Source organism: Malania oleifera, chromosome 9 (assembly GCF_029873635.1).
Source record: "Malania oleifera isolate guangnan ecotype guangnan chromosome 9, ASM2987363v1, whole genome shotgun sequence".
NCBI classification, from domain to species: domain Eukaryota; kingdom Viridiplantae; phylum Streptophyta; class Magnoliopsida; order Santalales; family Ximeniaceae; genus Malania; species Malania oleifera.
The window spans coordinates 84,124,859-84,240,473 of NC_080425.1; the positions used below are offsets into that span (position 1 = coordinate 84,124,859).

Sequence of the window (115,615 nt, forward strand, 5' to 3'; positions counted from 1 at the left end):
CATTGGACAATATCGATACGTGCCCATACATCAACATATACTCCCATATATATTTTTGGGATAAGGTAGCATTACCAAACATGTCTCCATTCAAGGATTAAATCTCTTTCATATCTTCAATAATTGACCTCATTTTCTTCACAACCCTCAAAGAGATGTGGGATGCCTTTCTTCATCTGTCCATCATTAAATTGTCATCAAATCAACAACAGTCAGTTTCAAATGCGTAAAACACTTTATCAAGCGGAAAAAAAAAAAAAAAACACCTCACAAGATAGGGGCTGTCATTCGAAAAAGGGTATTTCAGTCTTAAAATTTACCTTCGTAAACATAAAATTTTCCAAATATCTCAATTAGTGAACCTCTGAACTTCTTAGGCATTGAGAGTAGAAAATCCGGAAGACCATTAGGCAAGCGGCGTTGCCAAGGCGGCAGGATTCGAAGTAGAGAGAGAGTATTTTAAATGACAAATATGCCCCCGCAATCAGTGTAAAATTACGAGGGAAGGTAGCTCTATTTCCACGCCTTGTTCATGATTCCGTCCACACCACACCATCTTTCCACTACTCTGTTAAGTCTCCCAACTTTTCTCGCAAATCTCAATTTTCTCTTTCACTCTCCGCTTAACCCTAGATCTCCGTCGAGCTAGAACGAGCTGAGAAAGATCGATCCGAAGACGCCGAAACCATTTTCTCGGATCCAAGCTCTAATTTTCTGTTCAGAGGTGAATTCTTTCGAGCTTCTGTTTTGGCATTAATTCGTAGAAAGCTTTCGTGGATCCCTTGATTTAATGATTTGTTTTATGTGGATCCCGTGAATCTGTTGTTTACGTTTGTTATTTGGATTTGCATTTGCTGTTATATGTGTTTGGTTGATGAGAACGTATAGGAAAAGGGAAAGGGTGGGAAGAGCTAAGAAGAGAAATTGCCTTTAAATTTGGAAAACTCCTATTTTTCTAGACCTAATTGTCGTGTTGGCACTCTTGAATGCACCGAATAGTGGAAACCATTCAGATTCCAAGTATTATTTCTGTGTTTGGGTTATGAGAAAACTCTGAATGAAATATTATTTGTCATCCTTATGTTTTGTGTTGTATAGTTGAACGCTAGTTTATACTGTTTTCCAGCATTTTTTTTCTCAGCTCTAAGAAGAGTTTTGGGCATAAAAATTTTTTCAATCATATTTTTCTAGTTGTTCTGAATTATCTACAGTAGAAACTAACTTCAGGTACGGCTTACGGATCAAGGATTTTCCTTGGGGAAAGGAAAGGAAATGAAGAGGAGGAGCAAACTTATTTTTTATTGTATTTTCCTTGTGTGCTAAATACTATTGCAAATGAAAGTTTGTTTAAGGCCCCGTTTGGAACTTGAAAAATTTTAGGAAAAGGAAAAGAAAATATGAAGGAATATATTTTTTCATGTTTGATTGTCTAGGAAAGTAGGAAAGAAAACAAAAAATATTTCAAATCAATGAACAAAAATATGATTTTATAAACCATTTACATTTGATTTTTCTTAATTTTTAACCATATTAAAATAATTTTTTGTTTTTACTAGGATTTGGTATGGAGGGAAAATATAGAGGAAAATGAATTTCCTCTTTATTTTCTGTTCTTTTCTTTTCATTTCCTTTCATCAACTAGGATCCTTGATCCAAGATTCCAAATGGATCCTAAAAATATGAAAAAAGCCAAATATTAATGATGAATAGAATCAAAATTTTGTTCATAGATTTGATATATTTTTTATTTTTTTTCACTATCCTTGATAGCCAAACATAAAAATACAAATTCCTTGATATTTTTCTTTTCTTTCCTCAGTGTTTTCCAAGTTCCAAACAGAGCCTTAATCTTTTTTTCTTAGTATCTAACAGAGCTAAGGTTTATGTATTATGAATTTATGACCCATGTTATTAAATTTGTCGGCTTAATCATTTGAATTGAACAAGAAAAGAAAATGAGACTTTAACCATTACGTCTCATGCTGTATTGGTTTCCAGAAATTGAGATAATCTTTTGTTTTCTAGGATAATGAATGATTTTTTTTTTTTCAAATTTTCTGAGCAGTTGAATTAAGTTAATTTGCATTATTTTCAACCTGAACAAACTAATTGCTGTTGCCTTAACAGATCACTACTAGTAAATTAAGTCAAAAAAAATGGTCAATAACAATTCATCCCCGAGTTCTCCTGGCGAAGACCAAAACCCCAATCCTGATGCACCTCCACCTTCTGAGAGTGACATTGCGATTGATGCACTGGCTCGAAAGGTGCAGGAATCACTTTCCCTTGGAAAAAGACACAAGTTTTGGGAATCCCAACCTGTCAGACAGTTCAAGGATGTTGGTGACAGTAGTTTGCCCGAAGGCCCAATTGAACCTCCAACACCACTGTCCGAAGTCAAGCAAGAACCTTACAATCTTCCCAACTTCTATGAGTGGATTACTTGTGATATTGACTCTGAAGAGATGTGCACTGAAGTTTATAACCTTCTCAAAAACAATTATGTTGAGGATGATGAGAACATGTTCAGGTTCAACTATTCGAAGGAGTTCCTTCGATGGGCTCTTCGCCCTCCAGGTTATTACAAAAGCTGGCACATTGGTGTTCGTGTCAAAAGTTCAAAAAAGCTGGTTGCTTTTATTACTGGTGTTCCTGCAAAGATTCGTGTCCATGATGATGTTGTTAAGATGGCAGAGATTAATTTCTTGTGTGTTCACAAGAAACTCAGATCAAAAAGACTAACTCCTGTCATGATTAAGGAGGTTACTAGGAGGGTTCACTTGGAGAATATCTGGCAAGCAGCCTATACTGCTGGGGTGGTTCTTCCAACGCCAATCTCAACCTGCCAATATTGGCACAGATCATTGAATCCAAAGAAGCTGATTGACGTTGGGTTTTCTAGGCTTGGTGCTAGGATGACAATGAGCCGGACAATAAAGCTTTACAAGTTGCCGGATTCAGCAGTCACACCCGGGTTCAGAAAGATGGAGCTTCATGATGTTCCTGCAGTTACACGAATACTTAGGAATTACTTGAGCCAGTTTGCAGTTGCACCTGACTTTGATGAAGATGATGTAGAACATTGGCTTCTTCCAACTGAGGACGTAGTGGACAGTTTTCTTGTTGAAAGTCCTGAGACTCATGAGATCACTGATTTTTGCAGTTTTTACACACTTCCTTCATCTATCCTTGGCAACCAGAATTATTCGACATTGAAGGCTGCTTATTCTTACTACAACGTATCCACAAAAACTCCATTGCTTCAGTTGATGAATGATGCTCTTATTGTGGCAAAACAGATGGACTATGATGTTTTCAATGCGCTAGATGTGATGGAAAATGAATCATTTCTGAAGGAACTAAAATTTGGGCCAGGTGATGGTAAACTGCACTATTATCTTTACAATTACAGGATAAGACAAGCATTAAAACCATCAGAGCTGGGGCTTGTACTCCTATAGCACAATCTTGTGGCGTGAACCATGGGAAGTGTTCCTGGATAACGTGTTCATTTTTTCCTTTCCTTTTATTTTATTTTATTATTTTTGGTTTGTGGGCATAAATTGCCTTGATATACTTTGTTGACAACTATTGTTAGGCTTTAGAATTTGTTGTGCAAGTAACAAATTTTGTGGATTGTAATGCCTGAGAAGCAATTATGAAATTCTTTGCCTCTGCATCTTGTGAAGACTGATAGGAAAATTGATAGATTCCATTTTTGTCTTTGACTGTTTAAATGACATTCGCATCATTTACTTGATTTTCCACTACATATTCCATTCTTTTCTTTCCCGGTGGGGCACTTGACAATTCATGTAGAGCAGATGAGTTGCTCTTCCTTTTTGTTCAAATAGGTTGCTTGGATTCTGTGTTTGCTACTTGCACTTTCTTTAGATTCATCCACCTGCAAATACCAGTTTGAGTTGAATAATATTCTTAAAATCTGCAGATGCTGTAAGCAGGGAGAGAGTTGCTGCCATATCTCTGCTACCTATGAGAATGGTAGAGGAAGAGATCTAAGGTATACTTACATTTAAGGACATGTCTTTTGAGTGGCTGATGATTATGTTAGGTAGAGTGGAATGTCTATTCATATTAATACAAGGTTAGGATAAAGTTACTAATGCAAAAGCATGATTTAGTCCAGCAAACATGGACAAGGAGATTCAGATGGCGAAATTTGAGAATTGCCATTCATTGTTTGTTCTATGTTGATTTATGAGAATTTTTGCATCCATTTGCTTTATGATGAAAATCATTAATTTCTTGAGTCATTAAATTCTTATATTATGATTGTTTCATTTAACATTCTGTGAAGCAAAAAATAACTTCAACAGCCCAACAATGTCAAAGAAAGGTTTCATAGCTACCAAGCTTGAAGTGGAACCTCCAAAGTTCACACCTAAAAGATTATGAATATAAGCAAATTTGGGAAGTTGCAAATAATATGGAAGATGAGCATAATTTGAGCAATCCCATTCTGCTTTTTATTGTGGCCCTGAGGAGTGTGTGGGGGGTGATTGTTGTCGTGCAAGGATTGTAGTTCCCTGACTAAACCAAATGCAGATGAAGAGGAAAAACAAGAGACGAGCAACTCAGAAAGAAGCAACAGAAGTAGATAGTAGAAACAACCAACACAAGCTACTTAAGAACTTCAGTAGTGTTTTGGGATCATGAATTTCGAGTTTGGGTTGAAATTTTTGTGAATTTGAAAAAAAAAAATATTCAATATAATTTTATATTAAGCTAAATGCAAGGTTAGGAAATTTGACATGATAAAAGTTTCAAGAACAAAAATACATGGTCGAGATTATGTATCATTTCTCTCGTAATTGCGCTTTCGTAGTCCATGAATTGAATGCATGTGTCGTTTTTTCGGAAGTTGAGACGTGCCTTGCATTCATGAACATAAATTCGGGGTTTTGAATTTGAATTTATATAGATCTAGACAAAACATAGTATAAAATCATATCAAGCTTATTTTAGACACAAAGTAAAACCCTAAGGCTGTAAATTATGTTTCAAAATGTCTACTCTATATTTGGATAGGTCTTAGATTCAGAGTTGTATTGGATAACACAATATTAGTATGTTTGGTTTAGATTTGAATTTGAATTTGAACTTTTATAGAATGAAATCTAAGTAGGAGCTGAAGGATTCATGGTTTTATAAATAAATAAAAAATCATATTTTTTTGAGTGAATTAAAGTTGATTGGACTTTTATAATTTTCTTGCTTAGCCAATTCAACCCACCGAATTATTTAATAATATATATATTGAAAAAATAAACCCTTCGGTGTGCACCAGCACCGCCCCACTTGTGGAGAGGCAATAGTGGTGCGAAAGAGAGGAGACCAAAGAGATTGGTGCATGGTTTATAGTAATAGTGTGATGACATGACAACCACACGCGCAATGCTCCCACCAGCGTAATGAAATATCACCAAAGGAAGTGAACCCATAACCTTTCAACTTCAACAATACATAAATGGATAAAGGATCTAGACATTTCCGTCTCGTTCTATTTCTATTTGGATGGATTTGATGGTTTTTTAAATATGTTAGGGATAATAGTTATATAAATATTATTTTTTGGGATCAATTCGGACAATATTTGGCTTATAAAATGGCTATTTATAAATGAGAATTGATTGTTCTGAAATTTCCTCATAGCATCTTCAGCTTCATAACCTGTCTCAAGCACAGGGATAATGCCTCCCCGTCAAATTTGGACGAACTTGGCAAGGCATTCAAATCACACCTTTTTTACCCTAAGTCAGCCCTATTCGCAACCATATTATTGTGGGACACACTTCCAAAATATCACATGACACAATGCAAGCAAGACCCTTTCACACCCTTTTTATCTCTACTCCATGTTTGGTGGCAGTTTTTGAAATCCAGACCTTAAATTTGAGCTTATATGAATAGGCAAAATATAATACAAAATTTTATCCAAATTCAAACAAATTCAAATTCAAGGCTCCCTCTCCATGCTGCCAAACACAACTTTAAAATGCTTTCATAATTCTAGATGAAAATGGTTATGAAAGAAAGCTGCTGTGAATCTCCAACAGGTGTCGAGGATAATGGGGGCATGGCAACAAGAAAAATTAAAAAATGGTTAAATTGGTTAAATGAATTTATATACAGGTTTGTAAATTACAAATCTTACTATCAAATTACTATTAACGCTTCACGTCAAGAGAATTACTTCACCTTCAGAACCTGTCGAAGTAAACCGAAAGGAAATGGTTATTTGCAAATTGAAAAGAAAAAAGTCATATGAACAATAATGATACAAGAAAGGGAGTTGTCGGTATTACAATGTTCATAAATATCTTTCATCAACTCGAGCAGTGAATCGGCGTCTTCTGCCAATCTCGAGACTCTTTCTGCCTCCTTAACTGCTTCAGCTGCCACAAATGACTTGTTTTCTGCATCAGCAATTCTGTAAGCTGCAGTTATTGCGGCTTCTTCCAGTGTTTCGCGAGACACAACTAACCCAGTATTCTGCAACTGTTGTGGCCTGGCATCTTTTTGCTTTGGGGTAGGCGTTTTTGTTCCCGACAAGATATCACTTTTCATCTTGAAGCAGTTCTGGACCTGCAGTTTGTAGCATTGAAGGAGAGTAAGATCATTTTAAGTAATAACAGGCTTCAAGACGAGAAAATATGGTGATTCTGCATATTTTCATTGTGCTCCACATGAAAACAAACTCATAACTAATCATAAGCATAGAGATGATCAGTAACTATTGTTCCAGGAGTAACAATCAGGAATTATTATTCAAGGGTATAATTTGGCAGTAACAAATTTTACAGGGTGAGTTTGAGAAATATGAGAGAACAAATAGACATGACACAATTAAGCAATATTGGAAAGCATGCAGTGAAAAAACAGAATTAATTTGAGCGCAAGCAGAAATAGTTCCACAATAGTAGGAATGACTTTAAGCACAAAAATTTACAATTTGCAATTTCAGCCAATTGAGCTTTGACTCTTCAAGGTCTATCATGAAAAGGTGTCAAGACTCTTCAAGCCATGGAACAAGGTTGGCCAACCTTTCCAAAGCACTTGCTAATTTGAATTAGATGCAATAAAGAAAAGAATGGGTGAACTGAAATCCCATTACTGAAAGCAATTAAGCCGGTTAAAAACTGCAAGTGCCTTCCTGAAAACAAGGCAACAAGGACAGATGCATCGAGAATAAAATATAAATATGTGAAGGATTATGAAGCTAGACAAACTGACAGTTTTTTTTTTTTTACTATCAAAAAGACAGTTTTTTTCTTTTTTTTACAACTGCTTTGTCACAGGTGATACGTTCATCAAAGGACTAAGAAAATCCTCACCTTCTCAAGTTTGCCCTGTGAAACAAGCCTTCTCAACTTTGAACTTAATAATCTTCTGAAATTTTGAGGGACTTCGTGCCTTTGCTGCAGTATATGTATCCACAAAAGGAAACAGTCATGATTTCTTCTTGCAATTAAAGATCAATAATTTCTTCAAGTTCATAATTGAATTCAAGAACAATGCACGCCTTTGGGTATATCACTGTGTCATGTGTTTAATTTTACCTAAAAAAGTCATAGATTAGTTGTTAAAGAAAGAATTTATGTACACTGCACATCACCTCCTTTGTTTGGTTCGAATGCTGTGACAAACACATTCTAATAATACTTAAAAACTATAATTTAATTACCACCTTCCATCTAATGCACAATAAAATGTTTCAAATGAATGCATGGTATGAAAATTTGAACACACAGACATAATTAAGATTGCAGATGAATACGTCAATATACAAAATTATTTTCAAGGTATGCTTGTTAATCCATATGATAAAATGGCCATTGCCGCTCTTTTATCAGGCTTCAGGATTATGTGTGTAGGCATTATTTGTTACATTTTGGAGACAATTAGAAGGTTTTAATGAACTTTCAAGTTTCCTTCCAAAGAAATGCACAAAGAATTGAAGGGGAATGTGTTTGACCTAAATAGGGTCTAAATAGCACCAGTTCACTTACTATAGATTAAGAGACCTATCTTTTTGGTTGCACACCTCTCTTAAAGGGGAATGTGTTTGACCTAAATAGGGTCTAAATAGCACCAGTTCACTTACTATAGATTAAGAGACCTATCTTTTTGGTTGCACATATTGGTTGCACACCCTCCCTTCTTCAACAATTCAGTTTTCCTTGTCTAATCTTGAAAGCTCTTTGAAAGTTCTGATCAGCAGTGGCCACCAGTAAAAGTTCCCTGGCAATTCCAATCTTAAAGAGTGCTCAAAATTGAAGAAGAAGAAAAACAAGAAGATCACAATAAGTGATGTGTTTTCTTTTCCTGAATGATTGGCTGAAAATTAATTTGGGTTTTTTTCTAGTTTTTTTTCCCCTGCAATGATTTGGAAATATTATGGTGCAATTTTTTTCAAGTTTTATGTGATATAAATATTTTTCCTGCAAAGACTTATAGTTTTCTGTTTCAAATTTTTTTTCTAAGGTCCAAATATTTCCAGTTTTTGTGTAACCTGTAAGATGCAAGTTCTTCTAATAATTTGTATGATGCAAAATTTTCTATGTTTCAGATATTTTTATAATTTTTCTTCGCAATATGTACACAAAATGAGTATTATTTATTTAGCTCTAAATAGATAATTTTCCATTTTTTTATTTTTTCCATTTTTTTAGTTTTTAAAAATAATTAAACAAACTCACAGCGATTAAAGTGTTCAACGGTAACATGCATAATCAAATATTTAAGAAGATCAATACCAAACAGCCTAAAATATTTGACTTCAGTGGTTCAAAGGCATTGATGGCAGGCTTAAATTGACTTATAAAAAAATAAATAAATAAATCTTACACATGAAAGAATTTGTTCCATGGATTGATGGATTCTCCATTAGTACAAGATGAAGATGTTATCATGGACGATGCTATGATGAAGATGATATCATGGAGGCTCATCAACTGTTTGATGAAGGTTCGCATTTATAGTGATCAGTGACTAGAATTTATTTATTCATTTTTCTTGGAATGATCTGCATCTGTTTGATAGTCCACATGGAAACATTTCAACAGTACCAAATTTTTACATCTACATGTAAAGAATTTTGGGAAAAGGGACGTTTGTTCACATAATGTGGATGTGCCTCACTTTAAAAAAGAGATATGATCAAATTTGGAGACATATAATCCACATGTGCCCATCCAGTTCTTTTAAAAATGATGGTACAAAGTTTGCAAATGGGTATGTTCAATCGTCCTCCAAAACTGATTGTTTGAGAAGTCATCAGTTGAATACAACCAATATGTAAAAATATAAGCTATATGCAAGAGCTTTCACAAATACATTCAGGAAAAGAGCCAACTGTTCTTTCATGCAGGACAACATCGAAAAATGGTTGGAGAGCATTGTTTGGGATTTCAATAGATTGTGTTAGAAGGTTTCAACTGTAGGTTGAGTTTTTCCTCACCTAGAGGGACTGAATGACTGATGCAGTGATCTTATTATGCAATTGATCATCAATGTGCTCGGAGTGGCTTTATATCCTAATTCTGGCTTCATTTGTCTGTATTCTGACTATTTAATTTGTCACTATTTAAGTCATTTTTAGGGGTATTTTGATCACTAGGCATTAATTTTAAAAGTCAAGTTACTTTTTAAGTCAGTCATGCAACTTTTGAACAATGTTTCTATTTTCTGCTAGAGAGATTTACAGCCATTGGATTAATTCTAACTGAAGGGCTAAGATAGTTTCTTTGCTAGGACAACCCAAAACCATATAGAAGGGCTGTTCTAAGGTGTATTCAGCAGCTTTTGGATTGTTTTAACATTATTTTTCAGCCTTCCACAGCAGACTTTATCCTTTTCTTATCTCCCAAGGATCATGGGTGTTTTCTCAATCTTTCCTTCTTATGTCTTGTGTCTCTTACTTTAATATGTGATTTGCATCAAAATAGTGTATAACTCTTCCTTCCAGAAACATTCCTAGTGAAAGTTATGTAAGGGAATAAAGATGACAACTCCACCTGACCTCAATAAATCTAACAATTGCTGCAATATCAGATCCATTCATATCGTTCATTGCTGAAAGTGCTTCAAAAATCATAACATTGTACCTGGCAAACAAAGGAACAAAAGGGAAAAAAAAAAAAAAAACCCCATGAAAAGCCTAGCCACACAAAAAAAGTGTATCACAAATGGGCGTCCCCAGGCCATAAGGCTCCCCACTTTGCAGAGTAGGACTGTCACAGTGTAAGCAGCCTTACCCCTGCTTGTGTTACAAATGCTTATTAATAAATAATTTTTAGACAATGAAAATGCTTCAATGGTTGCAACCAGAAAAGTGTAAACAGTTGTACTGTAAAGAAACAATGGAAAGAATTGAAATATGGATGCTGCAGAAAATGCAAAATAACTGGCAAGGTTTCCAACATCAATGTTCCTTAAAATTTCAATTAGTCTAGAAGCATAACTAGTATGTTGAAGTTCATGAAAGCACAACTTATGAGGTTATCTTTATCTGAGTTGTGAAAGAGTCAGGTGCAGGGTCAGTGGTAAGATTAGAATTTAATTAATTTTTTTCCGCAGGTACAAAGAGTCCATATTAGCATTTGCAGCATGCAGATAACTAATGCAACAATCATCTTCTTTGTCACTGTTTAGAGTAAGTTATTTAACATCGGAGTGTTAATTATTGGGATCCTGATAGCCTCTAGCTTATTGCAGTTAATAGCAAAAATAATATTCATAAATAGAGATATCCATGTTTTTGCCAGAGGATGGCTACATTAAAAATCACTGTAGACAATAATGACAGCATACTACAAAGTACAAACTTCTTAAGAAAGTTTCAACCTAATATCAATTAAAAAAGAGAGATTTGGTCACAACATATTAATCACAAAGCTAATTATACAGTACCAAATAATCATGTCAATACAACTTCATGTAGGCTGCCTGCATAAGTGAGAAGCAAAAAAAGGATACATACCGTGGAGCAGTTTTACAATCATGGGAAAGCTTTGTACAATCATCCATGATAGCATCAGAACACTCATCTTGAGCATGTAAAGCGATAGGCACAGGATTTTGAGTACTAGAAACCGGAATTGCTGTAATGGGTTTTACATTAAGCACTTTAAATTTTTCTTTAGAGCCTTGTGCAGCATTATTGACACTCATATTCATATTTCGCCATTTGTCCTGGGTGGGTTAACAGGAATGAAACCAGTAGTTAATATCCCTGTTTTACAGAATTATGCAGAAATTTAATTTCAATAAAACATAAAACTGCAGAAAGGAATACCTAGATTTTTTTTTAAAATGCATATAAAAGTACTTGCATCATACTCCTAATAGTACAATGCACATTCATTAAATTAAAAAAAAAAAAACATTTAGTCATGGTTGGAACATTGGCAACTGATGTAGCACGAACACAAAAGGAAGTAAAAGAGAGAAAACTTTACAAGAGGAAGTGAATTTCACTTGTTGTATCTTGCTTACAACTTGGAGATGTATATATATAGCTATACAAGAGAGTGAGGTTATCCTAATATTCCAATGTGGGGCTAAAACTATACACTATGTTCAATACTCTCTCCCTCAAGCTGGAACGAAGATGTTGACAAGTCGAAGCTTGGAGATAGCAGTCTGTAATAAACCTAGGCCAACAGACTTGATGAAGACATCAGCAACCTGGCCTTTGGAGAGGATAAGGTGGGGAGAGATAATCCCAGAACGAACTTTTTCCCTGATGAAGTGAATGTCCACCTCAATATGCTTGGTCCTCTCATGCAGAACTAAATCAGAAGAGAGAGATATAGCAGACTTGTTGTCGCAAAACAACAAAGAAGAGTCTGTCACAGGAAAGCCAAACTCAGATAGGAGAGAGCATAGCCATAGGATCTCACAGGAACCTTGTGCCATAGCCCGATACTCGGCTTCAGTAGAAGAATGTGAAACCACCACCTGCTTTTTACTCTTCCAAGAAAGAAGATGATCGCCCTTGAAAGTACAAATACCTGAGGTAGATCATCTTCGTCTGCCAGTCTTGGACCCAGCAGTCAGCATCAATAAACACGAAAAGACCTGGTTGTATTCCAGATGAATAGAACAATCCCAGTTCAAGTGAGGTCTTCACATACCGTAAGATGTGATAGACAGCATCAAGATGTGAAGTCCGGGGAGAATGCAAGAACTGACTTACTAGGCTCACTGCATAGGCCAAATTAGGCCGAGTGTGGTCAAGCAGATAAGGCGACCAACAAGTCTCTGATACATAGAAGGGTCTGTCAATAGATCACCAAACTCTGTAGACAGAGAGATATTCGGATCTAGGGGCATAGAAGCAAGCCAACATCCCAACATACCAGTGTCCATAAGGAGATCGAGGGCATTATCTTGCTGAGAGAGGGAAATGCCCTTGTAGGAGCGTGCTATCTCAATGCCCAAGAAATACTTAAGAGGTCCTAGATCCTTGATGTCAAAGGTGTCTCCCAAGTACTTTCTAATCTGAGTAATTCCAGACAAGTCATTACCTGTAACAATAATATCATCCACATAGATAGAGATAATAGTGCAATGACATGGGCTGCCTAATAAAGCAATTGTGGTCTGACTGGCACTGAATAAATCCCATAGAGAGAACCATATTATTGAATCTTTTAAACCATGCACAAGGTGATTTCTTAAGCTCATATAAGGACTTGCGCAATTTACACACTTTGCCAAAATACTCCCCCTGAGTAGAAAAACCGGGAGGGGGATCCATGTAAATAGTATCAGTAAGATCACCATTCAAGAAGGCATTCTTGACATCAAGTTGGCATAAAGGCCAAGTGAAAGAAGCCGCCAAAGATATCAGGAGGCGAACAGTAGTGAGCTTCGCCACAGGAGCAAATGTAGCATGAAAATCCTGACCTGGACTCTGCATAAAACCCTTAGCCACCAAGCGGGCTTTATACTTGTCAACAGTACCATCTGCAAGGTGCTTAACCGTGAACGCCCACTTACAGCCCACCGTCCGTGCACCTGAAAGAAGGGGAACAAGATCCCAAGTATGCTGCTGATGTAGAGCATCCATCTCAGTACTCATGGCGGCAACCCATTTGGGGTCTTGGAGGGCCTCATGAACTAAGCGAGGTATGATAATAGCATCAACCTGTCCCAAAAAGGCTTGATAACTCGAGGAAATATCCTGATAAGAAAGATACTGGAGATAGGGTGGTCAGTAGAACAGGTTAAAAAAAGTCTATCAGCAGCTCGACGGGTTCGAGAAGGATACCGTAAGGAGGGAGCAGGGGGATGAGGGACTATAGGAGACATACCTAAGCTCAGTGAAGATGCTGGCAGAGGCTCCAAAGGTTGCGGTCGACGAGTGTAAACTTGTGGAATGAGAGAGATTTGGTCCTGCCCGGTGGGAACAGAGGTAGGAAGCTCAAAAGATGAAGACGACACCGGAGAGGAGGGCACTGTTACAGATGGGAGAAAGATAGGCTCATGTCGAGGAAGTGGAGATGCCACTAGCGGAGATATGGAAGGAGAGGAGCCAATGTAGAATGGGGTAGACTCATGGAACGTGACATCAAGAGAGTGATAAGTGTGCCAACTAACAAGATCATAACAACGATATCCCTTAGACATAGAGGAATACCTTAGAAAAATGCACTGGATGGCTTTATCATCAAGCTTGGTCCGAGAGGACTCCGGTCATGAACAAAGCAAGTGCATCCAAACACTCTAGAAAGAAGGGAGAAAAGGGACCGGTCAGGATGCAAAAGATGAAGTGGAGCCGAATTCTGCAATGCACGACTCGGGGTACGATTGAGAAGATAGGCTGTAGTGAGAACGGCGTAAGGCCAATAAGACTTGGGGACGTGCATTCCCCAAAGAAGACAACGGACAATAGACATGATGTGGCGATTTTAGCGTTCAGCCACACCATTCTGTTCAGAAGTGTGGGGACATGTTAGCTTTTGGAGAATACCCTGTTGACAGAACTCGGCACAAAACTCATTACTGAGGTACTCAGCCATTGTCAAACCTCAAGATACGAACCACGATATTGTATTGAGTCTTAAATCATTCGCAGGAAAGCCTGAAAATGAGTGAAAACTTCGGATTTATTTTTTATTAGGTAGACCCAGGTACAACGGGAGTAATCGTCAATAAAGGTGACATAATATCGATGCTGAGTGAGTGAGGAGATAGGGGAGGGACCCCAAACATCACTATGAACAATATCAAAAGCTACACGAGAACGATGCATACGAGACGGATAAGATGAACGAACATGCTCAGATAATTCGCAAGTGGCACACTGAAAATTAAAATTCTTGCAAGCTTTATTAAATTCTGTAAACAACCAACACAAGTATTTAAAATTTGCATGTCCCAAACGGGCATGCCACAAATCCAAGGTTTTTAAAGAGAAAACAGTGGAAACATCAGAAGGCAAAACAGAAGCCTGAAAGCCAGAAGAAGATGCAGGACAGGAAGGCGGATCGCCAAAGTAGTAGAGCCCATCCCTTTCAAAGCCCCTGCCAAAAATCTTCCTCGAACTCAGGTCCCGCAAGTAACAAGAGTTGGGTAAGAAAACTACAGCACAGTTGTATTGTTTGGCAATCCGATTAACAAATAACAAGTTATAGGAAAATTGTGGAACATAATAAACAGGGGATAAAGATAAAGTCAATGATAAATAGGCAGTGCCTTGGGTATGAAAGGAACGAGAGGAACCATCGGCAATGCGGACATTATGAACCAATGAAGGGACAGGCGATGTAATGAGAGATGCCTCACCAGTCAAATGGTTGTTCACCCCTAAGTCTAGCATCCAAATGGGTGTGCCACCTGGCGTGCCACTCTTACTTAAAAGGGCAGTAGGGTTACTTGCAGCAAAGGTGGCTGTAGAGGAAGATGCAGTTGGTGCAGTAGAGGCAAGGAAGCTAACATGAGACTGAAGCTGAGTAAGCTGAGCCTAGAGCTGAGAGAAATCTAGAGCAATAGCAGGTGCAGGAGTAAGAGAATCCGAAGATGCAGGAAGAGATTCTGCAACAGCTCCAGTGTTAGAAGGTCCTCGACCTTTGCCACGACCATGACCATAAGAGGCTTGTTTGGAGTAATGCTCATGCAGCTTTGGGTAGAGAATGAAGCAGTGCTCAATGGCGTGATTATTTTGTTGGCAGCGCTGGCAGAATCGAGTCTTGCGGTCAACAAACCGAGCACCAGTAGGGGCTGCAAGGGCAACCTGCTCGGGCACACTAGAAGAAGCAAATCTAGGGAGAAGACGTTGTCGACGATCATCACCATCAATCATTGCAAATGCCTCGTACAAAGAAGGCACCAGGGATGTGCTCAAAATCTGAGTCCAAAGTGATTCGAACTTAGGTTGTAAACCTATCAAGAATTGATAGGTATGTCGACGATCCTGGCGCTTGGCCTCAATAGCTGCCTCAGTAGAAAACTCAGAAAGAGGCGACGAGCTCCCCCCACCGTGACTAGAGATAGCCGAAGAAGTTAGTCACGGATAAACTCAAAGAAGCCTGGGTCGCTTGGTGGAGCTCCCGATAAAGCTCAAAAATCCGAGCCTCACACCTTGTGTGGGCGAACATTTCAGTTAAAGCTGACCAAAGGCTATTAACAGTATCGTGAAACATGAACATCCGGTAGAGGCGGTCTTCCATAGAAGCAAATATCCAACCCAAGATGACACAATTGTCAATGGACCACTGTCGATGAGCTGGATTAGTATTAACAGTGCGAGACTCCAATCCTGACAACCGCTCAACCTTGCCACGACACCCAGATATAAGCGAAGGGATTGTGACCAGGCATGAAAGTTGCCGCCATTCAAAAGAATGTTGGTGACCTTCTAAACAGGAGCAGTTTGAGCCAGAGATAAGTTAGGGCGTGAAAGGTTTAGAGGAGAAGAGGGGGATGTACTGTCCCAGGTAGCCATTGTAAAGAAGAGGAATAGGCTACAAAAATATCAACGTGGCAAAACAAGTTGCTGAAAGAGTGGTCAGAAAAAATAGAGAGTGAATGATTGTACTAAATTACACCAGGTAATTTCCTAGGGAAGTGGAAGGTCACAATGGACCGCTTAAGTCCCACTTTCCTAAACAGAATTTTCCTTAGACATGTAATTAACACAATACATTACTACAACTATACCCGACAATAGAAATGGGCGTGCTTTATATGGCATGGAAAGGGTCGGAAAGCTGCCGAAGACGCCGGAAAGTCGCGCGGAGAAGTCATCGGAAGCTGCCAGGAAGTTGCAGGGAAAGCTGCCGGAGACGCCAAAAAGTCGCCGGAGAAGTCACTGAAAGCTGCCAAAAAATTCGACGAAAAAGTTACTGGAAAATGCCGGGAAAGTCACTGGAGCTGTCAGAAAGTTGTCGGAAATCCACTGAAAGATGACGGAAAAGTCATCGGAGTCACCAGAAAAGTCGTTGGATCTGCCGGAAAGTTGCCGAAATTCACCGGAAAGTTGTCATAAAAGGCGCGGAATCGCTGGAAAGTGGCGGAAAAGCCGCTGGGAATTCACCGGAAAGCTACCGGAAAAGTCGTCGAAATCGCCGGGAAAGTTGTCGGAAGGTACCAAGAAAATAGTAGATTGAGTTTTCTGATGTACAAGATCCACTAAAGGTGGCAAATACAGAGCTTACGACTCAACCTGCTACCAATGAAGTTTTCTGATGCACAAGCTCCACATACATGGCGAGTGTAGAGCATACAACTCAATGGAGAACCCAGACCTTAAACAAGGAACCCAACCTTGCTCTGATACCAAGAAGAAAGTAAAAGAGAGAGAACTTTACAAGAGGAAGTGAATTTCACTTGGTGTATCTTGCTTACAACTTGGAGATGTATATATGTAGCTATACAAGAGAGTGAGGTTATCCTAACATTCCGATGTAGGACCAAAACTATACACTATGTTCAATAAACACTTTTGTACGACACCCGAGCACCAACACTATCTGGACTCTCTTTTCTATGGATCTTTAGTAAACTTCAAACATGCTAAGGCTTGATCTACATTTTTGTCCCGCAAGCTAATTGCTTAAGCTTTTGGGTCTAGTGGTAATCTAACATGGTACCAAAATCGTGGTTAGCAAGAGGCCCTGGGTTCTATTCCTATTGAGCACAATTCCTGTGTGATTCTTAAAAACTATCTTATTTCAAGTATTCATCATTGTTTGTTTTTCCAAGTGCAATCACGCTACACATGCAGGGGGACAGGTTAAGACTTGATGTATGTTGTCTCACGAACTACCACTTCTAATTAAAGTTGTAATATAACAAAAGACAATAAATGGTATATTATAGTCAATCTATTAGACTTCAATTTTATTTTATTCAAAAAATATTTATACTAATGATTTATTTTATATTAATCTTCACTACATTTACAATAGGTGCAATGATATAATATGAATATGTTTAGCATTTAAATTTATATTATAAACCTAATGATTTGTTGCATGCATTTCAAAGATTGCTAGCGAGTAATATAGAATAAATATATTAAATCAAATTATAATAGGTATTTTTCAAATAGTAGGGAATTATTTAGATGTCTTATTTAGATAATTTCTACCGAATCTTATAAGTTTCTTTAAACAAATGAAAATATATTAACATTATCTTTAGATGAAAGCACAACTAGTTTTTTTTTTTTTTTAATCAGAGATGAAAGCACAAATAGAGTAGAACATTTTATGGACACGAAATATACCTAACTTTTAAAAAGGCAAAAATTTCTCTAAAAAATTAGGTTTCATTCAATTACTTCAGCCTGTAATTTTTTTCTCATGGCAAGAGAGATTTATTGAGGAGGAGGAAAGAATTATGAAGTAAACGAGGACAAGAAGTCTTCGAGAATAAAGGAATTTAAAATGAAAAACAAAAAGAATAAAAAACCAAAAATAAAACTTGGAGTCGGGTGAAAAAAATACTAAATCAAAAGCCTCTTCCCAAGCCCTTCCTTTCATAATTAATATAGCGTTTTAAATTGGCTAGCTTGCGTTGACCTTTTTTTTCATTTTGCTCATACCACAATCTAGCCTTGGTTGTTGTGATCCAATGTCAGACAACCACAAACTCATCATGTCCAAAAGTAATTGACCTTCTTTATCCTTTTCATTAACCTACTTAACTGGAAAAACAGGAATGAGTAATATGCCATTTGTTGACCTTATAGGTCACACCCAATTTTGATTATGACAAATACTCTTGGTACTAATGGCTGTACTGAAAATTGCATGCAGGATCACCTTGTGCACGCTTCAGGACTAAAAGACATATCATGATGGCGTGTGGTGTTCGTGCCAAAGAATGAAGATTTATGTGTTGTAATTTATATTCATTTGTTTAGTTCTTCATTCTGGGTTGTAATTTATTATGAACTGTGCACGTGTATAGCTTGTAATAATTTGTATCATGCATGGTAGGTAGATATGCTCAAAACGACCATAACTTGACCTTAGGTACCTACACTAAGGACAAAAAGTACCCTACATCACTTATCTTAATCAGGGGAATCAAAATCAGGATAAAATGCACTTAATGGGAAAAGCTGAGAGGGTTCGGGCGACCAAACCTTTGCCGTGTAAAGTGGCCCGAGCAACCGAACTAGTCAACATATTGACTTGGTCTTCAGGCACCCGAACCTTTTTTAATGTACCTTCCTCGGGCACCCGAAAGCCTGTCAGGGCACTTTTCAACTACTCGGGCGACCAAAGGTTTACTTTCAAATGGAGGCTCGCTACCGAACTGCCTGGTTCGGTTAACCGAACTATGAGTCGGGCACCTGAATTGTCGAACATTTGCTACTGACTTTGTTTCAGCCGACCGACTCATCATTCAGGCACCCAAACTACTAAAAGTTGTATTTTTGACTGAGTCTGTTCAAGCACCCGAACCTCGCGGGTTAAAATAATTTTTACTTAATTTTTAAATGGGGTAAAAAGGGTTAATATTCTTAATGGTTTTTTAAACAAATCTAATTATACCCATTATATCCCCAATGGTCAAAAATTCCTCCTTGCCTATATATACTCATTCAATTGTCTCAATTAGCAAGGATTAGCAAACTTGATTAGGCCAAAAATTCTCTCATCTTTCAAAACCCTTTATTAGCCAAATAATACTTCAAAACACTTACATACTCCTCACTCTTGATTTCTCCAAGCATTGTGACTATTTTCCAAGTTCTATTGTGTTTAATATCCATAGCTAAAACTCTCACTTGTATTATTGTTTGATCGATTTTCTGAGAGAGTTTAGCATTAAGGTTCTTCCACCAATTTCATTTGATAAATTTGGTGTGGAACAACCTTAAGGGTTGTGGTTCTTGCATTGTTGTTTCAAGGTACCTAAACATAGATTTTGTGTGCAAAAATCCTTCTCAAAAGCTAGTGCTTCAAACAACTCTAATGTGCTTTGAATATTGAAATTTATTATTGAATTTGTTTGCTTGAACTTGCTTAGCATATTCTAAAACCCTTACCTGATATTGTACTATTCATATAGTGTGTTTCAAATATTGCTTGGGTTTACACTCTAGATCTGAACTGAAATCTTATACGTGATTGAGTGTTTAAGCACACATTAGAGCACTGAGCATATTTACATATCATTTGTACTTGCATTATTGATTGAGCTATATTGGTGCACACATCTGCTTCTCTAGAAGCAAATTTCCGTGTACAAACATTTTATACACATTAGTTGTATTCCAGGCGAGAGCCTGAAGAGAGAGACTAGCCCTGTGAAATGGTCCCGTATTGGCTTAGACCCGGTTAGGAAAGTTAGGTGCGCCATCCTATTAAGGCGTGTCGGTCGAGGTCAGCCCCTTGAATTGACCCGGTTGTATTAGGTGTCGCTCCACCCCTTTAAGTGAGCATTATAGTGGTAATCCTTGTACTCGTTAGCCAAGGCGGGGACGTAGGCAATTTGGCCGAACCTCGATAACATATCGTGCGTGTTCTTTACATTTCCGCACTTTCTTTACTGCACGTGTATGTTTATTTGTTAATCGCATAGATGGGTTGTATTACACTATTGTTAAAACCAGTACACCTAGGCGATAAACTTTAAATACCCAATTCACCCCCTTTTGGGGTTGCACCAAAGCTAACAATTGGTATCAGAGCCTCGTAACTTAGACTTAGATGTCACTTAGTAAAAGATCATGATGGCTCGTATTAGTGCATCCCCTTCATGTGAGGGAAGACTGGTCACACACCCACCTGTATTCTGTGGTAATGATTATGCTATATGAAAATTCAAAATGATTGTGTATGTGAAAGCCTTAAATTGGAAATTTTGGAAAGTCATTGATCAGGGTGATTGTGTGCCTATGAAATCTATTAGGTGTACTAATGTTCCTAAATCTGAGTGTGAACTAAATGATCATGATAGGGACTTAGTATAGGTAAATTTTGATGTCATGAATACCTTACTGCATGCTTTAGACTCTAATGTTTTATGTGAGGTTATGGCGTGTAGTAGTGCTAAGCAGATTTGGGACGAACTTGAGTGGAGATACGGTGCGTCCATGCAAAAGGAAGACATCTCTCCATGCGACTCAGGCTCCACTAATCTCAAGGAATGTAACCAGTGTTTTGTGGCTTTGACTAATGATGAGGTTATCTCAATTCCTTCTGTCTTAGTAGATAAATATGAACATGATTCATGTGCTGATTTGAATGATGTATCTGATTATCAATCATATGATAGTAGTGATAGTGGAAGCATGTCATCTTATGAGGAATTGCAAATTGAATACATGAGGACTCATAAATTACTTGTAAAATCAAATAAGAAATACTCTGTGCTGAAAAACAAGTATGATGCATGCATTAATGAATGTGACTCAAAAATTCTTGCTGAAAGAGAAAATAATTTGAAAATTAAAAGACTAGAGAGCAAGAATGAATCATTAGAAAATGAATTGGCTGGCTTGAAATCTAAAGCTTCTAATGATGACGAAAAGAACCACTTGATTGCAGATCTTGAAAGTAAAGCAAACCACTTGTCTAAAGAACTTTTGAAAAAGTTGCTTTAAATAAACCTTTTTCATCTCTTATCACGCCTCCACCACCACAATTACCTGGGTTACCTCTACAGCTTCCATCCACATTCAACTTAACCCAACCTATCCCAGGTTTACACCATCTGATTACACGAGGAAGACTAACCCTCACATTTTTTACTTGAATATCCAAAGCACAAAGGACTGCAATATCCATACAAGAAGCAGGTGCACATTTAGTTAACTTGTCTGAAATCGATCTCAGCCAAAATTTAATATCAAGCCACACAATTCTCAGCGAATCATGAATTGATTCCATCCTGGCTCTGCATCGACGAGTCCAAAGTCTCCAAATGATGAGACTAGGTATGAGACCTACCAAAATGCCTAACTGTGAGGCCCGTCTTGCACAACTAAACCAAAAATTAACTCTGGCTTTCCATGTATTCGTTGCCATACAACTAACACCCAACGCCACTGCTGCTTGTTTCCATACCTACTGAGCAAAAGATCCCGTGCAAAACACATGGTCGAGAGATTCAATTTTGGCATTTGAACAGCAATCACACCGAGAGGCCATCTGAACACCTACTTCTTTAATACGAGTATCAACCGGAAGACAAGAGAACCAAGACTTCCACATACAAATTAACACCTTTTTTGGCAACATAGGATGCCAAATCCATTTTGCAACTAAGAAATCCTCTTTACGCTCCCTTATAATTTCTCAAGCACTTGCCGTGGTGAATTTCCCATCTATTGAAGGTTCCCAAATTACTGTATCTAGACCCTCCCTGCAAGAAATAGCAGAGTTCATTACTTCCTCAGCCTGATCTTCACCCAACAGATCCACTAATAAATCCACATTCCACCCATCTCTATCCCAACAATCTCGTGTTCGTAGCTTATGGTTACTGATTTCCTGAACCTTAGCACAAAGGAGACCGGAGGCTAACCATTGATCAAACCAGAAAGTGGCCCACCCTTCTTTAATTTGAACACGAACATGCTCTAATACTTCAGGTATCACACGAACAATCGATCTCCAAAATCTGTTCCTTTATCTGGTTTCATTTCTCTCAAGTGGTGTTTATTATACAAATATTTGGCTTTAAAGAATTGAGTCCACAAATTATCCATAGTTAACAATCTCCACACAAACTTCATATGCAATGACTTTTTTACTTCCTCCAAATCCCTAATACCCAAACCACCCTCACAAACGGGCTTACATATATTAGACCAGGAACACCATTTTCTTTTCCTTTTGTCATTTACTCCACTCCAAAAAAAATTCGATAACATAGAATTTATCTTTGTGAAGACAATATTAGGAATGTCCATTACCGTCAATTGATGAACTACTATTGATGATAATACATGCTTAATTAAAATTAAGCGGCCCCCTTAAGATAAAAGCTTAAATTTCCAACCCGCTATCTTTTTCCTCAATTTATCAACTAGAGGCTCTAAAATACGGGCCGTAAGACGACCCAATACCAAAGGAACACCCAAGTATGTAGCAGGGAAACCTCCTTCCGCAAAGCCAGTCGTCCTTAACAACGATCAATTCCGAGCATAAGCAATTCTCTTTGACAAAAAAATACTTGACTTGTCTTTATTTATCATTTGACCAAACCAATCCTCATATTTCTTAAGAGTCTTAATAAGCATTCGAATGGAACTTCTCTTACCATTGGCAAAAATAAGAATGTCATCCGCATAGAGAAGGTAAGATACCAAAGGCGTCCCACGAGGATGATAGCAAGCCCCTATCTTATTCTTCATAAATTTTTTCTTTAGATGCCAAGAAAGAACTTCCTGTAAAATAATAAATAGATAAGGAAATAGAGGGTCTCCTTGGCGAAGCCCTCGAGAAGGTTTAAAGAAACCTGTATAAGTGTCATTCATCATAATGGAGAACTAAGGAGAGGAAACACATTCCGCCACTAAACCACAAAATCTCCGTGAGAATCCAAAGCTTTTTAGAACCAAGTTTAAAAAATCCCACTCGACCCTATCATATGCCTTAGCCATGTCCACTTTGATCATTACATTTCCAGTTTTCCACCATTAGACTTCTTATGCAGAGAATGAACCATTTCTTGTGCCAATGAAATATTTTCAAATATACTTCTACCAGGAATGAAAGCTCTCTACTCTGGAGAAATCAATGCAGACAATAAACCTGTCATCCTTGCAACAATAATTTTTGAAAAAATTTTGTATATGACACTACAAAGACTAATAGGCCTAAACTTGTCAAAACTCTGAGGATTCTAAACTTTTGGGATTAGAACATATTAAGATGCAGAATAAAATCTAGGAAGAGGAGACCCGGCAAAAAAATCTCTAGCTGCATCAATCACGTCTTCTTTTACAATATCCCAACAATCATGGAAAAAAGCCGAACCAAAACCATTCGGACCTGGGCTACTATTTCTCGGGATAGAAAGAATAGCATCCCTTACCTCCACCTTGAACGGTTCACGACAAAGAGCAATATTCTCCCCTTCAGAAACCATAGGAGATATTATATCAACAAGGTTAGCTGTTCGATTGGGGCCTACACCTGTTCAGAAAGTTCGAAAATACATTACTGTACCCTCATGGACAGCCTCCATAGAATCCAACACTTCTCCATTCGGAAGTTTCAATGAATGAATCTAGTCTTCTTTCTCCTTTGGTTCACAAATGCATGAAAGAACTTTGTATTGTTATCCCCCGCCTCCAACCACTTCTTTTTGGCTAGCTGAGAAATACGAATCTCCTCCCTCTTTTCCCATGCTTACAACTCGAGTTTAGCAAGGAAAAAATCTTCCTCCATTTCTGGTGAATACCCTTCCTGAAGCTGAGCCTCTAGAACCTCCATACTTTCCTCCAATTTTTTAATGTCCTGATGCACATGTCCAAAAACTTGTTTGTTCCAGTTTCGAATTGCAACTTTCGTATGTTTCAATTTACCAGTAAGTCTAACTACCCAAGCCATGTGACTCCTCCCTCCAAGCTTCCTCCACGCAAGACTTAAAAGACCGATGAGTGCTCCACATATTCTGATACCTAAAGGGAGGAGGACCATACCGATGCAAATTTCTATGAAATCGAATAATCAAAAGGTTATGATCTGAAGTCCTCCTCTTTTCATACTCAAAATAAATATTTGGCAAAGCTTGGAGAAGATTCGAATTATAGAGAACCCTATCCAATTTTGCCCAACTCCAAGAATTACCACTATGAGTCTATGACCATTACACCAAGACATGTTGTTGCCAGTACCAACCAAATCCATAAGACCAAAGTTGTCCAAGCAAGTATTAAATTCCTCCATAGCCGATAACGGCCTCATATGACCACCAATACAGTCCAAGTCTAAACAAATGATATTAAAATCTCCCGCCACTAACCAAGGGAAATCATCCCTCTTTACAAACTCCAAATCATTCCAAAGTTCCCGACGATCTGTTTGACGACATTTAGCATAAACAAATGAAGCCAAGAAATTCTGGTCCACAGAACTAAAAATACTCGAAATAACTTGATCAAACATATGTTGTAACTCAAAGTGCACTTCCTTTTCCCAAAACATCCAAAGTTTACCCCCCATTGATGCATTCGCACAAAAATTCAGAAAATTTAGAAAGTCAGCCCATTGCGACATCAGACTTTCATCAGAAAATGGCTCTGAAGAACCAAAATAAAAGGCGAAAATTTCCTCATTAACTTTTATAAACGATTTTTCGACGTGCCTAAACCCCGCATGCTCCACACTAGAATTGTATTAATCATTAATCAAGTTTCTTTGGACGGGTAATAACCCATTGAGACTTCTTCTCACTTTGCCCTTTAATATCCTTCAACTTAACAAGCGGGCCATGTAAATCATCATCCGAACAATAGCCTTTTTCCAATGGGAGTTTCTCTAAAGTATTTGTCTCCACCTCCCTATCCGATTCACAATTATGGGGGACATACCTGGCCATGATTGACACTCTTGTTCCAAAATTTCTGTAACCATATTACTAGACGTCATCAACTGATCACGCACTACTATACCATCTTCCACTGTCAGAATATCAGCGTCGGGAGCACCCAAGACTGGTTCAACAATCTCCTCCCTCTGCACAATCTTATTCTGTTTTGTGTTCATCTGCAAAGTCTCCACTTCAGGCCTCGGATCTTCAGAAACAAACTCCCCCTCTTCCATCTCACTTTGCGGAACTGTCTCAACCATTGACAAAATTTGTGATGTCGTTGCACCCTCTTGAACATAAGCCCCCTCTAAAGGTTCTTCAACTCCTTTATCCAATTTCTTCACACGCCAAACTTCTTGTCGATTTTCTTATCTATCATTTTTCGCATCCTTACTTCTATCCCCAATTTTCTGTTTCCTTTCACCCCCTCAACATACCATCTTTGAATGCCCTTGTCTATGACATTTCTCACAATAAAATCCTTGTTTTTCGTACCTCACTTCCTGCCAAATTTTCTGATTTGCAGAAACAACAATCAGGAAAGCATCCACCTAATCTGCCAATAAATCCACCTCCACGCACATTCTTGCACCCGTAGCCCTAGTTCGGTTAAGCGTAACATTGTCAATTCCCAGGTATCGACCAAACCTCGTGGCTTGAATTTGTAAACAATCAGGCCTGTACATGTGCATCGAAAGACCAGGGAGAAATAACCATTGAGGGGCCAAGTATGGTTCCTGCTTCAGATTGAAATCCTTTGTCCATCGAAAAAAACGAAACGGAAACCCAGCCAAAATCCTTCCTTCACGAAACCATCCATGAAGAAAATCTTGTTCATTCTTCATCTGAACCAGTACGTGAAAATCATCCATGAAACTAACAGAAGGGATCTCCGAAAGGCCCCACTACTTTATGATATTCAAACGGATAATGTCAATGGATAGTCTAGAGTGCAAAAATTTCACAACCAACGCAAACCGAAAATCTTCCGCCACTTTGTTCATCTCAGCCTCAGAGAATATGAAACCAATATCTCTATCTACATCAACAGGATATCTCATGGCTAGTTTGAAAGAGGAAGACAACGGTTTAACAGCATGAGAACGTGCTACTACATGGGCATACGACAAAGGTCCTGAACCACCTTTCGAAAGAGACCCCACTGGTGGAGGATCCCCCAAAGGGCCGGCAGGCGCCGCCATCGAATCCTAGACCGTAGGCGTCTTACTTCAACAAAAATTGAAGATGTTTCAAAGTACCAGTAGAAGAATGGCTTGCTGAATTCATTGTCCTGGAAACCCGGTAGGCGATTAAGTGGGCGACCGTGGTTGCAGCTGGTGACTCTTCTCTCTGACGAAACGCACACAACAGGAGGAGGTTGGGGATGTGGAGCGGGAGAGAGGCAGAGTTCAAAGTCCCCATGGGTGTCGACCTTCCCCTGGTTCTGAATTCCCTCACGTTCCCAAACTCGCCGTCGTCTCAACACCGTCGTCGCGAGAGCTTCTCCTCTGCAAATCCTAGAAACGACACAGACCGCCCTCTAAGTCTCCTCTATGAAACCCCGAATAGCACCGAGTCGCCGTCGTCGCGAAGACTGGGGGTCCCGCCGCCGTCATCACGAGATCTAGAGTTCCCGAACTCGCCATCATCTCACCCCATCGTAGCGAGAAACTCTCCTCTGCAAGTCCCGAAAACGCCACAGACCGCCGTTTGATTCTACTCTGCAAATGCCCGAAACGGCACCCTCACTTCCCGAAACTCACTGTCGTCTCGACACCGTAATCATGAGAGCTTCTCCTCTACAAATCCCGGAAGACGGCACAGACCGCCGTCTAAATCTCCTCTGCAAAACCCCGAACGGCACTGAGTCACCGTCGTCACGAGGGCTGGGGGTTCCCGCCGTAGTCGTTGCGAGAGCTAGGGTTTTCTCTACCACTCTCCACAATAGTGAAACTTTCATCTTCATTTTATATCATCTGTTGTGCGCATTTCCGTGTTCATCAAAACTTTATACATGATGCATCCTGAAATCTGATTGTGTGTTGCCCTTTGACAATATCAACTTTATTAACTCATCCATAGATCTCTGTTTTTCAACAATATAGGAAACCTCCTGACCACTATTAAAATCCAAAATCCTATCATCATTAAAAGCTAAAAGCCCATGCACACCAAAATCACTACCAGTTCTCTTTTCCCCGCTGAATGAAAAAGAATCATTTTGTCAACTATTTGATTTGTTATGTACAAATACCATCCATTTGAGTTTAAATCGTACAAGGCCATCCATTTAAGTGTTGGGCTTTTGCTTCTACTTGCAGAATAAGAATCATGCTTGAAGTTGTAAAAATGAGGAACATGCTTGCAATATGCTTCTCCACCAGTGTCCCACCACTTAGCTTTGCTCTAGCTATAGTTATCCTCCACTACGTGATTCTTTGGGTTTCAATTTAAATTGTCAGCAATATGGCGTGAGTTTGGCAATCTTCAATTTTCACTTTACCTTTTTTTTTTTTTTTGTAATTTTCTTAATCAATGTTTAAACTTCATGTGTTATGCTAAATAACATTTAAATGACATGCTTTTGATGGCACTCACAAACAACAACAATAACAAACCAAACCTTGTGTGTACTACACGAGATCAGCTACATGAATCCTTTTCCACCAATTTTTACACGAACATGCCACCATGGGCAAATTCCTCAAACAATTTGAGGGCTATCAAATCTTACTCACTATCTCATTCAAAGTTATTTTACCCTTACCCCTTCTTTCAACTGCTACTAAGGGTAACTAACTCACTCCTTACTGATGCATTACTTCACCTATGTCATATAAGGCCATCCATTTAAACATTAGGCTTTTTCTTGTACATTACAGAATATGAATCATGCCTAAAGTTGCATAATGAGGAACATGCTTGCGATATGCTACTCCACCGGTGTGTCCCACCACTTAGGTATAGTTTTCCTCCCCTACATTAGCCTTTGGGTTTCAATCTAAATTGTAAGCAATATGGCTTGAGTTTGGCAATCGTCAACTTTCACTTTATTGTTTTTTTTTTTTTGGTGCGTGTGTAATTTCTTTAATCAATGGTTAAACTTCATGTGTTATTTTAAATAAAGTTTAATTGATATGCTTTTGAGGGCACTCACGAACAACAATCCCCCAATCCTTAAGTCTTACTAGGCGGGGTCAGCTACATGACCTTTTCCACCAATTTTTACACGATCATGCCACCATGGGCAATTTCCTCCAACATTCCTTACTAATGCCTATTTGGCCTACATTTTATATGTCCAAACCAGGTCTCCCCTCCCTTATCTTATCATCTACAGCCACAATGCTTAACTTACTACAATTTAGTTCATTTCTTAAATTATCTTTTATTGTTGTATCACTCATTCGCCTTCGCATTCTCATTTCAACAGCTTATTCTTTTTGGATATGTTGTTTCTTAGTTGTCCAACATTCTGATCCATATAGCATAGCTAGTCTTATAGCCAAGCCATCCTATTAAATTGAAAAAAATTATAGACAGGACAAATACATGCATACTAATTTAGATGAAACTCAAACCACAAAATTGCATGCAAGTTTCCCACGAAAGGTCAAAAGTTGCTATAATATTGTCAACAAGTTTTTTCATTCATATGCCCTAGTTACATATGTATTCTAAAAAAATTTAAACCTAGATTCAAAGTTTGCAAGCTCAATATTTCATTTTTTGTTTCCCTAATCACAATTGCAACAGAAAAATAACTGCACGAAAGACTTTAAGAACCAGTTCTTTAGGCCTAGAACCATTGTCTTCCAAAGTGTTACCCACAAAAATTATACTGTAGACAAGTTTTCTATCCACAAGACTTGCTTATTTACAACGAAAAAAGGAAACTATGCAAGTGTTTGTTTCAATTGCTGGATTGGCCCCACCCCCAAAGTTAAGGCATCTTCTAGGCATAAAAACAAGATTGTAGTGCACTTTCAAAAAAATCCCAGTGATTTGTAGGTGAATAAACTATGGTCAACCGTGACAAAATAAAATGACAATAGTTCATAAAAATGTGGGAAAGAAAGAGAGACATCTTCGTTTTCATTCATCCCATTATCGTGTCATTCCTCCATACAGTCATTCCCACCACTAATATAAAGAATAAAGGTTCTATCCACAAACTACTAGTGGCTAATGTTGTCATAGCATCAATGAAGACATCAACACTGACCAAGAGAGTGTTTTCTTATTTTTGAGTAATCTAGTGGTTTAATACTATTCTATCAGAGTACAACGCAAGAATCTAGTGTTTATAACTACTTTATCAGACTAAAACAAAGGGAGGTAGTTTAATGTTTTAGCACAGTGAAGATATAAGGTTATTAATGCTATTTCCATGCACATTGTTAGAACATAGGATACACAAATCCTATTTTGGGCATGCAATTTACGAGAAGGTTTCCTAACTTTTGGAACTAATTTCAACTTTAGACACTAATCCAAATTTTACATGCTTTTGCTAGCTATGGTAGGCTAGCATTATAATTTACAACAAATACACATGCCTATGGAAGCATAAGCGCAACTGAGACAGGTGTCAAAAGTGTAATTAGCTCATAACTACACAAGAAGAAAACATGTGGAGAAGCAAAATATCTTCAGTAGATCACGAACCTCAAAATTAAAGGTGGCAACGATAACATAGAAGATGCACACTTGCATGACAAATGTGCAGACATCAATAAGAAGTGAAGCACACCAATACATGGACACTTGATTTTGCCTGAGCAAATACCATAAATGCACCTACAAGGTAGCATCTTATTGCTAATTCCCTTCCTGTCACTTTTTTTCAAATTTTCTTTTTCTCAATGCAGTTATTATTCATTTATAGTGATGTAGGATGGCAAAACCCATAAAAGAGGTTAACAAACTGCAATGATGTATGGAGGTTCAAAAAATAAAAGTTTAAAAGCATAAAATTGAATTAATTCATACTCACCTTCAGATTTCAGTTAAGGAAGTTTTAAACAGTTTATGAAAATGCAAAACCACTAAAAAACAAATCTCTCTAACTCTTGCTAGTCAAAACAAGAGCCCCTTACAAGATTTCCTCTGGTAAAAAAAGAACACCCCGATGCGTTGGAAATTGTCTCAAACTAACAAGAACTTGTTTGTGCAAAATCATCACATCCCAAAAGATAAAAGTTTTTAGTTAAGATAAGCATATCATGCTTACATGTGCTCACACACACACAAACAAACAGATGTTTTGAGTTTGCAATACTGCATTGCTCATCTCCATTCCTCGTATTTATGTTTGCCCTTGGGGTGTAATGATGTTGTTTCTTCCTTTTAGATCTGATGGTTATATGTCCTCTTAGATTTTCCATTTTTGTAGATCTCTAAATGATAGGGAGGTGGAGGAGCTCTCTTCTTTGTTATTGTTGTTGGAGGCTTGTTGTCCATCAACTAGGAGGGATGGTTGATCGTGGGATTAGATTCTTCAGAGGTCTATTCTTGCAAAAAAATTTGGGTAATTTGTTAGAGCTAGTACATCCTTTATGTTTCAAGGAAACATGCCAAGGTTCACTCTAAAATCAATGCTTTTATTTGGTATTGCTCTTAATTGAGTTAACACCAACAATCAGCAGCAAAGTCAAGACCTTCAAAGGTGCTGTCTCCAAATGTGTGTTCTTCATGTTTGACTGAAATCAGAATGAATAATTTCTGTATTTCTTGAATAAAACTTTGTACAAGCTAATACACTACTTATAATACAATCGAGTATGCTAAAAATGGAAACAATCTCCTAGAATAATCTCTCTTAATAATATACAATTTTCTACATAAATATCCCCTAAATCACTCCAAAATACTCGGGATTTCTACACTCCCCCTCAAGTTGGATCATAGATATTGATCATATCCAACTTGCAAATGAAATCATCAAAATTCTGTCGGGCTAATCCTTTGGTAAAGATGTCTGTTGTTTGTTCCTTGGTAGGCACATAAGTCATACAAATGGTTCCTTCTTCAACCTTTTCTTTGATAAAGTCTCGGTCCACTTCTACATGCTTAGTCTTGTCATGTTGAACTAGATTGAGAGAGATATTGATGGTTGTTTTGTTATCACAGTAGAGTTTGATAAGGAATTTCACCGTGATCTGTAGTTCTTCCAAAAGTTTCCGTGACCACAATCCTTCACATATCCCTTGTGCAACTGCCCTGAACTCAGCTTCAACACAACTTTGAGCCACTACATTCTGTTTTTTACTCCTCCAAGTCACCAAATTTCCCCTGTACAAAGATGCAATATCCGGTGGTAGACCTTCTATCTTCTGCTGATCCTGCCCAATCAGCATCTGTGAAAACTTCTACTTCCTTACTTTCACACTTCTTGAAGAAGAGTCCTTTGCCTAAAGAACCCTTGAGATACCTGAGAATCTTGTACATAGCCTCTAGGTGTGTCTTCTTTAGTGAATGCATGTGTTGGCTTACCATACTTACTGCAAATGCGATGTTGAGCCTGGTATGTGATAAAAAGATTAGTTTACCAACCAATCTTTGATACCTCTCCTTTTCAACTGATATTCCGCAATCATTAACTCTCTTTACTACTTCAATTGGGGTTTCACTAGGTTTGCATCCAAGCATGCCAGTTTCAGTTAGGAGATCAAGGATATACTTTCGCTAAGAGACACTGATACCCTTTTTTGATTTAGCAACTTCCATTCCCAAGAAGTACCGCATTTGTCCCAGGTCTTTAACTTCAAACTCAGCGGCTAGGACTTTCTTCAATCTTTCCATCCCCACTGTATCATCTCCAGTTAGGATTATATCATCAACATACACAATCAGAATTGTTTTCTTCCAATTTTCAGACTCTTGGAAAAATATAGTGTGATCTGATTGCCCTTGTCGATATCCTTGGTTCTTTACCACCTTCGCAAATTTGTCGAACCATGCTCTAGGAGATTGCTCGAGTCCATACAGGGACTTCTTGAGTTTACATACTCTGTCTTCTTCACCTTTCTTACTAAAACCTGGTAGTATCGTCATGAAGAATTCTTCTTCTAACTCGTCATTTAGAAATGCATTCTTAATGTCAAGTTGTTGAAGTGGCTAATCCAAGTTGGTTGACAAGGACAGGAGGACTCAAACTGTATTCAATTTTGCCACCGGTGCAAAAGTCTCCTTATGGTCAATACCATAGGTTTGTGTCAACCCTTTTGCAACAAGACAAGCTTTATACCGTTCAACTATCCCATCAACTTTATATTTCACTGTGAAGACCCATTTGCAGCCTACTGGCTTCTTCCCTCTCGGGAAATTCATAACATCCCAAGTTCCATTCTTTTCCAAGGCCCACATTTCCTCCATGACGGCTTCCCTCCATTCAGGAATCTCCAAGGCTTCCTAGATAAACTTTGAAATTTTTATCCTGTCAATATTAGAGGTAAAAGCACGATACCCTATAAACAAAGTTTTATAAGACATGTATTTTGACCAAGGATAGAGAGTACATGACCTAATTTGTTATCTGAGAGTGGAAACTTATCAGAAGGAAGCTCATGGCCATTTGGATCTATTACCTGATCGGGATTGGGCATGGGCTCATGGTTGTCGGAGCTATCACCAATTCCAACTCTCTTGGTGCCTCAGGTATGAGATTCTCCCTGTTCTTTGATTTTGGCTTCTTTGAGTAAACAAGTATCTCCTTGTTATTTTGTTTTTCTACATCTCCCCCTGAGTTTAAGTGATCTTTTGTACATGATAGATCAGGTGACAAATCAGGGAATGGTGTAGTGGTGTTGACAGACTCAGTGTATGGCACAGATTCATCAACAAAGAAATCAAAGAACCGATCTTCACTCCAATTCTCCCCCTTAAGAGAGGGCTTTTGGAAGTAAAGAATGGTTTCAAAGAACGTGACATCAAGGCTAACAAACAATTTTTTTATGTGACAGGATCATAACATTTGTAGCCTTTCTGAGTAGGAGAGTAACCAATAAAAATGCACTTAATGGCACGAGGTAAAAATTTATCCCTATTGTGAGCATGAACATGTAAAAATGCAAAACACTCAAAAATTTTTAGGGATAGATTGGAGTTGAGCTGAGAGTTGGGAAAACACTCTTGGAATTTTTGGAGAGGAGTGGCAAAAGAAAGAACCCAACTAGGCATGCTATTAATGAGATATGTAATTGTTAAAATGGCATCGCCCCAAAAATATTTTTTCATATTTGTAGTGAACATCAATGCCCGAGCTACTTCAAGAATATGCCTATTTTTGCGTTCGGAAACCCCATTTTGTTGAGGGGTATCCACATAGGAACTTTGATGGATAATTTTATTTTCTTGAAAATAATTTCCCAAGATAGTATTGAAATATTCTATACCATTATCAGTATGCAAGATTTGAATGTGAATTTGGAAATGTGTTTGAATCATGGAGTGGAAATTGATAAAAATAGAATGGATTTCAGTTTTATCTTTCAATGGGTAAACCCAACAAATACGAGTGTGATCATCAATAAAAGTAACAAACCATTTCGTAAGAGTGCGATTAAGAGAGCGTGAGGGGCCCCATAAATCACTGTGAATCATAGTAAAAGGTCTGGATGGTTTGTATGTGGATTTTGGAAAGGAATTACGATGGTACTTTGCAAGTTTACAAATCTCACACTGAAAATCAGAAGACGTCTTATTTGAACAAATGGAAGGAAATAAACGTCTTAAGTATTGAAAATTTGGATGACCCATCCTAGAATGCCATAAAAAAATCTCACTATGCCTAGAAACAAATGCAAAATCACAAATAGTAGTTTGACATTGTTCATTCACATTAGCCTCCTTAAAGTAGTAGAGTCCCTCACAATCCTTAGCACTGTCAATTGTCTTCCCCGATGATAGGTCTTGAAAAACACAATGAGAGGGAAGAAATTTAGCAGAACAATTGGAATTCTTAATTAATTGGCTAATGGATAGTAAGTTGCAAGACAAATTAGGAACATGAAGAACGGACTCTAGTGTGATGGAGTCAGAGAGTCGGATATTCCCTTTGCCTGCGACAGACGAGAGTGATCCATCTACACATTTAACTTTCAAATTTCCAGCACAAGGTGAATATGATGAGAAAATATGATAGGCATCGGCATGTGGTCAGAAGCACCAGAATCAATAATCCAAGGAGTTTTGGATCTAAAGGTTATACTCGAGGCTTGCAAAAAATTACCTCTTTGAGCTAAAGAACCCGAAGAAATATCTGTGGAAGACAAAGCTCTGTAATAACTAAACGAGGTCTGGTCCGCCAACCTAGATAGACCCAACCTCAACATTTTCTCATCAATCCCAATCTCTCTATCTGAACCAAAACCGTCAAAGTCTCGCTCCATTCTTTCCTCTTCTTCTTCTTCTTTCTTCTTCTTTCTTCTCCTTCTTTTTCCTCCTCCTCCTCTTGGCCACGCAACACGGAGCGACGGTCAACGTTATCGGGAGGAAGCTTGCGTAGGATGTCAATGAGGCGGCGAAGGACCTAGTTGACGCTACGCTTGTAAATGTAGAAGTTGGAGATGGCCATGACAGAGGCACCGATCAAGGCGGCCATGGCCAAATGCAACGACGATGCCAATGATGAAGAGAAATCCATGGGGACAGGTGCGGTTGGTCTGAGCAACTACCTATGCGAAATGCTATGTAGAGTGATGGAGGAGTTCTCGGCGCCGTAAAAAGTCTCACGGACAGCATCCTAGACTTCCTTCACCGACGGCAGGAAAAGATAAGTCCTCCCGATTGACGGCTTCACGGAGTTCACCAGACACGCCGTGACCATAGAGTTCTCCGATTTCCATTCCTGAAGGGCACCAGCTTCGGCTCCATGTCTTGCCAATAAGAAATCCCAACTTTCCCTTGTCATCAATCACAAGTTTGATCGATTGTGCCCATTCTCGAAAATTCCCGCCATTCTTCTTCTCCACTGTGAGCTAGAAGGACGAGCTGTCGAGTCTTGTTGAGCCCATGGTGGAGATATCTTTGCTCTCACCATCTGAGATTCAGAGGTCATCAAACCTCTACTTTGGCCGGCAGTTTCCGCCATTGATAGCTAGATTTAATCTCCTAGCTCTGATACCATGAAATTAGAATGAATAATTTCTGTATTTCTTGAATACAAATTTGTACAAACTAATACACTACTTATAATAAAATCGGATATGTTAAAAAAGGAAACAATCTCCTAGAATAATCTCTCTTTTTAATATACAATTCTCTACATAAATGAATTCGCTAAATCACTCCAAGATACTCGGGATTTCTACATTGACAATTTAGAAATGGCTACTTATTGTTATTTTTCTCCTTCATTTTCTCCTTCATTGTGCTTTTGCTTGGAGAATTTAGAACAAGTTATTTGGTTCATTTGGAAAACAATGGGATCATCTAGAGTTCATGGAGGTTTGTTGATCACATCCTTTATAGGGTTTGGTAGGAGGCAATTCATCATTTTTAAAGTGGTGTGTTTTTCAGGTCCACAAGACAATTGGCAATTTTTATTTTTTATTTTTACCTTAGAGGGTTAAAGACTTAGAGGTCTTGGGTTCAAATCCTTCGATGAGTGGGAAGGTGCATATGGGGTGGGAGATGGCCTGCCTCTTGTCAAATATAGTGTAAGCCTACCGCCAAAAAATGCACACGTATGCTCACATACACAAATAGAAGTTTTATGAGAGGTTTAAATTATTACTAAATATTACCTAATTACATTTAAATATGCAACAGTGAATTTAATTTTAAAGTACAACAGTATCAGTATACATTACAGTAAATCTTGCACTTTAAATCTGTAACCCCACTTGCCTTGCAACTACATTAACATCAAGAAGTTGGATTGTACGGGCACCCATGTAAAGACCCACATAAAGACGGTTAAAAAGATGTGGAGAACTATATAGGTCTTGTTTGGAGCTCAGAAAACAAGGGGAAGGAAAAGAAAAATGCAAAGTAATTATTATCAAAAAAGAGAAAATAAAATATATCATAAATAAATGAATAAAAATTTGATTTTAGACATCACTAAACTTTTATTTTTTTAATTCCAAATCATATCTGAACAAATTTTATTTTGAATAGTATTCCATATATAGAGAAAAATGCATGAGAAATAAGTTCCCTTCTTGTTTTTCTTTTTCATTTAAAAAAAAAATCCGTTGATCAATAGAATGGTTACATTGCCCAGAAGCTTTTTAAGGAAGGATGGTTGACGAAAGCTTTTGGTTTTATGAGAACACATGTTTTGCCTGCGTTTTCAAATTCAAATAGGAAAGTTATAAAGAGCGAGTTATGGCGCGATCAACAAAGAAAATTGGAAAAAGATATAAAGCGCCGACAACACATACTAAGCCATAGTCGCCGTCTTGGAACAAGAATATCATGACACTATAACCTTCTACATCACAATGTTCAAAATCATGGGAACCAGAACAACACTAACAATAAAATATAATTTTTTTTTCATTTTCGAGCGGTTTCCACGGCGAGCAGACGAAGGTAAACGCATATACAGCTTAACAAGTAAAAATAAAAAAAATCAAATGCGGTGGGAGGAAGAGAAAGGCGAGGGGGAAATTGCAGGAAGAAGTGAGTACCTTGAGATCGATGTTGGAACGGTGAGTGAGGGCTGGAGCGAACTCAGGATCTTTGAGGATGATCTTCCACTTTCCGGTGCCGTGCTTGGTGACGCCGGCGAGAAGAGCACCTTCCTCCTCTGAAGTCCACCTTTGCTTCTGGTTCCCCATCCCGCCCTAGATCTCTCTCTCTCTCTCTCTCTCTAGACTCTGATGAGAATCTGGGGAGTTGCAGCTGCTTGTGCTGGTTTTGTGGAGCTCTGCTCTGCATCCGTTTCGATGCTCCGCGCTCGCTCCCGCTCCCTCAACCGGCCTTATTCTTCACTTGCTACCGTGCGAGCCAAGGCTAGAATTATAAATTATATTACATTTTTATTTATTTTATTATTATTTTTATAATTAATAATAGTAGTAAACACAACCTATTTATTTTTTTAAAATTACAAAAAATTGATATATCGAAACAAATAAAAAAAAATTGAAAAAGATATGTAAGCCTGCTTTTTGAAAATCATAAGAAATACGTGGATTCTTAGTAAATGATTTTATTTTATTTTTTTGGAAACAAATTATGGTGTTTGGTTATTATTTAGTTTTTTAATTTAAAATTACCAAAAAACACAATTGAAATTTAAAAAGCAAGAAACCCTATGATTATTTTTCATGAGAGCCCCGTCTTATGTTCAGCTTCGATAAAATATAATAATAAAATAGATTAAGAATAAAAATTAATAAAATCATTCTGAAATTATAGTAATTTTACTGTTGAGCGATTGAGAGAAGTTTAAGATGACCAAATCATAAAGCTTTTGTGAGTAAAAAATTTGTTAGCATGTTTATGAAAGATATCATTGTTGGTTGCTAAACTATCATTTTGTAGTATCCTTTTTTATGCATACTTTCATCATTCTCTCGCCCCTAAATGCATAAGTAAACCAAGGTAAAAGTGAAAAAGGGTACAATTATAATAGCTTCAGGCTTAATTGAGCTTCAATAGCTATAAACGTGGTTATGAGACCCTTTTTTTTATAAGTTTAGATCTTACTTTATGAGAATATTTTCATAATAGTTTCCATATTAGCATGTTATTATACTAATAATCTTCTTGCTTACGGTAATATTTTTATTTTCATTTTTCTTGTTTTATTTAAGATTGGGTTGACTTGAATTCAACATCAAACATAATTTATTATTTGAATTTTAAGATAACCATAACAACTTACATGTGAACTTTTTTAATAATTCAATTATATTTAAATTTTCAATTTGTGGATTTATATTTTTTTCACTTTGAGGGTTGATTTATCAAAAAAAAAATAGATAATTTCAAAAGTGATACACATAAAAAAGACCCAAAATATAGAAATTTTAATATAAATTAAAAAATAGTAACTAATAAATAGAACAAATTATTAAAACATATCCAGACATAATGCTCGCTAATGGGGAAAATAAAATTAAACAATTCTTTTTTGACTCTTTATCTTTCTAATGTTAGCATTTAATGAACTTCAACAGCTAAAAGCAAACTAGTGTTAGGAGATGGAAAAACAAATAAGCATCAATAAGGAGAAGATGCTTTAGTTAAATTTATATTTTATTTAAATATATGCAAAGCGTAATGTTCCAATGGAAAATGATAAAGAAGCTACCCCGATGCTTGTATTAGGACACATGAAAAATGTCCTTTATTTCACACTTTTCACTTCAATAATTGAAAAATATTAGTTTAGCCTAACATTTTTCTTCATTATACAAGTGTAGATACCCAATTTTGCCCGGTCGCTATCTAGCAAAATTTGGACCTTTTTTTTTCACCTTATTTTCATTTCAATTTTAGGTTTATTTAGGTAGTCTTTGTTTTGAAAAAATTTAGGTGTCTCATTCATTTCACTCATCCTCAACGCCTTGTCTAGCGTGTCCATGCATTAGGCAAGTTGTACAATAGTTCATTTGCATTTATAAACTGCAAACAAAAATGATAAGTACCAAAAAAATAAAATAAAAATAAAAATCACCCTCAACCATCCTTGAAGCTTTAGTTGGACCCGCCTTCTAAGAGATTGTGCACTTGCACACACAAGAGATCAAAGCCCAAGTTAGCTGTAGCCTAACAAAGGAGCCCAATTTTGGGCTTAGTTTTAAATTAGAGGCCTACAATGGGCTTGTGTTTAATTTAAGACTTAATTTGGGCCTACCTTGCATTTTGAGGCCCATTATGAGTCTATGCTGATTTTAAATGTAAGAAGCCAACCCTAGAATTTTGAATTGAATAAATAAGAAAAGGGAAGGAAAATTTAAAAAGATGAAAACAATAGGGTTTGTCGACAAAGTCTCTTCTATGGCTCGTCGGCGAGATTCAGAGGTTTGTCGATGAGTGAATACAGAGAGATTTTAGGAATTCTGAAATCTCAGGCTCGTTGACGAGGCCACGCCGTTGTCGACGAACGCCCTTCTTCTGCTTGTCGACGAGCGCTCCACTTCGTCAATGAGTCTGGTCGAGTTAAAGGTTTATAAATATCTTATTCACTTGCTTAGTTGTTAAGAAACCAAAAATCCTCTCGCTCTCTCTCTCTCTCTAAGGTTTCGAGTCATTTGTTATCCGAATCAACGATCTGATGCTACTACGTGGATTAGGGGGAGAATCTCTACGATTATAGCGAATAGGATCTTCGTTTTGAGGATTTTCAGGCTATGTTCCAAAATCGAGGTAAGGGTCTGATTTAATTTTTGGTTCGATAGATTTGTAGTAAATAGGATTGTATTGAAGTATTGTTCTTCGATTTTTAGGTTTTGGGAACTCAGTTCGCTGTATTGGAGCCATATAGTTCGTGTTTCAGTTTTCGGGGAAAGATAAGGAGTTTCTGTTTATATCAGTTATTTTATGAAATTTGAATTAGTAAAACTATGGTTTACGATTCTACAGATGTTTTGGTTACTTATTTGGGAAAATCTATCGGGTAAAATGACAGGATTTTTGGGTTACAGTTTTTGGTAAAATTTGAGGTTTCAGGTATCATCTTCGTTTCTGTTGGAAAATTTTATATATGATTAAATTGTAACATAGAGATGACCGTACTTTTGATTATTTTAAACTGTATTTTCGGAGTATTTGATATGAGATTATTTGTTTACCCAAATAAGTGTGGAATGAGCTTATGTATTGAATGATGTGTTTTGTGAAAAAGCGTGTCGGTTAACTATCGTAGGCTATGAGTTGTTGAAATGAGATATAGGAACAGGAGTTCCAAATTGTTCTAACTTTTGTGAAAATGTCGAGTTAGAATAATATCGTAGAGGATAAATCAAAGCGGGCCGAATTAAAACGTCGTAAGCTAAGATATTGAACAGAGTCGGAATAATACTGTAGGCGGTCGAGTCGATTAACTACCATAGGCTCAGATGTTCGAATTTTGCCAAAGAGTGTGCAATACCACTAGATAGGTTGGTTTATATCGGAGGGTGTGAGAACATCATATCTGCACCGGTTCAACGTTGTGGGGGCTTATGCTACGCTTGGTTACCGAGGGCACCGGGTTTTGCCGAAGGATGTGAAATACCACCAGACAAGCCAGCTTTTGCCAAAGGGTGTGAAATACCACCAAACAGGCCGACTTAGGCCGAAGAGTGTGACGACACTAGATCGTATTGCTTTGTATTGTATGTATACTAGAACTGTATTGTGAAAATACTGGATTTGTGAAATGTTATGTTTTACTGTTAAAATAACACTCATGTGCCCCACACTGATATAACCTGATTCTCCTTTACTAATAAGTGTCTCACCCCTTTCATACTAATTCTTTTCAGGTCCTTCGAGTAGTCTACACTAGCGTCCTAGTGTTTCAGGAGCATGGTTGTTGGTTAGCATTGGCTAAGTACTTTTGTAAGTACTGATCTTTGGTCGGGTTGTCATTTTTGGGTTATGTAGGTGCCCGGGGGTATGTTTTGTATTATGGGACTAAATCCTAGTCTTGTATAGACTTTGGTATGGTGTTATGAATATAATAGGTTGAATAATTCCGCTTTGTATATTGTGTATATGATGGTATATAGGGTATATGTGAACCCTACGGGGTCAGACCTTTATATTGTGTAGTATTATGGATGATTATATGATACAGAGACATGTTAGGTTACTAAATCATACACTGAGACCCATTTACGGGTTCGAGGCGTGACATTAAAAGTCTGACTTTAACTCAACTTTGAGTTTGAGGCCCACTATAGGTTTGTGATTAGCCTAGAACCCATTTGAGGCTTATTTACTTTAAGTTTAAGCCTAGCATAACACCTAAGGACAACCACCCTGCAAGCTGTCTTTTTCATGCAGCCACTCTCCCTGCTCCACTACCCTGATCCTCAACCTGCTCCACTACATCACCTTGCCTCCCATGCTAGCCCAAACCCCTCAGGATCTTGTTCCCCCTCCCTAGCCTACAAAAAGAGAAAGACCCAATAAAGTATTAAAAAAAAAATCACTCAGGTAGCAACACTACAAATAAAGAAATAAAGGGGAAGAAAGAAAGAGATTATAAGAAATTTGTTGAGATAGAGGGCAAAAGCAGGAGAAAGAAAAGAAGCCAAAGAAGTATAGATGGAGAAGAGCAAGAGGCTGAGAAAAAGAAGCAGAAAAGAAGAAGGGATATAGAGAGAGAAAAAATAGAGAATGAGGAGTTAGAAACCAAAGGCAAGTCCCCCTTTTCTTCTTTGTTTTTCTAGTTTTTATAATGGGTAGTTTAGCTAGTTCTTCTATCCTAGGTTTAATTTATTTGAACCCCGAAATCTCAGTTTCAGAGCCCCCAAAAACACTACCAAAAAAAAACCTTCAAATGAGAGACCCGAAGAATCCTAAGAATACATTTTGGTCTTTTTGTGGATAACTATATATATATAACAGATTTAGTGGAACTCTTGTATGGTTTCTGATGTTTTATGGCATATATATAAATTTATGTTTCCCACTGCTTAGGTATCAGAGTTGTATGATAGATATATCTCTGGTACCTATGGGTCCAAGTGGATTACAACTATGACAGTTTAGCAGGATTATTATGTATGTTATTGTATGGGAAAAAAAAATATATATATATATATATGAAAAAATAGGCAGGTCGTTACAGTTTGGTATCAGAGCCTAGATTGTTAGGTTCTATAAATTATAGAGTGCAGCTGAAACAATACCAAAGTATAGGAAAAATGATTTGAGGTTCTGTTCTGCAGTTGGAGGTAAGACTTCCGTGGTGGTTTCTGTTTCTTTCCTGGGGTGACGATTTCAGGAAAGTCATAGTAAATTATTGTCAGGTTGTGTTTCTAAAGTGTAGGACTAGATCTTGAATTAAGATAAGGATGTCAAGATAGAGTGAAAATACGAGTTTTGATTAGATACGTAAATTATAGGGATAGGGTCGCTAAGTCATGTTTATTGTCTTTTCAGGATGAACCCTGGTAGCAGCAATATGAATGTTGAAGGTAGTGGCAACGTACGGGCTTTCAGCATTGGTGGCAGCTACTCTGAATAGACGCTGCATAGTACAGGTCAACAGGTTATGTCTGGAATTGTGCAAAATCCTAGGGGACAGTATTGGTCATCAACTGATTCAAACTACTCCATCAAGCAATTTATTAGTATGAATCCCCTAACTTTTATGGGAAGAGCTGATGCAATTACTGCGAAGGAATGGATTCAAAAGATGGAGGGTGTTTTGGCAAGTCTTCGCTGTGCAGATGAATAGAAGGTGTTGTATGTTGTTTTTAAGATAACTGGGGAGGCTAAACATTGGTGGATGTCAACGAAGTTACTTAAGGAGCAAAAGCTGGTATCAGTGACCTTGACATGGGATCATTTTAAAGAAATTTTTTATGTGCAATACATTTTCGCTTCTATTCAGGATGCTTGGGCGGAGGAGTTTATAAAATTGAATCATAAGAAGAAGCCTATGCCTCCTGGGTTTCAGGCGGGACCCAGCCAAGGTCCAAGGAGGAGAGGTGGACCTAGCGGTGGTCAGAGGCAGGAGGCAGTGAGCTATGAGGTTCAGGGCAGCCAGACCTATCTTGTTTGCTTGGCATGTTGGAAAAGACATACAGGAGAATGCAGAGTAGGGAAGAAGGTCTGCTACCGATGTGGTAGACCGAGTCATATAGCACGAGTCTGTCGTGCACAACATATTAGAGCATTCACTCCCATATAGCTTCAGGGTAATACCCAAGCGCCCCATAGAGGTTAGCAGTGAAATATTAAACAGGTGTGGGTTTACCCGTTAGCACCGGGAAATGTTGAGGCTGTCGGAGACATTGTAGTAGGTACTCTTATTGTTTTACCATATAAGCTATTGTTTTAAATTTGACTCAAGTACCACTCATTCGTACGTATTATTGGCATAAGTTTAATTATTTGGGATTGAGACGCAGTGGTTAGATGTAAAGTTATTAGTAATTATGTCTACTGGATTAGCAATGGGTTATTGAAGGATACTTATTATTATTATTATTATTATTGTTATTATTATTATTATTATTATTATTATTATTTTCCAGTTGGCATTTAGGATAAAGTATTATTAGCCGACCTTGTGGTGTTAGGCTTATGGGAAGGTTTAACGTGATATTGGGCATGGGTTGGCTGGCAGCTAATTATGTCAACATTGTTGCTATTAAAGAGAAGTAATCTTTAGATCCCTGAGTGAGTAGGAATTTAGATTCGTAGGATCACGTGTGTGTGCGCCCGCTGCGGTTAGTGTTGGTTATCCAAGTGGAAAGGCTAATATGGACTGGTTGCAAGGAGTATGTTGGATATATCCAGTAGAGGTCAAAGGAAGAATTGAAACAAGTTGATATTTCAGTAGTCAGTGGATTTCTATATGTTTTTAGAGAAACTACCCGACACCAATATCTAAAGTGCCTACATAATGGCCCCTGATGAACTAAAAGAGTTGAAGGATCAGTTGCAAGATTTATTAAATAAAAGGTTTATTAGACCTAGTGTATTGCCTTGGGGAGCTTCAGTTTTATTTGTGAAGAAGAAGGACGAATTTATGAGAATGTGCATAGATTACAGGGAAATAAACAAAGTTACAATTAAGAATAGGTATCCTCTACCCCATATAGACGACTTATTTGATCAGTTTTAGGGTACACAAGTCTATTCCAAGATCGACCTCAAATCAAGTTATCACCAGGTGAAAGTTAAAGCAGAAGACGTTTTAAAGACAGTTTCAGAACCAGGTATGGGCATTATAAATTTCTAATTATGCCATTTGGTCTAATGAATGCTCCTGCTATATTTATGGATTTTATGAATAAAATCTTTCACCAGTATTTAGACCAGTTCATTGTAGTTTTCATTGATAACATACTGGTCTACTCGAGGAGTTTTGAAGAGCATGAGACGCACCTAATGCTAGTTCTTTAGATGTTAAGGGAAAAGAAATTATAAGTTAAGTTTAGCAAATGTGAATTCTAGTTAGATAAAGTTGTGTTTTGGGGCATGTTATATCAGGGGATGGAATTTCGTTAGATCCTGGCAAAATAGAAGCAGTAGTGAATTGGGTCAGGCCGAGGAACGTACAGGAAGTCAGAAGTTTCTTAGGACTGACAGATTATTACCGACGGTTTATGGAGGGATTCTCAACGTTATCAGGGCCTCTAACACGACTAACCAAAAAGAATGCTAGGCTCGAATGAGATGACAGTTATGAGCAAAGCTTTGAGGAACTGAAGCAGAGGCTCGTCACAATACCAATATTGACTATTCCATCGGGAGATTATGGCTATGTGATCTATTGTGACGCATCTTTGAGGGGGCTTAGATGTGTATTGATGCAGCAGGGCAAAGTAGTAGTATACACCTTTAGACAATTGAAAGAATATGAAAATAATTATCCCACTCATGATTTATAATTGGCTGCAGTGGTTCATGCACTGAAAATTTGTAGGCATTATCTATATGAAGAGAGATGTGAAATATTTTTCGACCATAAAATTTTAAAGTACTTCTTCACGCAGAAGGAGTTGAACATGTGGCAAAGAAGATAATTAGAACTTATCAAGGATTATGAATGCACCATCAGCTACCATCTAGGTAAAGCAAATGTGGTGGCTGATGCGCTGAGCCGAATGTCTATGATAGCAATATTGTCAGTAGTAGAAATTCAGCGTCCAATCCAGATGGACTTGGAGAGGCTTGGCGTGGAATTAGTAGAGAGTGATCACCACACTATATAAAAAGATAAAAGTAGCCCAAAAGAATGACGTAAAGTTAACGGAATTGATAGAGAAGGTGCAGAACGGACATGGAGAGGAGTTTAGTATATCAGATGATGGAGCTCTATGGTTCTATACCAAATTGTGCATGCCTGCAGATCAGGATGTCAGAAGGACGATCCTTGAGGAGGCTCATAGGTCCTTGTACACGGTACATCCAAGTAGTACTAAAATGTATAAATATCTACGAGAGTATTTCTGGTGGAGTGGCATGAAAAGAGAGATTGCCGAATTTGTGCAACAATGGTTGACGTGCCAGCAGGTAAAAGTTGAGGACCAGAGGTTAGCGGGCCAGTTACAGCCACTTTACATCTCAGAGTGGAAATGGGATCACATATATATGAACTTTGTGACGAGTTTACCGTCGGTAGTACAGGGGCAGAATGCTATTTGGGTGGTCGTAGATCGACTGACAAAGACCGCTCACTTTATTCTTATTAAAATCAACTACTCCATTGACAGAATGGAAGAAATATATACTTAAAAGATAGTTCGATCACATGGTGTACCAGTGTCTATAGTATCAAACCGAGACCCATGTTTCATGTCACGATTTTAGAGGAGCTTGTAGGAGGCTCTAGGGTCTCAATTGTCATTCAACATGACATTTCATCCACAGACGAATGGGCAGTTAGAGAGGATGATTCAGATATTAAAGGATATGTTACGGGCATGTGTGCTGAATTTTGGGGGTAGTTGGACCTAGTATTTGCCGCTGGTAGAATTTGTATGCAATAACAGCTATTAGACAAGCATTAGCATGACACCTTATGAGGCATTATATGTTAGGAGATGTCGTTCTCCTCTATACTAGGATGAGGTTAGTGAGAGGTAAGTTTTGGGACCAGAAATAGTGCAGCAGGCATATGATAAAGTCCAGTTTATTAGAGAAAGAATTAGTATAGCTCAGAGTCGGCAGAAAAGCAACGCAGATAATCACAACTAGAAATTGGAATTCAGAGTGGGAGACCATGTATTATGAAAATAGTGCTACTAAAAGGTACTATGAGTTTTGGGAGGAAGGGTAAACTAAGCCCTAGGTTTATTGGCTCTTTCGAGATACTTTAGAGAATAGGGTCAATTGCCTACCGGCTAGCTTTACCACTAGTTTTATTTAGAATACATGACGTGTTTCACATTTCTATGCTAAATAAATACGTATCAGATCGCTCCCATGTGGTCAGTTATGCAGGGATAGAACTCAGAGAATCATTGGCGTATGAGGAGATACTAGTGCAGATCTTAGACACGAAGGAACATGATTTGCGTAATAAGAGAGTTTCATTAGTAAAAGTCCTGTGGAGGAATTATGTGGTGGATGAAGCTTCATGGGAGCTTGAGGAAGAAATATGATAGAAATACCCGCACTTATTTAGTGAGGACTAGCGGTAATCAGGAAAAGATGCAGGTAAGTATGGTAAGTTTCTTTTATGCAAGTTAGTTAGTACATGTAATAATTTTCTGTTAGTAGGTAGTGTTTTGGTTTTGGGAAAATTTTTCTTTTATGTATTTGTAATCTCCCAGAACCCTAATATAACCACGGTATTCCTCCGCCACAAGTGAGGGTAGGTAATAAAATAAGTAGCCCATTTTCCTCAATGGATGATGTTCAATACAGATAGTAAATTTCAAGGTCGAAATTTTACAAGGAGGAGAGAATATAAAGACCCAAAAAATTATAGTAATTAAATAATAAAAGAAAGGAGAGAAAATTTTTTTTCAAAAAGGGATTTCAGCAGGGTCTCGTCGACGAGTGCAGATTACTCGTCGATGAACAACCTTCTTGGGCTCGTCGATGAACTCCCTTCATAGACTCGTTGATAAGGTGACGTGTCTTGTCGATGAATCTGTGTTTTATAAATATGTCAAACTTAGGTTTCAACGAAGGAAACTGCATGCAAGGTTTCCTCTCTCTTTCTCTCTAAAACGTCTCCCCCTCATTCGCTCTAAGTTTCTGGCTTTGTCCTTCGCCTGTTCGACGATCGGAAGCCGCCACGCTACTCCTGGGAAGATTATCTTCAAATCTGCTATAGTAGTTTGTTGGTTAGGCCAACGTGAGCACCATCCCAAAATCTGGATAAGTTGGTTATTTTAGGTTTTAGAAGTTATTTGGTGTTTCTGGACTAAGGAAAATGTTTTAGATAGTATAATACTAAGGTTTAGTTGGGGAAAATGCAATTTTAGGGTGTTGAACTGGGGAGCACACAAGTGTAGGTTTGGAATATTTTGTGGGCTTCTCAATCAGCCAGGTAAAGGGATAAATTAAGTCAGTCTTCCCCATAAAATTATTTATTATTATATAGTATTTATTTTCAGAAAAATATGTATGATACAGAACTATGTTTGGTAAACCCAACAAAATGGATAAAAATTCGTTAATCCGACCCATTTTAATCGACTTATAATTAACCGCTTGCTAACCATTTTCATATTTGCCTCCTTAACGGGTCAAGTCAGGTTTATTCGGCAAATATCCGCCAACCCACTTAAAACCCATTACTTATTAACCCATAAAAGCCCAAGTGCCCGCAGCCCATTCCCCAAGTGCCCACACTACCCACGCCACACGCCACATAAACAACCCAACAACCCAGTAGCCCACTCGAGAGGACCACAGTCCGTCAATCCCACACTCCCACTCCTAGGATAGCCCAATCCCAAATCTTAAATCTCATATAGTCAGATTAGGGTTTCAACTTTCATAATTTTCATTGTTTCAGTTGCGTAGCCAGTAGCCACATCCCAGGAGGGCAGGACCAAAACTGAGACTCCCACTCCCAATATCCCATCGTCCCACAAGCCACGACAATGACGATGATGATTCCCACTACCACTGCCATCGCTAACTGCCACTCGTCGACCCACGACCACGAGCCACGATTCCCATGCCCAGTCTTCCCTCGCAACCTCGCCCAATCACTCGCACAGTGGTCCCAATCGGCCCTCGCCAGCCACTCGGCCAATCGGCCAATTCACGATTCAACTTGAGCTGGATTGCATATATTCTTTAATTTCTGCATTATTTTTCCTCATTGAAGTTTTCCTTCTATGATCTTGTAACCATATGTTTAAATTAAACTAGAATTAGGCCAAAAGAAGAATGGAGGAATATCTTCTTCCAATGATTCAACTGATATTAAAATTCTGTTTGTGGCATTGCAGTGACTAAAATAATGGATGTGTTCTGCCTAGCTAAGGGGTTGTTTGCTATAATGTTCAATTTTCATCTTCTATTTTTGTTGCAATGCATTGTAAAAAAAAAAAAAATACTAAAGTAGGCAATGACGATGTTTATGCACAAGGGTTGTTTTTTGTTTCCATTTTCGATTTTCAACTATTGTGGCAAAAATGAAAATCAAATTTTATGATATTTGTTGTAAGTATGTTATGATAAATGCCTACAGATATATGAAATGTACTATATATGTATAATTGCATTAAATGTTCATGTTACCACACAACTGTATTTAGTTTATTTTCCCTTACTGAGATGTGTCTCACCTCCAACATTAATTAATTTTTCAGAAGACCCTGAGTGACCGGCGGGTCATGGCCGCAGTTGAGTCTATAATGTTACCCCCTTAGGAGAGTAAGATTTTGTACCAGGGTTAGAATTATTTTGTGTTTGATCCTAGAGTTATTTTGATGTTTTGGAGAATGTATATAAATACAGCATCATGATGTAGTAGTAAACTCTGATATTATGCTTTATGGATGGATGATTTAGATTTTATGCTTGTTGCTGCTTAGTTTCCACTGTGATTGGCAGTTGTCCCCGTTACCCACGGGTTCGGATTGACTATTTCGTTTATTATATTTCATTTTCTATTAAGGAATTTGAGGTCATTACAATAATCACATGTGCAACGGTATATAATGCCTCACCCTATAATGATCTAGGTAGTTTTGCTTATGAAATCAAGCATCTGACTCTTTCTACCAATTTTTTGTTCATCCTTTTTACCAAACCATTCAATTGAGGAGTTTTAGGAGGTGTCTTCTGATGTCTAATGCCCTACAATTTGTAATACACAACAAATGGGCCACAATATTCACCACCATTATCAGTGTGAATACATTTCAGCTTCTTTCTTATTTTTCTCTCAACTGAAGCATGAAAAAAATTTAACACATAAAGCACCTAATCTTTGGATTTTAAAACATAAATCCAAAGTTTTCTTGAATGGTCATCAATAAAAGTAACAAAATAAAGTGCAGCACTATGTGTCCTTACCTTCATTGGATTGCAAACATCCAAGTGTATTAATTCAAGTGGCTATATTTTTTTCTGGAATGAATATGGCCCTTGAAAGAAACCCTTTTGTTGCTTCCTAGCAAAAGGGTAAGCATGTCACGCCCCAAACCTGTAGGGTCTAAGGTGCAAATTTTTATAATAATTGCACAAGTGATTTAAGAAATAGAAATAGCAGAATTAAATAAAATCTCATAAACTTTTATACCAAAATACTAAATAACCGCATTATAGGAGTATATTCAACATCAAAATTAATATTCTTAAAAATTCCAAAATCATAAAAGCATTTATAGTTGAACTATGCTAGTATTCATTCCAAATTGCTTTCTCTAATCCTACCCACGTGCTTACTATGTTTGATTCTCAATACGCTCCTCAAAGCTATTTGCAAGGTAGGAGAATAATTGGATGAGACGACCGGTAAGTAAGAAATATTATATCAGTGTGTAGCTGTGATGTGCTTTATTGTACCATAATTTTGTAAAAGTTAACATTTAATATTGTGGTTTTAAAACTGCATTTGTAAAACTGTAATTATTAGCTATAGACCGTAACTACTTTTTAAAACAGTGAACTGTAATTGTAATACTTATATATACTTTCTCTGATGCTTGTTTTGTAAAACATCCCTTAGACTTGTAAACCGTGGACCATGTTTACCCCCATGGTAAGGTTGTGCGGTTTGAAGGTTGAACTTAGCCGGTAGCCAACCAAACTAAGTCAAACTATAATTATAAACTGTAAGTGAGATTTTCTCTATTAAGTCATAGTCCGAAACTAGATGTGCACTTAGGAGATTCCACTTCTCTGAAAACCACTCTGTAAAATAGTGTAGGTGTACTATGATCTGTGTAACTGTAAATTGTAAATTACGGAATCAAGCATTTGTAACTTTGTAATCTCTGAGCCGTAAGGATTTTTAAAAATATACTAATATATATATATATATATATATATATCATGCAATAAGAATAACATCATAAAAATATCATCATTACTCACTGTTTTATAAAACATGTAGTGCACTTTAAAAAAAATAAGCTTATGCCACACGACTTTCATGCTGAAAACATTTATTTTCAATAGAACATCATAATGTTGTAAATTACCCGAGAGAATTAAAATATTTTTGTTAAAAATAAACTTGGGTATATTTTATAAGAAAAACTGACATAATCAAATCCACTTACCTTCATCTCCTCTATAATTGAAAACTTTATAGTAAATCCTTAACCTATCACAAGATAACCACAAATCCATGATTTAAAAAATGAATTATATTTTCGCTTTGAACCTCCTTAAAGGTCTAATTCTATACTCGATTGCATTTAATAAATCGCTATCTAGAAAAATATGAGGCTTATCTCGAAATGATCTTCCTTTTATGCATAAAATGTAGAGACAAATTTTATATCCAAATAACATCATTTGGTCACTAAACTTGATTTTTGAAATTGACTTTAAGTTTTGCTAATTGAAGTGGACATCTCAAAATTCAGCACTTACTTTGAAAATTCAAAAGTCATATTCTCAAACTTCAAAAGTTACCAAATTAAACCCGTTATATACGAGTCTACAAAATTTCATGGTCAGACTCGAAGTAAGAGTTATAAAATAAATTTGGAACCTAAGTCTGATTGTAGCTCTAACAGCGCACTGACTATAGTTTCAAAAAATCAAAATCCATATAAAATAACTTCAGAAAAATTCCAAATTTTAATTCTCAATAATATTGATATATTAACTAGTAGCCCACCAAATTCCAAAATTTTTGGGTATAACCTCACCTCCAGAGAAATCATATGTTTCAGACATTCAATATTCCAGCAATGTTCAAAATATAAATCTTGAAAATTCTAAATACCATAGTTGGATACCTTCAAAATTCAGAATTTGAACAAATAAGATAATCAAAGCGTACTACTAAAATTCGATTTAGAAACATACATTGATTTAACCCATAATGCTACAATTTATGAGGACCTAAAATTCTAATCCTCAAAATTTTAGACTCTCTTATTTTCTCTCTCTTTCACCTTCTCTCTCTCTCATTCTCCCTCACTTTCTCTCCTTCTCTCCCTCTCGTAGTTTCTACATATGGCACCCCTCCCCTAAGGCACATAAATGAGGGGATAAGACACATTAATGAGGGGGATGAGACACATTAATGAGGGGATAAGGTACATTGGTGAGGGGATAGAGTACATTAATGAGGGGATAATATACATTAATAAGGGAATAAGACACATTGGTGAGGGGATATGACATTAATGAGAGGACGAAAAAACACACCCAATAGAGACACATGATTTTAACGTGAAAAACTTTTCCAATATGAAGGGTAAAAGTCATGGGGCCTATGAAAACCCAATAAAAATCCACTATAATTTAAGGGCAAGTTTACAACGACTCAAACACTACAACATGCTTACAAAATCTAGAGCAAAACAGATTCCTATATATATATATACAAGAATCACAAATAACATTAAGGAGTTTGCAAAAGATCACCCAAAACGCATCCATTATTCCCATCATAAAACTTAGGTCTCCAAAACTCCAAAACTCCAAAAGATCTCCATCATTCAGATTGAATGTCAATGAATTATAAATGTGCTACTAAAATTGTAGCAAAATCGGACCACAAATAACTCTTCGATCGATTGCTTGATCAAAACTGTTTTGCCTGAAATTTTGAAATTTTGTAGCTCCTCTCTTCTAAAAAATTGTCGCACTACCTCTCCTCTCTACACTCTCCAATGTGCATCAATCTTTTGAATGGTTAGTCCTATTTTTAGAAATGAGTTTAAAAAAAATTAGGCCGCACCTAACAAAAGTAACATCAAACATAATAAAATAACAAAATTAATATATTAATAAAAAATCTACACAACTTAACATGATTTTAACTTGAATCAAACTTGAATATTATTAAAACATCAAAACTAGATGAACAACAATTAAATCAAAATCAAACAAACAAACTTAGTTTACTTATTTTATTTTATTAACCGAGAATCATTCTCTTAGATATTATTAAAATATTAATATAGGAAAATTTGTGCAAGTGTTGATAAAACCAAGGTAGGAGTGTGTAATTCTTGAAAAAAAAAAAAGTGGTCCTCGTGGAGAATGCGGTCAAAAAAATAAAGCATTAGAAAATTAAAAATAGAGCGCTGCGGACATTTTCGAAGCACTGCCCAATTTCATTTTCTCTTCCACCATTAGAGGAGAGCCCTGAGATCCCTATAGCGTGTGACTGCGACTGATTTCGAGCCCTAAATCCAAATCCAATCAAATCGAGAGCGGTGATTCTTCGTCCTTGCTCGGTTCTTCGCCTCAAAAGGCGAAACTGTTTCTGTAAATTCTCCGCTGGTTGGAGCTTGGCACCATGACATACGCAACTCATTTCTTCAATCACTCTAAAAAAGTATTCCCTCTCTTGCTTTACACGCACGCCCGCGCACAATCAATTTATTGTATTTTTGATTGTTATATCGTTATGGCCACTGAGTTTCATTCTTTGATGCCTCTGACATTAGTTGTTTGTTTTGGCATTGATGATCTCGCTTTGAAGGCGTGTTGTTTGATGGGTGTTTGGGGGATGTTGTGTTGGTGATTTGTTTAGTTTGGAATTAAGACAGGGAGTTTAGGCATGGTTTCATTCCCGGGCAGGTGCTCTTTAGATAGTTTACGTTACTATAAGTTCGGATAGCTTTCTTAGAAAATAGAAAATAACTATTCATTTAATGGAGAAATCGGGATTAAGCTACTTAAAAACTGGAGATCTAAAGGTATGAAACTCAAACTGGGTTGAATTGCGCAAGATGGTGAAGGAATAAGGTTTTGGTCAGGGGGAGGTGATCAGTGGGAGACAGAAGAGGACTTGAAGAAAAGTGGAAAATATTGCACCTCATACTCCTTGTATTATGTGATACAATATTGTAATGATACTGTAGGATACAAGCATTCCATATCATCGAGAAAAAAGTCTATTCTTGTAGTTTTTACATGATGGTTGTGATACAATACCAAACACGATGATGATGCATACCACTGTCTTGCTACAATTACTCAAACCATTTTACTAACTGGTAACTACCACCATGGCTTTTAAAATTGAAGTTATAATGCATGTGTGGCACTGCCACCATATTGCCCAATAAATATTGGGTTACACTTAAATCAAGAAATACCTGCAAGGAATGCCCCACGTTGGCAGGTTGGAAGTCTGCATTCTCTTCCACCATACCCTTTCTCTAATGACGTGTGGAGTGTATGGATGCTTCCTTTTTGGTTGCCATTTTAACTATCCTACTCCCCTCCTTGGACCAGAAAAAGAAAAGAATTTACTGACCTTTGTGATAGGATTAACTTTTTCATATATTTATGTCTTTTTTATTTGGTAACTATGTACATAAATTTTTGGTTGGACACTTAAAAACTGATAGTCTTGGACCTTCTGGTTATCTCACGAAGTAGTGCTCGTCTGATCTTTTCATTGCATTTTTCTTGATAGACTTATGGACCTTTCATACGAAATGATCCCCTTAACCTATTATTATTTTTTTAATTTGTTTTCCTCTTTACCTTTTTCTGAATGCCAAAGGTTTGGCTTATTTGGCATTGATTATCAAGTTATTCTGCCTCTATACTGGTGTAGCATTCAAGAGAGAGGCAGTCTAACAAAGGGTTGAAGTTGTTGACTTTTATTTTCATGTTAAGCATTGGTTGAGCCCTAAATCTATAAGTATGGTGATTTTTGAAAGATTCTTTTAGCTATGGATTAAAATTTTTGTGACCTTTGTGATTTTCCTTTCCTCTTCTATTTTTTCTTTTGCAGTTAGGAAATGCTCCCAATTTACTGCGGTATGAGCATGCAATTTGGGTCCGTTGGTTTTCTTGTGATCCTTGTTCCTCTCTTAGTAAGGGAGATGGTATGTAGCTGATCTTCATGAATTATGCTTGAATTTCTTTTTGGACTGGTCAAATATTTACTTGTGGTTTGCAGGCATTCCTTCTCTGATAGTCCTCTTGAGACTCATTTGACTAATGTTTATAAATGCATGCTGTTGATCTGTATGGCTTAGGGTTCAATATTTTGTTCTATTAGCATCTGGTACTACAGAATTAATATATGTCTTTTTTGGAGTCATGCATAGCTGCAAAAAAATGTTCCTTATTTTGAAAAAAGAAAAAAAAATTGTGTGAGGTCTATGAAATTCACTAACAGTACTTTTTTCTTTGTAAATTTGAAAAACGCTGGGTCCTTTTGACCAATGCATATTCATACTTAGTGGATATTAGCTGTGTGGATTTAGCACGTATGTGGAGTTTGTGTTGTATAATCCTGTTCATGCATCGGTGCATGTACATTAGCATGCTTTTATTTCTCTTGACAGTCTTTTATCTGTGCAGTTTTTATTAAAAAAATTTCTTTCAACTAAATGCAATTACTGGAAATGCATGCTTCTTGATTTCCCAAGGCGAGGAATGTTATGAGGATGATTATTTACACAAGAGGGGCATGTAAGCAAAAAAGTGTAATTTGTGGTATTGAAGTGATAGAACCTTGGAGGTATTGGCATAAAGAGTCTAGCTTTTTCAAAAGGTTCCTTTCTGTGTTGCTCGTGCTGTCCATGCTGCTCATGTTGACCGCACTAAGTAGTAGCCCATAATTCATTTTACTGATTCTGAATACTTATAGCTGTCCAATTTGGTACTTTCTGTGCTGGGTTGTATTTTCTGTTTCTGTTTCAAGTAAACTTGGCTATCTTACAGGTCTTTTGAAGACTCGTTCACATAGTTATGCATCCAAAGAAAGGGACAGTGTTTGTAAGTCTTTCACTGGTAGTGTTCGAGGTTCAGCAAGTTCCAGTCCCTGTTATAGGGCAATAAATGCTGACATCTTAATGGTGATTGGAGCCTTTCTGTTATAACTTTTACATTTCTTCTTCTCTTTTGGCTCACTTGTGGCGTTGCTTCATCAATTTTATGTGTTAATTCAACCAATTTATAAATGCTGTTGGTATGCTGAATATTGTAACTATGTCATACAGATGGGTAAATTAAAGGGAAATATTTTGGCTCCATCAATGAAAGCGCGGACTCCATTTGTTGGATTGGCAGTCAATGAAGGAATTTTATGGTTTGTCATGCACAATGTTGAACTCTTCTTGTTGATTAAACAGACTAATGACCTTTTTTTTTTTTCCTGTTTTATTTCTCCAATCTCAGTTCACAGGTACACCCAAGGAGAGGTTTTTCATCTGATTCAGGTATGGTTTGAAGTTTCTCCAACTTCATAATACCATTTTTAGTCTTATGCATTATACTTCGTTGCAGCTTTTCTCACTTTTCGGTGATACATATATTTAAATATGGGGTGACACTTGACATGTTGTATGCCGTCCCAACTATTAGAGCCGCAGATATTCCATTTTCTTATGCAATTTTGGTAACTGATGTTGTTTGGGATGGCACGTGTACATTTATTTGATAATGCTTTTGCCTAATCAACACTAGAATTTATTTGATATTTTTAGATACATATACTAGGTGATATTTCTTAGAATTTGTAGGTATATTTAAAAAATGCTTTATATTAAGGGGTTCTTGAATGGAAAATAGTGAAGCTTAGGTCCACAGTTATTAGACGTGGCACATTTCACAATGGTGGAGAATATTTGTTGCCAAGAACCAGGCATCATTACTAATACTTAATTGTTTAGAAGCCCTTTCTTTCTCCTTAACTTGATTTAGCTCTTCTCTAAGCTAGATCTTTCAGTCCAAGTGCTCCCTCACCTTACACCATTGCAGCATGTCAGAGGATTGCCATTTTATGTGTGTCCCATATAATGGCTTTAGTAAATCAAAAAAATATTCTTTTCCCCGATGAAGTAAAAAATGATTTGATGATGCTTTTTTTGTTTTATTCTTTAGATAACATTGGAAACATTTGAGAGTTATTTGAGAATTTTTTGCAAATAAGATGGATTAAGTCATCCAATTAGGATTATTTGAAATTTCATGTGGGTCCATAAACCTTTTTTGTTGCTGGCATGAGTTACATTATCCACTGTAAATTCTGTTGAATTTTTATTATATTTATTCCCATTGCATTGTCCAAAACATGTAACACTTTTAAACTCTGGTTTTTTTGTTCAAAGGTGTGCATGGAATATTTTTGTTTTTAGTATTGTCTTGAAGAGCTTGAAACTTTTTGGGCATTGAAAACAGAAGCTGTTATGCCTTTCAGATCTTGGGGTGCGCGTGTGTTCTTTCAGCCACTAGTTCACAAATAAGTAAATATTTATAAGCAAAATGTGGTCCACAAGGCAGTAGTTTGGTTGCTTGTGCAAATTATGTTATTGGACTACATTTGTGAGTTATATTTGCCATTTTGTTCTTCTGTCCAGTAGGATGTGCCTTCTTTAATCTGTGGTTGTTCTCAGTCAAATGGATCATTTTATAATTAAAGAATTTACAGTGGTGTTGCTTATTTTACTTACCAATTATTCTCTGCAATATCTTGCAGACCTTCCCCAGCATCAAGAAATTGGAATGCCTTCACTTTCACCTACAATGACTGAGGCATGTACCATTTTGAAGCTTAGAAGGTTGTCAGATCATGCTAGATTTACTATTTTCTTTTTAAATAATTCTATTGTAAAATGCAGGGTAATATTGCAAGGTGGTTGAAGAAAGAGGGCGACAAGGTTTCTACTGGTGAAGTACTCTGTGAAGTTGAAACAGTAGGGTGTTCTCGTGATCTCTATTGATGTTTCTGCTTCCTGTTGTTTGCTTGTGTCGAACTGGCATCTTAGTTTACACCCATTCAATTTTTGAAGGATAAAGCAACAGTTGAGATGGAATGCATGGAGGAGGGATATCTTGCAAAGATAATTCATGGAGATGGAGCAAAAGAAATTAAAGTTGGTGAGGTATGATTCTATCTGCTTGGTCAATGTGCACGTGTGCATCAGTGTATGTGTCTGAGTAGAAAGGAAATGGATTTGAAAATATAGAGGAATACTATGTCTTGACAACTGTCCTCTCATTACAAGTGATATGTGCATGTGCATGTGCATGTTTGCGCATGCTTTTGTGGAATGGAAATGAATTTGACTTAAGTATATCGTTTGGTCCAGGCATTCTTCTTATTTTGTCCATTACACTGTTGTCACTTGACAGGGAGGTTGTTGTGCTGAATTGTTAATTGGTTTGCTGTGCAGATTGTGACCTATACTTTAAATTATATGTCACATGATTAGCTTTTGAATACACATGTCCATAACAGTAAAATTCCGCTGTTGTATGAAAATTCTTGAAGGGCTTAGATAGTGGACTGAGCCACAAATAACCCAGGTTGGAACGAAGTTGCCCTTTGTTTGTTTGAATTTTCCAGTAACTGCGTTATTTATCATGTTAGACTCCCCTCCTTCAGGAAGATCCCTGGTGCGGTCCTGCTATCCTTTCCTTAGATTGCTTATGTGGGCTGGTCCTTCTGCAACTGAAAAGGAAACTTTCCCAAAGTTGGCAGTGGATCCTAGAATTGGCGCCGCTGATTTTCTTTACTACGAAGCTACCTCTAGTGCTTAAAGGAGGTTAAGTTTACTATTTAGTTATGTAGGAGGCATCTGACAAACTTCATTTTTTCTCGGTGCCCGCCACCTGCCCCCACTGTATTTACTGGGATAAGCTAGTGTTTTAGAAGGCGAAGGCGTGAGGCAAGACATTTTACCCCTGGTGAAGCACGACATAAGTCTTTTAAGAATTTAATTTTTAAATGCAAATAAATTATACAAACTAAAATTTTATAAATTGTATTAAAATAATTAAAATAAAATTTATTCTATAATTTTTAACCCTAAATTGCTTAAAGAGGGGCTACATTCAGAATTTTAGTTTCTGCCATGTGCCTTCCCTGGTTAAAAAGTGCCATGTGTTGTTAAAAATATTTAAAAAATAGATCCCACATCTCTCAACTCTTCTCTCTATAAAAACGAATTCCTTGTCTCTCTGATCCCTCATCTCTCTTTGTCAAATTTCTCAAATAATCTTGCAAACACAATAGAATGGAGATCATCCAAGATAGTTCCTCCTATAGTCATTGTGGCTTGCCAAAGTGAGTGAGAGGTTGCTGGTGATGAGAGAAGTTTCTAGGGTGAAGTGCGAAGATTTGGAGAATCTATGAAGTAGCTCAAAGTGTTGAGGATTTGAATCAAGTCCTTGACGTGGGAGAGAGGTCACCTGAGAAGATATGGAGTATGAAGATCTGACCTGGGTGACTATTTGAAGCATTGTTGAAGGTTGTGATGTGGGTGTTCATCAATGAAGGCTTCGTGCTTAGAAGAGTCTGAAATAACTAATGAGCAAGGAGCCCTAATATGTTCCTTATTTTATATTTCTAAGATTAAAATATGAATAAGTGAGAGGACCCATAATGCATATGCTTCTCCACTAACTAAAGGTGTAAAAAAGGTGCATTTTTCTTGTTGGTGCATAAGACCAAATCGAGAAGGTATGCCTTTGGGGTTTTTCACGTTTGTGGTTGCGCACTTGCGCATTGATGTATTTTGGGCAGAAAAAGCATTGAGGGACACTCCAATAATGCCTTTTAAAAAACTGTGCAAAGCGTAAATTATGTCTTGATTACTAAAGTCTGATTAAATTTGAAGTGAATGCCATTCCATTTCAGCGGTTTTAAAATATTCAATAATTTTATCAAGATCTTTTCAATGGGTAATTGCTCTCATTCAAACTATAAATAAAGCTTGATATACATTGTTGGTCTACAACCTAACAACTTAAGTTTTTAGTTTAAGTGGTAATCTACTATGGTACCAAAATTGGTTACCAGGAAGTCTTGGGGTTTTAGTATTGTTGCCTGCATTTATTGTGTGGTATTTAAAAAATTTATTGTGTTCTTTATCATGGGTGCTATTTATCGCGTGTTTATCTTTCCATGTGTTGTTTGGCTGTACGTGCAGGGGAGTGTTAAAGCTTGATATACATTGTTGACCCACAACCTAATAGCTTAGTATGACCTTCATGAGGAGGTATATGTGGAGCAACCACTTGGGCTCGTTGCTTAGGGAGAGTCAGGCTCAGTATGTCGACTTGAGAAATCGTTGTTTGGATTAAAACAATTTCCAAGGGCATGGTTTGGCTGTTTTAGTACTATAATACTTGAGTTTGACATTCATCGGTGTGCAGTAGATCACTCTATTTCTTATCGTTACTCCCTCTGGCAGGATTTTGCTTATTGTGTATATGGATGACATTGTGATATCTAGTGATGATGATCGAGGCATCCAAGATCTAAAGCTTTTCTTACAGAGTAAGTTTCAGACCAAGGACTTGGGACCATTGAAGTACTTCTTGTGTATAGAAGTATCGAGATCTCGTATGGGAATTGTGTTGTCACATAGAAAGTATGTACTTGATCTTTTAGATGAGACGGGGCTGTTAGGATCCAAACTTGTTGAAACACCCATGGATCCCAATAGTAAGTTAGTGCTAGACATGGGTGATTTTTTGCCTAACCCAGGTTAGTATAGGAGACTTGTTGGAAAGTTGAATTATCTCACAGTCACCTGATCATATATATTCTTCGCAACAAGTGTTGTGAGTCAATTTCTCGATTCCTAGAGAACAAGTCACTGGGATGCAGTAACTCGCATTTTGAGATATCTCAATGGTGCACCAGGGAGAGGTCTCTTATAGGGTCACAATCACACTCATATTTAGGGATATACAGATGCAGATTGGGCCGGGTCACCTTCCGATTGAAATCCACAACCGGGTATTGTCTCTTTGTTGGTGGTAATTTGGTGTCTTGGAAAAGTAAGAAACAAACTGTGGTGGCCAGGTCAAGTGCTGAGTTAGAATACAAGGCTATGGCGCACACTACATGTGAACTTGTTTGGTTGAAGAACATGTTGGAAGAACTAGGTTTTCCACATTCTTAGGCCTATGGAGTTGATGTGTGATAATTGAGCTGCTATTCATATTGCCTTATCTTCCATGAGCGGACAAAACGCATTGAAGTTGATTGCCATTTTATTCGAGAGAAACTTGTGCAGAAGTTCATTACAACCACTCAAGTGAAGTATGAGTTTCAGCTTGCTAATTTGTTCACTAAAGCCTTGGGAGGTGCTCATGTGAAATTCATTTGTAATAAGGTAGGAGCATATGAAATATATGCTCCAGCTTGAGGGGAGTGTTAATGGTTATTTAGTCATTTAACATTATTATTAATTGTTAGAGTTTGGTTTGTGATAAGTGTAAGTTAGTAAGGGTATTATGGTCATTCCTATTGTACTTGACATATATTATAAATAGAGGGAGAGACTTATTATTGAGTTTAGGTCTTCCATTAAACACAAACTTATAGTGCAATTATAGTTAATTTGGGGGCTAAATAATTTGAAAACACCAGTTCTGAAGATTTTGAATGTCTCTACTTAAAAGTCACAAAAGGCCATTGATGTAGGACAAGAAGCAAGTCCTTGGGAAGATCCTTGTTGGAGTATAATTAAGAAGAATTGGGCCAAGGAATTGTTGGGTTTAGTTAGTAGTTTATTATGCATGTGTAGTTTAATAGTATAGAATTATGTGTATTTGGGGGTTTGTTTGTAATATGTTTGTATTCTAGTGGTATGTTTGTAATGTAATGTAGTTTTAGGGGTATGTGTAATTTCATGTAAAGAGGCTTTGTTATAATAGCATGTGAAAGCCATGTTGTGGACTGTTATGATTGAATTTGAATTTGAGAAGTGAACATGAGTTCCCCCTTTTATCTCATCTCTCCTCCCTTCCCCTTCCTCTCTTCAATTTCTCCTAATCTCTCCCATGGCTGCAGATCTTTGATGCTGCCCCTGCATCATTTGGTATATCAGAGCCCAATATCGATTTCTGTTCTTCCATTTCAATTTTTCCCCATCTTTCCCTTCTCTCTTCTCTTCTACCATGTTCTCCTTCTTCTTCTTCTTCTTCCTCTTCCTCTCCTTCTTCTTCTTTTTCTTCTTCTTCTTCTTCTTCTACCATGTTCTTCCCTCCTCTTCTTCTCCTAATTTTCTCCCCTAATTCTCCCAACTCTCTCTCTATTTCTTATTTTTTATTTTCTTCTTCTTCCTTCTAATTTTTCTCTGGTTCTGATTCTCTGTTCTATTCCTAATCCCCTGCCGCCCCACAGTATCTGAACAATTTAATGTGTTCCATTTTTCAAAACAACCCCTACACACAAAATTACACACACACTTCCCACATTCTTCTTCTTCTTCTTCTTCTTCTTCTTCTTCTTCTTCTCCTTCTCTTTCTGTTTCTCTTCCTTCATTCTCTCTTTGATTCTTCTCTGCCTTGAAATTTCAGTTAAAAAAAAACTGTTCTGAACAATTTAAGAGATTTTTTTTGAAACTACACTTACACACACACTCCTCTCCTTCTTCTCCTCTCTGTTTCTCTTCCTTCATTCTCTCTCTGATTCTACTTTGCCCTGAAATTTCAGTTAAAAAAAACTGTTCTGAACAATTTAAAAGATTCCAGTTGTGTTCCATTTTTCGCAACAACACCTACACACACAAAAACAGACACACACCCCCCCCCCCCCGCGGGGGGGCGGGCGTGGGAAACCTTAGCCCCTGAATTTTTGTCACCATTCCACTGGAGGACTCCCGTGCGCCTGCCAAACCTTCTTCAGCTGTTGGCCTTCCAGATTTCTTGAAATCTTCTCTTCCTTCATTCTCTCTCTGACTCTTCTCTGCCCTGAAATTTCAATTAAGAAAAAAAAAACTGTTCTGAAAAATTTAAAAGATTCCAGTTGTGTTCCATTTTTTGAAACAACACCTACACACAAAAACAGACACGCACACACACTCCTACCCTCTCTGGGTGGGAAGCCCTAGCCCCTGAATTTTTGTCACCATTCCACTGGAGGACCCCTGTGCTCCTGCCAAACCTTCTCCAGCTGTTGGTCTTCCAGGAACTCCAGTTTCCTGTGCTTGTTTCTTAACACTGCTACTGCCATTGCAATCCCCACCCCTTGATCTACCGTCGCCTTTGGACGTTGCTGGCAGCGCATGCGCCAGTGACTGAGTGAGTTTGCTTGACTCCCCTCCTATTTTTGTGAGAAATTGCCTAGCCATGATATTTTGACCTGCAAGGATGTATTTTGATTGTGGATGCAATATTTTGCAGGCAAGAGTGATAATTGGCTACAAAAAGCAATAAATTGTCGCTAACAGTGCTGAAAGCCAAGTTCAATTCCTGCATTTTGTGAATTTATTAAGTAAATTTATTACTACTAAATTTATTACCACACCCAAGACCACAGGTGATTGAGGATAGCATAGTAGTCAAAGGCACAAGGGAAAGGGTACTTGGAGCCGAGGTGTGAGGCGAGAGGTGAAGGCACTCGCCTCACAAAGGTGTGGCGCACAATTATTAAATTTGTGCACAATGCCTATTTGATGGGTAATTGATATATGAAAAAACATCAATAGTAATATTATAATTTAAAATGCCAAATATTCAATACCAAAACATAAACACATAGAAATTAAGACAACTAGTACCAAGTTACAAAGGAAACAAACATAGTTCAACATAAGTAATTACACATGCAAAGATTCAAGCTTCAAATTAGAAAGGAAATGAAATTGCCAGGCTGAAAGCCCAAAAGCATTAACAAGTGGCTTAATGCAAGTCAATCTATACCTTGCCAAGAGCAGGGGCAGCCTGCTAGGCACCAGCAAGAAGAAGAAGAAGAACTGAAAAAGAAGAAGCAGAAGAAGAACTGAAAAAGAGGAAGCAGAAGAAGAAGAAGTTAGTGCTGGTTCGACGGCTTGAACCTTGAAGACAAAGGGTTCTTGCGAAGGCTCAAAGACTTGAAGGCTTGAAGGTGGAGGTGTTTCGTGCTGGGATGAAGATTGTGCTGGTTCGAAGAAGAAGAAGAAGATGAAGGCTCTCTTGTTGGCGGAAGGCTCGAAGATGAAGGTCGTGCTGGTTTGAAGGCTTGAACCTCGAAGACGAAGACCTCGAAGACAAAGGGCTCAAAACGAAGGTCATGCTGGTTCGAAGGCTTGAACCTCAAAGACAAAGGGCTTTTGCGAAAGCTCAAAGACTCGAAGGTTGAAGATGAAGATGTTTTGTGTTGGGACGAAGATTGTGTTGTTTGAACCTCGAAGACGAAGGGCTCTTGTGATGGCTCTCTTGCTGGTGAAGACTCGAAGACGTGAAGACGAAGCTTGGATTGTTGGTTTTGTGTTGGTTCAAAGGCTTGAAGTCGAAGCCTGGACCTGCTGGTTTGAGTCGAAGCTTCTGGCCAGGGCTAGGGCTAGGGCTAGGGCTAGGGTTGGTTCGAGTCTAGCTACGTTTTCTTTCTTAAAAGGTTAAAAAAAATGAAGTTAAAAGGTTAGATATTTGAGGCGCGATTCACTGCGCTTGGAGCCTCAGTGCGCTTGCTTGCGCCTCTTGAAGGTCGCCTTGACTCAACCCTGATGAGGCGCTACCGCGCTAGCCTTGTTGCCGCACTGTGCTTCGCGCCTAGGCGTGCCTTAGGCACGCTTTTGACTACTATGGAGGATAGTTCTTGAAAATCAGGAGTCAAATTTGTGGTTTTGCAAGAGCAGATTTAGAATTGAGGGCAATTGTGTTAGGGGCTTTTGGTGGTATGTAGTTGCAATATATATGAATAAGTCCAGCTATGCGGTGACAATTTACTGGAAAGATGAATGGCTTTTGTTATACTCGGGGTATAATATGACGCTGTTCCATACCTTTTTTAAGTGGAGAAAATGTATACAAATTCATCATTGATGGAAGATGTCCTATGAACATGGTTTCTAGAAATGGAGTCTCTCGTATGCTACTTCATCCAGAACCTCACCCAAAGAATTATTAGATATCTTGGGTTGATAACTCTACATGTTTGTGGAAGACGTTTGGTTCCTATCCACATGGGTTATTATTTTGATAATGTTTGGTGTGGTATCATACCCATAAATATTGGTCGCGTACTCCTTGGTGCTCCGTAGTTGGATGATTTGGGTGCAACTCAAGGACATGATAATACATATGTCTTCCATTATGATGGTAAGAAGATCATCTTAAGCCTGCACTACCAACCAACCAACCAAGACAAGAATTTGTTAGTTACTCAACTTGAAGACACTATAGGGAAGGAAATGCATGTGTTTGAGGACATTCAAAGTCTTTCAGACATTCCTAATGTAGAGTTTGTCATTCTTGATGAGTTCATTGATACAAATTCTCAATTCAGTTCTATGAATCTATGGTGCTGTCAATGGAACATGGTTTCTTATCTCACTCAAACGTTGGATTTCAAAGAATCCAAGTTTGTTTCTTACTTCTAATCCTCCAACTTTTCAAAATTCGAGGCCGAATTTGAGGATAGTTGATGTAGGACAAGAAGCAAGCCCTTTGTGAAGATTCTCGTTGGAGAATAATTAAGAAGATTTGGCTGAGGGATTGTTGGGTTTAGTTAGTAGTTTATTATGCATGTTTTTAGTTTAAAAGTATAGAATTATGTGTATTTTGGGGTTTGTTTGTTATATGTTTGTATTCCAGGCAAGGTCTTAAATTTTGATTTCGACTCAAATTTTGAAGCTCCAAAAGTACGGAAATTTCGATTTCGATGTCGATTTTGATTTCAATTTGAAAAAATAACGGAAACTAGTAGTAAAGCATGGAATTATTTGTGAAACTTTAGAAATGGTTAACACACATAAAAATATAAGTTTTAAGACTAATATATTACAAATTAAATACATCTATGTTTTGTATGAGATGGAAAAGTTGTAAAATAGTATGTGTATCAAACATGTTTGTAAGATAATGTACATCAAACATATTCAGTTAATACAAATGAAATTCATAAATCATTTAAATATTATTTATTATATAAATATTGATAATTTAGACATGAATGGTTAAATAAAATATTACTATAAGTTTATTTTTTCATATAATTTCAAAAGCACTTGTGATAACTTTTTGCTCAATAAAATAAATTAAAAGAGAAATTTCACTTCACTCTCGAGGTTTTGATAAATTTCGACAAATTTCGCTAAAATTTTGGGGTTTTGATAAATTTCGGATGATTAGTTGAGATTTCGACGGAAATTATGCAAGACGGAAATCAACTGCCATTTCAATTTCGAAGGTGACGGAAATTGAAAATTTCGACAGTTTCGTGGAAATTTAAGACCATGATTCCAGGGTTATTTGTAGTGTAATGTAGTTTTAGGGGTATATCAAGTAAGTGTAATTTCATGTGAAGAGGCTTTCTTATAAATAGTATGTGAAAGACATGTTGTGGACTGTTATGATTGAATTTGAATTTGAGAAGCGAACGTGGGTTCCCCCTTGTATCTCCTCTCTCCTCCCTTCCCTTTCTTCCTCTCTTCAATTTCTTCAATCTCTCCCATGGCTGCAGATCCTTGATGCTGCCCCTGCATCAGCCACTCTTCTGATTTTTTTCTTTTCCATCTATTCCCGTGTGTGCATTTGTGTACACATTTACATTCCCAAAAAATATACAATCTAAAAGAAACTTAGCAAAGCTTTAATATGTTTCTCATTTCATATTATTTAGCAATGTGACTGATTTTATGAAAAAATAAAAACTTCCATTGTTGAGAAATTCCATATCATTTGCCCTGCAATATTTGCTGGCACAATAAGAATTGCTGTGGCAGCATTTTTTATCACTAGATGGATGTATTTCACACACCATATTCATACTGCATACCTTAGCCAATTCTTTTCTTCTCTAGCCTTTTGCATACACTTCTTCTTTTAGCTACCACTTTTTGTTTTTTGAAAAAAATTGAATTGGCCAATTTTATAATTTTATCATAATCTACACTCTTAAGAAAAAATGTATTTACCAACTATTTTTGGAGCTGTTTTAGGGAAGAAGTAACAATTTTGATATGAAAATTCTCATCCACACTTGGACTCCTAAGGGGAATTGATCTTGGAGTCAAGGTCTTAAATTTCAATTTTGATTGAAGAAGTGTGGAAATTTTGATGGGACTATGCTGATCTCAATTTTGACTTGGGTTTTAAAAATTGATGGAAGTTTATAAAACTTTAGGAGCTGTTTGGTATTACTATAAAAATCATAAAAATGAAAATCAGAAGTAAAAACTGAAAAATATGAAAATCGAGAACAAACAACTTGTTTGGTTAATATTTCTAAAACTAGAACAAATTTAAAACTTGATTGAACAAATGCTCATTTTGAAGCAAATAGCATTTAAAAAATATGATTAAAATATTACAAGTATAAAATAACACAAATAAAAATATTATAATAAATATAAAAATTATTATAATTATTTTTTTAAATAACATAACGAATCTATTAATGAAATAAATAATTGCAATGGATGGAGATAAGAAATCCTCTTAGAAAAACAGAGAACTAACAAACAAATAAACACATACATTAAAGCTGCCTTCCAATCTCTTTGGACATCAGACAACATTAGACCCTCAAAAAACCCAAAATAAATTTTTTTTAATCAGTAAGGAGGAATGTGTATTAGCAGGGCATCAAAGGGATGCCATCCGAGGTACAAAACATCAATCACTCCGTAGAGTGTTGCAAACATCAAGGATTACATTAAGATCATTAATAATGTGCCCACTAAGCCCGCTGGAAACAACAACAATCCACTACTCTTTGCAAATCTGAAGCGGAGTAGCTGTATCTTTGAAGGCTATCTTATTTCTTTCTTTCCAAGCAAACCAAAAGATGGCGAGAGGGATGAGATTCAAAGCCTTTCTCTTCTCGTTGGTGGGTTTGATGCTTTTCCGAGCCCAAATCTCCCCTCCAAAGGAATCTACCCAAAAGAAGCATAAAAAATAACTTTCTCCCAAAGCAATTATTTGTTTAATTATTATATTTTAGAATTTACTTTACAAGAATAATTGTACATGACAGGTGAAAAATATTAAAAATATTTTTCGAATGATTTATTATTATTTCTTTTATTTTGGAATATTTATGGATATTTTATTTTAATTATAGTTTGAATTCATGTGATCATGTTATTTTATTTTAATTAAAAAATATGTATAAAATGAACGATTTTATCCTCAAAAGTTAGTTGGATATTAAAATATTCTAGTCACAGGTTGTCTAAACAAAATACTATAAATATACACCTAAACAAATGAAGTAGAAAACAAAAAATAGAAATGAGACCCCTAGAACTAGTAGCAGAGATAATAATGCAAGATTTTAAACTAAAATATTATAAATATACACTTCAACAAAAGTATGTGGTGCATAAGGTGCAATATTTGTAAATTAAATTAATATAAATGAAAATTCATAACTTCAATATTAGTTGTATAATACACATTATTTAAACTCAAAAGATCACATTAAATATTGTAGCCATCATCTAAGTTTATAAAATCTTCAGAATCTAAAAGCTATAATTCATATCCTTCTTGTAATAATCTTTAGTTTCAATGTAAAAAAAAAAAAAAGAAAATAAATTAAGAGAGAATTACAATTTGGGCTTTCAAGCTCAAATTTGAATTTCAAGGAATTTTCATTCTTTAGTTACAATTCAGATGATTTGTGGAGATTCTGATACAAAATTTGTAGAATGGAAATTGGCATCCATTTTGATTTCAAGGGGTGTGGGATGCTGAAAATTTTGACAATTTTTCGTTGAAATTTAAGACTGCTCAGAGGGAGGTCATGACTTATATCCCGCTAATGTAACCTTGCACCACACCAGCTGATGTGGGATTCTGCCCCGTTCTCTCTTATTTTTTTTGCAAGGTAAGGCAGTATATGCACACACACATGGCGAGGGGGAGGAGAGGTAGTATTGGGATAGCTGCAAGGACAAAAGGCAAACCTGCACACTCCAAAAGGAACTAGCTTTCGGAGGGAGGGTGAGCTTCATATGCTAAATGACCCAAGCATTTGCAATTGTGGGACTGTAAAGATGAGAGTTGGTATAGTTGTTGCGTTTGGTTAGATTTGGTACCAATTTTTCATAATTTAATTAAACTCAATAACATTTAAAATATATGGACGGTTTAAATGTTTTAATTATTCACCACTCGCTGTTATTTGGGGCTGTATTATTGTAAGATGAAAGTTGTATATGAGCTGTTAATCAATTGCAGCCCTTTGTCGTTCTTTCTGTTTGATAAAGGTTGAATGAAAGACAATAGATACTAACTGGTACTAGGGGTTCACTAAACTATTGAGAAATTGCTTCCGGCCTGGGATAACATGACATAGTCTGTGAAGTATTTGGGGCTACATATTTCTATTAAATCACAAGCTACAAGTCCTTATCTACAACCTTTGGGTGTATTTTCCTTGGCCTGCCCCCTATCTTGGCAGTACCTTCCACTGAGACCATATTACTTAATGTGGGCTTATTTATTGGTTTTTGTTCCCATAACTATCAAACCAACTTTCTTCCTTCTTTCTTAGATGATAGGATATTTTTTACTACTCATGCACAAGCATTTTATTTTTTACCCTTCTTGCCCACCACTTATCCATCTCAACACCCCATTTTTAATATGCTTATTGGGAACATATTTTCTGGCTTCCTATGATTTTTTGAAACTAGTGGGGTATTGCATGTCATGCGTCTGCCTCTCAGCTTGCTAGGTCTCCTATGGTTTAATCTTATCCTATTTTCACTTAACCACGTCCATTGATTTTGTTCACTCATATTTTTTTTTTGAGGGGTGGGTGGTGGGGGGTAGGGGTGCGGTTTCAAATCCTTCTCAAGCCTAGAAAATATTTGCATTGTCAGAAATATTATTTTCTTGCAACTTTTTAAGCAAAGGCATTTTCTTGTGATTATTTTGGAAAGTAATATGGGTAAGGGGGTGGAATTTTGTATGAAGAATAGAGGTAAGAGGGGAGATAAAGCTTGAATGGTATAATAGCTGCCTCATAACAATATATGTTACATTATATGAGCATGTATTGACTTCTCTGTACGCATGCTTCAAGCATTGGATGATCATATATTTCAAAATCCTTCCTTGGCATGAATTAAAATGTAGTTCAATTAAACAAGCTATGCAAATATTGCAAATTATATCAATTAGAGGATCATTTTGTTAATGGATGAAGAATGCTTGTTATTTTGGAAAACTTTGTTAAATTAATAGAAGGGACAGGTGCAAAAGAAATAAATGACTAAATAGATAAAAGCCTCAAACAGAACAACAGAATGGACCCAGGGCCAGAAACGTCATGCAATAAGAAAATTTGAAAAGCCCTGGACGTTAAAAAATTGATCAAATTCTCCTGGTAAAACTTCTCTAGTTCTTATTGCCAACTTTGCGTTCCTAGTTGCTTTTTTAACATTGAGACTTATATATATTTCTTCATAGGTGATTGCTATAACTGTTGAAGAAGAAGAGGATATCGCTAAATTCAAAGACTATCAACCTTCGAAATCAGGCGGTGATGCTGCTGCAGCAAAAGGACCATCTGTTTCTACCCCGCCCAAAAAAGAGGTAGCTGAGGAGCCGGTTAGTTCACCAGAGCCTAAGGTTTCAAAGGACAGGGCAGCTACTCCAGTACAAGATCGCGTTTTTGCCAGTCCACTTGCGAGAAAATTGGCTGAAGATCATAATGTAAGTTCACATAATACGTCCCCACTGAATTTTTTTGTGATTGATGGTCAAATGGGATCATAATGTAAGTTCACATAATATATCCCCGCTGAATTTTTTTGTGATTGATGATCATATGGTATGCAACAATTACAAGCGATAGCTCAAATTGACATGTTCTGTTTGATTCTTGTTATATGAATTTAGGTACCTCTCTCAAACATTAAAGGAACAGGTCCTGATGGGCACATAGTGAAGGCTGATATTGAAGAATATTTGGGTATTTTCTATCCTTTGACATATCTTCAATGACTACTTTCAATAATAACAACATATGAATTAATTTGTTTTCTTTTTAAAAATTATTATAACTCCAACAGTCTTTTCAGCTGATTATTGAACAATTTTTTAAACCTGTCACCCCTCCCCAATAGCCACTGGCGGGAAGGAAGTTTCACCAGCAGCATCCAAGGACTCTAAAGCAGCAGCAGAATTAGACTACACAGACCTACCTCATTCGCAGATACGAAAGGTAATGTTTTGAATATCATCATTATGATCATCTTATTTCTGGCTGCATGTATTTAATTTTGCCATCCACTGTATAATTTACTAGATTTTGAGGTTTTATATTTCTGTTTAAAGTATTCTATTGTTCATTTCTTAGCACAATTGCACTTCATCTTTGTGGGGCTAATTCCCTGTAAAATCTTGACAGATTACAGCTTCTCGTTTGTTACTCTCAAAGCAAACCATTCCCCATTATTATTTAACGGTGGATGCATGTGTTGACAAACTTATGGAGTAAGTATTCATTTGTACTGTCTTTTAAGGATCAACCACAGCCAAATCTTTGTGGTAATTTAACTGTTGTTTCTCTGCAGTTTGCGGAATCAACTTAATTCCTTGCAAGAAGCTTCAGGGGGCAATCGATTATCTGTCAATGATCTTGTAATTAAGGTATTAGATTCTAGCATGATAAACATGCATGTGCACTGCACACACATTGTGTGTGCTTGCTATCTTTATTCCGTAGCAAAATGAATATTTGTTTTGTCAGGATATGCCAATTGCGATGCCCCTTGCTCTTTTCCTGTCTCGTTCACTTTTACACCGTAAAGAATACGGTTTTACTTGCTTCTTTTGGGATTTGCTTGTGCAATCAGGGTGCTGAAAAATACTGGAATGATACCATGATGTAGGGAATCTTATGGGACATTGTTCTCTATTTGGCTTGCTTTTGCTCATGCTTGTATACATTTTAGGCATTAGAAACATCTTCAGATGAAGTTTGCATTAAAAGCTGGTTCTCATATCAATGGCACACATAGAAACATCAAAAGGCCTTTTCTGGCAGTTAACATAAGCACAAATATTTCAGGCTGCTGCTTTGGCTCTTCGAAAAGTTCCTCAGTGCAATAGTTCATGGACCAATGATTATATTCGCCAGTAAGTATAAAATAATGGATCCTATAGTTGCCCTATATATCAAGTTATTTTTTGTAGCATGCATACTAACATTTTTTCTGCTATTTATCAAGGTATAACAACGTGAATATTAATGTTGCGGTGCAGACAGATCATGGGCTGTTTGTCCCTGTTGTCAGGGTGGGTCATTGTTTTATTTATTTTTTATTGAAAAATTCCATGCTTTTAGTCCCAATGACATTTTACATCAAATTAATGGTACTGTTCAACATGCAGGATGCTGACAAGAAAGGCTTGTCAAAGATTTCAGAGGAGGTCAAGCACTTGGCCAAAAAAGCCAAAGAGAACAGTTTAAAACCAGAAAATTATGAGGTCAGAACTGTGCTTCTATTTTATTGATTGATGCCAGTTGAGAAATCGACCCACAGTATTGGTATATAATCACTGGGTTCATCCTCGCTGCAGGGAGGCACATTCACCGTATCAAATCTAGGAGGGCCCTTTGGTGTGAAGCAATTTTGTGCCATTATCAACCCCCCTCAGTCAGGGATTCTTGCTGTTGGCTCTGGTAAGACGAGCACTCTTTTAAGTAAATTTTTTTTTTTTTTAATATTTGGTTACCATTGTTGGCATCATCATGGTGATACTAAATTGTACCCGGTTTTTGAGCAGCTGAGAGGAGGGTCATACCTGGTTCAGGTCCTGATCAATTCAATTTTGCCTCTTTCATGTCTGTAACACTCAGCTGCGATCATCGTGTTATTGATGGTATGTAGCTCCGAAACTTTTCCTAGGGTATGAAATGAGCCGATGCAGTATTGATTCAAAATTGATTTGACATCAGATTAACCCTTATGAATCTTTTCTCTCTATGTTTAGGCGCCATCGGGGCAGAATGGCTGAAAGCATTTAAAGGCTACATTGAGAATCCAGAGTCGATGTTGCTCTAAGCAAATGGTGGTTTTTCCAAAATTTTCTCCCATGCCTTCCCTTCCCGTCAGATTATTTTCTTTTATGAATTTTTTGTGTTTGATGGATTTTGATCTCATTTTTGAGTTCCAATCATGTATTATTATTAGTTGGTGCTTCGTGGGTTTTTCCTCATGGAACAAAGGTTGCGTGGATTTTGGAATAAGAGGATCCAGGCTTTTTAACCATATGAAGCTTGCCGAGTATAAACGACCGATGCGGCATCGTGTGCTAGCAGGCGTCATGTTTTGATAGTCTCAATAATGTTCATACACGCTTCCCTGTTCTCCAGTTAGCAGGCTTACCACTAGAGCTGTCCTTTTATCTGTGCATTGTATTTAGTTGCCCGTTAACAGTGACATGCCCTTCTGAGTAATTTTGAAGAAATAATTTTATACCATTGTTTGGTAGATAAGAATGGAATTGATTGAGAGAGAACTGGAATAAAGTTTTATTTGAAAAAAAATTATAAAATTATGAAGATGGAATTTAGTCTATTTTATTCCATTCCATTTATGTGTATTCTATCTCATTTCATTGTTAAGTACCAACCAAATCATTAATTCTAGCGGTCAGGGTTCAGCCCTTGTGTTGAGAAGAATTTTGTTGAATAATACATCAACGGTGGCACTAATGTAGCTAGGAGCGTGGTGGGTGGGTTTTGGGGGAGGTTTTTAAAGGGTGAAATTGTAAAGCTAACTAAATAAAACGGACAATTGACTTGCGAAGTCTTGAAATCTCACTTTCGGCAACAAAACATGCTTATTTTTAGTACCATGGAAGAATTTTCCTTGTTTCCGGCTTTAGGCTATTATTTACTTTTTTCTCTTTTCTTCATCTCAACTTACACGAATCCAGTAATTCTCTTTATCTTCTTTTTCTCCATACCTTTTCTTCCCAACCAAACAGTGCTGGAGAGTTGGACAGAAACCCGAGATACTTTCTGCATATGGTAGGAAAGTAAAATATTCCTGACAAACTATATCATCCTTCTTTCTCAAGCTACTCATACCAATATGTAAAAAATTCTATGCAAGATTATTTTGATTATTTGATTAGGCTTTCCATTCAGAAAATTACATGAAAATTTCAATTAATATGATATAGTATTTGAGAGTGAGTTTCAAACCTTGAATTTAGATTCAAATAAATATGAATAAATTTCAATATAATTTTATATTACATCTTTATCTAAATTCAATACAAATTCAAATTCAAGAATCTCCATAGTGTATATATATTTTGTGCGTACAATAAATTTCAACACGTCACTCATAATCTTCAATCTTCAATCTTCATCTCTCTCTCTACACACACACACACACACACACAACCTTTTTGGCTGCATCCAATAATCTCATTTTTCTTGATTATATTTTCCTGCAACTTGTAATAATTTATAATGGACTAGAATAACTGTTCACAACACAAAAAGAATATAATTAAATTGTAAACCAAATAAAAATAAAAGATATAAAAATAATTAATTTTATAAAGAAATAAACAAAAATATATTACATAAATATCATGTGTCCTCCATAGTTAGTATAGTATATAATCCTCGAACCTACAAGGCGTCACAATTCACAATTCTCATCAGCATCATTAGGTATCACAGCCTCTCATGTGAACATGATGCAACTTCAATCCTACAACTTCCATCCATCCTCAACCATTCATTAGCTCGCATTCATAGTCAGTCGTTCATCTCTTTATATAGCTTTATTTTGTTCTTTAATATATTTTAGTGTTTAGGAACATGAATTTGGAGTCTTGAATTACATTTTGTTCAAATTCATACAACAATTCAAATTCAAGTCCTGAAATCCAAACTCTCAAATATAGAGGTAATCACTACATGTGCTATAAATTACGAAGCTGAAACTCAACAATTTACACAATGCACATTACATGCAGCAAGAGAAAATTTCATGATAGTAATTTTTTTTTTCTGCTTGGCTTCATCATAGTGAGTTAATAACAAAACATCCAAGCAAGTAATTATAAAATTGCTATGCCACACATTCTAGATGCATCTTAATTCATGCAGTAGATTATTTGGTTACCAACCATGTTCCATTAGAAAATCAACCCTTGGCACCTAAAAGAGCATTAAAAGTGCATTTGGTTTGGAGGAAATGGGATGGCATTGGTAAAGGGCTCATCCCACCACATACTATTTAAGGGGTATTTAAAACTGTTAATCTCTCTCCCCAAATTATTGATAAAAAAAAGGGTGCATATGGCTTGGACAATCTTAGGATGATTATAGGCAAAGTTGGCTTTGTGTACGCATAATAACAATAACAAAAAACCAAGTTTTAAGTCCCACTAGGCGCGATCGAGTACATGAATCAGTTTCCGCCAATTTACACGATCATAGACAATTTCCTCTGATAAAGGCAGGACTATTAAGTCCTTACTCGCTGTCTCATTCCAAGTTATTTTAGGTCACCCCTATCCTTTTTACGACCCCTCGCAGTAACTAGCTCAAATGCACTATTTGGCCCTATGTTGCAGACGTTCAAACCATTTGAATCATCCCTCTCTCATATTATTTTCTACAGGACCTATGTCTAACTTATTGCAAATATGTTTATTCCTTAATTTATCTATTAATATTATGGCACCCATACACACCTTAGGATTCTCATCCTAACAACTTTTACTTTTTAAATATATTGTTTCTTAGGTTACCCAATATTCTAATGCATATAACATAGTTCATCTTAGAACTATCCTACAAAACTTTCCTTTTAATTTTAAGGGTATTCTATGAGTACAATATGCTCAAAGCACCTCTCAATTTTACCCAACCTACTTTATGCATTATATTTTGTTCAATTTTTCCTTCGACTTGCATTGATCCAAGGTATCAAAATCTTCACGTGTAATTGATTTCTTGGCCATCAAGTTAACATTTTCTTCAACATTCCTCCTACTATGACTGAAATTAAATTTATATATCTCTATCTTATTTCTACTCTATCCTAAAACCTCTAAATCCTAAAGCTTCTCTTCATAATTATGACTTAAAAAAAAAAAAAAAACGAGAAAAGGAGGATAAGACTCCTATGCACCAAAAAATTAACAAAAAACAGAGAAATAATAATAATAATAATAGAACTAACACTTTTCAATCATGCTGGAAATCATTGACATGCATTTCCATAAACACTCCAGAAGTCTTCTCCTAAAGTAGACAGAAAGGCTTTTTTCTTTTTGGCTAGGCACGTAGATACAAAGGTTAAAAGTGACCCTTGAAGATTCAAATATTCTTTTCCAATCACACTAAACTCATAGCAAGCAGCACAGAAGTCCACAATTTTTTTTTACATTCTTACTCCTCCCAAAACCACTGACATAGGAAAAAAATAACCAAAGAATCTAGGACAACCTGCTACTTTCCAAACAAACCAAAAAGCTCACTCCACATATTGAATCCAAGCATCTTCCATACCCTTATTTGAATTGATTAGAATCTGCATGTCCAATAATCTCAATTCCCACTTGATGGAGAACCACCAGTGGAGAACATTAGATGTTTATTGGTACCTAGAACTTTCATTTTAGGTTGGGATATTTCTGGTTATTTGAGAAGTCTGACTAACTTAGATTTACTTTGCGAATTTAAGTACTTTGGGGTTATTTTATAATTCCCTTTTTTATTGGGGTTCTTATGTAAATATGTGTTAGCAGTAGTGGTTTAAGTGCTGGACACGCAAGTTGACGTACAGTTATTGCGTGAATCAGATCGGAATTGCAGTCTCTCACTCTCAGGTTCCTGTTGTTCTCCTTCTTCTTCCTCCTCCTCCTCCCTTCTTCTCTTATCTCTTCTAATTCTGTCTCACTTCTGTTCCGTTCCTTCCCCATCTCTGTTCTTCTTCTTCTCCTCCTCCTCCTCTCAATTCTCTCTCTTATCTCTGAATTCCCATACTTGTCCTACATCAAATTGGCATCAGAGCAAACCAAGATCACCATGCAGCCATTTAAAGTTAGAAATTGCAGGAATTTCAAGCACTGTTCATTTGCAATTTCTCTGAAAATTACAGTCGTGTCCCTCATCTTGAAACCCTAATTGTTACAAAGCAAATCACAACACCTCCTTCACTGTCAGAATCAGGCACCACCAAAACCTCTTCCCCTGCAATATCACCTCCATCTGGAAAGGGGTGTGGCCCCACATGCCACTTGCAGGTTCCCCAGCTGACCCCCTTCAAGTTCTCATTGGAATCCCCACCCTCTGAGCTGCTACCAGCTCGGAAAACCATTGCTAGAGACACATTGCCAGTGGCATAGGCGCCCCACATGCCAGCGACCAGCAAGTGGGAAATTTCCAGACTGCTTTCCTGCTTCCAAATTCGTGAGAAATTGCCTCCAGCTGCAATAAATTGAGTTTGCCCTTGAGATGTTGAAGCAAAATTTAGGAGAAATTCAAGTGTTTGCCAGTGATACATGTTTGGAGGAAAATTTTAGAACCAACACTAGATTCAAACTTCATTTGCTGCAATTTGTGAGCTTTTATTTTGCAGAAACTTGAGAAATTGGGATTTAGGAAGTTAGCTTGAGATATTGGACTCCCAACACAAGTTTTTCTGAGTTTTGACTACTTGCTACCATTCAGATTGAGGTCCAACCGCTGTGTTTTGGGATTTACTACAACAATTTGGTCGTCCTTTGCGAGATTTTGGAAGGATAAGTTCAGCATGACAGCACCTTTAACCAAGTTTACAAGTAGAGTTTTCTAGGAGCATCTGCGAGAAATTTAAGTGAAATATTTGAAGAATATCTTCAAACTACAAAGTCAGAGCAAGGACTTTTTGGTAACATTGTATGAACTTACATTACTTAGGCTCCAAAGAAATTGATTTAATGTTGCCCATATATTTGGTACTTGTCTGAATTTGCATTGGTCCATATTTTCTCTTACATTGTAAAAAAAAAATGAGTGAGTTCCATTTATGTGGTTCCTACCTAGTTGGCAATTCTCAACAATTATTGGACCAATTACCATAAAAATTTAGAGATCTCATTTATTAGTGTGCTCTTAATAAGGAACCTAAATGCTAATTCTATTCAAGAAAGGATTGAGGGTTGAAATCAGAAGGTATATAAATGTTTGACAATGTCCCACTATTCTATCTGAGGCTTCACCATATGGCTTTGGAAGCTGAGAGATTTCTCCAGCTACCAACCCATAACCTCACTTCTTATTTTGAATAATTTCCTCAATCTAGATTAGTTTCTCCATAGACGAGGTATTCTTAGATCCTCTGAAGATGTTCAAGAGAAAACTCAAATTTTTGAGGATAAAAAATCAAATATAAGTGCCAATGCAAATTGTTGTGTAATTACGTGTCATGACTACATAACTGATTTGCATATTACTAGTTCACAATTTTTTGATTCTTCCGTGAACATGAGTCATGAAACTTCTCAATGGTCACTAGGTAGTCCTAGGCCCACCCAAGGTGTTCAAGTAAAAAACTCAAAAACTCTACTTGTTGAGCATATCAAAAGTGCCCATCCAAATTTTGCATAATAGAATATCATGACTACATAAATGATTTGCATATAACTAGTGCACAATTTTTTGATCCTTCTGTGGATGTGAGTCATGAATCTTCTCAAAATGAGGTCATAGACTTGTCTTTAGTGACCCTAAGCACAGTTGGAGCCTATAGGTCAGAGATGGACCTTGATTTGTCACTAAATTTGGCTGTTGCGCTTGCAATGAACAACAAGATGAGTTGCCAATTACTAGGATAGACATGCTTGTCAATGACCTTGCTCTTAAACCTCAATTTTCCATTTCTCACCCAAAGAGGAACAATCGGTTGCTCTAGAGTTTGTTGAAAATTCTTTAATGATGAAACCTATTGTTGAAAATCCCCTTAAGATTATTTATTCCCAATTTAGTAAACTTGTTCCTCCATGGCTCTTATCTTCTCCATCTACATTTTCCTTAATTAAATCTAGTGAAACATTGTCCATCGTCCTATAATATGGACCAAATGCATATTCGCTTGAGCTGCTAATTGATTTGGATATTAAATTGATTTCTTGTTTGGAGGATGTTAATGGTTATTTAGTCATTTAGCATTATTATTAATTGTTAAGAGTTTGGTTTGTAATAGTGTAAGTTAGTAAGGGTATTATGGTCATTCCCATTGTACTTCACATATATTATAAATAGAGGGAGGCACCTATCATTGAGTTTAGGTCTTCCATTTTACCCAATTATTCAACATGGTATCAAAGCATGATTTGAAACCTAAACCTTAAGTTTTACCACCACCATCAAACTGAAGCCTGAAACCTAAAATCCGCTGCATGTCTATCATCATATGAGATTTTTCAATGATACTATGACCTTAGAAAACAGCCAGCAGCAGCAGAAATTCAGATCAGTCGCTGGAATTTTCTAGGTGACACTGCCGATTCAAGAACATCAAATCCACTATAGATTTGTCAAAAACAACACCATAGTCACCACAGACACTGCTGATCTGCCCCCATCTGAAATCCCACCTTCAAGTAGTGTCCCATGCGCCCTCACGCGCCGGACAAAGGTTGCCAGGGCCAACCTCACGTGCAGGCACGTGAAGCCACTGTCAGGCATGGTTTTGACCTGAAATGATCCAGCAGTGACCTAATCTCTCTATTAACATGTTTTTGGAGTTTTTCGTGATGCTTTTTGCCCAAAGATCTCACCTTTATTAATTGCTCAAGTGCAGCACCCAAGGAATGGTTGTTTGATGCTTCGAGAATTAGTTTATCAATGGTTCTTGAGTTTAGTGGGTCTGACACAATGGGATTTGCTGTGTTGTTTTGATTCAATGATCTAATTCCTTCCATATATCAAAATATCAAGCTGTTGGACATGTGTTTTTCTCAAAGATCCAATCTTTGTTTAACCATGCACTCATGGTAATTCATCAGTTGTTGTTCGGTGTTAGTAACAGTCATTGGTGACTTTCTTGGAGCAGTGACAGTGCTCATAAGCTGTTTTTGTGAGGCTATGAAGATGTTATATAAGTTAGTTGGTTATTTCTCCATGGTAGTTTCAGTGGTTCACTTCTCCAATTGTTTCAGTGCTGTGAGTTGCTTTCTTGGGGGCTGTGTTTGAGTTTCTTGGTGCTGTGGCAGTTTTGTAATGATTTATTAGTGACTTCTTCATGGTTGGTCCAACAATTAGTCTTATGGTTTTGTGGCTTGTTTGAAGGCCCGCCTTGTTGCTAAGGGATATTATTCAAACAGATTCTCTACGGTAGCTAAAATTGCCGCAGTACATTTGTTCATTTCTTAAGCCACCACTTGTCATTGGCCTCTACATCATTTAGAAGTGAAGAATGCTTTCCTACATGGTGATCTTTATAAGGAGGTATATATGGAGCAATCACCTGGATTTGTTGCTCAAGGGGAGTCAAGCTCAGTATGTTGACTTAAGAAATCATTGTATGGATTAAAACAATCACCAAGGGCATGGTTTGGCCATTTTAGTGCTGTAGTACTTGAGTTTGGCCTTCATCGATGTGCAGTTGATCACCTTGTTTTTCATCATTATACTCCAAGGCCTAAAACTTTTCCTACAGAGTAAGTTTCAAACCAAGGGTTTAGGACCATTGAAGTACTTTTTGGGTATAGAAGTATCTGTTGAAATATTTTCTAAAATATACGATTTTATGGGTGGGTTTTCAAAATCTTCTTTTGATGAATTTTCTAAAGCATTTAAAGTTATGTGGGTTCGTCCCACATTGAAAAAGTGGAAAAGGAAAGGTCATTAATAAATGACAAGGTCGAATAATCTCTTAAAATTGGTTAAGAGATGCAACCTTTTGGAACGGATGCAACCTTTTGGAACAGATGCAACCTTTCGGAAAAGGCATAATTTTGTCTATAAATAGGCAGGGTTAACTCCACGAAATACACAAGAAAATTCATCATTCTCTCCTTCTCTTCCATAGAAAAAGCTTCCTCAAATTGTATCTTTTTCAATTCTAGATTCTATTATCTACAGAGATAGAATTTCAGAAAATTTGTTCAGATTACTCTAAGGGTGTTTGTAATCAATTTTTGTTTGTGTATAACGCAAACTGATATCAAATCATAATCTGGACATCATTGTATCTTGGAAACGTATTTGTAGACTCAATATAGACCAATCTGGTGGAAGCAAATAATGTTTTAAGGAAAACGACATTGTAACGTGCCTTTAAGCAAATTTCAATTTTGTAGCATTTTCCTTATTATTCCCACAGTATCGAGATCTCGTACAGAAACTATATTATCACAGAGAAAGTATGTTCTTGATCTTTCAGACGAGACGGGCTGTTGGGATCCAAACCTGTTGATGCACCCATGGATCCCAATGGTAAGTTAGTGCTAAATATAGGTGATTTGTTGCCTAACCCAGGTCGGTATAGGAGACTTGTTGAAAAGCTGAATTAACTCACAGTCACCCGACCAGATGTATCCTTCGCAACAATTGTTGTGAGTCAGTTTCTTGATTTTCCGAGAACAAGCCACTACGATACAGTAATTCGCATTTCGAGATATCGCAAAGGTGCACCAGAGGGAGGTATTTTATATCAGGATCAAGGTCACATTCATATTTAGGGATGTATAGATGCAGATTGGGCCGAGTCACCTTCCAACCAAAGCTCCACAATTGGGTATTGTATCTTTGTCAGTGGTAATTTGGTGTCTTGAAAAAGCAAGAAACAAACTGTGGTGGCTAGGTCGAGTACTAAGTTAGAATATAGGGCTATGATGCACACTACATGTGAATTTGTTTGACTGAAGAATATGTTGAAAGAACTAGATTTTACACATTCTTAGCCTATGGATTTGATGTGATAATTGAGCTACTATTCATATTGCCTCCAACCTTATCTTTGATGAGCGGACAACACACATTGAAGCTGACTGCAATTTTATTCTAGTAAAACTTGTACATAAGCTCATTACAACCACTCATGTGAAGTCCGGGTTTCAGCTTGCTGATTTGTTCACTAAAGCCTTGGGAGGTACTCATGTGAAATTCATTTGTAACAAGCTGGAATATGCTCTAGCTTGAGGGGGAGTGTTAATGGTCATTTAGTCATTTAGCATTATTATTAATTGTTGGAATCTGGTTTGTAATAAGTGTAAGTTAGTAGGGGTATTATGGTCATTTCGATTGTACTTGACATATATTATAAATAGAGGGAGAGACTTATCATTGAGTTTAGGTCTTTCATTTTACCCAATTATTCAATAGAGGACTTGTTACTTTATTAGAGGACATTGCAGCTTCTATGCTACTTGTAGTTGGAAGAACTTTTGGATACTCTCCAATGGTGACTGACGATACGATGCATATCTTGCCTCCTCTTGATTTTCATACATGATTGACTTTCTTTCTACACATGGATTTAAAGCTACTACGCCATTACAAAACTCATGGTTTAGTTTTCTCACTTAGGTTGCAGTCCCCCACCCTTGAATTAGGTATCCACGATTCCTCATTTGGCTTTTTCTAGGAAATTTGCCACCCATAAATTGGGTAAACACGATTCCTCAGCTGGAGTTTTTGGGAAATTCCCCACCCCTGAATTGGGTATTCCATGATTCCTCAGTTGGTGGCGGGGAGGTTATTTGCGGAAAATGCTACCTCAATTCTCCCACTTTCTTTTTTGGGGGGAAATTCCCCACCCCTGAATTGGATATCCACAATTCCTCAGTTGGTGGAGGGGAGGTCATTTGCAATTACGGGTAATCATGGTTTTAAATAAAGGCCGCGACTACGTAACAATTTTTTGGGTTACCGATACTGTTACACACCACGAAATCGATGGGAAGAAAAATCACGGCCGTAGTAGCCGTTACAGACCACGACCGTTACGTGACCGCTACAGGACTGTTACACCAAAAAAATATTTTATTTTTTACTTTTTTTTCTCACTTTTTCTCTCTCTTTCATATATCATTCTCAATATACCAAGTGGCAAGAGGGGGAAAAGATTATAATGAGGATGACAATGATACAAAATTTACTATTTCTTTAAATACTCACAATAGATGCATTAATTAACAATTTCAAAATACTAACTTGTTAGGAAAATATTTTTTTTTGATAATATTAGTAATGTGATATTTATGTTCTATTATTTTCAACTTCAACCTTCTTCATTTTCTAGCTATTTTATATTTATATTATTCGTATGACTTATGTGTCTAATAGATTAATGGAGTGTATAATGTATTTTGTTTTAGTAATTAATTTAGCACACATAAGAATTTATCACAGATAAGAACAATGAAAAGTATAATTACCCACACACATAATTTTCTATCAATGGTGGTTTAAAACAAATGTAAACTTGTTGCCCTTACCAAATAACTTAGTTACTTGAACTAAAGGATCCAAAATACACAAACTCTTTCTAAGAATGGCTAAAAGCTTAAAACATGCAAGTACGCTAATATGCACAAGATTGTGCATGCTTCAAAAAAATTCACGGTCGTTACACCCACTTCCCATTATGTAACATCTGCTACTCCCGCTTCCTTTTACACTTGTTACCGTTATGTTACGCTACCTGTTACCGTGATTTAAAACCATGGGTAAAATGCTGCCTCACACACCCAAAAATTAAGAATCACTTAAAAATTGCTAGGAATCTTCCATGTTGACGCTGACACAAAATATGATAAAGTATGGGCATTCCATTCCTAAACATCAAATATCTTTGAAAGAGATGCCCAAAGGCCATCTTCAATACCATGAACCAACATGCCATAATGTTAGTGAAACTATAGAACATTCAATGACAAAAAAGTCAAAGACATTGTGGAATTCAAAGTGGATCCATATATCAATTACTCAAGAATGAAATTCCTCTCTATTTCGCTCTCTCAATTACTCAAGAATGAAATTCCTCTCTCTCTCTCTCCCTCCCCGCGCACACACACACACACACACACACACACGTGTGCACTATGTGGTGCCTTTCAATTTAGTTTACAACTGGTTCCACAACAAAACAATAACTTATCAGCATTTTGCATTGAATTTCTCTTCCAAATCTTTGAAGCTTAGATACATACAACCCTAGTTAATGGGTCCACGAGAATCAATACATCTGCAAAACATGTTTCACATTGTTTCCCTCATCTATTTATAATTCCTTGTTTTTATGTATAAGTAAATACCTTGTTTTTATGTGCAAGTAAATAAGAGGGAGATTTGAACCTGAGTCATCCCCTTTAGAGGAGAGGTGTACACCAAGTGGGCTATGCCCAACCTTCCAATCAACTTCATCAGTCTCATCAACACTAATAAAACTTCATGAATCATGAACACACCCAATTCTGCTACTTCAACAATCATGGAACTTAGCTTGCACATACACTTATTCCCTTCTCTTCTTTTCAAAGAAGATCACCTTACATGTATCGCATTTTCATAACATCTTTTACCAGCAAGCACTAACAACAATTTTTTTCTCAACAAACTTGCTTAGTTTCTTGATCAATATTACAAGTGACGACACATGGAACATAGTTGTACTACACTGACAATTTTTTTAGATAGAAGAGCAGAGGAGCTCATGGATGGGAGGACCAACATCTTTTGAGCAACCTTTTATTCTGTGAACTTAAGTCATTGTAGAGTGTGGACTAGCTTGTGGCCTTCTAATGGAGAGTGGAAGACTGGAAGGTATTCTCAAAGATCTATGGTAAATCCAGTGGAGTTTGCCACCAGAACACGTTGAATTATCCCCATTAGTTCAAATAGAAGAAACATATGCTTAGAAGATTCATGACATTCTCCGAATCTCCATGCAAACATCCCCATTTCAACAGAAAAAATGACGCAATCAACTATCAGGTAACAAAATCAGGATTTTTAAATGATGTATCATACATGAACAGAAAAATGGATCACCAGAATCAATGAATAATGAGAACAAATGACCATCACAACTATGACATTAATTCGAAGGCAACAACGTGAACTAGAATCATTTTATTCACAAGTCCACCTCCCAGCAATTATTCATAACAATTGATCTAAAAATTACAATAAGCAATTAGCAAATGGCATAAGTTTATCAAAGCATGCACCTTCCATGCCGCATAATTCAATGGATTTAACGAAATGATGGCATACTTAAAACATAAAAATACAGAGTCTCATATCTCAACAGATCAAAATTGTAATTGTAACAAGACAAAGACGTGCGTACAAACCCTATATCGGGACGTATCTCTTAAACACCTGCTTCCCCGCCAAAGCCGCACCCACCATCAACCCTCCGATCGCACCTGCCACAGCTGCCGACCTCGGCCCGGCCGCAGCCTTATACAACACGCCGGTCCCCAGCCCCGCCACCACACTATTCACCACATCGTCAGTGTCTCTCACGGCAACAATCCCGCTCTCCAACCCAGCATAAAGCAACCCGATCACCCCTGCCCGATTGCCGAACATCCTACCCGAGTGGCCCGACGAGTTGAGGATCCGATTGATTCGGAGCTTCAAGGTGTCGCCGGGCTCAACCGCACTGACGCCGTCGGCGAGGCCCTTACCGGCACCCACGAGTGCCCCGGAGAGATAGCCGATACCTGTGTAGTAGGTGAGGTTTTCGCCCCAGGAACGGCGTTGGGCGGCGGACTCCTCCTGGAAGAGGAACTCCGGGGAGGTGGGGAGCTTGTAGAGGGTTTGGATTGGGACTTGGAGGTCTTGGTAAGGGTTGTATAGGCGGCGGTGCTTATCGTCGTCTTCGTTGTGGCCTGCTATTGCGGTGGCCATGTAGTTCTGTGCCTGGATTAGGGTTTCCTAATCTCCGCTCTGGTTCCTCAATCGCCTCCGATCGCGAGATCGCGACACACAAGAGGGAGAGAGAGAAGGGTCTTTGCGTGCGTGCCGCCAGCCTACAACGCCTACTTGGGGACGATTAGGCCGGTCGGACCGGATGGACCGGATAACTTGAGGATATACAGCAGGCGGTTTGACAGTAGGGCCGGTCGCATTCTTCAGTGAGTATAACTCTCTTAAAATTGAGTACACATTGTGATCATATCTCTTACTAATAATCAATTTTATTGAAGTGATTTAAGGTGTTTTGTATCATGTAAAAAAACTATAGAAATAAAAATTCAAAAAATTTAAAATAAGAATTAGAGAATTGGTCAATATTTTCAAAACTAAAAAAATATAAAATCTAATTGAATTCATATTTATTTTTGTCTTTAAATTAAATAATTTTTTTAAAAAAATTAAATGATAAATATATAAAAGAATGCAAACTATAAAATATATAAATTAAAATAAAATCAATTACAATTGTTTTATTTAATTATCATATTTTTAAACATATATTTTTTTGTTCTCTAAGAACAATCTTATCACATATCACTTGAAAATGATAAAAATTATTTTTAAGATTACTTCTATTTTTTCAATTGTTTATACATTGAATATTTTTACTTTAGTTATACTTATATCTTAAATTCACATGACATTTTATAATTTAAAATTTTGAACATTAAACTACATTTTTTACTAAATTTAATACTGTCATAACAATTCACATGCAATTAAATATATATTGAAACATATATATAATTGATATGCAAATATATATTCTCAAACACATATAAAGTAGCATATATTTAGTATACATTTATTAATAATAACATACTATTGGTTAAATTTTTTTAATCAAAATAATTATCAAAATTATAAATTTTTTTTTCAAAAAATTATATTCGATTAACTTAACCATATTTATAATTTAAGTTAATTTTATTAATTCAATTTTAGAGTTTTATTTGATGTTTTTTCAAAAGCAAATTGTTGGCACACAAAAACAAGAAAAGGAAAAAGAAGTAAGAACTAGGCACTGTCCACGGTGATGCGACGTCGTTGTTCTTTTTATTTCCATTGCTGCCCATGTCTCTGGTCGGCCGCGGGGCAGTGCAGGGGGCACAGCGAGGAGATGAGATTACCTGCGCGCTTCGCAGTATTCAGCTCACCGATCACCGTTCGTCAACTCCACCTCCGTCCGCTCTCGACGGGGCGACCTCGGCATCCCCGCCTCCACCGCGACTACCAGAACAACGCCACCAAGTACTGGAACAACTTCTACAAGCGCCATCAGAACAAGGTCCCCCTCCTCAGCGCTACTTTAAAAAATAATGTCTTTCTGTGCTCGCTCGCTCGCTCGCGTTTGTGTATTAACACATTCTGTTCTGCTTTGCATTTTGGAAGCTCCTTTTTGCTCCCTTGCTTTTAAAATCAATATAGCGCTGCAATTTTAGCTTTGTAAGACTATAAGGTATGTTTGGTTTGCCGAATGAAATGGGATAATAAATAAATGGAATGAAAATTTGAATTGAGTGTGTGATAAAATGAAGTGATAAATTTGATTGCATTCTCTGCAATTCCATACCATTCCTATGTACCCAAGGTGTAGTAAAAGTACTTCCAAAATGCTGTTGAGCTATGCCTTTGCTTATATATTTGATTATATGTTTCTGGGTTGTAGTTTTTCAAGGACCGGCATTACCTGGAGAAGGATTGGGGTCGATACTTTTCTGAGGATATTTCTACGCCCTCTGAAGGGAAAGTTGTGTTGGAGGTATGGTTTCATGTTTAGTACTCCTAAGATTCGTTGGAAATTTTACTTGTAACTACTAACCCATTGGAAATAACGGTATGTTTGGTTCTTGGAATGAAATGGAATAAGAATAGATAAATCAAGTGAGAAATTTGATTCTATTCCTCTAGATTTCATTCCATTCTTACGTACCAAATGTGCTGTAAATGAAGAGAGAGTGATTTACATGTGTATTAAAAAAAAAAAAAAAAACCCTTTTAAATAAGGAAGAGAGATGAAAGCTGTAATGGGAGATCAAGTTGTCCCATCCTGAATGGCAGGTGTCCTATCAAGTAAGGGTTACCTTTCAAGAAAGGATAATGGGAATTGTGAAAAAATCGTAGAAGGAGAGGGAAAAAGAAGTTAGAGAAAGGGAAAGAGGAAGACTGAAAAAGAGGGAAATGAGAAAGATAAGAACAAAGACAGGATTGGAGACAAGTGATAGAGAAGATGATAAAGAAAGGAGAAGTGTAAGGGGCAAAGGTTGATGCTAGGTCAAGAAAAGTGTATTAAGTATAATAATGTTGTAGAGGTTCCTTTCTATAATTGTTACAAGGCTATTTATAAACCTCTCAATCTCACTCCCTATCCTAAAAAATAGGCCAGTGACTCTCTCAAGTCTCAACTACCACCACTACAATTCAATCCCCTAAATCATTTGAATTAATATGCAAGAGTATTGCTATGATCATTGTTTTTAGGTAATAGTTGCTCCCTTCACCATATCTAACCAAAATTTTGACCCTAGTGGACAATTAATTACTTCCACCCAAATTTGCCAAGCACGTGGTTATCCATGTGTCTCTCTCATGAGTGCACACACATGGCGTCCCCCCATTTGGCCTCGTTTGCATTTGCATGGCTGAGATGATTACTTGAGTGTTTGTGTGTGTGTCCAATACCTAATCAATTCTCAATAATGATGTATTCAGCCAATTGCATCTTTGAAATACTTTTAGACGTATTACTTTTTTTTTTTGTGTGGCCATGAAATATGTATTCAATTTCACTATTAACCTAGGTCAAATAGTTTCTTTATTGGGCAAAAACAATACATGAATGGAGTGTAGACATTATGGCTTAAACTTTTGGGTTGAGTTGGTAGTCTATTCATTTATGCATCTAATGGACTCTGGACCCTTCTAGTTCCAACAAGTAGTATTAGAACCTTCCTACTAGCCTTCATTTAGTATGGATCAAATGTTGACAGGATGCATCCATCACTCTCTTTTGAGTGGTGGATTTTGATCTGTGATGGCAAGAGTGGTGATAAGTGTGATAACATGTGGAAGGAGGTGTGGTGTCACGGGGTGATAGAAATCCAAGGACGAAAGAATCACCTCCACCTTAATGTGCCTAGGCGATGGAGTCATGACTATGCGACAACAAGACTGGACCAAGTTTGCACTTATGTGAAAACATGGAAATGCTCATGGATCCAATTTAGTGGTTAAATATTGTGGCATGACAACCATCTCAACTGAGATGGTTACGGAGGAATCATGACTTGAATTGTGAGGGTGTTGAATTCATATTCCATGAGCCGTGGGGGTAATTCCCATCCCTATAACATGATCCTCTTGTAAGAGTACCTGCTATTAATCACCTACAAATCGGAGGTAGGGGAATTGACACCATATAGTGCTTGAGACAGACATATAGAGGTTCTAACATCCCTCGATAGTCGGTATAAGATGAAATTACCTAGTGTAAACTTAAGAGCCAACATGGATGCACATCCGTCAAGTGATGCATGTCCTCATTTTTCATTAGGTTGTCCATGAGACTCCTAATCCCACACAAAATCCCAAGACACTGCTTGAGGATGTCTAGAGCCTGCCCCCCAATGCTCCTTGGTGTACTCACTTAACACCTAGAAGGACATTAGGGGTGGTAGGTTGCTCACCTGATGTTTCCCCCAAAAATAATGTTCTTTTCGTGCCATTCTAGTTCTAGAAAAAGCAACCATATGTGACACATGGCTCTTGTTTGGTGCATGTTAAACTTGATAGTAGCTTTTGCTCAAGGATTGGGAGAGGGAGATTGTTGGGAGTACTAGTTGTAAATTATCCCACACTAGAAAGAAGTTCAAGAAAGTGTGACTTATATGCATAAATGGAGCAAAGGCTTGGCTTAAACTTTTAGGTCAAAGTTGGAGCCCCTTTATGTACATCAAGCACATGATGGACTCACTCGGTGTCTACAAGATTGGTTTTGAGTTGTTTCATTTTGTTTTCAAAAGTGATTCTCCAGAAACCATTTATATTTATAAAAAATTAAAATGACAAAAATGCAAATCTATTGTTTTCTGATTGATTCTTTATTTTACTTTATAATTATATTTGGGTGGTGGTGTGTTTTTCTTTGGAAACAGCTTTTAAAAATAATATATCAAATGTTTTCTGTGTCAATTTTCATTTTTTGCCAGTTTTTTTTTTTTTTTAAAAACAGAAGCAGGCTTTTGGAGACAATATCAAAGTGGGAAAATCACTGTAGACTGTTCTGGTCAAGTAGGCAGTATATTTGGCATTGATTGTGGGCAATATATGGTACATCATGTGTATAAATGTAATATATTTGACAGCTTTTTTTTCGGTAATCATGCCTTTACACACCTCATAGGAAGACCACTCATCCTAATTTTTGAACCACAGAATTCTAATGCCCCCCTTGTAAAGGGAGGAGAGATGCTGCAAGGTGCAAGGCCATCGGCGCGTTTGACGACTGTTGAAACTTTGGAATTTTGTTGTACTAAAAAAGATATCTATGCCTTTTCTCTTTTCCTTTGTTTTACTGTCGATAACTAATGATTAAAAAATGTTGCAGGTTGGTTGTGGAGCTGGCAATACTATCTTTCCTCTTGTGGCTGCATATCCTAACATTTATGTTCATGCTTGTGATTTTTCACCACATGCTATAGCTCTTGTAAAGGTTTGTCCTTTTTTGTTGTCAATTTGATCAATAAAGCATGTGTTTGTGCATTTGAATTTTTGCCATCTTCATTTTCCTATTTATGGTATTAATTTGCTTATTTTTTAGCGACCAAATGAATCTATTAATGTTGAGAGTTACGCAAATTGTAATGTGAATAGTAAGGTGGGATTGTGCCTAAGTTTAGTTATGCAACTTAATGCAGTCGCATTTGGCTTTCAGAGAAGACCAGATAAATGCATTTGTCTGTGATGTTACGAATGGCAATCTTTGTGAGAAGATTAGACCCTCTTCTGTTGATGTTGTTACCTTGGTATGTTCTTGCTCTTGCATTTAATTGTTTCTTTAACTCATTGTCTAGATATTGTTCTTCATATTTGCATGGGTGCTGCCACCATTCATTTTTTTCCCCAACAGGATGCTGTGTCTATATAGCAAATATATGCCTAACATATTTAGCAGATATTTATGCTATCCGCAGTCTCCCCAGAGAAGATGCCCTTAATATTACAGAACATTAAAAGAGTACTTAAGGTAGCTTTGACATGTCATTGTGCTATTGCTAGATATATTTGCCTTTTCTCATTTCTTCTTTGTTTATGCTGTTAGTCTATGTGGCTTGTTATGGTTTTATTAATTTGCAGCCAGATGGTCATGTTCTTGTACGAGATTATGCCATTGGAGATTTTGCTCAAGTATGCGTCCTATTTCCCCTTCCATGTCTAGCATTGCCTTTAGGCCTTTCTTTTGTGCTAATCATCAATACATGTGCATGCTTTTTTTTGCTACGCGTGGTCCGCCCCTTCCACAGACTCCGCATACGTGGGAGCTTTGTGCACTAGATTGCCTTTTTTGTTATTTTCTTCTATGGTGAAGTTGTACCCAAGCAACAACAACGACCTCATCACGGTTTTTTTATTATGTCAACTAAGCTATAACCTCATCCTAGCAAACTCATTGGAGGTGGAGATTTAGGTATCTACTATCTATCCAGGTGCTAGTAAATAAGTGATAGGCTCGCCAAGGCTTGGGTCCTCATCTACCAAAAATAAAATTTATAAACCTAACTACTCCCAAGTTCAGTAGAGCAATGAGTAATTCGGGTGTCAATCCTCAGGGACTGGTGTGCAGCTATTAAACACTTCTGGCCTAATTTACTACACTTTGTGTAAAACGGAAAAAGATGAGATTTTGAAAGGTTTTTCTAACAACTAATGAAAGCATGTAAATTAACGTTAACACTACTCCTACAAAGTAGATTTTAGATTATGAATCACGTCTAGACTGTCGTGTGCGCTAGCTATGTCCGGTTAGCTATGCGTCTTAGGCTAATGACTAAGTGAACCATTCAATGGCATAGAGTAGCGAAGGTGCACCAATCGTGCGGAGCACGATTGGGAACTAGGGTATACTCTATCACAACGATCATGAGATCACCCTGTACACGAACCATAGCCTAATCCGTATAGGTGACTGGATCCCTAACTAGGCTATCCTTTATCCTAGGGTATCATCACACTCAAAGATGTAAACTTGCATTGTATTGAAATGAAGCAGTAAAGAAAGCATGTAAAGAAAGCATATGAAGGAAAGCAGTAAAAGAAAGCATGTAGGGGAAAGCATGTAAAATTCATTCAATTGCAACTCGAACGTCTGTCACTAACAACCGGTAATACAATCAAAAGACCATCTATCTATGCGGCAGCACAAGGAACTTGTAGGTTGTCACAGGCCTTCGAAGAATCTTTGCACGAACCAGTACAGGAATTGAAAGGAAAAACAATAAATCCTAATCTAAGTGGCTCTCAATGGCTTCCTAGGCCTGTCACTAACCTAAGAGAGGCCAAAGAGGAACCCTAAGAACATAGACGAAGCTATTATTTATACCCAAAAGGGTTTACAAAGTTTAAAATTCAAAATAGGAAAGTTCTGCAAAGATCTCGCGAAGCAGTTCGTGTCTGTCGACCAGGTTGCACCTTTGTTCTCCCCTGGTCGCGCCCTGGTCGAGGCTCCTGGGAAATCTGGAATTCATATTCAGGTCTTCTCGACCTAGTCACACTCTTGAGTCTTGCTGGTCGAGACTTGCAAGATATCAGTCTTTAGGAAAGTTCAGGATCTCGACTTGGTCACCCCTTAAGGTCTCCCTGGTCGAGCTATTGGTCGAGACTCTCAGTATCTCTAACTTAGTAGACTTCAGTATCTGGACTTGGTCACCCTTTGGGATCACTTGGCCAAGCACTTGGTCGAACCTTGCAGCAATATTTTTCGGTCTGAACCTTGGAGTCTGCAGCTTGTGACCTGGTCGCCCCTGTGTTAGTTAGTCGCCCCACATGGTCGAGCAGGGTCTTCTTTCCTTTGATGAGTTGAGGCTCTCGGGGTTTGGTTGAGCATCTGATTTGAGCTTTGAGCTTCCCAATTACTCCTTTGGCTTCTCGTATTGCTTAACTCCTCGGTTTTAACCTGTTTTTTCTTAAACATGAACAAACCTTGCATAACTTTGAACTATGATAGCAAAGGGTATTTACAAGATTAATGAAGACAAAACAAAGGTAAATGCGGGCCTAAAATAGTGCATTTTAGGAATACATCACAACTCCCAACTTACACTTTGCTAGTCCTCGAGTAAAAAAACTAAGAAAGCTATAAAATCCTATCTACCTCCTCTTTCATGGGAAACACGATTGCATTTACCGTTTGCAACAAAGCTTTAAACCCCTAGGTTACCCTAGTGGACAAGTTATAGTCTCGTGAGGGTTTCCAAGGCGATACCCACAAACACCAATATTAGTGAAACATCAAATAAGATCACATGCAACATAATCATGCCATTTCACATACAAGAATATAACCTAATTACAAGCAGACTCTTTCATACATAACTCTACTATACAAACAACTCCAAAGCAAATCACTTATGCAAGTCTCAACATTGTATAGCCATCAAGAAAAGCACAACTCATAGATAATCAACCAGCAATTGGAATTCAGAGTTATATTATCATATAAATTCAAGTATAGATAGGCCATATCACAAGGCAAGTGTAAAGTGAATGATTCATCACATTCAGGTTGCCCTTGGACACCTACAGAATGGTCGTCTTGACTCAGCCTCATTGGCATACTCTCAAAAACACTCAAGAATATGGGTTCACTCTCATATGTGTGGAAGAATGTCATGATTAATTTAATAGGAAGAGAACGGGTGATGTTAGAGAGAGAAACTCCCCCTTCTCTCTAGAAGGTGCATTCCCACGGGTGATTAGGGCTGTGGTTGATCGATTTCTTCAATTTCTGTGGTTGATTGTTGGATTTGAAGTGGATCTGCATAATCGAAGGTTGCTGGATTTGTTTTTCATTGATTTACAGTTCCTGTTCGTGATTGATAGATCTGAGTTTTTTTTTTCAAATTTCATTTTCCCGCTTATGTGAATTTTGAAAATTTGAACTGTTCTTCGTGCTTCGATGGGTCGCAATCCAGCGGCTGGGGCACAAGGATCTAAAGGAAAACAAGGTAACATGAAGGAGAGGGTTGCAGATGCTCTGAAATATATTGTGTAGGGGGTAACGAGTTGGAATGGGCTTCGAAGAAGGATCATGAAATCCTCGAGGAATACTTGAGAATGTCTAAGGAGGTAGAGAAGAAATTTCAGGAGTCTAAGGACCTACACTCCCCTGCTGCCCTCTTAGAGCTTCTTCAGCAACGCCTGGGTCTCATTGCATGTTCCCCTTTTGGCTCAAAGGTGGCAGATGCTTTTGGTGACCTTGCTAAATCAACTTTGATGGTGCTTAATGGGAAAATAATGGAGGCGATTGGCTTAATGGAAAGTGACTTGCCATCTGTTGAAAAGGAAAATCATGGGAAAGAAATTGAAGGAAAGAGACTATGGGATGATGAGGACCCTTTGGTTCCTGTAACTCTTGGTTTGAAAGACACTGTTGAGATGGGAAAAGGGGAGTGAGGAAGCTCGAAAGGACAAGGAGGATGGGAGGGGTAATGAAAGGAAGGAACAGATGGATCAGGATGGAAGAACTATTATCCGTAATAATAAAAAAGTCCCCTGGTCTGACCTCTTTGCTCATAATCAAAATCCTCATTACTGTTCTCCCATTCCAGCATTCCAGTCGGATGGTAATGGTGCGAGATTGCCAAACTCAGATTTGGCTAGGCCTGAGGACTCTTATCTCAAGTGCCTTGTAGGATATTTCGTGGGGAAGTTTCTTGGTAAAGCGGCAATGAGTGCAGTGGTGAGCTCCTGGAGAGCTAAATGTAATTATATCAGACATAGTGAAGGATGGTTGGTGTTTAAATTCCAAAAAGAGGAAGATATGGATGAAGTGCTTCAAAGAGCCCCTTATGCGGTTTATGATAGCACTCTGTTCATGAAAAGGATGCCTAAGAACTTTCAGTTTGGGCCTGAACATAGGACTTCTCTTCCTGTCTGGGTCCAACTGAAGAATCTCCCAATCGAGATGTGGACTCCACTGGCTTTGGGAAGGATATGTTCAGAGTTGGGGAAACCTATGTGTGCAGACAAATTAACCACTATGCAAGCAAGGGTCTCTTTTGCCAGGGTCCTGGTGGAGATCGATGTAGCTAAAGAGATCAAACACTGTATAAAGGTCTGGCTGTGAGATGATGAAGAGATGTTTCAAGAGATGGTTTATGAGAACCTCCCCAGGTATTGTTCCTTTTGCAGATCTATTGGGCATACTGTAGAAATCTGTGGGTTGAAGAAGGAAAAAAAGGTACTTCTGGGTCGAAGATTTATGTGGTGAAGGAGTCCAGCCTTGGGAATAAGTCTGGTGTGCCTCAGAGTGAAAATAAAAAAGATGAGAAGCAAGATAAAGGAAAGGAGGTAAATGTTTCGAATAATTTGTTGGGGGGAACTGAAACCTGTGATCTTAATCAGGGGCAGCAGAAGGGTCCAGCTCCATGCAATGTCAGTTCAGATTGTAGTGAAGGGACTTCTCAGTTACAAAGTAAGACTGATAAAGGGTTGCAGTTAAGATAGGAAAAAGGCAGTGCTCAGAGGAATATTGATTGTGATTTATTTCTGGAAGCTGATTTTGGGAATAGATTTCAATTCCAACACCAAGATGGAATGTCTGATGAATATGTGGTTTGCCCTGAGAATGAGAGCAATAGTGTTCTGATTGCTGAGGAGGGAGTGGAAAATGATAAAGGAATGAAGCCTACGCATGGAAATATTTTGAAGGATGGAGAAAATCAGGGAGGAATAGGAGTTGAAAATAACCAGAGAGTGATTACTCAGGAAGGGGTAGGAATTTAGAGTGTAGTAAATGAATCAGGGCAGGATCAGTCGGTTAATGATCAGAATCAAGAGGCAGTATGTGCCGAGCCAGCCAGGGGATGTCCTAAGGTTGGTGCAAATGAGAAGGAAGTGAACCAGACTGGTAAGAATCTGAATGAGGAATTCACTCTAGTAAAAAGTAAGAAAGCTGCAAAGAAGGGAGGGGCTATCAACAGTCAAACCAGGAAGAGGGAGTCGGGCTCCCAACCTGCATCATGAAGATATCCGTGTGGAATATTAGGTGCTTTAACAAGGCCCTGAAGCAAAATGGGGTTTTTGACCTCATGAAGAAAAATAAAATTGATGTTATGTGTATAATAGAAACTAAACTATCCAATGATAACCTTATAAAACTAATGAATAAAAAGTTTCGTTTGTGGAAGCAGGTCAACAATTTTGAACACCATAGGGCTGGAAGAATACTGGTGTTTTGGAATCCCCACAAAGTACAGCTGCAGGTGCTGGGAATGAATGCTCAGGTAATACATTGCCATGTTGTTTGCTCTATAACAGCAAACAGTTTTGATTTAAGCTTTGTTTATGGGTTTAACACTATTGTTTCCAGAAGACCTTTATGGCAGGATATTTTGGAATTCAGCCAGACATCTAATGTCCCATGGCTGGTTATGGGAGATTTCAATTGTGTGTTAGCAGGTGAGGAGAAGCAGAATGGTGCCCCTGTAACAGATTACGAAGTGAAGGATATTAATGACTATTTCAATGAGGCTAGCCTTTCAGACTTTAACTCATCTGGGTGTTACCTCACTTGGACGAATGGCAATGTGTGGTGTAAACTGGATAGAGCAGTAGTGAACCACAACTGGTTTTTATCTGGTTTTTCTGCTCACACTGAATTTCATTTCCCTGGAGTGTATTCTGCTCACTCTTACTGTGTTGTTTCTCTGTTTGAGGAGGCGAATTATGGAAGGAGGCCTTTTAAGTTCTTTAATATGTGGGTGAACCATAACAATTTTGAGGAAGTAATTAAAAAGGGCTGGGACCTGAATGTTCAGGGGTATGCCCAATTCAGATTGGTGAAAAGGCTACAAGCACTGAAGCAACCTTTGAGGAATCTTAACTCACTGCACTTCTCTCATATTACAACAAGGGCAGAGTGTGCTATGGATGAAATGGTGGAGGTTCAGCAATTGCTTCATGACTCTCCTGGGGATTTGGAAATACAAAGGAGGCTGTTAGAAAAGAAAGTGGAGGCCAACAGACTAGCAGAAGTCAATAGACTGTTCCTCTCCCAGCTGGTGAAGGCAAAATACCTAAGGGACAGTGATAAAGGCACCTCTTTCTTTCATGCTTTAATGAGAAGACAAGTTAATAGAAATCATATCTCTGTTGTAAAAAAAGGAAATGGTGTTAGAACCTCCTCTCAACAGCAAGTAGTTGAGGAATTCTTAGCGTATTACAAGAATCTTCTGGGCAATGAGGAGATAACTGAGAATGTTGACCCACAGGTTGTAGCAAGGGGAAAGATTATCAATGCTGATCAGGCTGCTCAAATGATCTCCCCTAGTACTGATTGTGAGATTAAAAAGGCCTTGTTTAGTATAGGGGACAACAAGTCTCCAAGACCTGATGGATTTACAGCTTGTTTCTTCAAGAGAACTTGGAACACAACTGAAAGGAGTTTGTTATGGCTGTCAAAGAATTTTTTGGAACTGGGAAATTACTGAAGCAAATTAACCATACGGTGATTGCTTTAATTCCTAAGTCGAAGCATGCTGATACGGTACAGGATTACAGACCCATCTCTTGCTGTAACATTATTTATAAGGTGATTACAAAGGTTATTGCAGGCAGAATTAAACCGTGTCTTGATGACATAGTGAATCCAGCTCAATCTGCATTTGTAAAGCACCGGAGCATGGTAGAAAATATGTATTTAGTCCAGGAGATTGTGAGGAAGTATGCAAGTAAGAGGGTTTCACCTTGATGCATGCTAAAGGTGGATCTCAAGAAAGCCTATGACATGATGTCCTGGAAATTTATTAAAGAAATGATGGTAAAGCTGATCTTTCCAGGGGTCTTGGTTAATTGGGTGACTCAATGTGTTACCACTACCAGCTACTCACTGTCCATCAATGGAGGATATCATGGTTTCTTTGAAGGAAGGAAGGGACTTAGATAAGGGGATTCTCACTCTCCCCTTCTATTTGTGATTGGAATGGAGTACCTGTCTAGATTGTTATCTGGTTTGGAAAATAATAGGAAATTCAGATTTCACCCAAGATGTGAGCAGTTAAAAATTTCCCATCTTGCTTTTGCCGATGACTTGATCATGTTCTCAAGAGGTGATTCCAGTTCTGTTGAGGCATTATTAAATTGTCTTGAGGCTTTTTCGAGGTGCTCAGGGCTGTATGCTAACAATTTAAAATCCAACCTAATTCATGCTGGAGTCGAGGCAGTGGAGTTGGAGCAAATTAGAAGATTAACAGATTTCCAGGAAGGGTGTTTTCCTTATAGGTATTTGGGAATTCCTTTGGCAGCATCAAGGTTGAACAAAATGCACTATGCCCCTTTGATCAACAGGATTTCTGAACTCCTCTGTAGCTGGTCATCTAAGACAATTTCCTATGCGGGTAAACTGGAGCTGGTAAATTCTGTTATACAGGGAGTAGAATGCTTTTGTTTAGCTATTTTTCCAATTCAAAAATCTGTCCTGGAACATGTGGTGAGATTGTGTAGATCAATCTTATGGGGAGGAAAGAAGAAGCCCTCGGTTGCTTGGAAAGAGCTATGTCACCCGAAAAAGGAAGGGGGTTTGGGGATATTTGATTTGAATGCTTGGAATAAAGCACTACTTACTCGAGCTTTATGGAATAGACAAAGTAAGAAGGATTCTCTTTGGTCCAAATGGATTCATCAAATATACTTAAGGGACTCAAACTTCTGGGAAGTGGAGGCTAAGCATGATGATTCTCCTCTATTTAAAAAATTGGTGGAACTAAAGAATCACTTAATGCAGAATTGTGGGGATATCAGGACAGCTGAGATCCTTGTAAACCAGTGGGTGGTAGATGGGCAGATTTCTTCACCATTGGCCTATGATTATTGGAGAAGCAAGGGGGGGACTGTTTTGTGGCATAAAGAAGTTTGGAATTGTGGCAGTATCCCAAAACATGCGTTCACCTTATGGATGGGAGTTAAAGGGAAATTACTAACAAGTGATAAAATCAAAGGGGAAGAAATCAACCGGGAATGTGTGCTTTGTAATTCAGAGATGGAGACCAATGAGCATCTATTCTTCTCATGCTGCTTCACTAAAGGGGTATGGGATCAAATCAGGGACTGGCTGGGTATAACAAGGGCAATGTCCACTTTGAAATTTGCACTGAAATGGTTGCATAAGGAAGCTAGGGGTACGGGGATCCAATCTATTGGGAAGAAGTTGTGCTTGGCTGCTATTGTGTATTTTTATGGCACTTCAAAAACAGGAGGAAGTTCGAAGGTAAGATGATCTCTTCCTCGGAGCTGATTGAAGTGATAAAAAGGTACACTTACAGAGCAATTTTTGATAAATTTAATATGTTTTACGATATCGGAATGCTTTCAGTTGTTCTGTAATTTTGAGATACCATGTTGGTTAGATAGGTAGATCTGATGGTCCTACCTCTTGTTGATTTTGATCTGCAAGTTTGATATATCCTGGGTATGCCCAGCGTACTTGTACATATACGATTTTGATCAATATATTTACCTTTATTGATCAAAAAAAAAAAAAAAAGAATGTCATGATTAATCATCCCACATACTTTGAAGAACTAACGCTAAAAATGGAGTGAACTAGTCTCATAAGAATGGGATCTAGCCTACTAATGAGGTGTCGGGTCCTTCACCCTAGCGTCTTCTTACTTTCTCACCACATCCAACCAAGACCGCCCTAGATTGACTTATCCATAAACTAGGCGTGAATACATCATATGGATCGGACAACTGAAGAAGCTTCATACATGCAGGATCATGTGTGTTGTGTCCCTAGCTTGACCCTTTTATATTTGGAGCAGGTATTCTATGTATTTTTCATTTTTTTTTTCTCTTCTGCTAATCCTTTTTACATTTTTTTTTTCATGGTCAGTTAGGACAATTTTCACAACTTTTGTCATCTTCATACTACCGATAGGGAATTAAGCTAAAAAAGAAATCTATCTCTAGGGGTGGCTTAATTTTCATGTCTTGAGTAGGTTACAATTTATATCTCCCCACTAGACATCACCTCTAGGCTAGTAAATGCAAATGTAGAGACTAGCATGCAAGGAATATCCAGAGAAGAAAAGTTGAGTTCCGTGAACTCAAAGTTTGATGTCAAAAACTCATGAAAAAACGAAAGGCTCAACAAGACCTCACAAGGTGTCATAGTTGCTACAGTTGTTCTCTCAGTGCTCTCATGGAACCCTAAGTGCTACAAATCATGTGAAAGTGCGCCTTAGCCTTGCGAAGTTCCATGTGAATACAAGAACTTACACAATAGTATTAAAACGAATGCACCATTAATCAATCCTCATAGAGTGGCAAAACAGTGCATTGGCTATATTATGTGAGAGTACGCACAAACAACTCACTACTTCGTTAGTGAGCACAACAAAGTCATCTAAAAGATAAGCCTAAGCATGTAACATGTAGGTGATATAGAGGTATGTAAAGGGTATAACAGTGTTATCATGGCATAAAACAAATAATGTCACTGAAAACTTTTAAAGAGTCTGTCATTTTTGTGCTCAAACATGTGCCGTGTAGTGTTTTCCTAACCCCTTACCCCCAACTTAAAACTTCAGTGTCCCCACTGAATTATGAAAAGAAAGAACCTAGAAAGAAAGGGAAGGAAACACTGCATGGTGCTTTGATATCAAATGGTGTACTTGCGTGAGTAACAACCACATAAAATGCAGAAAGAGAGAGACACTGCAATGGTACACCCAAGCACAAAAGACAAGTATGCAAAAGCACCATGTATTTTCATTAATTTCATAGGCTGTACATTGCAGGTAGAAACATCAAAGCATAAGTACAACCACACAAAAACATGGTGATACAATAAAAGAAAAGAAAAGAAATAAAAATAACAAAAGTGTGCATACGCACAATACATATTCAGAGAGAGTGAGCGCCACAAAAGATGGATCCTACACAGCTAGTCCGAAGCCGAATTAGAATCAAAATCAGAAATAGGATAAGGATTATCAAGAGTACCGTCGGGAACAAATGAAGGGTTTGCCATTGTAGTGACCACAACTTGCACAATTGCCGCCATCAAACGGCGGATTTTAGGCGGGGGTTGGCATGGTTGGCCTAAGGATTTGGGGCGGCACTAGCTGGTTAGACATGGTCGCCGGAAGCCTCGGGGTAACATTCGGGGCTTGCTCAGTAGTGGTTGGCGCAGCAAAACGCACCAAGGGCAACTGCATCTCCTCAAGGTTCACCCGTGGTGCCCTCATCTCCCCCGAAGTCCGTTCGTGCTCACTTGGGGCCGCTTGACCCCTGGATGAAGAAGACTCTTCCCTCGGTGAGTCTTGGACCCTTTGCTACCTAGCTGCAAATCATGGTGATTGGGCTTGCTTCGCGTCAGTCCGAGATCCCGAACGTAGATGCATCTTCGAGGAAAATCGACTGGGAGTGGAGAGAGAGAACAATGGAGAAAACGAAGAGACACAGTTGCAAAGAAAACAACTGGCCAAAACCTTAGGTCATCGAACAGGGCTTCACACGAAGGGGAGATCGCCGAAGCTAAATCTGGTTGCCGGAGGGTCGTCGAAGGCTCGAAGGTGGTGATGGGAGCTCGGGCGACTAGGTCGAAGGGAGGCGCGACGAAGGAGGAGCGAAGGAGTCAAGAGAAAGTGGTTTCGAGCTTCGCGGGAAAAAGGGTTTTAAACGTGACTTTCGACAGTCTCGACTAGGTCGTGCCCCCCATTGAAAACAGGAACACTGACTTTTGACCATGGTCGCGCACATGGTTGAATCTCTCGGTAATTTACAAATTCAGAGAAGTTTAGAGACTCGACCAGGTCACGTCAAAGTTGTCATGGTCACACCCATGGTCGAACTTCTCAGTACTTGGAAGCTCATAAGACTTTTAGGGCTCGACTAGGTTGCGCATGTGCGTGCTAGTTGCGCCCTAGTCGCACCCCCAACTAATCTAAAACCTACTCTAATTACTCTAAACCCTAATTACACTACAATGTACACCCTAAGGACTCAAAAGGAAAAGAAAAATACTTGGGTTGCCTCCCGGAAGCGCTAAGTTTACCGTCTTCAACCAGACGCAATGAAAGCTCATGTCGAACTTACCCTAGTTCGAAAAGAGTGATTTATTCCACCATTTCTTCATTAAACCATGTCTCACCTACCCGCAACCATCTCTTTAATTTGGAAGCCAAATAATGAATGGCAAGAATTTGATTGTACAGGCCCTCCAGGCCAGATATAGAGGGACTCTCTGGCTGAAGTGTATCCTCTAGAGGGTCCCTCCACAGAATTTAAGGAGCCACTTCCTCAACACATTTATCAATCATATCAACGTCCACAACTTGGACGTCATCAAGTGGATGATGGGAAGCGTGAAATACATTCAGTCGGAATTGCATGTTGCCAAAGGACATGTCCATAATCCTAGTCCTACATTGAATGTAGACATTAGCCGTAGTTAAGAATGGTCGTCCTAATAGGACAGAGATTGGATCCTTAGTTGAGTCGGAAGGTTTCATATCCAAGACGATGAAGTCCATAGGATAGTAGAACTCCTTGACCTTGACCAAGACGTCCTTTATCACACCTTGGGTTCTTTTTATTTATCGATCGGCAAAACTCAAGGTGACCGGGATGGGCTTCAGCTCTTCTAAATTGAATTACTTATAGACTGAGAACGGAAGGAGGTTTACACTCGCCCCAAAATCTAAAAGAGCCCTATCAATGGTGTAATCGCCGATTACACACGAGATAGTAGGAGCATTGGGGTCTTTTAGTTTTGGAGGAAGGTGACCTAGAATTGAGCTCACGTGCTCGACTAGCCTTACTTGTTTGTTCATATGCATCCTTGACTTTCGCTTCTGCATGCACGAGTCCTTGAGGAACTTGGCCTATGCAAACATTTGCTTGATAGCATCTAAGAGAGGGATATTGACCTTAACTTGTCAGAATGTGTCCATGATGGACTTAGTGGTGACTTCCTTCTTAGATTTAGAGGGTGCATGAAGAGCTGTAGGGTAAGGAGCTGTAGGAACATAATGGGGAAGTGCTCCATCGTTGGAGAGGGTAGGTGTCTCAGTATTAGCTACCGGACTAGGAGAAGGAGGATTACATAGTTCATCTACAGGTTCTTCCCTCTTCTTCTCCTTACCCTTTCATTGTTCTAACTTCTCCCCAACCCTATTATTTACCTCCCTACCATTTTGAAGAATGGTCATAGCCTGGGCTCATTATATGACGAAGGTCTAGCAATTGGCTCACATTCTACCCCATATTGGCCCTTAGGGTTCTTTAGAGGTTGACTTGGTAATTTACCCTCATCTCTCCTACTCAAAGAGGTAGCTAGTTGTTCTATGGTGGCTTTTAGCTTGGCGATGGACTGGGAGTGGGAATGGAGAAACTGCCGATCAATTTGGCGATTAGCTTTAATGCCCTTGAGGGCTTTCAGCACCGTCTCTTGAAAGGTATCATATTTGGGTTGAGGAGGAGATGGTTGCTGAAAGGATGAAGGTCTAGGGGCAGAAACGGGAGGATTTTGAGATTTTGGTATGGGCGAGGAGGTAGAGCAGTAGGTGATTATTGAGATCTTTGAGATTGGAAACCTGGAGCTTGTGGCCTCTAGGAGAAGTTAGGATGCTTATTCCACCCAGAATTGTATGTGTTTGAGCATGGATCATTGGTCGGCCTATCGTACTAATTTTGGGTGACCTTAAGTTCCTCCTGCACAAACTCAGGTGGGGGAAGCACTTGGGGGCAATTATAACAGGTGTGCACAGGCTGCGGTTGCTGTCCTAAGGACAAGAACTGATCTAACTTTTTAACTATGGTGTGCAGTGTGGGCGCAAGGACATGGCTTGCGGCTAACTCATAGACTTCTTTAAGTTTGGAAGAGGAAGGTTCGAATGGTCTACGAGCAGTAATAACATGTTGCTGAGAATTCTCGGCTAGGTTCTCAAAAAGAGCTCAAGCCTTATTCTCATGCTTAGTGAGGAAAGTACCTCCACAGGATGCATCTACCATGACCTTGTCTCGCTCAGCTAACCCTTCAAAGAAGGTCTGAACTAATTGCTACCTAGGGACTTGGTGATGTGGGCATTTGTGCAAGAGGTCCCTAAAACGCTCCCATGTCTTGAAAAATAGTTCCCCATCCAATTGTGAGAAACTAGTGATGACCTTCCTCAACTGGTTAGTCTTCCCAATTAGGAAGTATTTTTTTAAGAACTCATGTTGCATGGTGACCTAGGTGGTCACTGAGTTCGGCTATAGGGAATTCAACCAATATTTGACATTGCCCTTCAGAAAGAACGGGAAAAGGCTCAATCGGATGGCCTCATCACGAAAATTTGGTATTCGGATGGTGGAACAAATTTCAAGAAATTCATCAAGATGCTTGCAAGGATTTTCAATAGAATTCCCATAAAAGTTGGGAAACATCAAGATGATGGAAGTCTTGATCTCAAATTGCGCCGCCTCGACATTAGGGAACTGGATGCAAGACGGCGAAGTGTATGTGTTGGGTGTGAAGTAGTCTCTAAGGGGCCGAAGAGGTTGCTCCTCCACCACAGGTTGGCGAGGAGCCCGAGGGTTCAAAATTTGAAAGGTGGGAACGGGATTACGTTCAGCCATGTCTTTAGGTTCAAATGACTCAGCTAACTCGGGACTAGAGGTAGATTTTCTAATGGACCTACGAGATCTCTCAATCTCAGGTCTGTAGGCACTAATTCAGGATCCAAAGAGCGCAAACCCAACATATACACATGCAGTACACAATCAAGACTTCAGAGTATCAAACAAAAAGAAAAATAAAAGAAAGCAAAGAAAAACAAAGTATAGTACTCTAAACTAGAAATTGACTTACAGCCGTAACACAGTTCCCGGCAATGGCGCCAAAATTTGGTAGGCTCGGCAAAGCTTGGGTCCTAAACTACCAAAAATAAAATTTATAAACCTAACTACTCCCAAGTTCAGTAAAATAGTGAGTAAGTCGGGTGTCGATCCTTAGGGACTGGTGTGCAGTTATGAACCATTTCTAGCCTAATTTACTACACTTTGTGTAAAAAGGAAAAAGATGAGATTTTGAAAGGTTTTTCTAACAACTACTAAAAGCATGTAAATTTACGTTAACACTACTCCTACAAAGTAGATCTCAGATTATGAATCACGCCTAGGCTGTCATGTGCGCTAGCTATGTTTGGTCAACTATCCGTTTTAGGCTAATGGCTAAGTGAACCATTAGATGGCATAAAGTAGAGAAGGTGCACCAATCGTCCAGAGCAAGATCGGGAACCAGGGTATACTCTATCACAACGATCACGAGATCACCCCGTACCTGAATCGTAGCCTAATCCGTATAGGTGACTGGATCCCTAACTAGGCTATCCTTTACCGTAGGGTATCATCACACTCAAAGATGTAAACTTGCATGGTATTGAAATGAAAGCAGTAAAGAAAGAATGTAAAGGAAAGCAGTAAAAGAAAGCATGTAAAAATCATTCAATTGCAACTCGAACGTCTGTCACTAACGATCGGGAATACAATCAAAATACCATCTATCTATGTGACAGCATAAGGAACTTGCAAGTTGTCACAGGCCTTTGAAGAATCCTTGCACGAATCAGTACAAGAATTGAAAGGAAAAGCAATAAATCCTAATCTAAGTGGCTCTCAATGGCTTCGTAGGGCTCTCAATGGCTTCGTAGGCCTATCACTAACCTAAGAGAGGCCAAAGAGGAACCCTGAGAACATAGACGAAGCTATTATTTATACCCAAAAGGGTTTACAAAGTTTAAAATTCAAAATAGGAAAGTTCTGCAAAGATCTCACGAAGCAGTTCGCATCTGTCGACCAAGTCACACCCCCGTTCTCCCCTGGTCGTGCCCTAGACGAGACTCTTGGGAAATTAGGAATTCAAATTCAGGTCTTCTCGACCTAGTCACACTTTTGAGTCTTGCTGGTCGAGATGCTGGTCGAGACTTGCAGGATATCAGTCTTCAGGAAAGTTCAGGATCTCGACTTGGTTGCCCCTTATGGTCTCCCTGGTCGAGCTGTTGGTCGAGACTCTTAGTATCTTTGACTCAGTAGACTTCAGTATCTCGACTTGGTCACCCCTTGGGATCACTTGGTCGAGCACTTGGTCAAACCTTGCAGCAATTTTTTTTCAGTCTGAACCTTGGAGTCTGCAGCTTGTGACCTGGTCGCCCCTGTGTTAGCTAGTCGCACCACATGGTTGAGCAGGGTCTTCTTTCCTTTGATGAGTTGAGGCTCTAGGGGTTTGGTTGAGCATCCGATTTGAGCTTTGAGCTTCCCAATTACTCCCTTGGTTTCTTGTATTGCTTAATTCCTTGGTTTTAACTTGTTCTTCCTAAAATATGAACAAACCTTGCATAACTCTAAACTATGATATCAAAGGGTATTTACAAGATAAATGAAGACAAAACAAAGGTAAATGGGGGCCTAAATTAGTGCTTTTTAGGAACACATTAATAAGTCATGCTAGACTAATTTCTAAATGGTCCTAAACCTTTCATCCCAAATCACCTGAATAAGGTGCTCAACATCTCTGCTTCAAAGCTATTTATCTGTAAGCCCTTTATATCACAATAAAGGAAGCTCAAAGAATGAAGAGATATTATTGGGAATAGGCTGAAGTATAGAGGCCAAGTAGCTTCCTAGGAGAGTTTTGATATATTAAGTTTAAGGCCACCATATTGAGAAGAATCAAAAGGCACAAAAAGAACATGAATAACAGTTCACAAGAACTAAGTCACTTAACTTATGGATAGGAGTCCAAATGTTAGGTTTCACTTTTCAAGAATAGTTTTTGATTCGAGGAATAACTATTTTGGGAGATGCAATGCATGAGAATTAGAATGTGATTTGCAAAAGATGAGGACATTCAAGAGTAAGGATCCACTTGTTTCAAAGGCCCAAATCTTTGAACAATGTAAAGACTTTTAGACTTGGACATACTCTTGAAAGGTTAAGGGAATGGGAAGTCTATGTACCTCTCCCCTTTTTCAAACTTGTAGAAATATAAAAGGCCCATGCTTGATAGTTTGGAGAGATGGTGTAGGGATTTGTTATAGTTGTGTAGAGGTGAGGCATCCCGATAGAGGCAAAATGTTTGAGCAAAGGAAATTCAGAACGAAGAACTGTTCCATCAAGACATCACTAATATGATTACAATTTGATTGGAGAACCCAAATGAGCAACACAACTAATATGAGGAAGATGTTGTGGGAGCCGTTGGAATATGACCTATTAGTGCATTCATGAAATTGACTACTTCATTTAGGGGTTATGGAAGGAGGGAGGATAGGGCTGTGTGATGGAAATGTGGTGTTTTTGCAGTGTTGTGGAGGTTATGGTTGGAGTGCAATGCACAGATATTTTTGGGGGAAAAAATTGGCTTGGCAGCTGGTTTTGGAAAAGATTCACTCTTTGGCCTCTTTGTGGTGCTTTGGGTTTGGGTTTTTTGAGTTAGCTTTTCAAAAGTTCAGTGAGAGTGGATTCATGAAATTGATTACTTCATTTGGGGGTTTTGGAAGGAGGAAGGATAGGGCTGTGTTATGGAAATGTGGTATTTTTGCAATTTTGTAGGGGTTATGGTTGGAGCTCAATGCATAGATCTGTTTGGGGAAAAAATGGGCTTGGCAGCTGGTTTGGGAAAAGATCCACTAATTAGCCTCTTTGTGGTGCGTTGGTTTTGGGCATAGTTGTCAAATCTAGATTTGAATCGTGAGTTGAAATTTCAGTTTTGGGAATTGAGAATCGAGAATCAAATTGAATCGTAAGATTCGGTACGAATTTTTAAAATCAATTCTAAATGACATGCGTATGTTGATATACAAATAACAAGCAAAATAGTAAAATAAAATTAAATTTTGACAATTAAAAATCATATTTCATGTGTATTCATTCCCTAAACAAATGAAAAATAAGAGAATAAGTCAGGAAATATTAATCAAAAATGAACTTTATGTTGTTTAAATGAAGGAATCAAGAAAAAAAAATAAAAAGTTGGACTTTGGTGTTTATCAGCAATTAAAAAAATAATAATATTTCATTCATATTCTTTCGCATGTTAAAAAGAAAAAAAAATTAACCTAAAAAATGATAATAATTGAACAAACTACTAAAAAAATCAACTTCTGAACTTTAACGACACAACGGAACAATAGTACCACCTTAGTTGGTGAGTGTTCTGGTGGTTCTTCTTAATGACAAGACATAAAACTCCTCCAAGAGTGAAGAAGATTTTGTGAAGACAAAATCAGACCTAAAGTTCTATTTTCTCCTTTTTTTAGCACAAATCTGACATGGACAAGGAATGGAAGCTAATTGCATAAAAATAAAAGCAATAAAAAAGAAAGAACTATTGTTTTTAAGATTTCAAACTAGTCGGGTGTGTCAGCATATGATAGGTTTTGTTGGATGTTTTAGAAAAACAGAGACTAAGGATAATGAGAGAAACTAATTTAGAGACTGCAGAAGGCTGATTTTTATTGAGCATCAGGCTATCTATTTATACAGCATAATGAAAACTGAATTGCAGAAAAATCTGCTACTTGTTGAGTATAACAGCTAAGTGCCTAAAAATCAGCATGAAGAAATGGTTATAATCCTAACAAATAAAACAAATTCAGCTCCTAAAGAATAGCAACAAGTAAAACTGATTCAGCTTCATATGTCACACCAGTCAACACTCCTCCTTGACTTTGGAGCTGCATACACCAAGCTTCTGCCTCAAGAATTCATATCTAATCTTCGGAAGTGCCTTTGTCAGGATGTAAGCACTTCGATTTTATGTTCTGCGGTAGATCAACTGCACTTCTCCTTCCATTTGTGCCTCTCTTAGAAGATAAAATTTTATTTTGAAGTGTTTTGTTTTGCCATGGAACAGTGGATTATTAGCAATTGAAATTGCAGCTTGGTTTTTCCTCCAAGTATCCATTCAAAAAGGCCGACTTAACATCCATTTGGTGTATAACCCAGCCTTTTTGTACAACAAGAGCCAGCAACATCCTTTTGGTATCCAACCTGGCAACTGGGCCAAAAGTTTCAGAAAAATCTACCCCAAACATTTGGGCATATCCCTTGACAACAAGTCTTGCCTCGTACTTGTTTATAGAGCCATCAGGATTGAGCTTGGTTCTATAAACCCACTTGATTCCTATAGCTTTCTTGTGTTTAGGTCTGTCTACCAACTCCCATGTCTGGTTCTTTTCAATCATCTTTAGCTCCTCCTTCATTGCAGCTCTCCACTTCTAATCAGTTGCAGCTTCTTCATACCCTGCAGGCTCCATTACAACAACATTCCACCTCTGATAAATGTCAGAGAATCATCTGGTTCCTCTAACAGGTTCATCATCCATATCATCATTCTCCTCCCGAACCTCAAGCTTCTTGTCATTCTCTCAACTCCAGTTATCAAACTCAAGGAATTGTACATTCCTGCTGACAATTACCTTGTTGCTTTGTGGTATGTAGATCTTGTAGGCCTTTGAAAATGAGCTATAGCCTACAAAAATCCCAGATTTTTCTTTTTTGTCCAATTTGTCTCTCTTAACTTGAGGGATGCAAGAGAAACATAGGCAACCAAATGTCTTTAGACTAAGCAACTTTGGTTTATAGCCATACCAGGCTTCAAATGGAGTCCTTTTCAGCAAAGCTTTTGTTGGCAATCTGTTTAGCAGAAAAACTGCTGTATTTACAGCCTCGGCCCAAAATTTCTTTGGCAGCCCTTTGTCATGAAGCAAGCACCTTGTCATCTCCATAATTGTTCGGTTTTTCCTCTCCACAACACCATTCTGTTGAGGAGTGTAAGGTGCTGTCAGCTGATGTTCGATGCCTGCATTTTTACAAAACTTGTTAAATTTTTCAGCGTAATATTCAGTTCCATTATCAGACCTTATCACCTGCATTTTGCATCCCCTTTAAGTTTCATCCCAAGCTTTAAACTTCCGAAGATGTCAGCAACCTCAGATTTAAGCTTTATAAAATAAATCCAGCACATTCTTGAGTAGTCATCAATGAAAGCAATATAATACTTACTGCCATTCAATGATGGTGTTTTCATTGGTCCTCCCACATCTGTGTGTATTAATTGCAGCCTTTGTGTAGCCCTCCAAGCCTTGTTTTGTTGAAAAGGAAGTTTGGTTTGCTTCCCATACTGACATGCAGCACATTTAGGAGACTCCTCCTCTAATTCAGGCAAGCCTTTCACCAGATTGTTCTTCTTCATGAAAAGTAGAGCGGCATGATGGAAATGCCCCAATCTCTTGGGCCAAAGCACTGTATTGCTATCTTCTTTGTGTACAACATCCTACTCTTTCATCAAATCCAAGGTAAAGGTTTTGCCTTTCATTTGAACTTTGAACACTTCTATGCCTTTTGTATCTTTAATCACACAGTTTTTGTCTTCAAACAACACCTTATAGCCTTTCTACAACAACTGAGTAACACTCAAAAGATTTTGATTAATTTCAGGAACATATAAAACATAAGAAATTAATTTCAGACCTGTGTGGCCTTCAATCGCTACTGTTCGTTTGCCTTTTACTGCAATGTGTGCTCCATTTCCAATTCTGACTTTAGAAATAGCAGTCTTGTCAAGCTTTTTGAAGAACTCTCGATCATAAGTTATGTGGTTTGTACAACCATTATCTATAAGCCAGCTTTCTATGGAGTTGTTGGTGGCAAAGCATGATGCCACAAACAACTGCTCTTCTTGAGGTTGATCCACAGTAGCCTTGGCTTCTCCTTGTTGCTATTGAGTCTTGCATATCCTTTCCATGTGCCCTAACTGACCACACCTGTGACATCTTACATCTGGCCTCCACCAACACTTATTCTATGGATGATTGGTTTTTTTGCAGTAGGAGCAAGGTGGAAAGACTTGAGTGTTGCTGTTTTGGTTATTTTGTTGTTGCTTGCATAACCTCTAGGCTTGTTGTTTTTGTTATGTTTTTTTCGTTTTTGCCACCATTGTTGTCCTTTCCACCATTGTTGTTCTGTGATTTGGCTTGAAAAGCACCCTCCACAGATCCTTCTTGCCTCATAAGCCTCCTTTGTTCTTGTGCCTACAGTGCATTCAACAATTCTGTCAAGGTAATGCTTGACAGATCTTTTGAGTTTTCCAAAGATGAAATTGTAGCCTCAAACTTTTCAGGAATTGTGACTAGGACCTTTTGAACAATTCTAGAATAAGAAAAATCAGTACCAAGGAGTCTTGCCTTGTTGACAATGCCAAGAAGTCTGTCAGAATATTAGTTGATTGTTTCTGATTCTTTCATCTTTTGCATCTCAAATTCTCGGATCAAATTCAGCACTTGCATCCCTTTGACCTTTTCATTTCCTTTGTATTCTTGCTTTAAAAAATCCCAAATTTCCTTGGCTGTTTTTAGTGTCATTATTCTGGTAAAAATGGTGGATGAGACTGCTGCAAACAAGGTTGCTCTTGCTTTTGATTTTCTTTGCTTCATCTCCTTTTGATTTTTGATTTGTGCAAGAGTTGGATTGTTTGGCAGGGGTGGAACTTCATATACCTGTTCAGCAGCTTCCCATAGATCATTAGCATCAAGATAGGCGTCTATTCTAACAGCCCACATCTGATAATTTGTTCCATCAAACACTGGAGGTGCAATTGCAGTGAATGAATTTTCTGAATTCATTCTGTGTAGGTTGTTGTGTTTGAGCTCTCTCAATCTCATAGGTCCCTCAAGACTATAGCTCTGATACCAATTTGTTGGATGTTTTAGAAAAACAGAGACTAAGGATAATGAGAGAAACTAATTTAGAGACCGCAGAAGGCTGATTTTTATGGAGCAACAAGCTATCTATTTATACAGCATAATGAAAACTGAATTGCTGAAAAATATGCTACTTGTTGAGCATAGCAGCTAAGTGCCTAAAAATCAGCATGAAGAAATGGTTATAATTCTAACAAATAAAACAAATTCAGCTCCTAAAGAATAGCAACAAATAAAACTGATTCAGCTCCTAAAGAATAGCAACAAATAAAACTGATTCAGCTTCATGAGTCACACCAGTCAAAAGGTTCAGAATCGTGTGAATCGATATATTTTTTTATCGAATCGTTAGACTCGCAACGGTGAATCGATGGATTCACAATGATTCAGTTGTTTCTAGATTTGCTAGTAAGATTCAAACTGATTTGGTGTAGATGTGATACAAATCGTATGAACTGAATCACAAATCGTAAGATTCTAACAGCTATGGTTTTGGGTTTCTTAAGGGAGTTAGCTTTTCGAAAGTTCAGGGAGAGTGGAGGAATCTTTTGACTTGATTTTTTCTCTTCTTTGTTTTTTCCTTTTGGTTTGTTCCAGAAATTTTTCAGGAGATGTCTTATTCTCCTTTTTTGTAAATTTCTTTTCCTATTAATGAGATCTCTTCTTTTTCTGTTAAAAAAAAGAAAAAAAAAAAAGGAGGAAAAACACTCGTGTTAGCATTGTTTCCATACCTGTTACTGACAACAAAATTCTACATACTGTTACTATATACAATTTTTCCCAAGTGTAAGTGAGAGCCCATTTCTCTTGCCAAGTTGGGCAAATCTTGAATATTTCCACCTCTTTTTTAATGTGAACATAATTCTATTATTTCTTATTATATTTTTTCTTTCTTATTTCAACTATATGATAAGTGACCTAGACTTTAGTTCACATCAAATCTTTGATTTTGTGCAATTGCTTCATGTTTTTCCTCTCTAGAACCATCAAATAGTTGTCTTGTATGCTGCAATGTGCATTTATCATGGCTTTCATCCACTGCGCATTATAAGTTGCATATAAAAAAAGTATATTTTTTTGTTAGTTATGCTTTATCTGTTTTGAATTTTTTGTTTTATCAGTATTTATTTACTGTTTTTATTTTTTACTCTTCAACAGATAGATAGTACTTTTACTAAACATTTTTTTTTGAAATATCATATCAACTTTTTCCAAATGTTTGAAGCAAATTTTATGGGATATTTTCTTGAAATTTTCTGTAAGAAAAATAATAAAACCACAAAACTTTCTTCAGTATTTTATTTTTACATTTTTTTCCACATTGTTTGCGTGTCACTTCTTCATAGAAAGAAACATGCTACTGGGTAATGTAATTTCTCTATTCATAAAAGCTGCTGGACAAAGCAGGTTAAGCTAGAAGACCGCAAGAAGATGATTAGTGAGAATTTCTATGCTCGAGGAGATGGCACTGTAAGTATTCTGTATGCTGGACGCCTTTAAGAAGCTGCATGCTTTTTTTTTTTTTATATATAACATTTAAACCAAAAAATTCTGCATTTCAGTGCTCATTTTACTTTTCTGAAGATCTCTTGTCAACCTTGTTTGTGCAAGCTGGCTTCAGCATGGTAGACATTGATACATATTGCAGACAAATTGAGAATCGTTCTCGGAGCATAATTATGGACAGGTATATTCACTTTCTAGTTATGATTGTTATTCTAATTTTCTACAATCATCATAATTCTAATTTTTTTTTTTAATTTTTTTATTAACTCACGATTAGATGTCCTTACTCTCAACATGTGTAGTGAGAAGTGACCACGGTTAAAGATTAATTTGATTTTAGTGTTGACAAGAATGCATTTGACTCTAATCTGACAGTTTTTATCTTTATTATTGTTTTTAAAAGCAAAGAAGCAAGATTTCAAAGTGGATATTGTATTTGATGGAATCGAAGAAAATCCTTTACTGAAAAGCATGGAAAGATGAGCAACCAAGAGGTCCATGAATAACCCAGCAACTTCTCATTTGGCAAAGCTAATCTGGGAAGACAGTCCCATGTAACTACTTATTTGAACAGATTTAGAACTGTCATTTATTGGACATGAAAGAGAATTTGGGTGTCTTATGGAATATTTCCCCATAATATTCGAAGGCATAATGCACAAATACATGCTTTAATGGACCGAAAAAAAAGGTGATGCTTTAAAGATGAAAACGTAATCACTATAGAAATTGCAAAATGTAAATTACATTCTTCTTCCTCTTCTTTTAAGTTTCACGAATATTATTCTTTTAATATATACCAATAGATCACCAAAAATCTTATTTTCTTTATTGTTTTGCATGTCCTTTTTTCCGAATGCTATCTTAAGGTGATAGATCATTTGGACGATCTCATTTCCTAGGATATGCACACAACCTAGCTGATTTTAATTGTCTAATTTTCTGTTCTCTGCTAAAATTATTTCCTTGCACGCTTTGCAAGCTTTGAGTTATAGGTGAGAGTTATGTCAAATATGCATATGGTGTTTTTCACTTCATAGTAACATAGAGCTTGTTAATTGCATGTTCAACTTTTACCTTTTCTTTTTTCAGTTGTATCCTCTGCTTGGTATCTAACGAATTGGTTGCTCCTCTATCTATTTTGGATTTTTTTTATGAATTTGCTGACAAATATCTACTGTCAGGCGTTGGATATGTGCCATATTCAGAAGCTTTGATTGCAATCTCCTACATTCTCCTCTCATTTCAGAGTCTAGATGAGAATGCGATGTTGTGGACAAATCAGCCAGGTACTGGGAGGAGCTGAAATGGAATAGATTTTTTTTTTTTTTTCAAGGCAATCTGATTTGTTTGTTGCTTCTCTGGTTTTGGAGCAGCTCATACATTAAAGTTGTTTTGTTGGGGAAACAAATTGGCTAGGCTCCAACAGTGAAGGACACAGCTCTTGATACTGGGGGAGTACAAGAATGGAATGGAATGGGTCGAAATGGCATTAGATTCTATCATTTTACATTCACATAATTTTTTATATTCTATTTCACACCCGATCCATTTCATTGTAGTGTACCAAACATTGAGTTATATGCCTGAGCAATAGATTGAATGCAAGCTCTCCAGCTCCTCCAACCCCACTTTAATCCATGGAAGTACTTGGTGAAAGAGAGCACTTCAAGGCATTGCACTAGCAGTTCTCAGTTATTTGGTTCGCTCAAGATGCATTGTCCTTCTTTCCATCGTACCATCTTGTAAACAATTGTAAACAGCATTATTGGTTTCGGGTCAAACAAAAACTATGCCATATGAATGAGGATGAAATCTTTAAGCAGCTCTTCTTGTTTATAATAGTAACAATGATTGGAAGTGACAAAATTTGTGGGATGGAAGAGTGCTGACCATTTTCCTATTGTCATGTTTACTGGTGCAAAATGTTGCAGTAAAAGAAGATGACTGCTTATTTTATTTTCAAGCCCAGTGGTTGGTACAAGAAAACCAATAGATTTGCTTAATTGTTGGAGGTTTTTATTGGTGATACATTCCACCATAAAAACAAGCCTGGGAATTTTTATTTTTTGCAAATAACTACAAAAAATGGCATCATTTCCAAAATTTTCTGTGAATTATTGGGTTGTGACTTTGTTAGCCACCATTTGAAATTGCACATGTGAACCATAGGTGTTCGACTTGAGGGAAAGAAGGATAAAATTCACTAATCTTCCTTTTTGTGAAAATCATAGTGCACTTTCGGAGTTTTGGAGTTCGACAATTATCGCAATTTCCTGAAATGATTTGCAGAATGTAAATGGACAATTTTGCTTTGTATAAATGACAATGCCAACAATTAACTGCCCCATCAAAAAATATTTTTATAATGTTTATATGATAGTGACATATGTGTTACAGGAATGCAATGTGCACATTTTATGTGATGGTGGTTTTTTAATCTTGATATTTTATTCATGGATTTATATGCTTGACAATGGCAGCTTCCACATGGGAAAAAAAAGTAGCTACTCTTAAGTTGGCAAGTAATTGGATGACTAATATATTTTTGATACTTTAATGAATACTTATCATTAGTGTTAGTAATTCAATTTAGCCCGATTTATTGGATCGAAAATGTATTAGTTTGAGCTTAAAACTGGACCAAACTTTTATATTAAATTGAAAATGCATATAATCCGATCAAAATCATTTTTTTTTCCTACTCAATTGTTGCATTTTTCTCTTTTAAAAAAAGATGATGCTAAACTAGCAAATTGTGAATTTTGGAATCCTCAAATGTAATATTATAAAATTTCATATTAAATTATCATTGAATCCACAGTCTAGCCATTAACGTTGGACCGTTTCCTTGGTGAGATAGTCAATGCCCACCAAATTTTATAACATTACTTGTAATTCCATTATATTTTAATTTATTATGATAATGGAATACATATTTTAAAAATAGAATAAAAATTATAAAAAATATTATTTTTATTAATGACTTGGGCCTTTTTCATAATCAAAGGAGAGATGTTTCTGTCAACAAAAAAAAATATAAAAAATAATGTTTTACCATAATAGTCAAAAA

The 115,615-nt window shown here is 37.5% G+C and overlaps 4 protein-coding genes and 1 non-coding gene across 6 annotated transcripts; 3 read left to right on the forward strand and 2 right to left on the reverse strand.

The window, feature by feature from the left end:
• The first annotated feature begins 360 nt into the window (after positions 1-360).
• Positions 361-3,679, forward strand: LOC131164952 (glycylpeptide N-tetradecanoyltransferase 1-like). Its single transcript, XM_058122518.1, has 2 exons — positions 361-724; positions 2,128-3,679. The coding sequence occupies exon 2, from the start codon at positions 2,157-2,159 to the stop codon at positions 3,459-3,461; it is 1,305 nt and encodes a 434-aa protein (XP_057978501.1). The 5' UTR covers positions 361-724; positions 2,128-2,156; the 3' UTR covers positions 3,462-3,679.
• Positions 3,680-5,994: 2,315 nt separating this feature from the next.
• LOC131164953 (telomere repeat-binding factor 4-like) lies at positions 5,995-36,995 on the reverse strand. Of its 2 annotated transcripts, XM_058122520.1 has the most exons (6): positions 36,669-36,995; positions 11,003-11,214; positions 10,043-10,127; positions 7,356-7,439; positions 6,327-6,606; positions 5,995-6,228 (listed from the first exon to the last, which is right to left on the reverse strand). In XM_058122520.1, exons 1-6 carry the CDS (start codon positions 36,816-36,818, stop codon positions 6,197-6,199), a joined length of 843 nt encoding a protein of 280 aa, XP_057978503.1. In that variant the 5' UTR covers positions 36,819-36,995; the 3' UTR covers positions 5,995-6,196. The 2 variants fall into 2 exon arrangements, with proteins under 2 accessions (XP_057978503.1, XP_057978502.1); XM_058122519.1 differs by having other exon boundaries at positions 5,995-6,606.
• Positions 36,996-52,320: 15,325 nt separating this feature from the next.
• LOC131164954 (dihydrolipoyllysine-residue acetyltransferase component 2 of pyruvate dehydrogenase complex, mitochondrial-like) lies at positions 52,321-72,701 on the forward strand. The gene is made up of 20 exons (XM_058122521.1): positions 52,321-52,594; positions 54,008-54,101; positions 54,946-55,079; positions 55,224-55,312; positions 55,402-55,442; positions 56,702-56,757; positions 56,844-56,918; positions 57,015-57,107; positions 69,583-69,828; positions 70,015-70,087; positions 70,242-70,339; positions 70,526-70,611; positions 70,692-70,767; positions 71,189-71,256; positions 71,349-71,415; positions 71,512-71,607; positions 71,701-71,803; positions 71,908-72,003; positions 72,115-72,192; positions 72,315-72,701. The coding sequence occupies exons 1-19, from the start codon at positions 52,556-52,558 to the stop codon at positions 72,183-72,185; spliced, it is 1,701 nt and encodes a 566-aa protein (XP_057978504.1). The 5' UTR covers positions 52,321-52,555; the 3' UTR covers positions 72,186-72,192; positions 72,315-72,701.
• An 11,481-nt stretch (positions 72,702-84,182) lies between these two features.
• Positions 84,183-85,266, reverse strand: LOC131164955 (mitochondrial import inner membrane translocase subunit TIM23-1-like). Its single transcript, XM_058122522.1, has one exon. The coding sequence runs from the start codon at positions 85,001-85,003 to the stop codon at positions 84,443-84,445; it is 561 nt and encodes a 186-aa protein (XP_057978505.1). The 5' UTR covers positions 85,004-85,266; the 3' UTR covers positions 84,183-84,442.
• Positions 85,267-103,364: 18,098 nt separating this feature from the next.
• Positions 103,365-103,470, forward strand: LOC131165194 (small nucleolar RNA R71). The gene has a single exon (XR_009139510.1). It is a non-coding gene; the product is annotated as a small nucleolar RNA R71 (small nucleolar RNA).
• The last annotated feature ends 12,145 nt before the right edge of the window (positions 103,471-115,615 follow it).

Bases quoted from the DNA above. Each gene is read 5' to 3' on its own strand.
- LOC131164955 (XM_058122522.1), bottom strand. From the start codon at position 85,003: ATGGCCACCGCAATAGCAGGCCACAACGAAGACGACGATAAGCACCGC.
- LOC131164954 (XM_058122521.1), top strand. From the start codon at position 52,556: ATGACATACGCAACTCATTTCTTCAATCACTCTAAAAAA. The intron at 56,758-56,843 runs GCATGTACCATT...TGTAAAATGCAG, and splicing joins TTTCACCTACAATGACTGAG to GGTAATATTGCAAGGTGGTT. The intron at 70,768-71,188 runs GTATTAGATTCT...CAAATATTTCAG, and splicing joins TCAATGATCTTGTAATTAAG to GCTGCTGCTTTGGCTCTTCG.
- LOC131164952 (XM_058122518.1), top strand. From the start codon at position 2,157: ATGGTCAATAACAATTCATCCCCGAGTTCTCCTGGCGAAGACCAAAAC.
- LOC131164953 (XM_058122519.1), bottom strand. From the start codon at position 36,818: ATGGGGAACCAGAAGCAAAGGTGGACTTCAGAGGAGGAAGGTGCTCTT. The intron at 7,440-10,042 runs GTCAGGTGGAGT...CATATACTGCAG, and splicing joins CAATTGTTAGATTTATTGAG to CAAAGGCACGAAGTCCCTCA. The intron at 6,607-7,355 runs GTGAGGATTTTC...TACAAACTGCAG, and splicing joins CACAGGGCAAACTTGAGAAG to GTCCAGAACTGCTTCAAGAT.